The sequence below is a fragment of the Gopherus flavomarginatus genome, chromosome 15, assembly GCF_025201925.1.
Source record: "Gopherus flavomarginatus isolate rGopFla2 chromosome 15, rGopFla2.mat.asm, whole genome shotgun sequence".
Classification (NCBI taxonomy): Eukaryota; Metazoa; Chordata; order Testudines; family Testudinidae; genus Gopherus; species Gopherus flavomarginatus.
The window spans coordinates 29308757-29452132 of NC_066631.1; the positions used below are offsets into that span (position 1 = coordinate 29308757).

The 143376-nt window shown below is 46.3% G+C and overlaps 4 protein-coding genes and 1 long non-coding RNA gene across 8 annotated transcripts; 2 read left to right on the forward strand and 3 right to left on the reverse strand.

Moving 5' to 3' along the window:
• Positions 1-37614: 37614 nt before the first annotated feature.
• Positions 37615-78322, reverse strand: LOC127034883 (uncharacterized). 2 transcript variants are annotated; one of them, XR_007769514.1, is made up of 5 exons: positions 78229-78322; positions 63886-70392; positions 63349-63421; positions 38749-38867; positions 37615-38344 (listed from the first exon to the last, which is right to left on the reverse strand). It is a non-coding gene; the product is annotated as an uncharacterized LOC127034883 (long non-coding RNA). The 2 variants fall into 2 exon arrangements; XR_007769515.1 differs by lacking the exon at positions 63349-63421 and adding an exon at positions 56011-56312 and having other exon boundaries at positions 77977-78234.
• Positions 77102-80854, forward strand: FICD (FIC domain protein adenylyltransferase). Its single transcript, XM_050924219.1, has 3 exons — positions 77102-77514; positions 78258-78605; positions 79769-80854. Exons 1-3 carry the CDS (start codon positions 77505-77507, stop codon positions 80842-80844), a joined length of 1434 nt encoding a protein of 477 aa, XP_050780176.1. The 5' UTR covers positions 77102-77504; the 3' UTR covers positions 80845-80854.
• A 4140-nt stretch (positions 80855-84994) lies between these two features.
• On the reverse strand, positions 84995-108393 carry SART3 (spliceosome associated factor 3, U4/U6 recycling protein). 2 transcript variants are annotated; one of them, XM_050924210.1, is made up of 19 exons: positions 108191-108393; positions 105747-105873; positions 104865-104969; positions 101368-101552; positions 100135-100240; positions 98929-99053; positions 97737-97892; positions 96667-96805; positions 96155-96262; positions 95643-95720; positions 95351-95409; positions 94426-94535; positions 93882-93994; positions 93307-93383; positions 91835-92003; positions 90534-90991; positions 89154-89306; positions 86755-86942; positions 84995-86021 (listed from the first exon to the last, which is right to left on the reverse strand). In XM_050924210.1, the coding sequence occupies exons 1-19, from the start codon at positions 108356-108358 to the stop codon at positions 85841-85843; spliced, it is 2805 nt and encodes a 934-aa protein (XP_050780167.1). In that variant the 5' UTR covers positions 108359-108393; the 3' UTR covers positions 84995-85840. The 2 variants fall into 2 exon arrangements, with proteins under 2 accessions (XP_050780167.1, XP_050780166.1); XM_050924209.1 differs by having other exon boundaries at positions 90534-90994.
• Positions 108394-109947: 1554 nt separating this feature from the next.
• On the forward strand, positions 109948-114057 carry ISCU (iron-sulfur cluster assembly enzyme). Its single transcript, XM_050924234.1, has 5 exons — positions 109948-110068; positions 110459-110572; positions 111429-111539; positions 112380-112458; positions 113468-114057. The coding sequence occupies exons 1-5, from the start codon at positions 109970-109972 to the stop codon at positions 113563-113565; spliced, it is 501 nt and encodes a 166-aa protein (XP_050780191.1). The 5' UTR covers positions 109948-109969; the 3' UTR covers positions 113566-114057.
• A 10807-nt stretch (positions 114058-124864) lies between these two features.
• TMEM119 (transmembrane protein 119) lies at positions 124865-136722 on the reverse strand. Of its 2 annotated transcripts, none has more exons than XM_050924231.1 (2): positions 136441-136722; positions 124865-127150 (listed from the first exon to the last, which is right to left on the reverse strand). In XM_050924231.1, exon 2 carries the CDS (start codon positions 127133-127135, stop codon positions 126227-126229), a length of 909 nt encoding a protein of 302 aa, XP_050780188.1. In that variant the 5' UTR covers positions 127136-127150; positions 136441-136722; the 3' UTR covers positions 124865-126226. The 2 variants fall into 2 exon arrangements, with proteins under 2 accessions (XP_050780188.1, XP_050780189.1); XM_050924232.1 differs by lacking the exon at positions 136441-136722 and adding an exon at positions 130915-130990.
• Between the last annotated feature and the right edge of the window lie 6654 nt (positions 136723-143376).

A 143376-nucleotide genomic window follows, 5' to 3' on the forward strand; every position in this document is an offset into this window, starting at 1 on the left:
CAAATGTTTAGCCTGTCAGCATTTTGAGGCAGGGACAATCCAATACTCTGTTTGTACTCCACCTAGCCCAGCAGGGTCCCATTCTCAGCTGGCCCTGAGATGCTGCCATAATAAACATGATCAATAATAAGTATCCCCCATTGTGCAGACAGGAAACAGAACAACTGAGGTTCAGATCCTCAGCTGGTGTGAATTGTCTTAGCTGCATGGAGGTGACTTGCTCACAGTCACATAGGAAGTCCGTGGCAGAGTAGGAAGCTGAGCCTTGGTCTCCCAAGTCCCTGGCTCGCACCCTAGCCCCTGGTATGCCCATTCCATCACAGAAACTCCACTGGGAGAAAGTATCTCTAGTTCTTCACCTGTAAGGCCCCCTTCTGGGCTTCAGAGCAGAGCTCTAATCCCAACTCTGCCACTAACTCCCTGGGTGACCTCAGGCGGCCACTGGCCCTCACTGTACCTCATTTGTAGCTCCTCGCCCCCTCTTATTCCACTGAGCGAGTTCCTCAGCGCAGAGCCCCGTTGTCCTAACTCCCTGCAAATCAACACAAGCACCTGCGGTGCTGAGGAAATAAATTACCCCCCTCTTCAAGCAAACTCTCAGCTTGTGGGGAAATGGACAGCTATTGAGGCCATGTTTCCCAAACGGGACACAGGCAAACAAGCATGCATCTCATTTGAACACTAGACCCAGCCACCAAACATGTCAACAACATATTTCCACATGCAAATAGCCATCCCTTATCCTTATCTCTACTGGAAATACCTCACCTGATGCATCCCAAGATCACATTAGAGGAGACGGGGTGGCTTTTTTTATTATACCAACAGTGAGGCACTAAAATAATGACAATACTTTGCATTTTGATAGCTCTTTACATCTGCGGTTCCCAAAGTGCTTTACAAACAAGTGAAAACAGGCATGTGAGTAGGCCAAGGTCAGTGTCAGAGCCAGGAACAGCACTCAGGAGACACGACTCCCCATCTACAGCCCTGATCTCTAAACGACTCTCCCTTGTGACAAGATTAACACTCTTCACCTTGTCAAAATACTATGGAGAAATGTGCAGGCCCTTCCACGTGGCTCTCCGCTTAGCGAAAACAACAACAAAAATTTTTCCTTTTAAAATTTATTTTTAATAAGAAAATGCCTGGAAATGAGCTTGGAATCTTTAATATACCCTAGACAAGGGACCGCTCATGTTCAGGGGCTCTCACGTAGCATAAAAGAACATGCCAGGTCCCGCACCAATAGTTTTCTATGCTGAGAACAATTTGTAAACCTAAAAACCGAAGCCAGATACAAAGGCGCCGTTGCCTCCAATCTCTATAAACCTTTACTGGGGTCTTGTACGCTGAGCTGTAACACAAGTGGATAAGTAGAGTCTAGGCAAAAATATCAATTACGTTTATAGCTAGGAGTTCAGCTTCAGCTAATAGAACCAGCTCCTCACAACAGAATTAATCAGAAATGATTATGAACGTATCTCATCTAATTGTCTGCAGCACAGGCTGGCTAGAGGCAATGCATTGAGAAGCAGCAGTAAATGTACATGTGTTGTCACACAGGCCATGTGGCAAGTACCATGGGTAATAGCATTACTCAGTAGCACTTGATCTCTCCAGCTAGAAATCCACTAATTGTCATTATACCTGGAACTCTTTGTTCTTTCCTGAAAAGCTGTTTATCTACAGTGAACTGTACCTCTAACAGAAGCAGTTGCTAGAGAGAAGATCATATAAAGATTGGAAAGGAACAGAGACATGGCTAAGGATCTATTACTTCTTTTCCGAAGTAATGTTTCTTTCCTTGGTCTCCTGTTATCTTCTTGGCTTACTTCTTTTCTCATCTCTTTTATATACTGTTGGTAACACACTAGAATCATTTACCGAGCAAGAATGGAGGATCTTCACATTTATCCTGATAAATGAGGTTTGGGGCAGATAAATGGGGGTCAGTGTAGCAGCTTGATTTAAATAGAATGCGAACTGCAGATGTAGGGGGCTGGGAGTCTCCAGAGGCAGATCTTCTGAAGAAACTAGATGTCAATCTGGAGAAATTCCACTCAAGGCAAAATTATTTGAGAGGAGTTACTCTGAATTTACATTATGGTACATTTACGTCCTAACTGACATCAGAATTGGCCCATCCTGTGTGGAATCACAGCCCTTCTTCAGAGGGATTTTATTAAAGAAAACAGCGACAACTACAGGCCAAATAGTCTGCCATGCAGCTCGCATTTCGGCTTTGTCTGGATCCAAACTGCAGGGGATTGATTGGAGATGAGCTTTTGACTTGGGCTCTTCTCTGCCTTTTATTAGTGAGCTTTTATATATATATATATATATATATATATATATATATATATTATTATTTTATTATTATATTTTTTCCATTTACCCTGCTCCTTCTGCACCTCCTGGATTCAACAGGAACAGGAACAGACGTGGGTGTTCCAGAATGCCATGAGCCAGGCTGTCCCACTGCGTTCTCAATCCCAAATTGCAGCAAGAATCTCATGTGAAATCCTGTCCTGGTAGGGCCAGGAGTCCTGACTCAAGAGATGCAAATAGTTTGGGGAAGGATCTGAAATTGTCTTTGGGACCATAGAGGTTCTATTGACTGGACCAGGGCTCCGAAGAGAAGATATTTGCATGTCTGCAATACACCGTACCGTGTTACTTCCATTCCTAGTGTACACATGATAATGCAGCTTCCCCATTTCCCCCTGGCAAGGAGCAAGCTAATAGATTAAAGAGTGGGCTCGCCATGGGTCCTGCTTCAGAAGCCACTGCATATTTAGCTCCTGCTGATGTCTGCACGGTAAGGGAAGCTCGTCTTCCACCCATCATTGTACCACCCAAGGCAAGAACTTCAAAAGTGGCAGAGCAGCCTGTGTGTTCCAGAGGCAGGACAGAAATTGTGAGCGATTCTGCTAGCAAAGGGCTTTGAATTGCTCAGTGGCAGCTGTTAAAAGCCTGCTCTCTACCAGCAATAACAGCTTTCCCTGTTGTGGCCTCTCACCAGAAATGAAGAACAACATAAATAAAGGGGCTACTGCTGGAAAACTGGTCTGAGGCCAGAGACGGAACAGGCACGCGAGCAGCTTCAAGGTTAATCCACCACACTCCTGCTTACTAAACGAGCGGAGAAAACTGGTAACGAGTCTAAATTCTTAATGGAATAGACTTTGGCCTTGATCCTGCAATGAGCTCTCTGCAGGGACTCTTGCGTCCACATGGAGTTTGGGGGGAGGGTCAAGGCCTTACGAATTACTGCTGGGATTTCTGGCACGTGGCACATGCAGTACAAGGCACTGCCACAAAAGAAGTGGTCACATGACAACCAGTCCCACGGTCTATGCGTTCAGATCAAGGCTGGCTGCCTTTCTGGAAGGCACGCCCATCACAGGTTATCAGGCTCCACCCCTGCAAAAATGGGTGAGATTTAATCATCTGTGTTAGGCACGAGGTCAGACTAGACAGATCTAACTGTCCCTTCTGGCTTTAATCTATAAACCAGCTCTAGGAGAGCAAGTAGAATTCAACCCTGCCTCACCCATCATCACCAACATTCAGACGGCAAAATCGCTCTGCCTGCGGAGGCATCACTTGCTTTTCCCACTCCAGGTGGAGCCGGTGGTGCAGCAGTTAGAGGAAGTGTCCTGGGTCTCACCGAGTAGTGAGCCAGATGGGTCTGTCTGGCAGTGACAGGGAGACTAGATAGAAAGCCCCATCGTGCTGCTTTCACAAAGCACTTCAGAGTGTAACAGCCCCCAGAAGTGCACTACGGCGCTTGTAGATTAGCAAGTAAGGCAGAGTCTCCTAGTCAGAATGAGCTTTCACAGCCTTCCTGGGGGCTTTAGGGCTTTGATTATAGAGAAGCTGTTCAGTGCTTCAGATCCTGAGCATTTGACCCAGCTGATTAAACCCTGAGCACTGTATCTGGTTAAATTCTTGTCCTGCTTCGTTCTGGCACCTTTTCCTGACTATCACCCCACACTACAGCCCCAAGAAATTCCTGCTGTGCAGAGGGGGAGGCTAATACAGGAGCTTCACCACTGATCTAGGATTGCCTCTTTATTTTCCCTTTAACTCCTTCCTCCTGTCCCCTTTTCAGCCCTTTGCAACATCCTGGGCACATCACTTCAGGATTCCTAACCAGGCCTTTGGAATGATCAGACACCAATGCCCCCCACCTCTTACCCCTGACAATCCATTCCAGGTTGGATTCTGAGCCACCCGGGGGCAGGACTCGTAGGAGCTAGTCCGGGCTCCATAATGCAGACATGATCCCTGCCAGAGCCCATGGAAAGAGCTGCTAGCGCGAGTCATTGCAGGGTATATGTTTTCTTGGTCCTACAAAAGCCAGAAACTATACTCCACGTTCTGGAACGCCATCTATGGGCACCTTAGCTATTGACGTAGAGTGAGAGGTCCAGCATGCCTGTACCAATCGGTCCCGCAGATGGAAGTCTCATTCATTCAGCTGATCCAGGAGCAGCATCCCTTTGCTGGTGAATAATGCAACTGATAACCTACCTCTAACACTGCCATGAGGAGCTGGCAGATGAGTTAGCTTAATGACGTCCAACGTCTGGTATGACAAAACGTGGCTGTTCCACTGTCTGAAACAGCCTGCATCAGAGGCCAGGTACTTTGCCCTAGTTAATTACCTAAAGTATTTAAATCTAAGGTTTGTGTTTCTCAGTGCAGCACCTGTTGCCTTTCAAATAGCAGCCCTGCCCTATACTCACATTCACCCCAGCCAGACTACTAAAACATTCTCTTTACAGCACATCAGCTCACACGCACTTCACCTTCCAAATGTGAACGGTCATGGGGTCGGGGCTGCCTGTGAAGGACGTTGGTAATCTCACTGCCTGCGCTTTAATGTTCAGGCAGAGCGAGAGAGAGCGTGTGTGTGTGTTTGTGTGTGCGTGTGTGTGTGTGTGTACGCATGCACGCCCACATGGATGTGCACACATGTGCAGATGTGTGTGGGAAGCTCTGTCCATGCTCTGATGGAAGATCTAAGGATCAAATCAATTTTCTCTCTCTGCCTCTCACAGAAGAATGTTAAGAGAGACCGATTTTAAGCCACCCACCCTGGCTGGCACTTTTATCACTCAGCTGCGCATCTGTGGGGCTCAGCGACCCTGGGCTTGGGGAAGAGCTACCTGCACTGAGCGATGGGACTGGGAGGCATTCGGCCAAATCCTGCCGTCCTGGAGGGAGCAAAACTGTGGCTGATTTGGAGCATCACAGACTTTAGCCCCTGGTGTCTGTGCAGCAGGATGCCTCCAGGAGCTCAGGCAGGAGTATGCTGGGCAGTGAGATGTGCTGCCTCCTCTATGCCCAGTGTAACCGGGCACCAGTCATCACCTGAGTTCACATCTTGTGGGGGACCGTGATTCCCAGCAGCAGTGACCCCCATGTCATCTGGCCAGCAGGTGATGACTGTTTCCTTCTGATGTGGCCCTGGCTACCCTGCTTGCACCCTAAGGAGACCCACAAACTCAAGCTGGTGTAGCCTGGGGCAGCCGGCTCCTTCAGCAGAGTCCCTCCCTAGGGGCACATGATACCAGTGCTCTGGGGGCTGCACTGGCTGCCTGTTGGGTTCCTGGAGAAATAGTTTACCACGTTCTTTTTGGCCTAGGAAGCTCTAAAAGGCCTTCTTGGAAGATGCCCCTTCTTGCCTGCCCTACTGCCACAGCTGCAGATAGCATGTTCACTCCAGCTGGAGCCCCTTCCAAACAACAGAGCATATTCCCCAAGAGGACATCCTGACTTTGGTATCTGCTCCTCCATGATCTGCAATAGCCTAAGTCTGTTGACCGTTGGGCACACTACAAGGTCTGTCCATTAGTGGGCTAAGGAGGGGGCGAATGGCTGTGTGAAGTTAGAGTTGGTTATTTTCAGGTTGGGGATGTGGAGCAGCTCCTGGCTTTACTCTGAATTTGATTTTCTTAATATTTTTGGCAAAGGTGCCCAGGGCTGAGGACAAGGGCTTTTTTGGGGTGGTCCCCCGCCCCCCATATCTTTACATCAATAACCAAATATCCTACTGGGTTCCTGATGTTCACCAGCTTTTTTCACGACTGCTCCCCAAAACCACCATAGATGCCCTGTGTATGCTTTTAGTCCATCCCAACTCTCCCATGACAGGCCAAGAGGCTGCAAACATTTTGGTGAACACTAATAGCAGTAGCTGTTGCTGGCCTGTGGAGATGTGGGGAGGGGGTAACAAGATTCCATCACACCGTTTTCCTTACCTTGGTAAAACTTCTTTTGTCAGATGGAAGAAAAATTCCTATTTATAAGCATGCAAATAATCCGTGTGTCATTTCCCCAGACAAGCCCGGAATTGCTAACAGGATCAATATTCTAAGCTGACTAATAGCAAGGAGGTGAGTGCCACACTCTCATTGAAATTCCCAATCTCTTTCAACTGTCAACATGTTCAAAGCTCCCGGTGCAGCTGCTCTCACATTCCGACGGTGGCAGATTCTGTTACCCAGGTGACAGCATTCCTATAACGTAACTGATTTATCAAACTGACCCAAAAGAGGTCGATGGGGTTTCTCTTATTGAAAAAGTGCTGACCAGCTGGTAGAGGAAACTATTTCTTCAAGTCCCCTAAATGCTGAGAATTTGGATAAATTAGGATGCAGATCTTAACCACCTGTGGGTTTGGTTTTGTAAAATCAAACCTTACCCTGCTGAGGTTTCTCCCAAACACCATGAGTTTGTTTCTTTCTAGTATCCATGGCTTCTGGACGGTCTGACAGTTAAGGCTTTGGACTGGGACTCAAGATGTTCAGTTTCTCATTCTGCCACAGGCTTTCTGGGTGACCCCGGGCAAGTCACCGGTCTCTGTACCTCAATACCCAGCCTTTCTCTTGTCTATTTAGACGTTAAGCTCTTTGAAGCACTATATGTCTATACAGAGCCTATCACAAGGGGACCCTAATCTTGGCTGAGGCGTCTAACGGTATGTCTGTGAGGCAGTTAAACACCCATGGCTGGCCCGGCTCAGCTGACTCGGGCTGCAGGGCTATCAACATGCAGTGTAGATGTCCGGGCTTGGGCAGGCGTGTGGGCTCTGAGATCCCCTGAGTGGGGAGGGTCCGAGAGCCTGGGCTCTAGCCCCAGCCTAGAGGTCTACACTGCTGTTTCATGGCCCAGCTGCCCAAGCCAGCTGACATAGGCCAGCCACGGGAGTTTAATTGCCATGTTGACATACCTAGGTGTCACCATACTATCGATAACAACAGTCTGAGGTGAGCAGCCATTGAAGAGAGCAGCCTCTGAGGGAATTCTGGTAGGCCAGAACCCCTTGTTGAGGAGACAGGATGTGCTCATGGGAATGCTGCTAACATCCAGCTCTTCCAGGATGTCAGTGAACCTGAGCATTTCTATGGCTTCTGTGCCGTTGCACCATCACACAGGCCAGGCTAATGTCAACGTGAGCCAGATCTAGAGCCAGGAGGAGCTGAGTGGCTGTTAACCCACAGAGCAACTCCCCTAACACCCCTCATAAGAAAGGTTATTTCACCTGATCCTGGTGCCTCTTCCTGTCTTTCTCTAGGGCACAGGGGCATCTTGGGCAGCATGATCCCTGGGGGTGGGAGTTCCTGACCAAAGCACTTACTTGGATTTATCTATACTCAAGAGTTTTAAACAACAGGAGGGAGAGAGAGAAAGTGGAAGAGAGCATGAGAGAGAAAGGAGGGCAAGAATTTCTAACTCAGTCATCGAGAGCAGGGGTTGCCATCTCCTCACTCTATGATCATGAGCAGTTGGTAAAGCACTCTGTAGGCTTTTGAATTCAAGAGTTGTGATAGGCTGCAGTCAAACAATCCTAATCTCCTACCGCCCCTTGCATCTCGAAGTCTTTTTACATATAATTATTTCTTCCTACCCCTCCTGAATTCTTTGCTAGCATATGCAATACTTGCCACATGTTTGACACCTCAGGGTATAATATAGGCTCATAATCAACTGTGGGGAAGCCATATACCATGTGGAGGCATGGGAAATACCTAGATGGAGGCAAATATCACTCCCACTTTACTGCTGGGGAAACAGAGGCACGCAATGAGTCCGTGGCAGGACCACACACCCAGACTCCAGCTGTAACTATAAGATAACGCCACTTTGTTTTCTCTGGATTACATTTCTGTAGGGAAACCAAAGGCTTTATTCTTCCCTTTCTCAGGAATGGCAGCAGAAATCTTACTACATTTGCATAAGACCGTTCAAGAAGTGAGTGATGCAATCCTCCTCTTTCTAGTCATTCCACGTAAGACTGAGCAGCCCCATACGAGGCATAAGCTATACCACTCATGCATGCGGAATGACTAATTTGGAACTATTTTTGCTGGACTCCCATGAACCTATATATTTCCGAGGTGGTGCATTTTTATCTCTGGCTTTAAATAGCACAGAACAGAACAAAATGCCCCCCACACTACCCAAGGCGGTGACAATTTCCCTTTCTACTCTAGCAGATGTCTTCACTATTAATTATGGACCTTAAAAATGTATCATGAGTGAATTTGTTTCCTCTCTTCTGTCAAGGCAATTTCATGGACAAAGTAGCAAGAGCACTATCTTGTGTTTTAATGTCACTTCAGTTCAGGCAGCGCACTCAGAGGCTGCATTAAGTTAAGCTGAGTTGCCTTCTATATGAGATATTTGTAAATGAAGTGCTCTTTAGGAAGCATTGAAATTTAAATGGAATCTCCAAGGTCTCCGATATAGAAGTCAAAGGGCCTAGTTAATAACACAAGGGAAATTGGGGATGGAGGATTCCTAAGGTCAATTGCTTTTTATAGTAATTCTCTTCTCATCTCTTCTCTTCCATGGAAGAGGGAGGTTTGGGAGGGTTTTTTCCCTCTTTCATCAGTTTCCAAAATGTTGTTTCTTTATTACTATTTCAGCCTGGTAATTCAAGGACAAAACTGGAAGCCTTGGCTTCACAGTGCAGCCATTGCCAGAGCCAGACGTGTCTCATTTCATCCGACCGTGCAGCAAGATGGAGCTGTCACTCTGGCTTGGGGGAAATTTCCATTCACTGACTAAGCTGTAGAAGGAGAAACTCAGGTTGTGATGCCACCATCATTAGAGCCTACTGTGGACTGAAAGGTACAGCCAATTGGTTCACTGCACCGGGGGTTCATTCTTAAAAATGTTCAGCAGACCAAATAATGGAACTTAGCCAAATGTGCTGTCTAAAGACAAAACAGTGCGATACAACAAGGAGGCATACATGCCCTTCTTCCGGGAAGGAAGCCTTATCTCAGAGATACACCTCTCAGTCCCACTTCTATTTATACTCTGGTTGTTTACAAGTTAAAAGCACCCACTTAAAGGTTAAGTTTAACCCACTGGTGTAGGCCGGCTTTGCCCTTGGTCTCTCCCTATACTTTCCCATATCTTATTTGAACACTGCATTCCAAATGTCGATTAGCCATGAAAGCACTCCCTAAGTGTACTTGGTATAAAGGATTCATGCATCTTTGCTTTGACAAGTTTCCTATTTTCTAATGCCAAAACTGACCTCAGCTTTGCAAAGTGTTGTGGGATACCTGACGTGGGTGAACAGGATTGTGGGAAGAGCATAATAGATTTAGTTAACGTATCTTCACAGCACCCACCTATGTCATGTATATTACATTAATACCATGTGCGTCATACCTGTTAATGTGGTGTACTCTACACCTAACCCATATGAATTGGCTAATGCTGCCTTCACCTTATGCTGGCGTCTGAAGCGAACAGAAGAGAGGCTCATGATGCTGCTCCCTGTGGAGAACCCCAGGGCTGGGGGGAAATGTTTCCAACCCAACACATCTCTCCTGATGGCAAAGAAGGGAGGGAGAGTTGTTCAGTGTTTGCCTGAAGTGTCACCTCTAAAAGATGGCGTTTCCCCAGGGAATGGCCTAGCGTCTTGCACCAGATCCGCAATGTGGCTGGGCCTGCGCTGCCATTTCCAGCAATATTGACAACCGGCAGCTCCCAGGTCAAAACCAGACACCGTTTGTGTGCTGGCAAAAGCCAGGCTATTGGGCGGGTGCTCGTTGTACGGAGTAGCAATAGGCCAGAAGCAGAATAAGAAAAGCAATGTACTTGGGCTCAACTGGGACTTTGCCTTGTGCCCACCCTCCCGGTCTAGGGCTGAGCATTTGCACACTGCCCAGGAGCATCCCAGGAAGCAGAGTCACAGTTCACCTCTTGCTTCCGCTTTGTTCCAGGCTTCATGCCCCGTTAGCCCTACGCCCGCTGCAGCATCCATCTGCCAGCACCGCTGTATTTGCAGCTCAGTGGGGAGCTAAAGCCATCCATTCGCCACTCATTCCTGCCAACACCTGTGGGCGCTCAGGGGGCACCTTATACCCTCTTACATACAAAGTGGGCCTTTATTAAGGAGCTTGATACAACCACATGCGCAGAAGGGTTCTGGCTACTGACTGACAACACAACCAACGAAACACAAGGCTGACACATGACCTCATCAGACCAAAACCACATAGACTGATTGTCTGGCCTGAGGGCAGGACGGTGCCACTTCTGAGAACTGTCGATTGACTCTTTCGCGAGCCTCATATGGGCACCAGCATCTCAAACGTGCCTACCCGTTTACTTAAAGGAGAAGCTCATAAGTAACCCTATCTCCTCCCTTTGGAAGGGAGCCGCTGAGCATTCATGGTGTCACCTAACACTCCACGGCTGTCACAGCTCACTCCATTTACATTTTGTTCTACAAGATGATTGCAAAACGCTTCCCCTCTTTGCCCAAGGTCTCAGAGGCGTAATTGCTTTCGAAGCTATTTCAGTCACTATCATGTTGCAATTCACCAGAATAGCTTGTTTATCTGAAGCACAGGCCCAATGTTATTGCCTGCTGTATTGAATGCATTTTAAACATCTCCTCCGGGCTATTGAAAACTCTTCTCTTCTACAAACCAAGGACCCATTTAAGTTTTATTTGCATGATGACAAGTCTCTTTCCATTTAGTTGTTCTACTGTCTGCCAGCATAATCATTATTTCTCTCCATATTTTCCTCGCTGAGCCGCCTTCTCTCTTGCTCCATGTCGTAGGCAGTGATATATGCTTTTAAGGTGGAATGGAGCTGAGATGACTGCAAGCTTCCCATCAGCAATAAAAAGTTAAATGTTCTGGGTGCTTTGGGGTAAAAAATTAAGTATCATTCTAAGCATTATACTAGCTTTATCTAAGATGCACCCACAGTACATTTGTGCATTGAGCAGCATTCCCTTCAGACAGGGGAGAAGTGGTCAAGGTTCAGATAGCCTAGACTGGATACTTACTTTGTCCTGTACATCAACTATACTTTCTTACAGCTTCTTATGCCATAGGTTGCATCTCAGTATTAAAAAGCGGAGAGGAAAGGAATCCAGTGGTTAGATCAGGTGAACAGGTGTCAGGAGTCGTGCGTTCCCCTCTTGGCTCTGACACTGATTCATTGTGTGACCTTGAGCAAATCATGCTGCCATTCTGTGCCTCAGTTTTCCCACCTGTAAAATGTGGGTAATGATTCTTATCCGGCCCGGGGGGGGCCTTAATTAACAAATGCATGCAAAGGGCTGGAAGGGGCTGTGTAGGTGAAAAGTATTCCCCCACCTTTGCAATACTCCCCATTTTCAAATGCCCCAGCCAGGCAGGAACAGGTGAGCTGCCCAAGGAAGTGCCCCAGCAACCAAACACCGTAGCTACCTCTGGTGCTGCACACATCAACCCCACATGTCTCCAGAGGTGCTGCGTGAAGCCCGAGAGGAGGCTGGGTGCAGGGCACAGATCCCTGCTGGCAGCGCCAGCACAAACACCAAGGCAGCACATCTCACTGCCCTTGGTAACAGCTATTCAGAAGCAACAGCTGGGTGCTGCAGGGAGGGGCCGCTGCTTTATCCCGCACCCCAATTTCTTCCCAGGCTTTGGAGGCTGTCATGGCCGCAAAAAAGTCTGCAGGGGCCACATTTGATCAATGCTGGCTTTGTGTACGGAAAAGGGGAAAAGGAAGAGAGGAGTGGTGGCACACTGTACTGATCCCAAGCAGAACAATTGAGATTCAGATTTTAAGCCGCTGGAAATTTGAGGGTGTTCAGATTCCTAGGAATTTGGTTCAGCTTTATGTAGAGCTCAGGGCCAGATGTAAAATTCAGACCCAGGAGCCTATGCAGACTTTGGAGAGCATGTGCATATGGTCCATATGAAAAGTACCACTGGGAACTGGGTTTATGCCAGGATCGGATTCCAATCCGGGCTCTGATCTGGTGGTCCACCACAGGCATCTCGCCACAAAGCAGGTGGCTGTGTGTTGCACTTTCTGAGGCTAGCTGCAACACACTGCAAGCTGAAGAAGATGCCCAGAGATGTCTGACCAGACCCTAACAGAGAGGAAAGGTGAAAAGTTCTCAGATAACCACAGCTGGAGAAACCATTCAGTCCCTGTCTAAGGTTCACCCAGGGCTGGTTTGAATGCACCTGCATTTCTGCCCATCCAATGCAGACAGCTCTGCTGCAGGGATTGTGCCTGTGATGAAACACATACAAATCTCTCTACACCAGGCTGACCCAGAAATCTTCTGACCCCAAGCCTCTGCCTCCCAAGGCTCCGTTAACTTGATTATGGCTCAACCAAAACCATAATCTGTTTCAAAGACTTGAATGATTTACTGTGACAGCTCGCAGGGCGACGCACTCAGAGGCAGAGAACACACAGAGCCTGTCTCATGGCCCACGCACAACCTTTCCCCACTGAATCTGGAGAAAGCTGATAAATCCTGCTCCTTAAAGCCGAGGCGGAGACTTTGAGGAATCAGTCGCAAGGAATGAGTGAGGAGGAATAAAGGAGAGGGGCAGAGATGGCCCTTGGCAGCCTGGCCATGGCGGGCATTGTTGCCTTGGCAACAGCATGGGCAAGTCACACAGCAAGCAAGACATCTTGGATGGGAAGCATATGAATGTTGATTACATCACTCAAAGGCACAATAATAAAAGAAAAATGACTCTAAATATTATGACACACTAGCTAAATGCGTCACATCCCCCCAGAAGTGGCTGGGCCACCCGGAGAATAACAGACCTACCACTTCTACCAGATAACAGAATGACTCTTAACTTAAGTGGCAAAGGTCTGTCAGGCTTTCGATGCTCTAGATCCTGGGTTGAGTGCCTGCCAATGACAACCTAGGGCAGGGTTTGTTGCGACACAATGGCATGAGGCTCCTTGTTGAGTCTCACTGTGTTCTCCCAGAGCAAACTGCCTACGTTTCCAAATGGAAAGGTGACTTTTCTCAGTGCCGGCTCAGCAAACTCCAGCTGGGACTTGAGAGTCAAGCTTGATGCAGTAGCCTCATGTAAGTGCTGACATTATAAATTCTGCATCCTTGAAACAGAGGGTAACTATTTAGTAGCACTAACGTTTAGCCCCCCACTCTGGATCCAGCTTTGTGCATCCCCAAAATTTGGGGGTGTTGCTATGCTGGGTCAGGCCCATTATTGAGATCCAGACAGGTCACAAAGTTCTGATCTAAATCTGAACTTCCACAGACTTCCACGGTGTTTGGATCTGGAGTTCTAATGTGGGCCTATCCCTAACAGTCCATGTTTTGGCCCCACCTCCCCAGACAATGTATTTTGGAGGCTGGAAAAGTCCAGAGAATAAGAGGTACTATGATAAACGGTCAGGCTCCTGTGTGACAAGAAACCTTGGCTTGTTTAATCTGTACAGGAGAAAGGGTTGAAGGAACTTGTTTTAGAGGCAGTCCAAATTATGCGTGCTGTCATGTGCCTCCCCCATTTTTCTCTGTAATACAAGAGCAGGACGACACTTTGAAATCAAAGGAAATGGAATCAGAACCAATAAAAAAGAAATGCCTGGTTATACTTATGCAGCAGGCAATCAACAACATACCAGATGGAAGGCATTGCTGCAGAAGGTCATTGAAACAAATGCTGTGCTTATATATTACAAAGGCCTGGGCAATTTTATGACTGAGTAACATTTGTGGCTATGCAAGCGAAGACAGTGACAAGGGTAATCAAGGCTAATGCTTCAGGGTATGAGCTGATTGCTTGCAGGGGTCAGGAAGGAAATGACCCTGCCGCACATAACATTGCATAAATGGCTAGATAATTGATGGGCCACAATGGAGAGGTGATGGTGCGGGAAGGAGGGGAGGAAGGAATCTCCTGTCTCTGCAGCATTGTGTTTTGGCTCCTGCTGGAGGTAGGATAACAGAATAAATGGACCCATCGCCTGATGAGGTATGACAATTTCTGTGCCATGAAATGTTTGTTGATAATCCAAATAGAGGAACAATGGGTTTGCAAGGGAAGAAGACACATGTTTGTATAAAATGATCATTTCAGTCAGGCTGTGTTAGCCCAACTAGACACAGGTGCCTTAGGCATAAGCAGGGCCGCCTGGGGGGAGGGCAAGTGGGGCAATTTGCCTCAGGCCCCGGGCCCCACAGGGGCCCCCATGAGAGTTTTTTGGGGGCCCTGGAGCGGGGTCCTTCACTCGCTCCGGGGGCCCCAGAAAACTCTTGTGGGGCCCGGGCCCCCAGAGCTTCTTCTGCTCCAGGTCTTCTGCAGAAATTCAGAGGCGGGGAGTCCTTCTGCCCCGGGACCCACCACCAAAGTGCCAGGCCTTCGGCTGCGAGACCCCAGGCCCCCTGTATCCTCTGAGCGGCCCTGGGCATAAGACACTGGCAGCAAACTCACATGGACTTAGAAGGACCAGCTAGAGGGAAAACTAGACAAATTTGAGTCTAACTACAAGCTAATTGAAAGGAGCTGTCCAGGACAAGCAATAGCAAACAAAAATCCTAAAAGATCCATTTGAATTTCCTTCCTTTTTAACCCATTGCAGGATGTAGGTGAGGGGCAGTAACGCACAGCTGGTTAAAACTGCAGTGTCCCCACACTGGCTGAGACACACACCTTCTCTTTGGTATGAACGACGGGCACTTTTCATTCTGCTCACTGGAACCCCGACTACAATCTGGATCCCCATTTCCTCAATAACGACCACTTTAGAATCCAGCCTCGCAGCCATTCTAGGCAATTTTCCACACAGTCAGCAATGACCGGTGATAACCCATGCGTATCATTGCCCCACCCATGATGGGATGTTCAAAAAGCAAACCAGCCAGGATGCACTGCGACAATCGAGGCCACCATCAATGTGATGTCACTGAAGCCAGAAAATGTCAGTCGTTTCACCCAGCTCATCCGAATAGCTGCAAGAAAAACCATCTCCTGCAGCTATGGAAGAGGAGACACCCCATGCTCAAAGGCAGAAACAGGAAGACTATTAAAGGAGTACCAAATGCAGGTGCCTCTGGAGTTGACACCACTGTCCACCACATTATGGTGGTAGAACAGCCTTCTCCTTTTGTGTCCTTGGATATTAACAGGGTAGGTTTGGGGGGTAGGGGATTAAGCATGACCACAGCTAGTATACAGTATATGGTGCACCATTCATGCCAGAGACTCCAGCAGCTGCTTAATTTCATTTGGCTGAACACAGATGGTCTTACCAAAGAGCTGGCCCCATCTGGAGAGGGATGGCTGCTTTGACCGCCTTACCAGGACTTCCACAGTGACCGTAAGAGAGGGTCAGTTTCATTAGCGCACGGTTCTCTGGTGACATCTCTGCCAGCGGTGCACTAAGCAATCCCACACGGAGTGTGCAAAGGAGGGCTGTTCCCGTAATGCACACACAAACGTGTGCACACGCCGATTCTGAAGTGCTGCCTGGCACGCTGCTGCAATTCATTGTATTGGGGTTTATGTGGCTTTCAGTGTGTTTGACGTGCAGAGTGTCTGCACAGCTGTTCCTGGAGCACCTCTAATTGACGATTTCCCAGGGGAGTCTTTGGGAGCATCAGTGCGCTGCGCTGGTTGGACTGTAATGAGAGATCCCCAATTAAAGCAGTCACAGGGGTTGTTCCTGCCTATTACTCTACACCATCTAACCCCGTGAACTTTTTCTAAATCATTAGACGGCCTCATTTTCCAGTTTCCTACAAGGGCCTTGTTTGTGTCCCTGAAGACTGGTAAATGGCTTCCTGGATTGGACTGTCTAGCAAATATTCTTGATTTTAGCAGGCTTGTGATCTGCTGCCTTGTGTTCTGATCTGAGGGTCCTGGATGAGAAACCTCCAGGAAAAAGCCAGGGGGGTTCAGAAAGTGGTTTGGTGACTTGGTTAAAGCTCACTCTTCTAAGACATGTGGGGCAAAAGCCCAGCAGCCTGTCTATTCAGCAGCACAGGTCACCATGAAGATCCCACCTGCGTATTCTGCACTGGCATCCCAGGAAGGCACAGTCCAGTTTTGGCACTCAGAACTCTTCATTGGCCAGGTCCTATTGATTGAGAGATCACTGCTCCCACCACAACCACTGAAATCCTAGAAATGCCAGGCTGGAAGGGACTCCAAGAGGCCATCACGTCCAGCCCCCTGCGCTGAGGCAAGACCAAGACCGTCACTGTTGTTTGTCTAGCCTGTTCTTAAAAACCTACAGTGATGAGGATTCCACAACCTCCCTTGGAAGCCTGTTCCAGAGTTAACTACCCTGAGAGTTAGAAAGTTTTCCCTAATATCTGACCTAAATCTCCTTCGCTGCACATTAAGCCCATCACTTCTTGTCCTACCTTCAGTGGACATAGAGAACAACTGATCGTCCTCCTCTGTATAACAGCCCTTAACGTATTTGAAGACTGTTCTCAAGTCCCTACTCAGTCTTCTTTTCTCAAGACTGAACATGCCCCGTTTGTTTAACCTTTCCACAGAGGCTTGGTTTTCTAAACCTTCTCTCATTTTTGTTGCTCTCCTCTGGACTCTTCTCCTGTTTTTTCACAGCTTTCCTAATATGTGCTGCTCAGTATAGGCCACAGAACTCCAGCTGAGGCCTCACCAGTACCAAGTAAAACAGGACAATTACCTCCTGTGTCTCACATACAACACTGCTGCTAATACACCACAGCATGATATTAGCCTTTTTTGCAACTCTATTGCACTGTTGACTCTTGTTCAATTTGTGATCCACTATAACCCCCCGCATCCTTTTCGACAATACTTCTGGCTAGCCGGTTATTCCCCATTTTGTAGTTGTGCATTTGATTTTTCCTTCCTAAGTGAAGTACTTTGATCTGAAATCAATAAGATGAAATTCAATGAAGATAAGTGCAATTGTCCAATATGTGAGGGTTGTTTTGAATTCTAATCCTTCCTTCGAAGTGCTTACAACCCTTCCAGCTTGGTATCCTCCGCAAATTTTATAAGCAGTCACTGCACTACATTAGCCAATTCATTAATGAAAATATTGAATAGTATCAGATCCAGGACTGGCCCCTTTGGGACCCCCCCAAGAGACCCCTTCCAGTTTGATAGTGAACCATTGATGATTACTCTTTGAGAATGGTCTTTCAACAATGCATGCATCCACCCTACAGTAATTTCATCTAGACCACATTTCCACAGTTTGCTTATGAAAAAGTCATGTGGGACTGTCAAAAGCCTTATCATGACTTCCCACGAAAGCTACATCTCTGGAAACAATGCTATGTTCAACAAGCTGAGGGAGATCTGTGGGGGCAGAGGGCAGAGCTTTGATGGGAGCTGGAAGTGGGTCAAGATGGTGCAAATTACACCCATGAGAATTAAAAATGACTAGGCACTTCAGGACATTCAGCCTTAAATGCAAAATTCATCTCTGCCATGTAGCTTTCCCTCGATAATTTTACAACAAACTGCAAACTAATAATCAAGCTCTTGCTCTTAAAGGAAGAGAAGGAAGAAAGAGGGAGAGATTTATGTATGTATTTATTTATTTTAATATTTGGGAACTGGGTCCAAGTCAGTAGGCAGATAGGCTGATAGGTTGCATTGATTCATCACCAGCTTCCTTATACATTTATAAGCTTAGAAACGAAGAGCAACTCTAGTGGGAGAACTGCAGAGAAGTCGCCAGTTCAGATAAGTTACCCTGGGTGCTGGATTCCTCAACCAGGACTCTTCACAGTAGAGGCTGAGCTGGCCACGGAGGTAGCTACAGGGCAGGGTTCCTGAGCAATACATGGTTTTAAATGCGATTCAAGGGAGTTTTTGATTCTTATCAGAAATGTGCCCTGCTGCAAAAAGGCCAAATCCTGAGACCGTGCAGGAAGCACTGAAAGGAGCAGGTGATGGCCAGTAACAAGGACACCACAAGTCACGTAGCTCCTGATGCTCCAGTGAACTCACCAGAGTTGAGCACCGGCTCCCTAGGAATCCTCAGCACTTCTCTAGTGTCTTTCAGTGCTTCTCAACCTTTAACCCATTTAGTGTCTAAGCTTGTCTACCAAGTAGGTAAGTAAAAGCCCCAGCCAGGAAGTCACATCTGACCCAAATTTCCCCAAAGAACAGGGACTCTGGGGTTTTGGCTCCATCCATTATGGAGAAGGGGGTCAGCTCCAGCTCCCCAAAGTTTGGAAGTGGCCAGAGTTATTGGCTCCATTCAGACAATGCCCATTGTCTCCTCTTTCTGGAGGGGGACAATGACACACTAGGATCAATGACTTTCCAAAGGCCACATACAGCGAGTCAGTGGAAGAACAGGGGTTGGAATGGGCCAAGTCACAAAAACAAGATCAGAATCAGGCCCTACAAGGGCCAGACTTGCTTTAGGGTGAAATAAAGCTAGTTTACTACAATACAACACATTGCAACTTGGTTCTAAAATAAAATTGTGGCAGGTTTTGACATAAACTGACTTCTCTCTCCTTCCCTCTCCCAGCCCATGTCTTGATTGTGTTTTCCCATCTCCTCTGTAGAGAAGCAAGAGCACTATTTCTATGTAATTTAATTAGGTTTCCTCTGCTTTATGTCCCAGGACATAAAGACATCATGAAATTTTAAAATGCAGTAATTTTATACCAAAGGATTATTCATACAGCCCGTTGCTAGCAACAGAATGTAAAATTATCAGGATGTGTCTGCACTGTATTTTGGTGTATGTCAGAGATTTATATGATCCTTCGTGGAGTTATTATGATCATTCGTGTTAGATTTTTGAGGAGATGCTTTCTCTTCAGTAGTAGATCTGATATTGTATGTCCTGCTCCTGTGCTAGCTGAGACTTGCATTTAGAATGCTAGAGCACAACTACTTGCTGGGGAATGCTTGCAAGGACAGCATCTTAATGGATTCAAAAACTTTTCTTCCAGAGGTTGCACCCCATTTGTGATGGGAACAGCTGAACACATCATGTGACCATCACTGAGGACACCGTGATCACCCAAGAAAGAGATCTTGGAATCACTGTGGATAGTTCTCTGAAAACGTCTGCTCAATGTGCAGAAGTGGTCAAAAAAGCTAACAGTATGTTAGGAACTATTAGGAAAGGGGTAGAAAATAAGAGAGAAAATATCCTAATACGACTATATAAGTCCATGGTGCATGCACAGCTTGAATACTGTTGCCAGTTTGGTTAGTCCCCATCTCAAAAAGGATATAGTGGACCTGGAAATGATTCAGAGAAGGGCAACAAAGATGATCAAGGCTATGGAGCAGCTTCCATCTGAGGACAGACTAAAAAGTATCGGTCTGTTCAGCTTAGAAAAGAGACGACTGAAGAGGGATATGATAGATCTCTATAAAATCATGAATGGAGTTGAAAAATTGACAAGAGAATTTCCACAATATAAAAACCTGGGGTCACCTGATTAAATTAATAGGCATCAGGTTTAATTCCAACAAAAGGAAGCATGTGTTTTCACACAACCAACCTGTTGAACTCATTGCCATGAGGTGTTGTGGAGGCCAATAGTATAATTGGGTTCACAAAAGAACTGGGTAAGTTCATGCAAGATAGGTCCATCAATGGCTATTAGCCAAAATGATCAAGGATGCAACCCCATACTCTGGGTGTCCCTAAACCTTCAACTGCCAGAAGCTGTGACTCAGGGTGAATCATTCTATAATTGCCCTGCTCTGTACACTCCCCATGAAGCTCTGATAAGGATCACTGTCACAGATCATATACTGGGCAAGATGGACTATAGTCTGAACCAGTATGGAAGCATTTATACTCTTATGACCTAAAAGCATCATGACTTGAGGACACTGTGACTTAAAGGCACCTGGAAATGAGAACATCATGACCTAAATACACCAGATAAATCTCTAGATAGGCCATGGATTTTATCACCTTATTTTCCCCCAAAGAAAATTCACATAACACAGTCCATTAGGGTAGGGAGGAAATACCCTGGTCCTCTGGTAAATTAATGACAATTCTGCACTGACAAAATTTAAATTGCAGGCTTCACAACCACCATGACTTCCACTGCAAAAGAAGAAAGAGTGGGAAATGAGAACAACTCAGAAAAATGTGCAGTCAACTGGCTTTGAATGCAGAGCAGCTCCACGGCACATCAGGAATCCTCTTTCCAAGCTTCTTGCTTTTAAGGAGCAACTTTTAGCATCAGACGTCTACTCTTGCTGTTATAACTGTGTGGCTTTGATAGTGAAGGGTAGTGGCCAGTGCACGGATTTCAGCTAAGGCTATATGACTTGTGCTTCACCAACTGTTTGCTGTGGTAGACTTAATTTGGGTTGAATTGCCTTTCCCTTGGTGACACATATCTAGTTGTGACCAAACATCCTACTGTCCTGGAAGCAGAAGGATCCTTTTTCTGATTGATTAGTTATCTGTGGGCCTGATTCAAATACTTTGCTTGAGAATTCTGCCTTGTGTGTCTCAGTACAAAAAAGGATGAACACTCGATATGTATTTTAGGTTAGAGGGCAAGATTAGGAACTAATTTGGTTTAGCTAGATCAAGGAGACCGAGTTCCATGTCCAGGTAGAAATGGTCTTTCTTAATCAATTGTGGCCCTATATTTGGGGACAACTTGTTTGGGGGGGGGAGGAAGTTTCCTGCTTGCTTGTCTTAAATTTGGGCTAAAGTAATCAGACAAAACAATGCAAAATCAATTATGCCTTACCAGGTGAAAAGTCAAGCTTATTGATCTTTCAGATTGAAACATTTCACATTTATAACTGCTCTTTTTGGGTGGTTTTACCTCCAAAAATAATAACTTTGTTTAACATTTCATATTTGATTTGTGAAAAGAAGACCAGAGTAACTTTTTCAATCCCTTAGATTTCTTGGTGGGACAAGTTGATCTGCAACATCAATTGCACCTTCAGCCCATGTTCTCCCTTCCTGCGAGAGTCTAGACACAGACTCATAAACTTTAAGGTCAGAAGGGACCATTATGATCATCTAGTCTGACCCCCTGCACAATGCAGGCCACAGAATCTCACCCACCCACTCCTGTAACAAACCCCTAACCTATGTCTGAGCTATTGAAGTCCTCAAATCGTGGTTTAAAGGCTTCAAGGTGCAGAGAATCCTCCAGCAAGTGACCCGTGCCCCACGCTGCAGAGGAAGGCAAAAAGCCTCCAGGGCCTCTGCCAATCTGCCCTGTAGGAAAATTCTTTCCCGACCCCAAATATCACGATCAGTTAAACCCTGAGCATGTGGCCAAGACTCACCAGCCAGCACCCAGGAAAGAATTCTCTGTAGTAACTCAGATCTCATCCCATCTAACATCCCATCACAGACCGTTGAGCATATTTACCTGCTAGTAATCAAAGATTAATTAATTGCCAAAATTAGGCTATCCCATCATACCATCCCCTCCATAAGCTTATCAAGCTTAGTCTTGAAGCCAGATATGTCTGTTGCCCCCACTACTCCCCTTGGAAGGCTGTTTCAGAACTTCAGTCCTCTAATGGTTAGAAACCTTCGTCTAATTTCAAGTCTAAACTTCCTAGTGTCCAGTCATCACGATGACATCAGGAGCAGAATCCACCTCTAGGTTGCCCATCAGAGATCAAGGGGTGGGATTCAGGTAAAGATCGGTCACCCTAAGGGCCGAATCCAAGTCCTGCTGAGATCAATGAGAGTCTTTCCATGTACGTTAATAGAAGCTGGATCATGCCCCACAAGCTGTGTCTATCCTAGAAAATGTTCTACCTTTATTTGCAGTGGCACCATCCATGGTAGAAGCACTCCTGGAGACAGGGCTCAAATATTTTTCACCATCATGTCATGAAAGCCTCTCTGCCAGGGGTACCCACACCTGAGTTCTCTCTCCACTTGTGATTTCACCATGCCTAGTGCTGACGCAGGTACACGGGGCCCTGAGCCAAAGCCCATTGAAGTAAATGGAAAGACTTACATTGATCTCATTGGGCATTGGATTAAGCCCCTGTTGCTGGGGGCTACCAAATGAAATTAATGGGCAGCAACTTTAAAACAAATAAAAGGAAGTTCTTCTTCACACAGCGCACAGTCAACCTGTGGAAATCCTTGCCTGAGGAGGTTGTGAAGGATAGGACTATAACAGGGTTTAAAAGAGAACTAGATAAATTCATGGAGGTTAAGTCCATTAATGGCTATTAGCCAGGATGGGTAAGGAATGGTGTCCCTAGCCTCTGTTTGTCAGAGGATGGAGATGGATGGCAGGAGAGAGATCACTTGATCATTACCTGTTAGGTTCACTCCCTCTGGGGCACCTGGCACTGGCCATTGGATACTGGGCTAGATGTACCCTTGGTCTGACCCAATATGGCTGTTCTTATGTTCTTATATTCTGGGAAATGAATGCTCCATTTTCTAGAAGAGATGCATCCTCGTCCCTGGATGGAGCCTTTCACAGGATCTAGCCCTAAGTGATTTACATTTGGCTTGGAAACGCAGACTTGTAAAAAACTAACAAACAAAAAATACCAAGTGTGCTACCCAGCCAGGGGCCCATAGAAATGCTTCCCTCCAAGTTTCACTTTGTTTTGAAATTCACTGGAAAATGAAACAGCTCAAAACACTGCGTTCCCCAAGTGTCAGAAAGCAAAAGCAACAATGGAGCAAAGCTGAAGTGACCCCATTGATTCTCACAGCTGGGGCTGCAAAAAAATGGTAAAAAAACACTGTGCAGAGAAACTGCCCTTTTATAACTTTAATAACCAAAGGTTATTGGTAACACAGGGAAAGAAATACCAGGAGCAAATCCTGCCTATCTTACTTATGTGTCTAGCTCCAGGGACTTGAGCAACGGAATTTTTGATGGCTCATTCCAGTGAAACCTCTGGAGTTCTTGATATTCACTCATTAATAGGCAGGTGGGCAAACCGCCTGGTCTATCCTCTGTCCAAACAATACCTCAGTCCCGTATCTTCCTCTGAAGCATCTGGCACTGAACCCTGTTGGTGACAGGAAAATTGACTAAATGGACCCTGGGCTGACCCAATTCCTATCTGAGGTTCACAAGGGCATGACAACAGAACTTGAATAATGAGATCGTTTTGAATCTGATCATTCTTTTTCCATGTTTTTATCTACAACTCCCCCAGAAACCACCCAACCATGCCCACACAATAAAAAAGAGAGAAGAAAAGGTAATAAGATTCCAAATTGCCTTCCCCTGAATTCAAATTGCTTCATATATTATGTTCATGATAACTACTGTAGTTCCTATTTTCCACCAGTCCCTTTTTTATACAAGACAAGTTCTCGTGTTAATGAATTCTAGATTTTCATTTAATAAATGTTGCATAGGAAACCCTCATTATTTGTGTCTTCATTAATCTAAGCGAGAGACACAAAATGCCCCTTCCTAAGTACCTGGGATCAATAGCGTATGAAGCTCACGTATAAATACTCCACATGCTGCCACCAAGAAGAATTCAGTAATTGGAAAGACCTTATAAATCAATAGAGCTAAATTGAAAACTCAGACAGAACTTCACATCATTCACCCACTCTCTTGTTAACACTTTTCTGTACTTTTAGAAAAAATACTGGCCCAGCTTGGAAGAAAAATTGAATGTTCTGCATTATCCCAATCATTCTGTAGATGCCTAGGGGCCATCCAGTATCCGCATCTCTAATTATCTGTCTTATATGTTCTGATTCTTTTTTTAAAAGCTTCACTAATTATCTTTCTGTTTTTACTTAAACAAAAAGTAGATCAGTTCCATTGTAGCTAGGTGTGTCTTTTCTCTGTTGTTTCAGTATGCTGCTGACTAGCGTTTGGAATTAACCTGGCTCCAGGAATCTGGTCATTTTTCATTTCCTGGGAGCATCCTAACAAAAGGTGAGCAAATTGGCTTGGATAAAAGGAGAATCTGGCCCCTCTCCCATGAGCCCAACCTACACCTTTCTGAGATGGTTGCACAACAGAAGTTTGGTGTGGGATTTTTCAATTTCATGCTGCTTCTGGAGTCTGAGTAAAGGTGTTAGATTGTAAATTCTGTGGGGCAAGGATTGTCTTGTTCTGTGCCTTTACAGAGCCCAGCACAAATGGGGAGAGGGGGCTGACACATAACCAGGACTCCTCGGTGCTTGAGTAATACAAATAATAAATCATAATAATAATGGGTTGGCAGAGGTAGAAAATTTTGCCCCTACTCATCCACAGACCATGTATAGCATGAGCAGTGACTGAGCAAGCTCCTCCCTCACCCTGCAAATGGAGCCCAGCCTGACATTGTCAGCAAGTCTTCGTACTTGTAGGAGAAAGTCTGATTCTTATGGTTATTTTACTGTAAGTTAAAATGCTTTGTCATAGCTTTGATTTACTGCCCAGGAAGAGTCCTTACCAACGAAGCAGGAGAGGGAAGCATTTTGTTGATCCACAAAACACGGGCAGCGACAGCTCAACCATCCCCACCAACATGTCTCCACCCACTTCCGGAGGGACCTCTTCTAGGACCTGCTTCAAAGCCTACTGAAACTAGTGGGAAGACTCTGTAGAGCTGAGGGTGAAGTTCATTCCCCATGGCCCAGTCACACTGGGTCGCCCTGCTGAGACTGCCAACTGGGGGTGGTTCCGGGGAGTTGCAATGGATTATACTGGCAGGACCAGCAGCTGGTTTTTCTCAATAGAGACTCCACTGCCTTGGATCGTTGTCACCCTTGGGAATCCCAGAGCCCATATGTGGGGCCTTCAAGAAGCGATGCAAAGCATTTGATTTGATTCAGCACCTGGGCAATGTCCCGTCCCCCTCTTTTATTTGTTCCGTATGTCATCTTGCAGTGGTGGTAGCCATGTTTTCACTACCTGCTGTGGGCAGATTATTCTTCTTGCTGTGCCTAGAGACCCCGGTCAGGCCCAGTGTGCCAAATACTGCACAAACACACAGGAGCCATGGTCCCTGCCCCTCAGAATTCACAATCTAGTAGCTTATAGGCCACATCCATCCCAGATGTAACTTCATAGACCCAGTGATTTATATCAGGGATTCATTTTGCTCTATGTGCCCTAAAAAACTGCCTTTGGATGGCACTCACCCCTGTGCAGAGGGCTCGCATGAGGCTGATGCAGCATTTAACTCTACAAAATGGGGCAGAACTGGCACACAAAACCCTGAGCTGGTTATCTCCACCAGGGTGAGTTTCACCCTAAAACAATAATTACTAAAGCTTCCACCTGGCTGATACGCAATCCACCCAAGTCAGCAGGGACTGATCCCTGGCACCATCTGACCTCGGTTCTGCAGGCGCCGGGAGAAAGCAACTGCTGGTCTTAGCCCAGCTAGTCCACACTGCAGAACCAGTTCAGTTCTGATTTCTCAAGGGAGCTCTGACTGCAGATGCATTCTGCTCAGCCTTCTAAAGTGCAGGTTAATCCCTGGGGGATGGCAGAGTTTAAACCACCCGAGTAAATGGCAGTTTCTGGTGATCAAAATAATTTCCTTAATTTATCTCTGTATAAAACTGAAAGAAATGTGACACTAGCCTTAAGACATGTGATTAGGTTGAGATAATCGTACCCTGGAGGCAGAAAAGGCTGGAGACTGCATAAAGTTCCAGGACTTTAGCACCACAAGCTTCTACATTAGCCCCTGTTTCAGCACATGAACACTCTACACACAGTTTACCTGAGAGCCAGTGATTCGTGGCTGTGACGCTGGCAGGCCGGATGCCAGCTCTTGCCCACGCTACAGGCGTTAGCTAAGAACGGAAAACCTCATAGCTGGAGACCAGACCAGGTCGCCTGGATGTTAATTTTGCTCAAAATAGGTACTAGTCCTCATGTCGTGTTTGTACAGACATTTCACAATGATATTAATCACCAGTGTGCTATGAGCATTCAGAAAAGGCCTCACTCTGTACACTCTGGTAATACACTAATATTGTATCTATTAGTAGAGAGCAACGTTATAAGTGCTCTGTGACTGCCCTTCTCCTAGTGGCCATGAAGGGACAGATCTAGCTAGCCTCATACCCACAGTGTCTCTCTCTCTCTGGACCTTTATATCCCCCTTCAACCATGATACCCGGGTGCCTTACGTTCAGACTCAGATCTGGAGAAAACAGATCCAATTCCACTGATTTCAGAGGACTTCTACCCCCTTACAAAAGATCTGAATAATGCCCAACATATCTAATTCCCACCTACCTCCTGGCCTGACCTTATCTTCATGACACTTATTCGAGAGCAGGTTCTGCATGAACAATTAATTCCACGCAGAGATCATTTGAATGTTAAGTGATCTTTTAATTTATTTTGCCCTGAAAGCGGCAGAAGAAATGACAGCCAAATGGGCTGACTGGCCACGGGGTGCTGCACGAAGAGCTTTTATTGCCTGCAGTGAACAGAAACTGTAGCAGGTCTTTTGAAGCCGCCTTGAAGGAGAAATGACAGAGCAATAACACCTTAGAGCAAAGTAATGCTTTGTTGGGGGTTACACCTTATTCCTTGAGTGCTTTGCAGCTGCTCCGCAAAGAGCTGTCTGTCTATTAATGCTGTCCCCAGAATCTATTAGGTTTGACCCTCTTACAACACAGTTTGGAAGCTTTTAAATCCATCAAGGAAGTTCAGTTTCTTTCTTTCATTTTTTTTCTTTAATCCTTTCCAGATTGGATTAGAGCCTTTCAGACTGGAAGGAAATAGCCACAGATTTTAAGGCCATCTAATCTGAACCTTGTATATGTCAGGCTGTAGAATGTTACCCCATCATCGCTGCACTGAGCCCAAAGATGTGTGCTGGGCGAAAGCAGCTCTTCCAGAATGGCATTGTGATCTGAAGACTCTGAGAGATGGACAATCCACCACTCCCCTTGGAATTCCCTTGCTCCTGATATTGACTTTTCCATTCATAAATAACATTTTGTGCTTCTATAGTGCATTCCATCCAAGGCACTTTAAAAACATTAGTTAATTAAGCACCACCACGCCTCTGAGTGGCAGGTTACTATAATTTAGAGATGAGGAAACTGAGGCATGAGAGATTAAATGACCTAGCCAAGGTCACAGTGCAAGTGAATGACAGAGCCAGTAATGGGTCCCAGGAGTCCTGGTTCTCATATGACCCCTGAAATCTGCTCATCACTTTAATGCATTCCAGTGAAACTCATTCTCTCTCCTCTGAAAGGCTTCCCAAGTGGTGCCATTGTGATGACACGTTGCAGTGCCATGCGGCCGTCATCACCGCTAGAGATAGACCTGAACGAGGATGTTCAGTCCAACCTCCTGAGTTTTAGGGAAATTTGGCTCCGGGTCTAGAGTCAGAGTTTGCAACTCAGCTCCGTTTCTTTCATTGTGCTAAACTGGGGCAACAGATCCCAACCACCTCTGCTCTAGCCACCACCACGAAAACCCTGGGGAAGTTTGGATCCAGATTCTGAACCCAAACTTTGCAAGTTGGGCCCATCTCCACTCAGTCTTTTAGCGAGTATACTCAGAGGTGCCCTTAAAAATGCTGTCGGGGGCAGGGCAGAAAGCAACCTCAGCGCTTTATGGTGGTCAGCAGAGGTGAGAGCTTGACAAGGGATTTTAGTCATACCACACTGCACTCCCCAAAGGGGCCCAACACATTAGGGGAGAAAAAGCTGTCAGAGTGGAGCAGGCCTAGCAAGAGAAGCCCCGGGCCAGATACAAGTGATTGTGTTTTGCAAGCTCTGCTGAACTCTGGGAGCCCCCATGCCCTGAGCTGGCCTGGCAGATTTGGCCATAGCCCTTGAGCGAGCCAATGCAGATGCTCTGCGGCTCACATCAGAGGTTACGTTATTCTGCTACTGACCTGCATCCAGCATTGCACTGGGACATGAAAGGCATGGCCTCCACTCCCACTCCCTGCTCTGTTGCTCTGTAGTTATCTGTCTCAGGATTTATGTGCCACTGGCAGCTCTCGGCACCCGCCCACCCACTTGCAGAGGAAACTTCTGGGAAGCCTGGTTTGATCACAGTCCTCCAGCTGCCATCTCTGTCGTGCTAGTGGTGCTTTTGCTCTTTGCTCTCACACGGCTGTGCTAGGTGAAAGGGCATTCATTAGTGGAACAAAATGCCCAGGAGCCCATTGGCCAGGCAAGCCTGAGAGGTTTGACAGGGTGCTGCCCTTTCTACCCAGCTGTGTGCATCCCAGCACCACATGCCACAGCCTGGCAAAGCATTGTCCGAGGTCAGTCCTGAACATCTGACATGTTACACACAGTCCAGGACAGACTTGTTCCTGAACTCAAGCAAAATCTCCGAGAAGCATATCTCATAGAGCACAAGACACCTGAATTCAGAGAGTTTAAGGCCAGATTGGACCATTGGGTGATCTGGTCTGAGCTCTGGTATGGGGATCCAGTTCCAGTTCTGCCACTGACTCCCCGTGTGACCCCGGGTGAGCACACACCCTCTCGGTGATGCATTTTCATCACCACAGTGTAGACATTCCATACATGTCCCCATCTGGAAAATGGGGTAAAAATACCTGCCTCCAAAGAGGCCTCGTGAAGCTCAATTACCTGAATGTCTCTAATGCACTTTGAGCCCCCTGGATGAACATTCAAGGGAAGTGAAACACATAGAGGAACAGGAACACAGGTAGTAAGGAACGTGCCAGTCAGATGTGCCTTTGCCCTCGTCAGCCCTCTAACATCCCATGTCAGCGTTTGCACCCTGCGCCCCTTGTATTCTCACTGCATGGAGTAAGTGACTGGCTCTGGGTACTGCTCCGAGCCTGCTTAACTGGATTTTCTCACTGCTGAGTTCAGGAGTGGTTAATCCATCCCCCAGCCATAGCCTGAGTTGGCTCTACCTTGCAGATGAAACAAGACTTTGTGTTGCTCTGGCACCAGCCCTTCATGGAGCTCCAAGTACATTGTGAATCTCAGTTCAGCCTCATAAGAGCCACGGGGATTGCAAGTTTGACCCCCATTGCACAGATGAGTGAGTGACTGTGCAGAGAAGCCATGTGCCTTGTTCGACATCACACAGCTAGTCAGTGGCAAAGCTGGGGAAAAGAACTGAGGAGTTCGACATCCAGCAGCTATAAACGTTAGCCCAAATAAGCCACCAGACCTACGGCACATGACACAGCAGCTGCCATCCAGATTCTCCTAAGACAAAGTCAGCGTGAGAAGAGCATTCAGTTCCGTCCTCTACCTCATAGTATTGGCAGGAAACTTTAATTCAGAGACTCCTCCAGCCTCTGCAAGCTCAGATCTGTCTTGTACAGAATATGAACAGCCCAGCAGCTTTTCACTGTTTACAGTTATTAAATGCTCAGTGAACCAAAGAGATCGCTATGGAATAGTTGGTGAAGAATCTCTGCACAATAATTTGTGATCCATAGAAAACACCAAGCTCACAGTATTTAGGGAGAAAAGCGCTAGCTGTTGCATGTGATCAGACCCCATGATCATTTTAGGGTATGGGGCAGTGTCTGTGGGCGGGGGCCAGTGCTGTCAGTCCTTGAAAAAGAAGAGGCATTGGCAGAAAAAAAAAGAGGGAAATGCTGCTGATCTGCAGGGCATTCTCCACAGCCACACAAAGAAAAACCAAATGAAGGGAAAATCCAAAATCAGGGGCACCGGGTCCCACAATTTTAATCACCAAGTTTTGCAATATTTGATGTTTTTCTTAAAGTCCCTTTTTGGGTGCCCGTGTGAGACTCTCTGCTTTCATTTTAAAACAAGGGCCTTTCAAGCCCTGATAGTTGTCGAAAAAAAGCTAGAAAATCCGACCTGAGTGCAGCCACCAGAAGCCCTGAGTTCATTCACTTTTTACCTGCCCTGTGCCCATGGAAATGCAAACCATGCCAGGTGGGTGAAAATAAATAACAGCTTCTAAGAGGTGGGGCAAAACCAGCCCACAACAAATCAAGTTATTAAATAAATTCCATGCAAGAACTTTAAAATAGAGCATGGGCAGATTCAGAGGAATCAGTTAACACAAGGCAGCATCTGGGCTGGCTGAGGATCATTGACCAGCATGGAAAATATGTTTCCAAATGATTTACAATATGCAGTAACTTTGTTACAAACAAAATACCCATCCCACTAGTCTCTAATTCTGTCTCAATCAGGCTGATAAGAAGAGGCCGAGAGAGAGGAACAAGGACATAAGAATGGCAGCTTGATTTCCTTATATAAGTGTCACTCGATTAGCGTGGACTCTAATATTAATTCCCTGCAATTCTCTGGTTTCTACTTGCTTTGGAAACTTTCGCAATAACTGTTTAAATGACTCATTTATCAATTAAATGTGCGATTTTGCAAGGCAAATTAAAACCCATGTTCTTGTTTAATTAATAGGACTTCTTAATATTAGATAAATTAGGGATACTGTTGATGAGCTAATTGGTTAATTAATGGAAGCCTTGGGGCTCTTGTTTTATTAAACTCTGACAAATTCTTTAATCTAAATGTGGAATTTCTCCCGCAGAAACACTAGAATTTTGCAAATTTGCTGGGCTGATTTATGCCTGTAATGCACCTCATGGAGCCACTGCCACTGGTGCAGAATCAGGGCTTAAAACCGGCAAACCATGAGCTCTCCATTTGCTCACACTTATGGCAACGTTTTACATCCGCTTGACCCTCACTTTGCAAAGAGGTCAAGGGGGACACTCGGTGCAAAGCAGGGGGAAATCAGTTCCCAAAGTTGCTTCACTCCCCCAGGGCAGCCAAGTATTGCAGAGGTAACACAAAGCTGCAAAGGAGGCCGGTGGCTTGAAGAAGCCTGCTCCATTCTTGGAAGTGTTTTTCCCCACGCTCACAATAAACAAGCACAATCCGTGGCCACCTGGGAGTCTGAGGTCACATGGATGGATCTGGTAAGTGAATTTAATGCCGGTGAAAAGTGCCAGATTATCAGCCACTGGAGAGTTAAGTCCCATGTTTACTCACAGGACACTGTTAGTACAGGAAGTAGGAAGACAAGTTTCCCCATTATACCAGCTGCTAATGAGTCTCGCACATATGTCCTGAATGTATCTCCCTCTCTAGGGGTGTGGGTCATTCAGTCTCCATGACCTATTCTCATGCCTAAGCTTTTTACAGATCTTCAGCTTGCTTTAGTTTCTCCTAGTGAATGTTTTCATTAATCCCACTGCCCTGGTGTTCATCCACTGCCCGAGCTGTACGAAGTCATCCTCTTCGGTCAGTGATGCTGCCTCCACTGAGGTTGGTCTCTGTTTCCAAAGCACTCATTGCCACAGCATCTAGGCACCAGTATTTGTTGCTTCGGCGGGCTAGTTTGTCACACTAGAGCTGTGCTGACCTGGTGAAAGTTATTCCATGAAGTTCACCACGGAACTGTTGCTGTTTCATTCCTGCTGCTCATGCACCCCTCAATTTTTGCTTTTCCACCAAATGCAACAAAAAACAGCTATTTTTCAATCAAAAATGTGCACAAATTCAAACGTTAAAGTTTAAACCGTGAAATGCCATCTGTTCAAAATGGTCCAGCTTTTGCTCTGAAATTGGCCCATTTTAACTGGAAAAGGTACCAGCTGTGTGATTTTTGGTGTCATCAGCTATTTTTGAGTTTCTAACACTGGGCAAATGAACGCCTGTCACTTCACTTTTTCTTCAGAGTGTTTTGCAGCCTTACTCAGTACTTTCTTCTTCACCAGGTTTCTAGTCACACTAGTCTCTGGGTTTTCTTGCTGCAATTCTATTGTCCTGCATTTGACTCCTTGAGGTCCCAGTTTGAGCCTTAGCTACAATGATGTGCAGTAAGTCCAGCCGCCATGAATTGTCTACGCTAGTTATAGTGCCTGGCCACCGTAGGGCAGACATCATCTCCTCCATGGTCAGAAATCTTTTCCTGTCTGATAAATCTTATGCCCATGGCAAGTTCTGCTTGTCCTTGCATACAAGGGCGAGGACACCTAGATGGTCTAATCGATGGATTGAGTTATATGGTGTATGTGACACCCATGAAAGGGTTAATCAGATATCAAGCCTCAGTGGATGGCAGCCTCTGGCCCTCTGGATCGTTGATCAGCCAATAGCAATATATTCTGATGATGTAATACTCCCAACTTTTGTTCCAAGTGTGCTGTCAATTAATATCCTGCCAGGGATAATGCCTGCATCTGTAATTTTCACTCCATGCATCTGAAGAAGTGGAGTTTTTACCCATGAAAGCTTATGCCCAAATAAATCTGTTAGTCTTTAAGGTGTCACCAGACTCTTCGTTGTTTTTGTGGATACAGACTAACATGGCTACCCCCCGATACCTGCCAGGGATTTGTTTGGGTCAATTTCTATGAACAGTGGTTTTCTCTGCACCAGTGGAATTAGCTGGGGGCATGCATGGCTCCCACTCAGTCTAGCTTGCCTGTGTATTTAAATTAGTTCTTGTCAAATTAAACAAGTTGTTTTTCTAACTTGCCACCAGACTCTCAAATAGGATAACTCAAAAAAAGAACAATTCTGAACTCTGACATCTAATCTTCAGTGGCAAGCAGAGAAGATAACTTGGTCTCCTGACCCTGGAAGAGAAGCTTAGAGAGAAGATGACATTTTCAAAGATCCCATGCAGCTGCTGAGTGCATGGCTGGCTGTTGGGATGAACCACACGCTAATGAGCGCAGAGCTCAGAATTCTGGCAGATATCCCCATCACAGCCAACACCTGCAGGATTGTAATTTTGCTACACATTTGATAGGCAGTGGGGGATTCATCAAGATATAATTCTAGGCTGGGTTTTCTCAGAGTATGTCTACACTGCAATGAAACACCCCTGGCTGGCCCAAGTCAGCTGACTTGGGTTCGCAGGGCTAGGGCTGCAGGGCTATAAAATTGCAGTGTAAATGTCCAGGCTCAGACTGGAGCCCAGGCTCTGGAACCTGTAGCACATGTCTGAACTACAGTATAAGCCCAGGGTTTGAACTCAGGCTCAAGCCTAATCCCCCTTCTGTCTATACATAAATCATGCTAACCCTGGGCTTGGTCCCAGGGTCCTAGGACCCCATGCAGGCAGAGGGTCAAAGTCTGAGTCAAGCTGGGACCCAGGGTTCAAGCCCCATTTCTTTCCAGTGTAGACGCAGCCACACTGGACTCGTGCTCTTGGAGTCAGCCAAAGTATCCTACAATCCCAAGGGCTGACTTGCTTTGTCTTCTGGACAGTCAAGTTTTCCACATGCTGCACCATGAACAAAGGGCTAGAGTGGGCACATTTCTGGGAGGGCGCTCAGAAGTCTGGGATATGGGTGGTTGGATTCAGGCCCGATTAGTGCAGCGTAGACGCTGGAGCTCCGGGTTGGGACCCAGGATTCAATAATTCCTAACCTGAGGTTACAAATTAACAGATCCTCAGGCTCAGTGTCTGCTAACTTGAGTTCAGCTAACTCTGGGCTTACGTTGCAGGGTAGCTGTACCCTGAGGGAAAGATCTTAAAATGCCTGATGTGACTTCAAGGTGGTTGCTTTAAATGCAACTTCAATCACAATTTAACACAGCTATAAGGATTCGTTTGGCTGGCAAAGCCATCCCAGCCACATGCTGCTCTGCATGTGCCAGTCTGGAGAGCTGCCAGCTGCAGGGTCTAAGCCATTTTAAGACACCAGCAGACCACCAGGATCAGCAGTCACTGAAGCCCATTTGGCAAGAAACATAGTGGGTTGTGGTTTCCAAAGAAACTGGAACAGGAAAAGCAGCAGGGAAGAAGGAAGGTCTAGAAGCAGAAGCACTAGAGTGGAGCTCGTGAGACCTCGGTTCATTTCCCAGCCCCGCTGCGTACTCTTTGGGTGAGTCACTTCCGGTGAGTCTCAGTTTCCCGCAACCTGAATCTGTAAAATGGGGATAACAATCCATCCATGCCTCACTGGAGCATTACAAAGATACATTCATTCATGTTTGTGAGGCACCCAGCTATAGGGTCATGGGGGAATTATAGACAAATGAACCAACCTGAGAGCTTACATGCTGTGTAGATCCTGCACTGGCCCTCTACCTGGAATGAATTTCAGCCTTAAGGAATATATCTATGATGTCTTCAAAGGCTTCCTCTCCAAGATGGCACAGGGCAAAAAATTCTTCATGCATAGTTTATTCCCTAAATTTTCTCTCTTTCCCTCTTTTCCAACTGTCCATAAGCAAACTGGGAAACTCCCAGGTGTTTTCTTTAATCAAAATTCTTTCTGCGTTTCCCAATGAATAACATTTGGTTTTTAGTAGAGCTGTTCAAAAAATGAGATTTCCAGCCAAAGGGAAATTCCAATATTTGTTTTTCTCCCTGGGAGGGACAAAAATTCAAAATATCAAAAATGTTCACAGAACAAAAAGTTCCCAAAAACGTTGCAATTCGTAAATGTCAAAAGGAACATTTTTGACATTTTCCAATCACAGCAAAATATTGCACTGAGAATTGTCCCATTGGGAAAAAAACTGGAAAGCATGGGCAAAATTGACATTTCCTCCCGAAAAAGTTTGATTTTGATGAGACCCCAAGATTTCATCAGGAACATTTTTTGACCAAAAAATTTCAACAAGCTCTAGAGGGAGCTTTTCAAAGAGCAGTTAGGCTTCTAACTCCCATTGAAAGTCAACAGGCACCTGCCTGCCAAAAGTAGCTTTGAAAATCTTCACCTGTGTCTCTAGATTGTTTGCAGATTGCAAAATCCTAAATGCATCCTGTGATTGTTAATTACATGAGATGCAGAGTGTTGTTTCTTCTCCATCCGGGGATGGTTTTCCCAAAGCCCAAGTCTATTCTGACCCAGACATTGTTTCAGGGCCTTCCCAACCTTTCTTGCATCTAGTATTTTGGCAGAGCTGCCAACAGAATTATGCCCCTGCCATCACATCTGAAGACTACAAACATGCCGCTCTGTTTGCCAGCCCCCTGAATTTATAGCCAGTGGCTTGGAATGGAAATATTTCTCTACCCTTTTCCTTCACAAAAATTTATTTCTGCTGCCTAGGAAGAGCATGAATTCTTAGCACCCGCAGTGTCAGTTCTGTCTTTTGCAGAACAACATTCAGGCCTTTCTTCAGGGGAAAAGGGAGAAAAAAATCTATTGACAGTGCAGAGAGAAACTTTAGGCACATTTTTTAAAAACGATGGAGGAGCTCATTGTACATGGAAGAGCTAAGTGAGTAAATTTGCTTTAATAAATGGGTTGTGTTAATTGAGCTCATTCTTGTAAATTAATAAAATTTTGGCAAATGGACAAAGCTAGTGCAGCTGTTCACGGGGGGAGAGTTCAGGGAAAAAAAAGATTTGGTCATGTTTTGAGGATTATTATTTTGGCAATGGCTTGTAAAAGGAATGAGTGCATCGAACAGTGCGTGTAGCTGGGACTCGGGGGCGGGGTTCCCATTCAGCATGTGTTCAAGTGCTTTGCAGAATCAGGGATCTCCAAACATCTTAGGAAAAAAAAACCATTGATATTAATATGGGCAAACTAGTGAGAGATGAAAAGGTTTGGATCCTGTCCCAGCAACCTTTGCAATCCACTCCCCCTCTCCCCCACACACAGCCCCCTTGGGGCAGAATGGACACCCTTCCGCCTGTTTCGACCCCATGATCAGAAATAAAAGATTTTGTCTCTCATTCCCACACAACCCTGAACCATGCAGTGCCCCCTGCTGCCAGTAGCTCTGACCTTCGACTGCCGTGCCTACAGGCAGGGATTTCCCAGCCTGCGTCATGTAGCAGACTCAGCAACATGAAAAGATGAACCCATTTTTATTTTATTTTATTGTCAGTTGCAACTGGGTTCAGGATGTCATCTCAGAAAGTGGCCCCCGCCCCTTCTCTTGTACATCCTAATCTCCTTAAGTGCTAGCAGATATCACTCCGGTAACCTCTGTTCCTTCCTACACTGATGCTGCCAACTACTACATCACGCTATTTCATGCTCTTTAGACTACACAGCACATTTCAGCTTAGCCACTGCTTTATGGTCCTAATTTATACTCTGTAAAACGGCACTGCTACTCATGACCAGGGCTGCTGCCTAACGCTACACACTCCCAAAGACACAACATTGTCAGAAAGAGGGGCGAGAGAGAAGTGTAAGACCTTTAGTATGGGGACTGAAGAACCCAAGCAACTGATACTGCTCCAGCCTTCACAGGACACCAACCCAACTGTCTGGGATGAATCCAGAAGAAGAGGGTAGGGGTTATAGTCAGGGAGAGGGTCTCCACACCACAATCACTAAACTTGTCATGCATGTATGTATCTAGGCCAATGTCCTTCTGTGCCCATTAGGGGGAGCATTACACCCAGTAAGGTAAAAACAGTCCATGGGGCACATTTTCTGCAGGTTAGGGTGACCAGACAGCAAATGTGAAAAATCGGGATGGGGGTAGGGGGTAATAGGAGCCCATATAAGAAAAAGACCCCAAAATTTGAACTGTCCCTATAAAATCAGGATATCTGGTCACTCTACTGCAGGTGGCAATTGTTGCAGCTATGCTGAAGTCAGTGGAGCTGTGTGGAGCATTTGACCCCAAAGTGTGAACGTATCACCAGGAAACCCCAAGTCAGTGGAGTTTATAAGAGACCCAAAAATGCTAGTCAGGCTGGGATGTGCAGTTGGGTTGAACAGGTCACTGAGATCAGCACAGGTTTTGAGGGACAGCACTGAAAGGCTAGTCAGGAACCGGCTCTCCACCACCAAACTCCAGTCAGGAACAGCCCCTGCCCCACTGGGTCCTGGTCAGGAATAGCCTCCCTCCCTCTCTCTCTCGATTTGCAAATGATGCTCGTTTTCCACTGAACAATTGGTGACATTCAGCAAGTGTTTCTGGAAAATGACCCCCTCCAAGCTCCACATGTTAACTGAGGGAAAACACCTGGATATCAACTAGCTTTGCATTTCATTGGGAATGTGCCATTCACCTCTAGTCATAATCCCCAAGCCAGAAACCAGCAACCTGCTACGATTCCCTCTTTTCCATCTGCTGCTGAAACGGAGTCACCTTGCTATTTGTGCTCAGAGCTTTCAAACCGACGCTGGAGCCGATCCTTTGCTGCCTCTTCACAAGCCCTGTGGTGCCTTAGAGCCTCCTGCCGAGCTCCTGGAATCAGAGCAAATGATCTAGCTAGATATTTATACATGCTTATTGCCCTGGTACCTGGCACAGTTACCAGGGGAACTGCATCTCTGATCTGTCCTGGTCTGAGACCACCCCTCTCGGCCTCGGGCTGTCATCGCTCATGTGAGATTGAATCATGCAGACCCCATGTATCAGCCATGACCACCTCATCACTTCTGACTTATGTTCAGACCCCGCAATTCTGTTCCCTCCAAAGCACTGACAATGGTAACCAGGGACCAAACAGCCTCCTGAAAGCAAAGTATCGTTTATTCAGAACAAACACATTTCAGAGAAAATAAATCTTAAAAACAATACACCAGCTGATACACATGCCTGCTTGTCCCTAAGGCTTACCATCCCCTGTGTCTGGGAAGTTCCAAGGCCTTCAGACTCCTTCCACAGCGATTGCTGCCTAGGCAGCTGCTGACAAGTGACAAACGCTTCACAGGAACCAAGACACTTTTTAACTGTCTGTAGCCCTTTGATCTGGTAACTCCAGTTCTGGCCAAATCAGGTTGGAGACAGTAGCTTGGCCCACTGTCTTTCAAGTATGTACCTAGATGGTTTTATCTGGGAAGCCGTTGTGTTGTCTCCCTGTTTGTGCCATACAGCCCCTGTTGAATTCAAGCATTCTGGCTATGGAATAAACATTCTGCTACCCCAGAATAAGTTAACAGTCTTTCTCAGTAACTAGGTGACGTATCAGTGTTATTAGATTCTTGCTTAGCAGTTCCTACAATATTCATAACATTATTACGTATCAGCTCTACTTCTGTCACAGTGCCTCTGCAGCTAAGGATTCTGGGTTGTGTCTGAGCAGGAGCTGAATGCAAAGTGACGGTGTGAAACAGCTCGAGAGACATGCCACTGTGGAATAACTCAGCAGGTCCTAAAAATCCAATGCTGTGCATAGTGACGAATCTGCAGCCATTCTGCAGGCACTCGGGATGTCGTGTTGCCACCGAGGATGGATGGACAGCAGCAACTAGAGATATGGGAAGAAGGATTCACTGCAGTGAGAGAAACAGAAACTCCCCACCACCTTCTCCCGCCCTCCCCCCCCCACACACACACACACTAGAACCTAAATCTAATCAGCACAGGGAATGATCAGACTTGGGACTGCAGCTGTGGTGAGAAATTGCTCACGCTTGGCTGAATATATGAAAATAAACCAATGGGTGATGTGCTAAGTGATAAATACCCTCTTACTGCTGCATTTTATTTATACGGGCCCACTACCGTAAATTGTACATTACATTAAAAAAAAAAAGGCTAATTTACTCCGAATGGGCTGTGCACCATTTTTTCCTCTGAAACAGATCAACCCAGAGTCCAAGTCAATGGCGCCCTCACTTATTTTTAGGTATTTGCGCCTACTGCACTAACCGTCACGTTATCAAGTAAATTCAGAAAGCCAGGCAGCTGCCAGCAGAGGGGCACTGAGAGCCTCTGTTATCTTTGTTTTAAATGGTCTGTCTGTTCCTGGGATGTATTTGCTTTCAGCCCTGGAAAAACAAAAACAAAACAGAAGCTTCACATTACACTGCAGAAGTTTACCAAGTTTATGGCTCTCTCAGCAAACTTATATCCTAGCAATAGTCCAAAATAATGCATAAGCACTCCAAGAAGGAACACAAAACTTGCAGTTGGAATAGGAGATGATTGTATTTGACCAAATACTTGTGAAAACTGTGAAAGGAACTTGCCATTTTGGCTCATTTTTACAAATTTCAATTTTCATTGTCTATGTTTATACCCTTTTTCTGTAATATTGTTTACTTGCCATATATTATTTAGCCACTAGATGTCTCTGTGTGCTATATCAAATTCCAGACAGGATGTTGTCCATGGTAAACAAAGGAGACAAAGCTGGAACTCAAGCTGTGTGGAAATCTTTTTGTTTATTTGTGGATGAAGCTGTTTTCTTTAATAAACACTTCTTCTTTAAGGTCTGTGATTCCATATATCATGCCATGCACTTGTCTTGAATACTTTGTTGAACCTGTCCCCTGGCAGAAGTGAAACAGTGAATTTTAAGCAATTATTAGAGAGTATTCATGGAAAGTGAATTCTGACCTCATAAGCTCAACTATTTTTCTGGAAACCTGATTCTAGGGGCTGACTTCTCTGGCCCATTTTGCAATGCTCACCAAGCACTGCAGGACCAGGTCCCCTCCCCTTTTCTCTGCTCAGGTGGGGTGGAGAACATGAGGCTTCAGAATACAGAGATCAGAAACTATCTTCGGGCCAACAGAGGTGAAAGTAAGCTGGTACAGTCCGGTACGGCATACTGGCAAGAGCCAGTACACTGTGCCAGACTGGACCGGGTTCCAAGGTGGTGATTTAAAGGGCCCAGGGCTCCAGCCACTGTGGGGAGCCCCGGGCCCTTTAAAGTACCGCCGGAGCTCCGGCAGCCGGGCTCGGGTGGGGATTTAAAGGGCCTGGTGCTCCACCCGCTACAGGGAGCCCTGGACCCTTTAAATCCCTCCTGGAGCTCCGGCACCTGGGCTCAGGTGGGGATTTAAATGGCCCGGTGCTCCTGCCACTGCAGGGAGCCCCAGGCCCTTTATATCCCTGCCGGAGCTCCAGCAGCCAGGCTCGGGCGGCAATTTAATCGGCCTGGTGCTCTGGCCACTGTGGGGATCCCCGGGTCCTTTAAATCCCTGCCGGAGCTCCAGCAGCCAGGCTTGGATGGGGATTTAAAGGGCTCAGTGCTCCAGCCGCTGCAGGGATCCCGGGCCCTTTAGAGCACCGCTGGAGCTCCGTCAGCCAGGCTCAGGTGGGGCTTTAAAGGGCCCAGAGCTCTGGCCACTGCAGGGAGCCCCCGGCCCTTTAATTCACCCTTCAGCCCCAGGGCTCCCAGCCGCCTCTGCAGCTGGTAGCTCCAGGCTGATTTAAAAGCCCTGGGGCTCCCAGCCACAGCAGGAGCCCCAGGGCCTTTAAATCTTGAAAGGCCTCGCCTCTTCTGGCTAAGGCCATGCCTCTTCGGGTTGAAGCCACGCCCCCGCTCAGGACTCTGGCGTACAGGTAAGTTCTTTAAGTTACTTTCACTCCTGCAGGCCAAGAAATGCTCTCAGAAATTATCCCATCAGTAATTTCTTATGTGGAACAAGACAGAGAAAATTAAAGGCTGCTCAGAGGCGATTCTTGACCAGAAATGAAAGGATTCAGATAAAAGGACTTGCTATGAGTTTTTTGCTCACTATAGTTTTTAAATTCAGTTTTCACCAAGGAAATACTGCAGCCAATGGGAGGTAGTGAGTACAGTGAATAAGAACCATGTGATTTGTCCCATGAATAATTAATTTAGACTCAATGTCACAATATCATTCCAATTGCTGTTCTCTGCTATGGTATCCAAGCTTATAAAGGAAAGAGATCGTTTGTATAAGGTTGTTGCTTCCCCAGCAGCTAAAAACAGGGCTGTGGGCCACCAATGAGAGTGTCTTCTGGTGATGACAGAACAGCTCTGAGCCCTCGTCTCCTTGTTCAAACAGACTCCCAGTGGAAGCTTTGTCTAAGGAGTGCAGACTAAATAACACCTCTTTGGACTCAGCCATTAGCATCTTGATAGCGCTGCACAGACATTAACTAACCATGCAGTACATGTCCCCTAGGATCCTGCCAAGGAGCCCTGCTGAGTGAGGCTATGTGGAAGCAGAGGGGACTGGAATTCGCTCTGACTTGTTTCAATTAAACTCAGTGGACGTTGTCTCTTCCTTGTGAAGTCAGCGGTTAGTTTTTTTTTCTAATTCAGCTCCTATTTCTCAATCGCTTTTGCTCAAAACACAATAGGCAGCTTACAAACAAATACACTGAAATATACAGCAGGTAAAACTGCGGACTACACAGAGACTTGGGACACAAGGCTGCCGGGGAACCACAAACAAACAATACAAACACCACGTAAGAAATTCAGACAAACTTGCTGAACCACGTGCTGAACCTCACAATTACATACTCCACAAGCATCACTTTGGTTCACAACACACTGAACGCCATTCAGGACATTGGGTCTTTTGTGAGTGCATCTCCAAAACAGATGCAGTGTTTTTTGGATGAAAGTGACACCAAGCAGCATCTACAGGAGTTTCCTTATACCCGCTGGTTTCAGCAGGAGGCATGCCTCTCCATTGTCATCGCCAATTACAAACATTTGTTTCCCACTGTGGATCGTCTACAGACCTGCACAGACCACAGGTGTGACACAGCTGCATGCATAGCCAGAGCAGTGGAGTTATTTAACTTTCTTGTCTGTAGTATTGTTTGCCAATACAGCAATATGTTACGCCACTGAGCAATGCTCTTCAGAACCCATCTCATCAACTTGTGAACGCCAGCCAACCAGCCAGCAGTTTGATGTCACCACTTGGGGACAAAAGAGTAGGCTGCATTTATAACTATCTATGGGGGAGATGTCCAGGCACTAGCTGTGAGAGTGGAAATAACTGTCTTATTGCTTTGTATAGCTAGACTGCAAACCCAGAGATCAAATGCCCCAGCTTCAGTACCCCAGGAATGCTGGCACTAATTGTCCCACTTTCAGATCGCTTAACTGCCCAGCTGAATGATCGAGTGTGTAGTTCTTTGACTGAAAGTCCAGTATCTCCTGCCCAACAAGCTAGCCATGCTGACCCCAGCCATGTGGAACGAGACAAAGAATGAGGCCATGCTTCTCTGTCTAGAAATGGCTGACGCGGGGCTCTGGGGGCATTCCAGGTCTGCTGAAAGCAGTAGTGATGTGAGGGATGTATCAGAGAACACTGTTGCGCTCTGCCCAACATCCACAATGCCTGAAACGTGCTGCCTGCCACGCCAGCGTTCACTGCTTCAGCTTTATTCACTTGCAACTGTTTGAGGCATTTGAAATGCTACCTGTGCTGCACCGTGATGGAGACGCGCCTACCAGGGCTGGCACTGAGAAGCATCCGCCATGATGTGGCCTTTGAAAGGGTTGCAAGACTTTGATGCAAGAGGAATGCAAAGAGCACAGCTTCTCTTCCATGACTGACCACAGTAAGTGCACCTTTAAAGTTTCACTTGTATGTATATGTTAGCAGCACCTAGTATTAAAATGTCTGATATATTTTCTTGATCATTAACATTAAATGACAAGTTGTGTTATTACCAGCATCATCAGTTTGTTTTTTTAATTACCTCTTTTGCTACTAAGTGTAAGATTAAAAAAAATAAAAAGCTTATTTCTCAGGCCTCACCTCAGGGCTTGGTCCATTATGCATAATGCTCGTGTTCCTTGATATTATCTCCCCCCATTCATTCAGCGTTGAGCTAATGACTTTACCCTTCCATTTATCATTACAAGCTGCTCAAATCAAACAGGTCTCCCGGAAATTGCTACTTGATTTCCTTGTTTATTCAGTAAAAGAATTTTGGGTATTTCGAAATGCCATCAGTTATTCCCCCGCCCTCCACTCCCCATTTTCTAACACTCCAGCCTCAGATCAATAAATTAATTCAAAATTATCTAACAAGCACTCAGCCTGTAATTTATTTTTCATAAGTGTTAATCTAATTCCCCCTGAACGGTATGCCTTTGGGACTGTTGTGAATTAGGAAGCTATTCAAGACATTTCTCCAACGTTACTTAGGCAGAAAACAACATCAGACTGAAAGTAATAATGTCAGGCTCTTTTTAAAGATGGTTTTCAGAGACCCAAAACATATTTCATTTTAATTGATGTTTTGGGTTCTATATTTACCAGTTCACTCTGGAGACCATCCCTTTGCAACTCACTCCTGTCTTTACTAACCACTATAAAATGAAGCTTACTAAAAGCCTTGATGTGATGTGGCTTTTATTGTGATCCAAAATCATACTTATCCAGGGGCCAATTTCTGTATTAGCTGCAGTAGACTCCTAAAATACCAACTGATTTCAATCTAGGGCTTTAAACATTGGCAAACTGTCTCCTTGCAATTTCTGCTCAGGTCTGGGAAAGTTTAAGAGTTGCAACAAATAGTTCAAAGTAGTTCAATCAGATGAGGACACCAAAGCTTGCGAGATGCGGCTAGGCAATGCATGGCAGGATTTTGCACCAAAGGAACATGGGACAATAATGTTTTTAGCTTATAAAATCTGGAGTTCATAAAAGCTACAAACCTAGTCATTCCAGCTTGCTCCTCTTCCTTTCACTTTCTTGGAAAGCTGTTATTAAATATGATGATACAAACTGCAAAAATCTCTCTGTCGGTGCAACACTGAGAACTGGATTGTAAAACAAGGCTCTGTCCTGAGTAAGGATCAGTGCAGCACAGATGGCTGATCTTTGAGTTAAATGGGTAGCTTAATACAGGGCTTTATTGAGCCTTTAGAGGGTGCAGCGGGAGTGGCAGCAGAGACACAGGGCCTTGCAGATGAGGAACACCCAGCTAAGGAACATGACTCTGAAGTGCTAGGCCAGCATTCTGAAGAGCAGTGTTCCTCCTTACCGCTCCTCACCCATTAGCAGCTGCAGTTCGCCAGCTGGTGTGAAAAGGGGTGGGGCCATGGCCCTGCCCCGCCTCCTTTGGGATCTCTAGTACTGAGGTCAGTGCTAACCTAGTCTGGTCCTTGCATTCAACGCCGGTACTCTGATGATGGGCAGGGGACTCTTTTCTTGGGGAAATTTTTCCCACTCCAACTCAGGATGAAAAGTCAGTCATGAACATTTTTGCAAATTGAGAATCCAAAAATAGTTCAGACCTGGTCAATTGATATGGTTCATTTTGATAATTTCAGAACGTTTTGTTTTGATTTTGACACACTCACCTTCTCTTTCCCCCACTATCAGTTAACTTAAATTTCCAAACAGTCATTTGAACCTGAAAAACAGAACTTTTTCATTTCAAAACCAGTTAGTTTCCACAATTGTGAAAAAAAATTTCAAATGGGAAATTTGTCAAAATTGACATTCAATGAACCAGCATTTCCTGCTGAACAAACATTATGTCAGAAATTCCCAGTCAGCTCTAATCATGACTGCTCCTGTGCAGGCAGCACAAGGCAACACCTCCCTGGCCATGACCTAGCCAGATTTTTTCATGGAACCAAACCTCACCAGAAATGAGGTCTAGGGAAATGTTGGCACTGGAATCCTGACTTGTGCATTATTTAATTTGCTGCTGTTTCAGACTGCAGTGTCTTGGCCCCAGGTAATGTTCTGTTTGCTTCCATAGGTAGAACCTATGGGCAGCAGCTCTGTACCTAATAGATTATTTCAGGCAGAGAGATTCATGCTCATCTTTTATGCTCATCTCTTTAAAAGGACTGCACTGCAACGGACAGTAAGCATTTCTCAAAGATCTACCTGACTATACAGAAAGTGGAACAGAATTCATAAGACTCTCTGTAACTGTGCCACCTAGTGACTCCCAATGATATTACCAACTCTACTGATGTAATCAATTATGAATACATTGTTTGGGGTTTTATTTTACATAGGGCTCAGTTCCACTGTCCCTGGGAAGGAACACAGCAGCTGTTTAAGCATGCACAGTAAGCAACACTGTGTAAGGAGTGAAAGACATTTCTAAATCTGATTCGTTTTCCACCATTTGCTCTGTTACGTTCTGCACTTCGGTGGGACTGGGACTATCCAGGGAACCTGAGCGGGTCACTTTCACTTTTTTTTCATGAATCCACATACTGCCAAGAACCATCTAAATGCAGCAACAGATCCTCCTCTACCACCTGGAGGGATCACTCCGTGGATACTGACCAGTGTCGTCAAGGCCCTGCTCTCCTTTCCATCCTCTCCTCCCATGCGGAGTAAACTGTGAATGGACCAAAAGCTGGTAGAGCAAAGGCCAGCGCTAAAGAACTCACAGACAGTCATGCCACCTGCTCCACCTCTGCGTAGAGCCAAACAATGTACTACCAGCTCTGGGAGAGCCAGAGGCAAATCTCAGTTGGTGCAGAGCTGGAGAGAGCTCCAGCTTAGACAGCCCCAGACAAGCATGGAGAAATGAATCCCATTAGACTCTCTCCTGACCCCTCCAGTGTATCTTGAACATCAGGAAACTCCAGGAGCACAAATGCATCTGTGCTCTGTCCAAACCCAATGGCACTGAAGCCTTGGGGAGTGTGGGGCAGTGGGTATAAAAAAAGTGAAGGGAACTTTTTCAAACCTCAAAACCAGTTTGGGGAGGACAGGGAGGGAATGGGGAGTCAGTACAAGTTAAAACGGGTGAACGGTTTGGGCTGATTCTTCTTTTATCCAGAGAAGGTTCTCCATCCCTGGTCAGGGAGAAGGGCAGGGGAATCTGGCAGTGGTTGGGGGAAGAAGAGCGAGGGATTTTAAGGGCCTCATGTAGATGAAGGCTAATAGCCCTCTCATGCACCCAGAGTGTCTCTGAGGACCCAGTGCAGGAAATGCAGGCCATCCCCTGCACTAGCAGGCTAGTTAGCAGATAACTGTGTGCCAGATATGCACAGATGCCCTATACATCTGCCATGCTTGCAAAACCCATCCTCTGTCTGCAGAACACGGCACATGCCGGGTGCTTTGCTGAGAATGTCAGGGGCAGGGAGGAAGACAGGACAGAAACACCCAGAGCACGCGGAAGAGTCACAGCAGGGAGGAGGAAGGTTCTCGCCAGCCAGACTCACTCTCTCCCTTATCATTTTGCTATTGACTTCCAATAAGCTTCCGCAAAGCCCAGGCGCTTGGCAGGCTGGCACTGTGCACCGGGCAGGGGCTGTCTGCAGCTTGCAGCTGGCTCTGGAATCCTCTCACAGAGCAGTAGGGCAGCCGGGTGTTCGTTCAAGGTCACCATCTCTTCAGCGCCTTCTGAATGTTGGATTTAGACAGACGGCTGGGCCAGCAAATGGCCCGGTCAGGTAACAGAAAGGGGAGATTCAGGATGCCTAGGCACAGCTCCAGCAGACACCTGCCCTGCCTGAGTTTTTAGTAATACGTGTCTCCCGCTCTCAGTGGTGGCTGTGTGGTAAGGGCTGAGCAGACAGGTCCTCAGAAAGATCCTAAGAGGTCCCGGTAACATAGAGTAACAAACATTGAAGGAGAAGATCCGAGAAGGAATTGGACAGGGGCCAGTTCAAGGACAGTGTTAAAATCGGGGAGATGGGAGGATGGGGAATGAGCTATCAGGCCGTACTCCTCGAGCTCCTGGGGGTGACTCCAACCCAGCGTGGCCAAGACAAAAGGTTATCGTCCCCTTTCAGCTGTGGGGAATGAGCAAGGGAGGGGCCCAGTGCCACTGGTGTCCACCTCCCCCAAAGCACCCTTCTGAGTCCTGCCCAGAATGAGCTGTGCACCAGAAACCACCGGCAGTGAAAAACACCTTTACTGAGCCTGCCTATAGCCGTCCCTATAGCCTGATGTGCCTTTCGCTGGGTCACTGTCTCCTTAGGCCCACTGTGGTCCCCGGGCAGCCCCTGGAGGCCAGTCACAGCAGACACCAGTGGGCCCTGGGGCCTGGGGCGAGGCACCAGGCTACAGGACCTGAGCAGAAGAAGTTTGCTGTGATGTTGGCTGCAGTGCCTCAGTTCTCTTCATGAACATGTTGATCCAGCACTAAATTCATTGAACAGTGCTAGACTCTGCAATGCTAGACCCTGCTTTCGCTGCAGCTCTTGGTGCCAGACCCCCCTGCTTTGCGCCAGGGGGCTCCATGAAGCAGCATGTCACTGGGCTCCCTTCGGAGGGGGGTTATTTTCCAGAACAGCGTGTGAAGTGCTGATGCATCAGCTCTGCTGTCATGGAAACCAGAACATTGGGAACTTTGTGTGGGATCAACGCAACTTTCTTTATCTCGCCAGCAGAAAGAGAGAGCTCAGCCGCCTGAGAGGTGAAGAGAGATTCTGCTGCAGTGTGGGAACAAGGGGCCAGAGCAGAGGGCTCAGGCCTGCATCCTGCCTTTCCCAAAGCTCTGTGGGCAACGGACAGCCTTTTACCCCCCTAAAAAGGACAATTATTAGCTTGGTCGAAACCCTCGGGGGTCCTGTTCCTATAGAGCCCTCCCTGCCCCTGCTGCAGGATTAATTCTGGATTAATTGCAAGTGAATACGCAGCTTGATCTGTTTGGAGACCCCTTCTCTAGAAACGCTGATGCATGCAGGGCTTCGAGGTTCTTTTTCCAGTGAACTCCTGCTTGAGTTTTTCAAGAATCCCAGAGCTCTAATGGAACGAGCTGCAGGGCTGCACAGGAAATCTCAGCATAAGCGCCCAAAAGCCAAGCAGTGTCTGTCATGGAAACACAATATCACCTAAAACCAAATGGCCGGTGGTTCAGGCCCAAAGCTTTGCCCTTTGTTACAGTTTTCATAAGAACTAAAGGGGAAGGAAAACCTCGGCATCTGCTTTCAGACCCCCTCTAATAAAATCAGCCTCACTCTTCACAATTCTATGGCCCCGTTCAGCCAGAGATCTCCCAGTGCTTTGCATACGTTGACCGAGCCCCACAGCCCTCCTGGGAGAGAAGTACCATTCTACCTATTTCACACTGAGCCCTAAAGGACTTCCAGGGTGACAGAGCATGGAAGAAGGACCCAGGAGTCCTGGGCTCTAACCCACTAGATCCACTGGAATTTTTCCTCCTGCTTCAGTTTTCCTTCTGTTTATGCAGCTTGCCAGAGATGAGCTCCGCTGCCCAGCGGAGCTTCGTTTTCTGATTTGGATCTACAGGCCCCAGGAAAGTCCAGGGCAACGCCAGACAGCTGTAGCCAGGTTAGCCATCTTCTCCCAGCTCACTCAGTCACAAACACCCATCCCTTCCCCACTGGATCAGCTTTAGCCTGCATTGGCCGAGGCAGTGTCCCTCCAGCCTCTTCAGTTTGGTGAGCCCTTGTTCAAGGTCAGAAGTATTCATGGCCCCTTTGTATTTATTATAAAAGTCAGAGCGGGACATCACAGCCACACCTGGCTCCAGCAGAGCTCCCCTTCCAAAGCTGCCCCCACCAGGGCTGAGCCCTCCCAGGGTGCAGAGGGCTTTGCCAATGCAGGGAAGGAATTCTCAACCCCACCCTCTGCCCCAAGGGCTTGAATCCAGCCCTGTTCCTTTGCTACACAGAGTATCACACCTTCCTCCATTCCCCGTGACCCTATAACCCCACCCAGCTGCAGGCAACACCATGACGCCCAACCAGAAGATGCCAGGCAAAGCCGGTCAGCCACCTCTGAACATCCCTGCCATGAGCGTCCCAGTCCTCAGCCCGGCCCCTCCCAGCACACTGATGGTGACATGGAGGTAGGTTCCCGCAGCTTAGAACTCAGTGCAATGACCCCAATGTACCCACCTTGCTACTGTGGCAGCAGCAGCTGGCACAGCAGAGCGGTGAGGGGCAGAGGCTCCATATCAGTCTCTATTCACCATGCAGCCAGCGGGAGCAGAATCCATTCGCCCCAAGCTCACGCCTCCATCCGAGTGCAGCACAACTAGCCAGTTCTATCCTGCTGTTCACCCCACAGTCACAATCCCCCACTGCAGCGGAGCTCCACTGCACTGAGAGCCAGGGAGACAGCCCCAGGGGTGGGGCTGGGCTAGGGGCTCCGCTCAGCACCAAAAGCAGCTTCCCCCCAAACAACTCCCACCATCTAGCTGCCACTGCAGCCACCAGACACTCGGCCAAGCGGGAAACCACTGAACCAACGCCATATGTTAAACAAGAGGGGACCAAGGAAATGTTCCATCCCAAGCCTCCCAGTGTAAAGTAAAAGGAGTCAGAGCTCTGCAGCACAACGCTGGAGTGGGAGATGTGTACGCCCATCGCGCCACGGCACCAGAGAAGGCAACACATGCACACATCGCGCCAGGGCACTGGAGAAGGCGACATGTGCGCCCATCGCGCAGCGGTGCCAGGGAGGGTGACACATATGCCCAATCACACCACAGCATTAAGGAGGGTGACACGTACACTTATCATCTGTGGCACCCAGGAGGGTGGGGTGTACATCTGTCAAGTCTCTGGAAAGCTTCTGTCTTGGCCCTGATGTGTCTCCACGAGGGAATAAGCCTGGCTCTTATACACTGTTTGCAGGTCATTGTAGCCATTTCAGTCCTAGGCCATTAGAGACGAGGCCGGGGAGGTAATATCTTTTATTGGACCAACTTCCATTGCAGAGAGAGAAAAGCTTTCAACTTCCCCAAGCTCTTCTTCGAGAAGATCTGAGGAAGACCCGAGGCTCCATTAAGCAAGAAAGCCTGTCCCTTCCACCAACAGGAGTTGGTCCAATAAAAGATATCACCTCACCTGCCTTTTCTGGCTCTTATAAGCAGGAAGCGGGGTAACCAGGCAGGCATAGGTCCAGGTTTGCCCCCACCAGTGGCAGTGAGTGCTCCAGTCTTTTCTGTCTGTGCCATCTGTGTAGGGACAAATGCCCCTTCCAAAGCCAGAGCCTTTTTAATGAGAAGCTACAGTGCTAAATTGCATTTCTCTATTATCTGTCTCCTGACAGTCCAGGCTCTAATGAGATTCTCCCTGGCTAACACATTTTAGCAGCAGCCGCACTGAAAACTCATATTCTGATCCAGCAATGACTTATGCTATGCAGAGGACGAGAGAAGGGATGGCCCCCATGAGGACTGAGGTCCATTTTCCCAGCCCTATGGGGGAAAGCAGGTAATCTAATCAACGCAGGGACATTTCCCTAATGCCTGCTGCGAACGCAGCTGTCAAACACTTTTGCATTAGAATGAAATTGATGATGGAGACACTGGGACACTGCAAACAGCAGGTCCTTGAAAATGGGAAGAGGTAGCACGAGTCGCTCTTTGCTGCTGGATGAATTCCCTCTCGCCTTTCTGAATAATGCGCAGGACGCAGTCAGCGGGGAGCAGCGCCACTGAACAAAGCCTTCACTGGTCAGCACAGTCAATATTGCAAGGTGAAAATCCTCGATAGCAAACCATCCCAATGCTGTTCCCCTAGGAGCAATCATTATGTCATTCTGCACGCAGCCACCTGACCTCTCAGACATTTCTCTGAGATCCTCTGGGTCCAGTCGGGACCAGGACACCTGGGCGCTATTCCCAGCTCTGGCAGGGTCTTGCTCTGTCTCCCCGGGCACATCACTTTCCTACTTTGCATTTCGGTTTTCTCCCGAGAAATGAGAATAATATTTCCCCTACTTTAAAAAGCGCTCTAAGATCTTTGAATAAAAGCTCTCACTAGCCAAGAGTGGTTCTGACCGTGCTTACTCACTCCCAGGGCTGGAAAGGAAACAGTAGCAAGCGCGGCTCTGGCCCACAGTACTGAGCTAGGTACAAGGAAGGTACACGGTGACGAAGGGGAAGATCAGCCATTGCAGGAAGGGTCACACAGAGAGCAAAGCCAGAGCCAAGGGGCAGCAGTAGCACTTGCTAGGTAACTTTACTACCTAGTAGAGAGCTTGTGCCTTTCGCCACTGGGGTGAGGGTGGTGAAGGGCATTGGGCATCACCAGGGCTTGCGAAAAGCAACGGCATGGAGAGTAAAAGGCTGATACTTCCTGGCACATGTGGACACTCGGAAGCCAGCAATGAGAGGGTTAAATGCACAGTGGCTCTAGAAAACTCCTGTTGGTTATTTTCTCCTTCCACGGTGTGTTTACTCTCAGAGGGGATGGCTACCACTGCAGTAATGCACCCGCGGCTGGCCCAGGCCGCTGACTCAGGGCTTGGGTGCAGGGCGGATGTTCAGACCCCAACCCAGATGTCTACACTGCAATTCTATAGCCCCACAAGGCTGAGTCAGCTGATCCGGGCCGCCACGGGCATTTTATTGCAGCACAGCCAGACCCAGACCCCAGCCACACAGAAGGGCTATGGCCTGGCACGAACGTTCGTTGGTTCTACCTACATGTTGTATATCGGTTCTGCAAAGTCCTTAGGAAATGCTTTGCTATCAACAACCTAAACACTTCTGTTTCTTCCCTGATTGGAGAGGAGGGAGCACAGGGCAGTGTTAGACTCTCAGAAGTGCCTATTTTCCATTTCATCTCCAAGGCATTTAGGCTGGTTGTGCTGGGATGTGTGAGGGTGGTGGGAAATGCATGTGCTTTCCCCTCACTGTCTGCAGAGTGCATTTCTCCTTCCACTTCACAGCCAACGATACTGTGCTTGGCACAAAGGGGAGACAAATTGTAGTGATACTTAAAAGCTAATTAGTCTGAGAACTGACTTGGAAATTATTATTAGAATTACGGAAAACACGGATTTGTTTGGAACTTCGTGTTGATTTTAACAGGGAAATAAAGCAATTGGAAATTCAGCTATGAATGGATACAGATTATCTAGCTCTCCTGCTCTCGCTCGCTCTCACTCTTCAGAAAACGGACTTCCGATAGTTTACCATTAGGCAGAATAGGGAAGCAAAGCTGAGTCTCTCTGCACACACGACCTTGCCTGTTCTCAGACAATCCTATACCAGTCACAGGCTGGATCGGGATTTCTAGTTCATGTGCATCAGGTCTCATTAGCTAGACTCGTTCCTTTCCACACGCTCGAGGGAAATGGTACCATATTGTATTTTATGCTGGAAAGATCTCAGCCAATCACAAGGAGGTGATGAGGATGCCCTGTCCTGGATAGCGTGGTGTTCCGGACATACCCTCCCTGCTGGGGAGGTGGAAATGTAAAACGGCAGAGTAGTTACACGTGATGGTGCCAAAACCCATATATTATGTAAAGCTCTGCAATCTGACTGGCTCCATTGGTTTCATTTCTACCCCATCAGAACTGCCAAGTGAATATGGTCCCCCACTCCTCAAATTCTCAGCTGAACTGTAAATATTATTTTAACTCAATTATGCAAAGATATAGAGTCACTGGCCATTTCAATATAATAACAATGTGACCATGCTTCCTGCTAACTCAGTAATCACCACATTACAGGTTAACAAGGCCCTCTGTCTCCAGGTGGATTTAGCTCAGAGTACATTGATACCTCCTAAGAAGGATGCTAAGCAGCCTCACCAGCTGGTGGCTGTGGATCACAGGATCAGCCTGCTGTGCATTGGATTTCTGTGAGCAGCAGTGACCCCCTTTGGTCCTTCGAAATACTGCACACTTTTCCCCAGATGAGGGCCAGGTGAACAATTTGCTCAGCAAAGGTCACCCTCTCTTCTGACTGTAAGATTGTCAGCTGGTGTGAGCGGGCATGTCGATATACACCAGCAGAGGAACCAGCCTTCTGGCTTGAGGCAGCCGATTTGCTGTCAGCAACCGTCCGATGCATGTTTCGTGCAAACCAATTGCAGCCCGTGAACTTTTCACTGCGATGACTAAATTTGAGCTCTTGCTAGCGACAAATTTGATAATCTCACTGCCCTGTGGATCACATATGGCACATGCTCCCTGATCGGATGACCCAATCTTTCTAAACAGGCCTGATTAACTCAGTGAGAGGGTGGGATACACTAAAGAGGAGCAGGGCATTACAAAAGGCCACAACAACAGATGAGCAACAGGCTTAGAAACAGACCAGCAAATGGAGGCAGAAAGGTTAAGTCATTGGCTTAAAGCCACACAAAGAAGCAGGGTCGGAGCTAGGGTTAAAACAACCCATTCCTGGCTCCCAGGCCTGTGCTTAGACCACCCCATCCCTGCTGATCTGCCAACAAGCAGGCCACTCCTGGCTGAGGTTTGGGCAGCATGGGAACCCACCCACTAGGAGGGCATCTCCAGAGACACCATCCAGCCATTAGGGGCAGGTGCCACACAGGTAAAATCACCTGTGCCCTGCCCACACTATCTGCTACTATCTCCGGTGGAGTTGCAATTGCGCTTATGAATTTTCCATGGTGGATGTACCTCAGGGGACATATTCCAATGCTGAGAAGCTGTAACCACAAGCCCTTCAGCCCCCCATGTTAAAATAGGGTTGGAGTCCAGTTGTGTTCTTCACAGGAAGTACCACATCAGGGGCCCCAGGCGCGAAACCTGGACGTAGCATAGCGGGGACTGAACCACGTCCCAGGCCTTGCTTCAGCCAGATTGAGCCAGACCACTTGCCATGGAGAAATGAAGGGATCGAGATAGAAAATGTGTATTGAACATGGCCTGGGACAATGTTTCAGCTGAGGTATAATAAACAATAACAATAGAAGTTAAGGCCTGAAGGAGCCATTATGATCATCTAGTCTCTCACCTTGCATAACACAGGCCATAGATTTCACCCGTGAAAATTCCTGCATCTAGGCCAGAGGTAAAGACACATCACCTACAGGTTCTGGAAGGTCACAGAGAAACGTGTGTCTCTCTGTCTCTCTCGAGGCCCATGTCAGAGAAGCTGCTCGAAATGCAGGCCCACAAATGATAAACAATACTCCCAAATCAATAAAGGGTTGACCCTCTCTGAGCACCGTGTTTAAACCACTGTCATCATGCATCTTTTATACAAAATCAAGGATGAAAATGGAGTTGCTGCATACACAGGCCCCAGGGTAAAAGACCTTCTTGCTGGCCTGATAAAATTCACTGACATCCATAAATATTTCAGCGCAACTCGGTTTCATCTCCCCAGTTCAATAACCATAGCTTTTCATGCTGCAGAAAAGTTGGGGAGGATTAGAAAGAAGTTATCATCAAGGACCAACAAATAATTTTGCTTCTATTGGACTTGAAGGGGGATATAGGGATTTCTGTGGATTATTTGGCCCTATCTAGATTAAAAGCTTTTTAGAGTAAAAAATAATATTAGCAAATAACACTCGCCTATTCCTCCCATTCATCTAGTAATGCTATTACCTTGGAGATCTCTTTGAAATTCATAGCAGATTACAATGTGCTTACAAGTTAATACTTCCAGTGCCTTACAGCTAGGATATACACCTGGTGACAGGGCATTGAGTAGACACAGACATGCATCTTGCATTAGACTTCCCACCCCACAAAAGGCAATGGGGTTGATTCCACAGTCCTTGCACAGAGCTGTCACCTTGCACAAGTGAGGATTGAAGATTCATGTCCTGGTGTAAGAAGGCTGCATGAGATTTGCCCTGGGTGGCTAATCAGATAGAAAATGTCAGTGCTTTAAAAATCACCAGTCGCTCACTTCTGTTTGGTGGTTGTTTCGTTTTTAAAACTCCTGGGTTATGGCCACAAATGTATGGACAGATATCTGCTTACATGAACACACATTCATCTATGTGGCCATAAATTTACACCGCACTTTGCACTAAGATGTCCCAACTCTGATCAGCCTCCAGTCTAAAATGTACAGCACAACCGTTCACTGGGAACACGAGCCCTCCTGTCCCCTTGGCATTCCGGCTTGAGGAGACCTCTAGGTGCTGCTGTTCTCCAGGGGTGTTATCCTGGTCCAAAACTACCCAAGGGCTGTGGCAGGACTGCATGGTCCCAAAGGAAGACTAAAATCCTGAACAGGGACTTCTCACCTGCAGCAGTGCCATTGTCGCTGCTAAGTGGGTGCTGAGTCCTGCCCCCTCCCCTGAGGGTGGAGTCTGAAACTCTGCCCCCACTGCCTCATAAGGGGATGGACATCAGGGGATGCTCTATATTTAAAGGGACAAAAGCCAAGGTGGGATTGTCCCTTGCGGCTCTGTACTGGAAGGAGCCCGCCCCCCAAAACCTGCCCTCTCCCTCAGCCCTTCTCCTCGGGCACCACAGGCATTCAGGGAGCAGGGCTTGCAGAACCTCACGCCACAGTGGAAATCAAGGAGCTGGGAGCTGCACTGACTCATTCTGGGGCCCCTCCACAGCCTCAGGGGGCCCCAGCCCATGGCAGCATGGTGCCTGAAGGGGCTGCTCATGTCTCCCCTGCTCTAGATGCACAGGGTTGGGGCTGCCTTTCTGAATCATGAGCCTAGATTTAAATGTCTCCAGCAAAGCTGCTTCCCCAATCTCCCTCGGGAGTCTTTTCCCCAGTGTAACATACTTCCCCCTCCTGCAGAACCATGGATGGTGCTCAGAGGCCTGTGTCTCTCTCCCCGGCAGCAGCTCTGTGGCTCATCCTGGGGGAAACAGAACTGTCCCTATAGAAAGGGGCAGCCCAGTAGCACGGAGAGAAGCACAGAGTTTGCTCAGCTCAGCCGGAGAGCTCTTTTCAAGGGCACAACAAGGCATCAATCAATCACTGGCTTCAGCAGATTGTGTTCTTAAGACATTACGGTCTCGTAAATACAGGCAGCCAGCATAATTAGTGCTGAGATAGAACAGGGAGAATTTTAAAGTAGGTGTCGCCTGCCTGGAGGGCGCAGTAACCCCTCAACCCACACCAAAAGCCATATGTTTTGCACCGCACAGAGATGGGGTCTCTGCAGCCTGCATCTCAGTGCCAAGGACACTACAGATCCTGCCACTTTCATATCTGGTTAATTTCAGTGTCTATCTGAGACTTGGCGTAGCCAGAAAGTAGGCAGATGTCGCTTTGCTCGGTCAAGTTACTTTGGTAAATTCCACTAACACCACCTGCTTGGAAAGGAAAACAAGCATTTCTACTCAGCTGCTTGGGTCTTCTCACTCCCTCCACCAGGCAAATGAAGCCCCGCTGTGGCATCAGCACTGAGATATTCACCTGCCCTAGAACCACAGAGTAAAATCTCCAAGGGGTGGACTCAACCTCTCACCTGTTAGCTTTTTATGGTATGCATCTGTCTGGGCTGTTCAGTGCCCCCTTTCTCACATACTCACACTCACACTCTCACACACACTCTCACACACACACACACACACTATATTGTCTGTGGCTTACCTGACATTTCTATAGCCCTTCGTTCTGGAAGGTAGTGAAGAACTTTTCAGAATAATGGTTGGATGGAAATTGATCCATTCACCACTGAAAAGCAGCCACCTCTGGGATGGACACAGCAGCACTATACAACAGGAAGCCAAGAAGAGCAAATCCAAATGAAACTGCCATAACGGAGACTTTAGGTGGCAAAAAGCAATTTCCCAGAACACGGAGCCTTGTTCATTTAGCGTTATGGCGCTCAAACTGCCGAGTTTATCAATAAGTCTATGGAATTATTGTTGAGAAGAGCCTCTTCTTTTGCCCTGAAAGGAATTTCTTTGCTAGGGAATTAGAGAGCAATGAAAGCCATGCTTGAAAAATAATCATTGGGTTTTATTGATATTCACTGTCAGAGGATTTGCAAGTGGACCCCAAGCAGGTTTTAGCTCATTGTGCTAGAACTGAGGCAATGGTTCCAGTGATGGAGGGGAAAGGTAGAGTTCTAGGTGGATACGTTACTCCAGTGCCAGTGCCTCCCGTGTTGCTCCAATGGGCACTCAGGCCCAGATCCCTGGCTGCGGCCAAGGAACACACTGCACAGCTCAGGAGGATGGGTGTGAAGTTGGCTTTAAGCCATCATTGTGCTCTGTATCTTGGGCAGTTTGTGTCCATCTGATCTAAATTAGAGCAGTTGGCACCAGCAGCCTCAGTGAGCCAAGACAACAGCTAGGAAGCAGCAGAGAGCAGAGAAACTCCAGCCTCACCTTTCCTGGCCAGCCACCCCTATCTCAGGAGAGGGACTGGCATGAGACCCCATCTCTGTGCCGCTCAAGGATACGCTGGGCTAACCCTCGCTGGCTCTCCTGGCCCGAGGGCTGCTTTGCACTGTGAATGTAGTGTAAAAGTGGCAGTAGACTTGGCCAGGAACTGGGCAGACATACCGCCATTTTCAAACTTGCTTTTTACCATGCTTGGTCTTCAGGGAGATAGTCAATTTCTGGCTCCATCCCTGGGGGGATATTGCCTGGAATTCTGGTCTGGTTCTGGGCCCCACCTTTCAGGAAAGCTATAGCCTGGTGAAAAGTCAAGTACAGGATCACTTGGCCAAGAGATGACTGGGGTGGAGAGTGAGACACAGGATCAGACTTTACAAATATTCCTAAGATGCAAACCCCAAGGAAGGAGGGGAGTTGTTTAGGGGAGTCAGAGAGATAATAACTGGAAGTAATGGGATTAAATGTTATAAGTAGGGCTGTCAACTAATCGCAGTTAACTCACGTGATTAACTCAAAACAATTAATCGCAATTTTAAAAATGTGTCTCGATTAATCGCATTTATAACACTAGAACACCAACGGAAATGTATGAAATCTTTTTGGATGTTTTTCTACATTTTCAATATCGATTTCAATTACAACACAGAATACTAAGGGCACAGTGCTCACTTTCTATTATTATTTTTGATTACAAATATTTGCACTGTGACAATGATAAACAAAAGAAATAGTATTTTCCAATTCACCTCATACAAGTGCTGTCGTGCAATCTCTGTATCATGAAAGCTGAACTTACAAATGCAGATTTCTTTTTGGTTACATAACTGCACTCAAAACCAAAACAGTGTAAAACTTTAAAGCCTCCAAGTCCACTCAGTCTTGTTCTTCTGTCAATCGCTAAGACAAGCAAGTTTGTTTACACTGACAGGAGAAACTGCCGCCTGCTTCTTATTTACAATGTCACCTGAAAGTGAGAACAGGCGTTCGCATGGCACTTTCGTAGCCAGCATTGCAAGGTATTTATATGCCAGATATGCTAAACATTCGTCTGCCCCTTCCATGCTTCGGCCACCATTCCAGAGGACAGGCTTCCATGCTGATGATGCTTGTTAAAAAAATAATGAGTCAATTAAATTTGTGACTGTACTCCTTGGGTGGAAAATTTTATGTCCCCTGCTCTGTTTTACCCGCATTCTGTCATATCTTTCATGTTATAGCAGTCTCAGATGGTGACCGAGCACATGTTCATTTTAAGAACACTTTCACTGCAGATTTGACAAAACACAAAGAAGGTACCAATGTGAGATTTCTAAAAATAGCTACCGCACTCGACCCAAGATTTAGGAATCTGAAGTGCCATCCAAAATTTGAGAGGGATAAGGCATGTTTTTAGAAGTCTTAAAAGAGCAACACTCTGATGTGCAAACTACAGAACCCAAACCACCAAAAAAGAAACTCAACCTTCTGCTGGTGGCATCTGTTTCAGATGATGAAAATGAACATGTGACGGTCCACCCTGCTTTGGATCATTATCAAGCAGAACCCGTCATCAGCATGGACGCATGTCCCCTGGAATGGTGGTTGAAGCATGAAGGGACATATGAATGTGCATCTGGTACGTAAATATCTTGCAACGCCAGCTACAACAGTGCCATGCAAATGCCTGTTCTCACTTTCAGGTGACATTGTAAACAAGAAGCAGGCAGCATTATCTCCTGCAAATGAAACCAAACTTGTTTGTCTGAGTGATTGGCTGACCAAGAAGTAAGATTGAATGGACTTGTAGGCACTAAAGTTTTACATTGTTTTATTTTTAATGCATTTTTTGTACATAACTCTACATTTGTAAGTTCATCTTTCATGAGAAAGAGATTGCATTACAGCACTTGTATGAGGTGAATTGAAAAATATGTTTTTGTTTTTACAGTGCAAATATTTCTAATACAAAATATACATAAAGTGAACACTGTACACTTTGTATTCTGTGTTGCAGCTGAAATCAATATATTTGAAAATGTAGTAAACATCCAAAAATATTTAACATAAATGGTATTTTATTGTTGTTTAAGAGCGTGATTAATCACGATTAATTTTTTTGATTGCTTAACAGCCCTAGTGATGAGGGGAAATTTAGGCTGAATACTAGGAAAAGCTTCCCACCACTGAGCTGTATTAGATTGGGGTCTCCCAAAGGGAACCTCATTGCTTGGGGTGTTTAAAACAATTCCAGACGAGACGCTTGGAAATGTGCCCTAGGCACCCATCCGTTAGGTGACCTACCAGGTCTTGGCCAATGAGACAGGAAAGCTAGACAAAGTGCAAGGGGCAGGAAATAAAATGGGGTGGGGGCTCGAGGACAGAATGCAGGAGCAGCATTTATGTGGTGTAGCGAGAGGGATTCCAGGAAGCACGGTCAGAATCCAGGCAGAAAATAGCCTCTGGGGGACAATGGAAGAGAACTCTGCACAGCTTCAGCAGAGGGCAGGAGCCTGAAGCAAAAGGAAGGAAAAGATTTCGGGCCAAATCCAACTTCCTTCGAAGTCAAGGGGAGTCTTCCCATTGCACCTCGAGGCCCTGTGTTAGCCATCGGAGGAGAAAGCCACCCCTCTCCCAAGCACAAGGCTATTTTGAGGGTCTGAGTGGTGCATAAACCTTCACATGGGGGGAATTTCACCCAGAAAATCTAGCCGCCCCGAGGAGGTGGCAGAGGTTCCAGAATGCATTTGCCTGAGCAGTCACAAGAACCAGCATGGGAACGGCGCTCCCGCGACGCACCAGCGGATCAGACTGTTATATCAAATGGCCTGTTCAGGCTGTGCTCTGTACACGCCTGTGATTACTCACAGCACTTAGACACATACACTCTCGTTCCATCGCCAGGGTTTGGGCTTGCACTGGAAATGGATCCAAATACGCCTTCCCTTGGGGGAGCTGGAGGTAGTTCCCCTTAACAGGACACCCAAATCTTGCATTTGGCCACTCAGTTTTGCGCTGAGGTGCATGCCTGCCTATTTCACACTGCCAGGCACCAAGACTAGAAAACAGGTGCAAGATCCACCTTTGAAAAGCCATATTCCCTCCAGACACCCCATTGGAAAGCAATAAGGAAGCTCAGCGCTTGTTTGATACTGTAACACAGGGGCGTAGCCCAGAAGGACACACTTTCCAAAGCAATAAGAAAAGGCAGCACTTGAATTTGAACTGCCGGGACACAAATGAGCACAGATTCCACAGAGTCGGCTGGGAGGTCTATGCCGGCAGCTCTGATTTACTGTTTGACAGGCAGTGGAAGTGCTCTGTGCTAACAGATCATTGCACCCTTCACTGACCCAGTTATCCATCAGACAGCAGCTCGCTTTCAGAGCAGCAGGCCCCCGTCACTCGCGAAATATAGATCTGCTCAGCAGAATCACAGGAAATCATTGGTGGTTTGCTGCTTGGGCCTCAGAAAGTTAAAAACCAAACTGAGGTCGCTTGGTTTGCTTTAGATCATGGATTTTTCCTCCTTGCTGAAGAAGGGAGGAAAATGTTGAGTTCCTCAACCCACCCACCTCCTCGGGCTGTAGAGGAAGAAGAAACAATCTGTTTCCATGTCTGTGCTGGTGCGACAGGGCGTAAGCTCAGGTTTTCATAGAATCATAGACTATTAGGGTTGGAAGGGACCTCAGGAGGTCATCTAGTCCAACCCCCTGCTCCAAGCAGGACCAATCCCCAGATTTTTACCCCAGTTCCCTTAATGGCCCCCTCAGGGATTGAACTCACAACCCTGGGTTTAGTAGGCCAATGCTCAAACCCCTGAGCTATCCCTCCCCCCCTCCTTCTTTGATGGAAGAATTATAATTGCAAGCAGCCTGGCTGCAGTATGGGCTCAGTGTAAGGAAAAGATTGGCTTGGACTTTAAAGGGGGACACCGGCCTCAGGTAGGGCCAAAATTTAGGTTTTTTTTTTAATTCAAAAGGAGGTGGATTTACAGATTCTAATGAGTAAAATTCATCCCTGCGGGACTTCAATGATACCTAGGACTGTCGGGGTGCTGGAAGTGGGGGTCCGGGGGTTCCCCCCACACTTTTAGAAGAGGGAGAGCTATGTCCGTCCACTTTTTATCCGCCCTAAGGATGAACGTGGGATGGGTCTTAGGGGGAAGAGCGGTGTGGGAATGGGGCCTCGGGGGAAGGGGCAGTGCAGGGCCAGCGGATCAGGGAGAAGGGGCAGTGAGGAGTTGGGGCTCGGCAGCAAAGGGCAATGCTGAGTGTGGGGCCACGGTTCAGGCTCCAGGGATCCCCCCACTGCTAGGAAGCTTCCGCCACCCCGAGATCTACTGTCCCCCTGCATAGAGTGCGAATTTCACCCTGGATTAATGGAAATGGTTTTGAATGTATCAAATCCAATTAAACCATGGTGTGTTTGTTTAATTCAGTCATTCCCTCACAGCCTTGGGAACCCAAACACACCAGCCATTATGCATGGGAACCAGGAAGTGAAGCTGACTGCAAAGTATCACTCTCCAAGGGGCAGAAAATGACGGGAAGTAAATGAGCACACAGCAGAAATGGTGCAAAGATAAGTGAGCACCTCTCCGATCATTTCTCATGCCAAGGAATTGTTAGAAGCAGCAGTGAGGAAAAGACATTGCAGTCAACTGGCAAGAGCGTATGTAACTGCTTCCCTCTCTGCTAGGTGGACTGAGAGCACCCCAGGTGTGTGTCATAGGTGCTGCACTGCTAGGCATTTAGGAAGATTCTCCTTCAGTTCCAGTGACAGGGCCTATGAGTTTTGGAGCAGGAGGACCTGACTCCTATCTCTAGTGTCACCGTGGCATGAAGCACAGTGAGAGGAAGGAGGTTTCCAGGAGGTCACAGATTTGTTGCAATGTGAGATTTGCCTTGGCACTCTCTTTTTCAGCAAGAGAGGGGCAGATTGGAGACGGGGTAGAAGAGGGGGATGAGCAGAAGCAAAGGGAAAGGAAGAGAAAGTCTCCATCTGTGTTTGGATGTTTCCCTTCTCAGCAGAGGAGTGGGAGGGCAGGGAGAGAAATGCGGGACACGTTACAACTATTTAGACACCGAGATTTACGGTGCTGTGCAAATGCCTTTGCTTTTTACTCCCATATTGCACCTCAATTCAATTAAATTTAATTGAATTGATTTCTTGGAAGAAGATGCAGCCAAGCAGAGAGTTTATTTACAGCAGAGTATTTCAAACAGCTGCACTAATAAAAGCCGGTGAAGAGAACACAGACGTGATCTAGACGGCACTTGGTGCAGGGAAAGAACGGCCCAGTTCGGGTTGGAACTGACACCACTTGCTCACCTTCCATGCCCAGGATTTACCCCTCTGAAGTACCCCCAAGTCATATCCATCAGCCATTGCTAACGTAACGCCAGCCCACGCTCCCTGGCATTATTGTGCACTGATGATTTGCTGCAAGCCCAGGTGCTTCTGTCTGGTACACAACTGAGCCCTGCCCAGCTTCAAGTGTCTGGCACGACCAGCTTTGGTCCTTGTCCAGCGCTGGGGCCTGGGGAGCTAAGTGCATCTCATGCTGGTGACAGGAGTCAGAATTTGATCATTAGAGAGCAGAATTCACAGCCTGGGCACAGCTGGTGAAAGTCCCCTGCTCTGTTCCCCACTGTGCATCATCCCTGACCTGCAGGGGCCACCTTTGAGGGAGTTCAGTCTCAGAGCCCTTGGCCTCTCTGCTGGGACGGACCACCAGGGCCAAGCCATGGTGTTTGTGCAACGCAGGCCCCTGGGCTGAGATCAGCAAATCATTTCACCCAGGCCAGCACACAGCAACTAGAGGGCACAAGCCCTGTGGTCCTTCCAGGACCCGTCCTGCAGCGTGTTGAGAGTAACCCCTGGGAATGCAGAGCTCCTTCCTCTGCCTTTGATTTCAGTTGCAGCTGAGGATCTCAGCACCAAGCTCAGATCCTGACCCTACTCCCAGTGCAGACATAGCAAAATTGAGCCCCATGGGGAGCACCGTGCAAAAGGCCAGATCCCCTGTGGGTATGAACCACCACAGCTCCTGAAAGTTTATAATCCACTGCAAAGCTTTCTTCTGCTTGTCAGATGGGGAGCCAGTGGATTCCTAGTCTAGTCTCTAAATGGCCTTCCTGCTAAATGGATAGAAGACAGTGGGCTTAAAGCAGAAAATCACCCTGTATTCCAGATGGTCTGAAAACCCTGTTGTTTGGCAGCTAATCATGGATTTTGCTTTCCCAGCACTGAGTTTCAAACGCAGAGAGGTCAGGCTCGGTTTAGAGAAAGCAGCTGTGTGTTCTCGGCTTTTATCTCTGCTGGACTGACAGCGGAGATGTGCACGGCTCCGGATTCCAAAGCAGCAGAGAGATGCAAGAATGTTGTGCAGTTTGTGTCAAGAATAACCGTCTTTGTGCTGAAACGTGTCTCATTTCCACCCTCTTGCCCCTCATATCAGCGCTCCCCAGTTCTAGTTTCTTGCTCCAATCAGACACAGACAAACAATCTTTACGTTTTTAGGCTCCCTTCCATTCTGCAAAAGCAGAGCGGTAGAGTCATGCAGTGGTTGGAGCAGGGAGATCAAGACAGCTGGATTCTATACCTGGCTCTGCCACTGGCTTTGCTGGGATACCTTGGGCAAGTCACAGCACCACTCTATGCCTCAGTTTCCCCATCTATAAAATAGGCAAAATCTGTATTTACCTCACTGGGAGGTGGCTTTGTGGGGCTTTGTTAATCAAGGTCTGTACAGCCCTTTAAGATCCTTGGTGAAAGATGCCAGAAAAGGGCAACTTTTTAGTATTTAGTATTTATTACAATCATGCCATTAAATAGTCACATTGCTGGAAAGAATCTGCTGGGTCACATCTAACCCCTCCCACTCCAGCAGTACTGAAGTGTCCTCGGTTTTCAGATCTGCCCTGGGACGCAGCTTCAAAATATTGGTGGATTTTGTGTGTAATCAGGGCACTGGTCATTTATGGTTGATTCCACCCTTTCATCTTCATGGACCTGTAAGTGTGGAAGAGGGACTCCAGACCTGCACTTCTCTACAGGTCCATACAAGGCCATGCCCATGTTTCTGATGGAGGAACTTCAACGTGTTCAGGAGTTTGCCTGGGTAAGTTTAGATACTCACAGGAGCTCTTTGGTCTGAAGACAGAGTTGGATGCCCCAGAAGCATGGGTTTCCTGGTGAGATTTGGGAGTTTCTTGGTTCCATTGTGACAGAAATATCACAAGAATCTCCTTTCTTGTGCTCTTTTGGGATCTGCACTCCTTGATGGAGTGAGGAAGTGGAAAAGTCTGTGAAAATGGGAGAAGCAACAAAAAGTCACTGAGCTTTTTAGACAGATTCAAGGTTTGGGTGAAGGTTCTGACTGGCTGCCCCATTCCTTATACTTCAGCTCCCACCATCTTCTCCCTGGGACGAGACTTGTTTGGTCTTCTGAAGACCAAAGGTAAAAGCTGCAATGTGTGACCTCCAGTGGTGCATAATACATGGCAAGTGTGAGGAAACTGGCACATTCAAACCTCTCTTGGGTGAAGAACTGGATTTGCACACATCAGACCTACCATTTGTACTCACAGGGAGGAAGCACGGGAAAGCTGCCTAGAAGAGATTGCACACTCAAAACCATGCCCATGCCAGGGAGGCACCAAGGTTTGCTTAAGGTGTGAGACGTTCTGCACCGGACTGACAGAGCATCCTGCAGCTTGCAAGCTTTACTGACTCTGAAAGCCGTCTGGGCAGAGGCAGTAGTGTTATTGTATGGCAGTACAGCACCTATCAGAGCAGAGCCTGGAGCCCATATTGGGGCCGCTACACATTACAACAGACAAAATAATAATAATTCCATAAAATATCCTGTAGTTTGATTAAGACAGTGGAAAAAAGGCTGGAAGCTGCGGGAACCTTACCACTCTAGGGTTCCTCATACCTCACCATTAGGCATGTCTTCCACCCTGCCGCTGTCCATTCTGTCCTCATTCTGCGGATAAAATAGCTGGTTGCTGTCCCCGGCGCTGTTCACAAGCAGCAAACAGGAGGAGGAAGTAAATCAAAATAACATCACCCAGTTCTGGAGCCAGCGTTCTCCTTTGAGGGCAAAGGCAGGCTTAGAAATACCTGGCGCACTCTTGAGGGAAGCTGATCAAAGAGGAGTTCTCTAAAAGGAGCCGGTTTGCTGCTGGAGTCGTATAATCCCAGCATGCAATGCCAAACGTGCCATCCTGACAAGACCTAATGAGGGTTTCATGGCAGAACACTACTCCGACAGGCCCAGTACAAAGAGAGACAAGCGCTGAGAACCAGCCGACAACGTCCTGTAGGCAAAGCTCTTCCTACAAACGCCACAGACTCCCAAGTGCTGGTGTTAACCCACTTTGGAGACACGGCAAAGATCTCCTGCACTGATTGCTCACGGCAGAGAAAAACGGGGAAAATCAACTTTTAGAAATGAGAGGCTAAGGCGAGAAGCAGATGTGCCGGCAACGCTGAGCCAAACGAGGCTTTTAGAAACCAAACTTGAGCTTTGTGCAGATTAGCCATTAAAATGAACTCACTTAATTTCATGCCCCATGCAAATCTTTGCCAGCTGTCAGCTCTGCAATGGCTGGAGACTAGCTGCAATAACTGCACAAGCACAGAAATGCAGCAAGTCCATTTATTAGGAGTTTATTGTTCTGGGACTGTAGCAAGCAGGCCTAGCCTTTACCACAGACATCCAGTGCCAGCAAAAACCTTTTCAATGCAACATCTGCAAACAAAGGAAATACAGGACTAGGCCATCATTTATTCCTGACATTCAAGGAATTCCCAGTTTAGCCAGTTCCTGGGTTTCTGTATGGCCCCACCTTCCTTAATCTCCCAACTGGCCGAGCGGGTCTCAAGGAAGTCCCATTTCCCCAGAACAGAGTGTGAGCCAGGTGGTCACGATGGACCCTCTTGGACCACTAGCTGATTTTCCCAACACTACACCAAACCACGGCCTCCGTCCATAACCTGTCCACTTCCTTTCCCATCTTTGCCCCAACCTCAGCAATGCACAACATGGAGTGACACACTCAATGGCTTCATTCCTGAGTGAAACACAGAGAGAAGGAACACTAGACCTGACCGGGACCAAGAATCCTTCCGCTTTTCATAGCTATCGGTAACTAGGCTGCGGCTGGTGTCATGTTACAGCTATATGAGGCCCCAATCCCTGATGTAAGCAGCGCAGCTGTACTGAAGTATGCAGCGAGGTGGAAATTATGCAGCGATGCTGGCTGCTTGTGAACTTGTTGGACAAGCCTCCATTTCACCAGAATGACTCTATAAATGTAGTGCAGAGTAAAAATCTGTAACTCATTTGCAACCAGGGGACTAGCACTTAGCATCTTCCAGCATTTCCACAGCAGGCCATCCTCTGAGGAAAACAAAATCTCTGTTTGAGGAAAGCATTCCCTCAGTCTTCAACATGGCTAGGATGCTTGTCCACACAGCAAAATGGCATGTGGGCCTAACTGGTTTCAGGAACCAAGCCAGGTGCAGGGCTAAGCAGTCAGCATCGCGTAGAACATGGTGAAGGCTCACGTGGTTGAGCGGATCGTTAGCCAGGAACGGTACAGATGCAAACTGTGTTTTTAGCCTATCAGCGAGAGCATGGTAAAAAGCTGCAGCATGGGACGGAGCAGACAGCAGCAGAACTCCACCTGCCACAGGCTGCCGGCCACTTCACAACTGAAGAGCCTCACAGAGAGAGACACAAACAGCATGGGGAGAAGATGCACGGAACAAGTTTGCTAGGAAGGAACAGGTGACAATAACAACGCACCATCAGAGTTGCTTCCAGACATCAAAGCAGGCGTTCGCAATCCCTTTGGCTTACAGACTTGACGCGTGTGTCTGAACACAGGTGTGTCCCTCTGCTCTGCTGCGTAACTGCCTATATCTCTGCGGTGTTTGCTTCAAATCCCGGGGTAAAACATCTCGCTGTGGACAGAACGTGAAGGCTTGGATTTACTTTATCTCAAAGCTGCAGGAACTTGTCTGCATCCCAAGCAAGGGGGAAAACTCATAGGGAAGTATGGCAGGCCAAGCTGGATGAGTAAGTATCACCAACAGGTTATTAAGCGAAAGCAGAAAGCTGAAAGCCTACAAGAACGGAAAAAGGGCTGGATCAGCAAGGAAAGCTGCCTCTTGGAGGTCAGAAAGTGTAGGGATAAAGTGAGAACTGCCAAAAGCCAAGCAGAGTTGGACCTTGCAATGGAAAGTAAATCCAACAGTAAACGGTTCTTTAGCCATATAAATAAAAAGAAAACAAGGAAAGAAGTGGGATCCCTAAACACTGAGGAGAGGATGGAGACTAAAGATAACCTAGGCATGGCCCAACACCTAAATGGATACTTTGCCTTGCGTTTTAGTAAGGGTAATGAGCAGCTTGGGGACAGTGGGCCAGTGGCTAATGGAAATAGAAATTACCACATCCGAGGTGGAAGCCAAATTCAAACTTATTTATGTCCAGATGTGGCTGCTGAGGAAACAGTGGGAGAGCCTCCTGGGGTACCTGCTCTCCTTGGCACAAGGTCAGATCTCCATTTAATTGGGACCAGCTGCTGAGGTGCTTTGCGGCTTATGGGGTCAAGATAAAAGCCGGGTGAATATTCTAGCTTCCCAAACCTGAGCAGGACCTCTTTTACCTTTTGACACTGAAATGGACAGAAGAGTAAAACTGGACTGAATGGACTGGGAGTAAAATGACGGGTGTTACCTTACACATGCAACTCTAATCATGCTTTGCCATTCGAGTGAGACTTTCATCAGAGAAGGGCCCCAACTCACTTTACTAACTCCAACCCAGAACCTGCATTCCCGGGACTGCGACCGACTTCCTCAAGGTTTGGGGTCATGGCAGCAGGGCAGCCAATCCCATGGAGTTCGCAGACACAGGGCTGGATTCTCACCGAGTGCAAATCAGCATCGCTCCATTGACTGCACAGCCTCCCCAGGCTGCTGGACTACAGTACATCCGGGTGTAATGGGGTCCTCTGGCCACAAGAGAGTTTTTTCCCAAACACTAGGGCCCATCTTCATCAATGCTTTCTCCGCCCACGGCAGCGGGAGTGGCACTTTATTAGGTTTTAAGCTCCAAAGTGTCAGTTTCACTTCCCTGGGATTGTGATGTTTATATGGCTTTTAAACACTGTGTTTATGAAAGCTTCCCACTATCAAGCAGCGCTCGTGGGATGGGGGGGGCGGATTAACAAGAGCATTGGCAAGCAGCCCGAGGTGATCAAAAGATTGAGGAGTCCGGATTCCAAAATGTTAGAACTTAAAAAAAAAACAAAAAAAAAACCCTACTGAATAAGTCCCAGTGCATCCTACTCAAATCAACAATAATTGAGGCTGTGGTAGCTGCTGATTAAAGGGACGGGGGCTGCAGAGAGACTGATAGCATTTGGGATGGGGTACGGCTCTCTGATGGCATGTGCCTGAGAGTGCGGTGGAGATATACACCCAGCAGGGCTGGGAAAGGCCTTGTTTGCACTGTGTGTCCCCCTCCCAGATTCCAAGGTTTAGAAAGAGGGGAACAAAGTGGCGAGTGCTCAGATACAATCCTGATCTGCCCTGAGCATGCTGGCATGACATGGAAAACATGGGTGTTGCCATACCAACGGACCTGCACTCCAGCTCGCCCAGTATCTTGTCTCGGGCAGGAACCACCAGCAGATGATTCACTGGAAGGTAGGAGCCACCTGGCATTGGGCAGATCCACCTTAGGTTTCCTGCTAATTCCTAATAGCCAGAGATTGCCTTAATAGCCAGAGATTGTCCCGGGCATGTCCCAGACTTGCAACCCCTGTAGATCAGGCCGGGAACACAACAGACTAGTTGGTTACACTGGCGCCCTCAGTCTAAGGGCTTGAGGCCTTGTCTGCATTGGGGGTCCAAGCACCAGTGTAACTGAGCTGATGCAAACCACTCATTGCGCCAGTGTAAACTGTGACCTGCACCCTGGGGTGGAGGGATATCAGTGTCAAATGGGAGCAATCCATGGGAATTCAGGCCCCGGGGGATCAGCCGGTTGCAATTTGGTATGGCGCTCCCCAATTCAGCCTTTCACCTCACAGCCTGGAATGCCCTGAAGATTCCTCCCTGGCTGCTACCATTACGCTTCTAGCACCTGGAACGCCAGCACACTAAGAGATGGCTCTGCCCTGGATAGTTTAGCCAGGACAGGGCTGGACAAAGGAAGGGGAGAATGGGTGCAACGCACAAGCAGAGCAATCGGGGGAGAGCTGGCAAATATCATGTTCGTTCCACCATCTTTCCTTTCTCGTGTCATTGTTTCTTTGCACTCTCCCATCTGCCTGTATCCAGCTGGCATCTCTTGTATTAGACGCAGGTTGCAAAGCCCTTGGGTCAGGAGCTGCTTTTGCGTTCTGTATTTGTACTGCACCTAGCACAATGGGGTCCTAGATGCTACTGTCATACAAATAATCATGGTGCGGTTCTCTAGCATGGGCCTGTGTGTTCCACCACATGCACACATTAAACATGTCAAGGAGTGAGAAGAGAAACCAGGGTGTTAATAGGCATGACCGAGGAAGGCACATGAGACACTGAGTTGAGTGAGGACAGGAGATAGGAAAGTGAGTGGAGCGTAGAGAGCAAGGATTGTTCCCATTTATTATCTGGTTGGGGCCTACAGGGTGCTAGGAGCTGTAGCGAATTCCCACTAGGGCCAGGCCAGACGAGCTGTGAGTGCTGTGTTTATCCCTATGCAGGGCGGACAGGAGCCATGAAGCCAGCAGTTTCCCATTTCACCATGAAGCCTTGGAGGTCTTTGATCACAGAACTCCCGGCAACCTGGGACGTGGCCCAGCCAGAACGGTGACAGCAGCCGTTGCCGGAGGCTCTTTAGTAGCAGTCTGGAAGGCTGCTCTGGGGCTCAGAGTGAAATGATACAGGGCGTCTGGCCTCACTGCAGCAAGCTGCGTTCAGTGGCCACTTTTCAGCCATCTCAGCAGAGAGGCCAAGGACAGAATGGGCACGCAGGCTGACCAGCCCTTCGGGGGGAGCCCTCCAGAGCTAGGCTGGGGAAAGCCGGCTGGGAGAGGGGAGCTTGCAGTGCTACTGAGTGTGCTCACTGGAGAGAGGCCCTTAGGTCCCCCGCTGTCAATCATCGGTCCTACGCTGCCTTCTAAGAGTACAGGGGTGCGTGGAGCAACACCCAAAGCCTTTGATCTCCACCATATTTTTTCTTTAGAGAGAGTCCCAATGTGCTGAGCCTATGAACTCGCCCACTTGGGCTGACATTGGTCTGTGTGTTTGCTTATTTCCCCCTGTTAGAATAACAGGGAGAGAACAAGGGTGGGGGAATCTGCTTTCCTTCCTTGCTCATTTCCATTTCTCCCGGTTGCTATGGGGACCAAGGCTCATACCTTCAACAGACAACATTTGTTTTTCTTTTTTTGGTGCGCCAAAAGCCTTTCTGATCCAGCCAGCACCTGTAGACCCCACCTCATTATGCAGCTGCCTCCGCAATGCCAGGCTTAACAGTTTCAATCATTTCAGCACCATCCCTCTCTGTCGCTGGACCCCCCTGCGTGCCGGATCAGCAGTGATCTGGACCCTGGCGCTCCAGGCTCTGAGCTGAAATCTACAATAACAAGAAAGTCAGAATTTCCAAGTGTGAAGGGAAAAACCTTTTGAAATTGACTCAATTCCCAGATGGGAAGGAGAGGGACGGTCCCTGCTGAATCAGAGAAACAGTTCCCTTTGAAACAAGGAGGGCTCCATTCGCCAGATGCCAAAACCCTCACACAAATTAATAAAATGCAATCCACAGCCTCTGATATTAATTAGAGCTGGGAATAATCCAGCCTGAGGAGGGATCAGGGTAGGAGGCAGATTGAATCTGGATTAGAGCCGACTCCTTCAGCTCAGATGTAGAAGCTCTCTGCTCCTGTTCTTGTCACCTGGAGATTGGCCAGGGCGGGACGAATCTCATGGGCCCAGTTCTGATCTCATACTGGGCTAAAATTGGGAGCATCTCCTTGGAACTCCGGGAAGCTGTACTGGCACACATGGCGTGAAAGCAAGAGCTGCTCCATGCTGTACAAATGCAGATTTGTCCCCCTCCCTCTGGCTGCAACTGTGTCTGTGTAAAGGGATTAACTTCAACCCTGCAGTAAGTCGAGCACACTGTATTGTATGAGTGGGGAAAACTGCCTGTCCAAATCTGTGAAGCCACCACCGGGTTCTCCTGGGACTCTCCACTGCTGTGAGGCCTGCACAGCACTGACAGCTGTCAATGCCTCAGCTAACGGTCAGCTGAGACTAACGCTTCGTATGCAAACAGCGCTGGTTTTACTCCCCTCTCGTCTTCTCTGCCCAACTCCTTCTTTCTTCACCCTCTTGTCATGAGCCTAGACGGCGCGTGCACTAGGGCAGGGACTCTGATCGCTTTGCACAGCACCACGCACAACGAATCTCCACCCCTCAGTCAGAGCCTTTAGTTGCTACTGTAATACCCATTGTGTAAACACCCTGAGCACACAGCAAACCATCTGCAGGTACCCAGAAGAGACTGTTCTCTGCCAAGACAGGATGGCAAATCCATGCAGCAACCAATGCCAGAGTCTGAAGCTCCTTTGGGTGACAGTCTGCTAGTCTCTTTCACCAGCACCACCCAAACCTCTTTCTGCCACATTACTTCTGTCACAGGCGGCTCTGACCCCTGGGCTTCAGTGGGTCTGATGCCGAATCACTGTCAATGAGCATCAGCTCTCTGCATTAACAGCCAAACCCTCCTCGCTCGGTCAGACTACCACAGTCAGCAATGGGGGGAAAGTGAGTAAGAACCTGAGTCTCTGTCTCCACGAACCTGCTCATCCCACAAGGTGCTGATCACCTCTTGGAGTTGATTAAGTTACTAGGAGCTGTGGCTGTTCAGCCCTTCGCAGGATCAGAGCCCTTAGAGAGGAGAGTGGTGAAGGCAATTTCCCTACCTTTATTGGCATGCAAATCATCAGCACTAAAGATAGCTCGCAGGATTAATATATTTCCAAATTGCCTGGCATAGAGTCACATTAGTCAAGTATATGTGGCAGTCAGTCCAAAATGTCTAGTTCTTATACGGTCAGCAATTCTGTGCTAGTTTCAAGGGCAGCCCAGAGCCAAATGCTCAGGGACAGTCACTTGGTTGTTCATTCTGTTAAGGCTTGTTTGATACAGTGTCCCCAGCAACCTAGTTTTCTGAGCAGCACGAAAGTGACGACAAACGCAGTAGCGAAATGCTGGGCCAAAGCATTTGTCAAACCCAGACATTTTGGGGGAGCTGCGTACAATGTCCGAGAAACACCCACTTTCTGACCCTGGGAAGCTTGCAGAATTGGGGAGCTTCCTGGGCAAAGTGAGTTTTGACATTTTAACATTTTTCACTTCAAAACAAATTCCTGAGTGCAAACAAGATCTCTCGTTCAAACACAAGGTCCGGCTGTCAGGCAAAACGCTGACATCTCAGTGGTGCTTCTCCCCACAACTTGCAGCTTGAAAGCTGAAACGTTCTGTCTGCCAAGGTTTTGAATCAGATTAGACTTTTCATGCTCCTTTGGGTACATCTACACTGCAGTGTAAACCCAAGTCGGTGGGACCCAGTGATTCCAAGCCTGAACTTGAGTGTCCACACTGCCTTGTAAGCCTGAGTTTACAGTTGCAGGATCCAGGTCTCATGACCATACTAACGCCTCCACACTGCACTAGGCAGACCCTGCGACGCAGGTCTGCAACCTGAGCTGTGCCGTGCCAACACTGCAGAATGCCATGGCATGGGTCTGAGTCACAGCAGGACTTGGGCTCTGACTCACCCCCCCATCAGGATCCTAAAACCCAGGTTCCAAATGCTTGTTGACCTGAGTCCGACTGATTTGTGGGTGAATGGAAGAGGAGCTTGAGTTCAAACCTGAGTCAGAACCTGGGGTTAGTGTGCAGTATAGACATACGCTTTGTGGCTTATTGCCTTTTGAACACTTGCCAACCCAGCAGCAGCCTGCAGCCAACCGGCCAACCGGGCTGACAGCAAGTGCAAGAAATAAAGGGAGCCTCTTCCACCCCACCTGGACTTCCTGTTCCATTCTCTCAAGCTCTGCTGAACGGGCTCTGTCCTTAGACAGATGTTCCAGTGTGGCTTTGTCACTGGGGATCTGCTACATGAAACAAGCCCAGCTTCCTGATGTTAGAATTGGAAGTCGCTGAATGTGCCGTACATGTGTGCTGTGATTACACAGCATGCAGCTCCAGCACGGCTTTTGAAGTTCCCTCTTTGTTCATTTATTCCCAGTGCTGCAAACCAATCTGCTACAAAACCTTGCTTTGGGCATTTATTAAGAGAGCCAACGAAGACCTCTGTTACTGTCTCATCCTCATCAGAGCTTTGCTCCTTAGCCACAGATGCATGGAGGGGTTTTGCTTTTGTATTTCTTTGGCATTTGTACTGAGAGCAACACACTTTGTCAAAATCGTTGCTTTCATTGCATGCAAGGCACAACACCCTTGGTACTGGGTGTCTTTGCATTGTGCTGTAATTGTCTTCATGTACAGCCAACAAATCTGGCCTCTGCCTCTGTCCTGTCTTGCACACTGAGGCGCTTGCTAATGCTTTTATCTGGGAAGTGCCGTTTTCACTAGCCAGCCAAATATTCACTATTCTTTGTGATGTCAAAGCCATTTCTCACAATAACCTTCCTCTGACCTGGCCATCAGCTACATACTGCAGATAATTTGGTCTCTCCTTATACCATCTTCTAACTGTTCAAAATCACATGACTTAGCTTTGGTATGCAGATCTCTAACTGCAGTCAATGGTCTCTCTGGCAGCTGGATTCTTGCCAAGAAAATGTGCTTTTTCCAAGTGTTATTCTGACATGGATCACAGTATTCTGGACAGTTTTGAATGACTTTGCCTGCTAGTTTGCAATTCCCTTCACCCTAGCACTGGGCTGCATTGTAGCTCTCCAAAGCCTCCGGGCCTGGATTTCACCCTCTGCAGCACTGAGATAGTCAAGGGGCATAATAGCCTCCATTTTTGCAAAGATTTAATTTCCTTCAACAGCACGTTATAAAAGTGTGATGCCCAGGGTAGCCTGTAAGAGATGGTTGCTTTAGTTCCTGATACAAGTTAGGGTTATGAATTATTAACACCATCACAAAATTGATTCTAGTGGCAAAACCGCACAAGCTTTTACCTAACAGATACACTTACAATATAACAATAATGACAGCTTATCAGGAAGAGGTTTCAAATACGCTCATTGCAAACAGCATCAAGGCAACTTTCAAACAGTGCTAACAGTCCCCAAGGCTATTCTGGTGACCTTCTCAGCCTTAAACTCTGTTTTTCATGCTCGCTGCATCTAAATGCAGAAATGCAGACCAAGTCCAAAGAGAACAAAATTGCAATATTTCTTACAGGAAGAAGAAAAGCAGAATGAATTACTGCCATCTAGTGGCTGCAAAGGACATTTTCTCCTTTGGGTAAACAGTTGAACATGGTACTGAGACAGGGTAGAAGGAACAAAATGCTCCACCATGTAAAACTCGATTGCTGGCTTTGATAATAATGATCAAGGTTTTACAATTCTGTTAATGGAATATGGTCTTAATGCTTCTAGTCTATGCATCTGTAATTATATGACTGTCACATGACATGAGCAACAGAGCATGATTTCTAGTGCAGAGTCATGATGGAAGTCAACGGTGAAATTCAAACATTCTGAATATTCACACCCGCTTTTGGCTACTCCCTGTCTATAGAACCTGAGTAAAGGGCCCTGCAAGGAGAGTAACCTCTGGGCTACATAAATGTACAAACATACAGCCCTAGGCAATGAAGTGTAATGTTATTTTAAAGGAACTGGAGAGTGCATGCGTATATCATGGCCCTCTGAATCAGAACAGTTCAGAAGTATCTCCGGCCCTGTATTGCTAATGGTGAGCCTCCTTTAGCTCACATCATAGTGGCCTGTGCTTCTAAAATTCTTTCCCTGCTACCCCTTGTGAAGCTGTGAATAATGACGGTGTGCAACCTACCAACAACAGCAGTCCTTCAGCTGCCATGGATTTGTCATTGTACTTGGCATTTACACAGCACTTTATAAACATTGACTAATCAACCCTCACCACACTCCTGAGGGATGGGTCAGTATTTTCATCCCTGTATTATACATATGGCAACGGAGTCACAAAAGAGCACTTTTCAAAGAATAGATCCCAAGCATTCCTGGCTACTGGTGGTGTGCTCACACCATTAGATCAAATCTAACCGGATCACCAATGACCGATTATAAATGTGCTTCTTAGAATGTAGCTTGGGACTGTCTGAATTTAAAAAAGAATACAGCATGTACTGAGGTGCAGTTGTTTTCTACTCCTCAATAATTAATTCCCCAATTAGGTTTGAGTGCAATGGCGTTAAGGACAGTGCATTTGGTGTTTGTATTACAGCTTCTTTGAAGAAATGTTTTGCTGATCTCTCAAAGGCTACTTGATGATTGTTCCAAAACTTGTTCTTCCAAATTTTGTCATAAAGGACATTGGCATGTTCAAAATTAATAGACTACATGGTAATTTCCTGCTGCAGGGATTGCCTTGGCCTCACTTTGATGCTGAGCAGTCTCCTAGCTGAGATGCTGTCAGGCTACCTTTAGGGATGCAGTCCTGACTGAGCTGATCAACCTGCTTTTGTCAATCCCAATAAGTCAAAAAGCACATGGAGAAGTCCCAGGACTGAGAATGTGGTTACTGCATTTTGCATTTCTGATCTAAAACAAACCAGAAAGAAGCGGGAAGACTTTCTCTGAGCGCCCATCTCCTGTATAATGACACCAGAGAGCTCTGCCTTCCCTGGGATCCTTAGGATGACAGCAGTGGCCTAGCTCTGAGCAGAGTCAGCCCAGTCCTGGAGCAGTGGAAAACAGGTGAAAAATAGCCCAGAATCCAGATTGTGTGTGTAAATCATGACCTCCCACTAAGGAGCCTTCCCTGTTAATAATGCTTTTACTTAAGTGTCTATTGCTCGTTCAGTAACATTCAGGACACAGAAGGCAGCAGTCTCCCGCTCCCCGCCCAGCTTTATCACCCAAAGAGAAAACACAGCACAATGTCCCTGGAAAAGGCTTGTCTTGGACCATTACTGGGGAAGGGAGTAACATTCCCATTATTTTAGTGGGTGGCAGCAATTCATGGGAAAAGCAAGCTCTGAGGAGAGATCTGACAGCAGAAAGGATGAGCTCCAAGTACAATAATGGAGGAAAGCTGGGCTTGTGCTTCAGGCACTGACAGAAACCACAGATCTAAATTATCTTCCTGATTCTGCCACAGCACCCCTGGGTGACCCTGTCACACTGTGCCTCAGTTCCCCCTCTGTAACAAGGGGTTTGTTTTGAAGGCAAATGCTTTAATGTTTGTGAGGCACTGCTGGGAGAAGGGAGTTCCAGCCAGAAGGGGCAGCAAGGAAAAAGGCAAATGAGCCAACTAGGGAAGTTCTTCAAATGAGAATTGCAGCCTGAGCATTGCCAGCAATCCAAGGCTTTTCTTCTGCTTTGCTAGGACACTTAGCTCTTGAGTATTCCAGAGCACTTGATGAGAAAAACAAATGTGAGGCAGGGGCACATAATTAACCCCATTTTACAGCTCAGGAGACTCCAAGAGTTTTGTTGTCACATAACCTTCGCGGCAGAGACAGTAACAGGGAGGGGGCATAGCACTTCCCAGCTCCCTCGCCTGGGTTGTATCACACTTCTCTGCTGCAGTTTGTTTAGCGGCAGTGGGCTGATGAATGCTCTGAACAGAGTCATTGCAAGCCTGGATTTATAGATTCCAAGGCCAAAAAGGGCTATTGATAACCCAGGCCAGAGCCCTGCCCCACAATGATCCCTAGAGCAGATCTTTAACAAGCCAGTCCTGAGGATTTAAAACTCGCCAGCGATGAGCTCCTGGTAAATTGTCCCTCCCTACTAAAGCCTTACACCTTATTCCTAATCCGAATTTGTCCAGCTTCAGCTTGCAGCCCTGAGACCCCACGGCATTTTCCCTGCCAGAGCGCAGAACCCTTCACCGAATTTCTGTCCCCGAGGCAGCCACTGAACGGTAACCAAGTCAGCCCGGCCCTTCGCCCGGCCCCCGAGCACGAGCAAAGCTCGGCAGACCCCGCCGCAGCGGGAGGCCCAGGGCGCTGCTGACTCCAGCCCAGCACAGGGCAGGCGGCCCCTAGCAGCCCAGGGAGGGGCTCTCTGAAGCCCCAGCTCCCGGAGCACCCGCACGGGAAGAAGCTGGGGGTCCCCGCCCCGCGGGTTTCCAGCCCTAGCAGATACCGGCGGCAGCTGCTGCCAGCCCACCACTGAGATGCTGCCGCCGCGGCACCCAGCCGCTAGGCGGCTTGTCGCCCCTGGCTTTTAAATAGCAGCTCCCGCCTTCACGATCGAGCAGCCTTCTCATTGGCTACTAGAGCTGAGATTGGCGTCAGAGCCCAGCCTATCGTTGCTGTCCACGAGCCTCTCCGGCGCCGCAGACGTGGAGCTGAACGGGAAACACCGCCGGAAGAGAGGGCGGGGCTAGGGGAGACGGATAGGCCGGGAGGCCAATGAGAAGGGGAGGCCGGGAGCGGAGTAGCCAATGGTGGTGAGCGGGGGTGAGGCAGGGCGGAGTGCGGAGACGAGCCCGGGTCGGGTGCGATCAGGAGCCGGCAGCCGATGAGGCTTCGGGAAGGCCCGGATGGCGCGGGGTGAGCTCTGGGGACGGGGGGGGCGCCGCCTAGAGACGGGGGGGGGGGGGGCGCCGCGAGGCCTAGAGACGGTGGAAGGTGCCCTGAGGCCGGGGGGGGGAGGGAGGAATGGACCCAGGGGAGGGGAGAGGAGGCCCCGAGGCCGGGGGGGATGGACCCCGGGGGGGAGGAATGGACCCCGGGGGGGGGGGAGGCCTCGAGGGGGTATGGACCCCGGGGAGGGGAGGGAGGAATGGACCCCGGGGAGGGGAGGCCCCGAGGCCAGGGGGGATGGACCCCGGGGGGGGGCGCCCTGAGGCCAGACACCACCCAGCTGCCTCACGGAGCCCTGGGGGGAGCAGGCTGCTGGGTCCAGGGGCACCGCAGAGTCGCTGGGTGCTTTGCTGCCCCAGGTCCCCAGTCAGGCCGCCCCCTGGGGACTTGCTGCTCCATTGGTGCTGCTCCACAGTGGACTATCCCTACCCTGGAGCCGTCCTCTTCATATTTGCGTTGAGGGTCTGGTTGCGGGGCATTGCCCTGGGCCCTGCCCCAAGAGCTCACCGTCAAAATAGACAAGACAGACTCAGGGTGGGATGGGAAACAGCAACACCATAGATGGCTAGTGACTTGCCCCTGATCAGCCAGCAGGTCTGGTGTTGCTAGGAATAGAACCCGGGTCTTACAAGTCCCAGACCGCTGCCTTATCTGTTGCATCATACTGGTAGAGCTACAAACCTCTGTGCTAACGCAATTTCTGTTCCTAGGTCTGACCCATGAGAAAGGAGATGCTCCTTGTGTCCACCCCTGGGACCAGATGAATCTCTTGTCGATGGCTGTAGTGGCGGATCCTGAGCTGAAATGGATGAGTCTGTGGCTCCGTGTCAGATGGGCAGCAGTGCTAATGGTCCTGGTGGGCTCTCTGTTGATGCTGTTGCTCCCACTGGCTGCAGTAGAAGAGCAGTGTCAGGCAGTGCTCAAAGGACTCTCCTTCCTGAAAAATAAATTGGGAGTAGGCTATGTAGGGATTACCAGGTACACAGGGCAGACAACTGGACTCAGTGTGACTTCAGGTAGATTAGAGCTGATGGTGCTGAAATCCAAATCCTCCCCAGGTAAGAAATGGGCTTTCTGTGCTTGAGAGACTAGAAAAATGTTGGGTGAGTGTGTGCTGCAGACACAGGTTACTGCGTGACTGACTGTATAATACTCTGCATTTGTATAGAGTCCTTATCCAAGGATCTCCAAGCACTCTATACACATTAATAAACCCCCACAACACCCCTGCAAGTTAGAGAAGTTGTCCCCATTTTCCTGAAGAATTAAACTAAGGCCACACAAAAAGCTGAAAATAAAAGCTAAGACTTCTGATGCCTAGTCCCTATGTGGGCTACCACTCATTCATTTGAACCATGAAAGGAGTATGTGCTGGTATTTTACTAGCCCAGTTGGTCCTTTGAGGTTCTTTCTGCATTTTCTCTGTTCCAGTGAAGCTTCATTAAAATAATTTCAGGATTTTGAACACACTCCATTGGACTGATGCAGAGCAGTCTGGATTTTGGAGCATTCCTTCCAAAATTCTGAGACTGTATAATCTGTTGTGCTAACTTCTTTCTTGAATGTGCCTAACTCTACTATTGACTTCTTTGGGCAGAATTTGACTCAGTGGTTTTAAAAAGTATTCAGAGGAACCATTGCATTTCTAGCACTATATTCTTGGCTACTTCAGAGTCATTGTAATGCACTAGAAAGGTATTAAATACTTTAATAAAAAAACAGCAGAAATGATGTTTCATATTGATCCCATTACAGACCTTGCATAATTGGCTACATGCATTGTGAAGTGGAAATTGGCAGCCTTTGGCATGCAGCCTATCAGGGAAAGCTGCTGGTGGGCTGGGACTGTTTGTTTACCTTGCAGTGTCTGCAGTTTCTGGTATTTGCAACCCACAGTAAGGTCTAGAACATAATAATAATAGGAGATATTCCTATATCCTAGAACTGGAAGGGACCTTGAAAGGTCATTGAGTTTGGCCCCCTGCCTTCACTAGTTGGACCAAGTACTGATTTTTGCCCCAGATCCCTAAGTGGTCTCCTCAAGGATTGAACTCATAACCCTGGGTTTAGCAGGCCAATGCTCAAACCACTGAGCTATCCCTCCCCCCTCTGAATTCTTTATATCACTCTTGACTTGATTAATTTTATTTTAATATGTATTAAAGGAATACTCTTAGTATCCCTCACTGTAGTATCTAAGTACTGTTGTTGTGCATTTCAGAAATCAAATTAGAAGCCAAAGCAGCTTTGAATCAAGCCCTTGAAATGAAACGGCAGGGGAAGCGTGAGAAAGCCCATAAACTCTTCATGTACGCCCTCAAGATGGATCCAGATTATGTGGATGCTCTGAATGAGTTTGGCATCTTTTCTGAAGAGGAGAAAGACATCATTCAAGCAGACTACTTGTACTCCAAAGCACTGACCATTTCTCCTTGTCATGAAAAAGCTCTGATCAATCGGGACCGAACTCTGCCCCTGGTTGAAGAGATAGACCAGAGATACTTTAGCATTATTGACAGCAAAGTTAAAAAAGTGATGTCAATCCCCAAAGGCAATTCAGCCCTGCGTCGAGTGATGGAAGAGTCCTATTACCACCATATTTATCACACAGTTGCCATTGAAGGGAACACATTAACACTCTCTGAAATCCGGCACATCATTGAGACCAGATATGCTGTTCCTGGGAAAAGTCTGGTGGAGCAGAATGAAGTCATTGGTATGCATGCTGCTATGAAATATGTAAATACCACCCTGGTATCCCGAATAGGCACTGTAACCACCAGCGACATTTTGGAGATACACAGGAGAGTGCTGGGCTATGTGGACCCGGTGGAAGCTGGGAGGTTTAGGACTACCCAGGTGTTTGTAGGACATCATATCCCACCCCATCCTCAAGATGTTGAAAAACAGATGCAGGAGTTTGTACAGTGGATCAACTCCGAAGATGCCATGAGCTTACACCCTGTGGAATTTGCTGCCTTAGCCCATTATAAACTGGTCTATATACACCCATTTGTAGATGGCAATGGAAGGACTTCACGCCTATTAATGAATCTCATACTAATGCAGGCAGGCTATCCACCCATCACAATCCGTAAGGAGCAAAGGGCAGAGTATTATCATGTCTTAGAAGCAGCCAATGAAGGAGATGTGAGACCTTTCATACGCTTCATTGCAAAATGTACTGAGACCACTTTAGATATGCTGCTTATTGCCACAACAGAATATTCAGTTGGTTTACCTGAGGCTGATGGCAGCACTGCTCGATACAAGCAAACTATTCCAGTCAAAACTTGAATGTTATGATGATCCAATGACAAAATGAATGTGTCGAGTAATAGAAAGCTTCTCAGCGTTCCTGTTGAGAAACAACTCCACTAGAGGAGAAAATCACTCTTAGCATTTCATTTATTTAAAGTTTAGTAAATTAATATACTTTTTTATATCTATTATCCTTATGCCAAGCTAAACTGTGAAGCGTTAGTGTTGAATGTGCACTAGGTCCAGCTTGTGTTACTGGAGGGGAAAGGAGAATGACTTCACTTTGGATTTCTATTTGCAAGTGTGATCCAAGCTGTAGTAAAACTGATTGAATTACTTTCTACAATCCTCTACGAGATGGCTTCCTAAAGCCAACACCTTGTAATTGCCTCGATGCCAAGTCTATCTTCATTTGTATCGTACAGGGAAGGCACGAGCACTCTCTCTAAAAGTCACTAAGGGGGGGGGGGGGGGGCTAGTATTTTATTGTATTGCTGCCATTGTCTTATTTCGCTTTCCAACAGAACCCCTTCAGCCAGTGTTGTAGCACTTTATTTAAAAGCTCTTTAGCAGAATTATTTTACAATTGTCCAAAGGCTCAAGATCTCCTTTCCTCCCTCACCCCACTGCCAATGTGCCATACTGCTCTCTAGGTAGCTAATCTACTTTTGTTAAAAGTAACATCTAAAATTAGGGCTGCTTTTTTTTTTAAACTTTGTATGTGCTGCTATACTTTGTATGGTGTGAGTTCCCTTTGTTTGGGTGAGTTTTATGCAGCAATGGGTGGGGGGTACATTTTTTAAAGTTGGTTTGAGACCACTGTCCAGGGGATTCAGGAGCAGCTGAACAACCCATCTGTCCAAATTTAATTCAACTGGATTGCAAGTTGATTTTTTACATTGTGTATAAGAACCCTGTACTGCCTCCTGCAGCTTAGTAAGGACAGTAGCTTACCTAATTCTGTAAGCAGCAGTTGTCATGCCATAGAAAGTGCCTCTTGCAATGAACACTCCAGTTACATGTTTGAAAATAGGTAGCTTCTGCAAAACCATGGGAAATAAGTGTTCCTATACATGCTAGGATTCAAGATCCAACTCCACCATTTGAGTAGAGATAGCAAATTTGTATTCTAGATAGTCTACATCCCAGTTAATGCATTTTCATCTTCAAATGGTACAAGAGGCTACCAGCCCTGACTGATGGCTTTAACAATTTCTAGATCTCCTGCCTGCTACTGTGGGTGAGCTATATATGTCATCTCAACAGCAGGGAGAGGGCCACTTTCTGATGCTATAATTTTGCAAGTACTCAGAAGCACGTCACAAACAATGGCTTGCATTTAAGCTCCAGTAAATTCTAATACTAGATTCCAGTTACTGTTTGTGTAAACGCTTTAGTTGGCAATAGCCAATGAAACAATGTCCATATACTGCCATGTTCTCATCCCTGCTCTTGCTTTGATAAAAAAAACATTTGAAGCTTATTATGACAGTAGCTCCTCAGACCCCTTGCCTGCTAGTTAGGTGATAGTATGACAAAAAAAACTGTAGCAAACTGAAAATATAAACAGCCCAGTGCATCCTAGTTGAATTACCTACAACAGCATCCTGAATCTGAGAATGCATTAAGATCTTTCCATAGCTCACTAATTGATGGGTATCATATAACCACTCCATTTCTGAAGTCACAAATAGCAGCTTGTAATTGTTATGCTACCTAGTTGTTTACTATACACAATTTCCCCCACCCTCTGACAAGTATCATTTCTTACTTAGAGGCCTGACATGAATCCTATTTAATATCAAGTTTCATAATAAAACCAGGATACCAATAAAGTATCAAAATATGGTGTTGCCTGTTAGCTCTCATGTCATGTATCATGACTCAATGTATTAGACATCACTGACTGGGATAATAAACAATGGGAATTGTTTTTAAAAGCATGCTTATTTTTGTAGTACAAGATGTGTATACAAATTCTGCACTTTAGCTATTTGTGGAAAATGTTATTTTAGTAACAGATTAAAGTATTTTACTATGTAAATTTTTGTTTTGGGATATCACTTAGCGCAAGTTTAATACACTAAATTTTAATTTTACATAGTAGAGCCTGGTTCCCTGAAATCTGTGTGCTAAATGTCATTACTAGTTAGTTACATTTTTTTTCACTCAGGTAGATGTGGATTACTGTGCTTAGTTACAGCAAGAATTCCTGGCTAGCCCTGACTTTCAAAAAAAAAAAACAAAAAACTTTAAGTGTAGCTATAATTTGCTGCATTCCAACCAACATTTAATTTGCTTCTAGATTCAGAGGTCACATGATGAAAAATTATTTATTGTTCCAACCAGGGGTACATGGATGTTTGCTTCTAGAGCAGTGTTTCTCGACCTTTTTGATACCAGGGACTGGCTTGCTGCCTTCCTAAACTAGGGAGATCAGGGACCAGCATCAGTCCACAGATCAGTTGTTGAGAAACAGTTCTAAAGCACTGAACAGAACTCATGGGATTATGGGGAAAACATGTTCCCTCATTTCCTAACAGTGTCACCCACAAGTTATGATGTGATGGTTGGTTCCAGGCTACTGAGGTGAATAATTAGTTTCAACTTTAAAAATACTGTTTGTTCACACCTGTGCTAGTGTTGTAGAACTGACCTCAGCATCTTCTCCCCATACTCATGTTATGTTCCGGTATCTGAAATTCCCTTGTTTCAGCTGGATAATAGTATTAGTCATTTTCTCTTACATGCAGTGTAATGTATTAAGTTACTGTAACTCAGTTTCGGTAAAGCATTTCACCATCTTGATCAATTAAGTGGTTTAGAGAATCATAGAACTTTTATATAGAGATATACCTATCTCAGAACTGGAAGGGACCCTGAAAGGTCACTGAGTCCAACCCCTGCCTTCACTAGCAGGACCAAGTACTGATTTTGCCCCAGATCCCTAAGTGGCCCACTCAGGGATTGAACTCACAATCCTCAGTTTAGCAGGCTAATGCTCAAACCACTGAGCTATCCCTCCTGCCCTTAAGAGGTCATCTAGTCCAGTCCCCTGCACTCATGGCAGGACTAACTATCTAGACCATCCCTGACATGTTTGTCTAAGCTGCTCTTAAAAATCTCCAGGGATGGAGATTCCACAACCTCCCTAGGCAATTTATTCCAGTGCTTAACCACCATGACAGTGAGGAAGTTTGTCCTAATGTCCAACCTAAATCTCCCTTGCTGCAATTTAAGCCCACTGCTTCTTGTCCTATCTCAGAGGTTGAGAACAATTTTTCTCCCTCCCCCTTGTAACATTTTATATACTTGGAAACGTATGTCCCCTTTCAGTCTTCTCTTTTCCAGACTAAACAAACCCAATTTTTTCAATCTTCCCTTGTAGATCATGTTTTATAGACCTTTAATCATTTTTGTTGCTCTTCTCTGGAACTCTTCCCAATTTGTCCACATCCTTCCTGAAATGTGATGCCCAGAACAGGACACAAAACTCCTGTTATGGCCTAATCAGAGTGGAAGAATTACTTCTCGTGTCCTGCTTACAACACTCCTGCTAATACATCCCAGAATGATGTTTGCTTTTTTTGCAACAGTGTTACACTGTTGACTCCTATTTATCCTGTGGTCCACTATGATCCCCAGATCCCTTTCCACAGTGCTCCTTCCTAAGCTGTCATTTCCCATTTTGTATGTGTGCAACTGATTGTTCCTTCCTAAGTGGAGTACTTTACATTTGTCCTTATTTAATTTCATCCTATTTACTTCAGACCATTTCTCCAGTTTGTCCAGATTGTTTTGAATTTTAATCCTATCCGTTCGCAAACTTTATAAGTGTACTCTCTGTGCCATTATCTAAATCACTGATGAAGGTATTGAACAGAACAGGACCCAGAACTGATCCCTGCAGGACCCCACCCATTATGCCCTTCCAGCATGACTGTGAACCACTGATAACTGCTCTCTGGGAATGGTTTTCCAACCATTTTTGCACTGACCTTATAGTAGCTCTGTCTAGGTTGTATTTCCCTAGTTTATGGAGAAGGCCATGTGGGACAGTATCAAAAGCTTTACTAACATGTACATTAAATGAAGGGATCTTGTGAGAAATGCTAGGTATCAACATCATACTGCTACCTTACGGTAAGTGCAAATCAGACACCATATCTAAACAAAAGCAACAGTATTTAAAAAACTTTAGAGAACTTTAGTTTAATAAAGCAATAACTTGCACTTCACATTGTGTACAAAACAAAATTCAAGAAATAAATCATACAGAAACCAACTGTCACGACATGGAATAGTCATTTAGCAAACTAAAGGTAAAATGGTCCGCAGTAGCATATACAGCTTTTACATGAAACAAAGTTCCCAGCTCTAATGTTGTTTATGAAGCTTAAAAATAATAGTCTGAATGTCATTTACAAACATACAATATAAAAACAGACCAACTTGAGCAGAACATCAATTGAATACATTTTTATAGAATTCCCTCCCCTCTCTTAATACTAAAATAGGCCATTGTGGTGAAGTTACTAGCATCTGCCATATGAACTTGTTAAATGGAAGGTGGTGTATGGGCCCATGACTTCTGAAGTCAGTCAGTGTGTGTTTACGATGGGTTGTACGTTGCCACGGGGGCTGTCTAACACCATCACCAGCCAAACCCCAGTGACCACTGGGGCTCTACAATCACAGCATTAAGCTGTCACTCAACTGTCTCATTCTTTAAAAAAGTAAAAAAGAATACTCCATAAAACTTCACATTGTATCCAATCTGTAAAGTGAAGATTCCCCCCCACCACCCTCAATATGAGGGATCATTTAAAGCCATTTTACCGGAACAAGAAGCATACCTCTTTGCTCTCAGAGAAAAACAAACAACTGGATTTGTACAGCCCCATTCTGAATCTTGGTGAATGCAACTGTCCAGAGAAGTATTTACACTTGAGTGTGATTGGTGGTTTCTCTTGCTAGCATAAATAAGGACACAACATGGCTTCCAAAAAGGCATTTCTCATTTTACTCTTGCTCACTTTTCCAGTAGCATCCTGGCAAAATCAGCATTGGACATCTTTTTAGGCTCCTCAGTGGCTGCAGATGAAGTTGCTGGTGAATTCTGAACCATCCCATTCTCAGCCTGTGTCACAAGATTGCTCTGGCGCTGTAATGCACGAGGCACCATTGAGAGCTGAGTTCTGCCCTTCCCCCGTCTGAAAAAAACAAAAGGCATGTTTGAGAACATCAAGGAGGCTTTTGGGGGGGGAGGGGGAGTTGGTATATTAATTTGAATCAAGAGGAAAGAAACAAAGGTTTGTTCGCCACAAGGAACACCCATTTTTTTCCTTTCTTGGTTATTTTATTTGCAGGCAATGCAGTGTTTACGCTGCTTTCATTTTGATGCCTGTTGAAAGAGTGTATTTTAGTGCTGGCAAAAGGCGCCAAGCCGGACAGCCCGGGAGACTGAAGTCTCCTATTTAGCCACTAAACAGATGCACAGCAGCAGCACAACCCTGGTCTACTGGCATGCCTTTAACCCTTATCTGTGGGAGCACCTTTCCAAGGTGAAAGGAGAGCTCAGCCTTCCTACTCATTTCAAACCCTGTCCAATTTGCCAAGACTGCCAATAGCAGATAATTCAGGCCAGTTTTGTGCTCAGATGTTCACATCAGAGATTATCACCAGAACAGCCATCAACACCATGGTACCTTTCAGTTACTGCTGCACTGGGCTGGATTTGAACTAGCAATCTAGAAGTGGGAAGTGTCTACATCCCATTACTAACCCTGTGAATCCGCCACTTCCTAAACCGTAACTGTAAGGCACTTCTATAGCACCTTTCAAACAATATCCTCACCAGTCCTTGGTGCGGTTCCTAAGTATGCCTGTGTTACAGACCTGATGTTTTCTAAGCATCCCCAAGCAATACATGCCATGAATACTCACGCTCCATAAATCTGTCGTGGTACCATAGACTGTGAGGCTCTCCCTGCCTCAGGTTTGTCTGGGAATTTTCGGAGAGGTGGATTACTGATTGCCACCTTGATGACATTTTCCTTAATTGTCAGGCCATCCATTTTCAATACAGCCTGCGAGGCCTGCGCTTCATTTTCGTACTCTACATAGGCCAGGCCCTGAACAAGGAAAGCCCAGAGACAAACTAGGTAAGTGTCAGTGTATATTTTCTGCATGACAGCTTCTGCACAGAGCTTAGTCAACTGAGATGACTGAAGTGACAATGGTACAGACATGACATATGGCTGAGATGAAGTCTCACTCTTCATGGTGAAACTGCAGGAGTGCTGAAGAATTCAAAGCTATATGGCTGTCCAGAGAGCAGAGTCTTGCTAACTGCTACTCACGAGACCCCTTTTAATTGAAAATGTATTTTGTACATTAGCAAGTAGGTAAACAGTCACTCAAGCGCTGCACCACAGAATGCTGTCTTAGTAGTGAGACCTCACTGCAGCACTCTAGTATCTGCAACGAGGCTGAGACCATAGGGTTTGAAAGAATCATCAGATTTACAGGTTAGCCCAGTGAAAGTTAGTGAGACTCTATACATCTCTATCTAGCAGCTACAAGGGCAAGATCCACATGGAATCTGCTGCAATTCTTTACTAGGTTAAAACTTCCGCTTAGGAAATCAGGTCCATTACCCTATGGCATAAGTAGTTACTTTAGTTTCAAGAGGAGCCAATCCATTTTAGGCAACACCATCAACACTGAATGGTAGAAGTGGTCTCTGAAGGGTTGGAGAAATTTGTTCCACAAGCCACATGGCGATACTTTTAAGTCATCAGCAACAAAGCATTCCTCATAGGTTTCACTGTGCAGGTTTCGCTATATTGCAGCTACTAATCACACTGCCGATGGTCCACCTGGGTGAGAGAGTTTCTCCACATGGGTAAAGAGAGGCTGCATGGAGGCACTTCCTCCCACACAACACAGGAGATTTCTAGCAGCTGTCACTGCACAGTAGGCCAGTGATACTTGCAGTGATTTCACAACGTGCAAAGCTATGTCTTTCTAATTGTGTTACCACTGCTCTTCAGAGCCCATAGTTTATATGCACTTTTAAGGCTGGATAATCTTGGAAGACGCATCTTCTGGACCATACAAATATATCCAGTTTTAAATGTGACCTTGTTTAAGCTATGAATGATTAAATACATTCTATGGCATTTAAGTAGGAATCCCAGCTCAAGCCAAGCTCTGAACATAGGCCTTGGCTACACTGGTGCTTTACAGCACTGCAACTTTCTCGCTCAGGGGTGTGAAAAAAAACACCCCCCGAGCGCTGCAAGATACAGCGCTGTAAAGCGCCAGTGTAAATAGTGCTGCAGCACTGGGAGCGCAGCTCCCAGCGCTGCAAGCTAATCCCCATGAGGTGAAGTACATGCAGCGCTGCGAGAGCTCTCTCCCAGGGCTGGCGCTGCGACCACATACACACTTCAAAGCGTTGCCGCGGCAGCGGTCCCGCAGCAGCGCTTTGAAGTTTCGAGTGTAGCCAAGCCCATAGCCTGCAAAAGTAAGTGATGCAAGTGGAGAGCATCACTTACAAGACCTGCAGTGGGAGCCATTTTTGAAAGATTATTTTGCTTTAAAACGGATTTTCAAGCTTTTAGTACACACAACTTTAGCAGGATGACAGCCAATAGAGTGACTAGCACTTAATCATGTCTATTTGAGTCAAGTGTGGGAGGGCAACATTTTGAGGGAAAAGCAGCTGATTTAAAATCTCTCTTTTAATGAATGTCCTTAATTTTATACAGATGCAAATGTAACAAAATCTGTCATGAGATAAGATGGCTAATTCCTTACTGCCACATCCATTGCTGGAAGACATATTGAGATCACTGGAGTCAAAGAATTAAAAACAACTGAAGTCATTTTAAAACTAGTTATGATCACAGCTGTATTACACCAGAAAGATATTGTCATGTGAGAACAGTTTACAAAAAAAAATACAGATTCTTCACAGACTACCAGCACCTATTACTAAAATTGAAAGTTCTATAGAACATCTTTTTCTCCCATTTATACCCACGCTTTTTGCATTTCACTTAATTTGGGCAAGAAGACAGACTCCATTTCACTTTCTGGTGCTCATGCACTAGCATGAAACATTTGCGTTACAGATACTGCAAAAGAAGGTATAAATTTAAAGAAGTCTGGTTTTGGATTAAGAATAACTCATGAAAACAGTCCAACTCCCTTGTTTGATTTTAAAACAGAAAATCTATCTTTTGGACCCAAAATATCCAAGAGTTTCCCCCTTTGAAGTTTCTTTTAACATTTAGATTAACGTTAACATTAGATTAACACGAGTGCTGGACACTTACCTTAGGTTTCCCAGCTCGATTAGTGACTAGCCTAATGTCTTTTACATTTCCATGTACTTTACACATCTCCTCCAGCTCTTCTTTAGTGCAGGAGAATGGCAAACCAGAAATAAATAGTTTATGCTTCTCTAGTGCAGTGCTGTACCTGAACACCTGGGGTAAGAAAGGGACATGAATTCCTGTCCAGTTGCAGACATTCAAAGAACCTATGTCCAACTTGTGACATAATTTCAGACCATTAAATATTAGTACGAGACTGGGGTTGTGTCTTATGTGATTATAACAGCACTTAACACAATAGGGCCTCAGTCTTGATTGGAGCTCTTAGGCGCTACAACAATACAATAGGTATGCACTTCTAAGAATTCAGTCTGCTCTAAGAAAGCAAAGGCTTCACCCCAATGAGTCTCTACAATATTACAGGTCTGCTCCAAGCTCAGGAAGAGCTTCCCTAACTGTGCCTTCACGCTATATTTTGAGTGTTAAAATAACATAGGATATCTAGCTAGTGTAGCAAGTTGTGTGTGCGCGCACACATCCATTGCATCTAACACAGAAACATTAGCAAGACTTTACGGATACTGAATAGACTTCAACGGCTGTCAGCTGCAGTGTTGACATGCTTCACAAACACTGCACTATGGGATCATGCGTGGATAAAAGTTCACTATCTACAATACCTGTAAACGGTTACTCCTGCTGCATTTGACGCAAACCTTTCCCTGTATTACTAGTTATGTATCTAGCATTAGTTGCAGCCTCTTGAAAAGCATTTTACAGATTTGAAAAATATACAGCTGGAAGATTGAGAAGCATGGTTACTACACTGAGTACACAAATGACGGAGGATTTATTCAAGTGTAGATAGTTAGAGATACACTGACCACTGCAGAAGTCAGCTCTAGCGTGTGGTTCAGCTACCTGAAAAGATGCTAGAATTCTGAAGGGCTTCAAATGCTTTGGAGGCTCAATCAGTCAAGTGCCTTTCACTTTATCTAGTACCATCCAAAGAGATCACAGTGTGGGTTCTTAACCAACGAAACAGCACAATTACCCTCCTTTACTTATGGCTAAATTGCAAGAGGGGTGGGGAAGATGGGATTTTTTCTTCTGTTGTAACAGTACAGTATAGAAAAGGTTGAGAACCACTGGACTAAGTTACCAATCAAGCTAATTATTATCTATTGTGTCAAAAGGTGTCATGCACTGAGCGTTATCTAGTGCAGATATTTCTCAATGTAAATTCTGGACTGCCAGTATGAAGAGGTTAGTGCAGGGTTGATCACTAGGCAGGATTATTGAAGAGACTAGACATGCTGCTAGTCTTCCTATGCAATCTCATAATAAGGTTATTTATTGAATGATTAAGAAGTATTGTACCTTAAAATCTGGATTCTTGTTCTTGTCAACACAAGGAGAGACAAACATTGGCCTCCCCTCCACAATCCTGCGATCCAATCCTAGGGCCTGTAGAGCTGATTTTTCGTCCACAAATTCTACATAGCAGTAGCCCCGGAAAGTCCCCCTGTTAGAAAATATGGGGCGGATTTCCACCACTTCCCCACAGCTCTCAAAGAGCTCTTTCAGTTTCACTTCAGGGTCTGCCATGCTATAAGAAAGATTGCTGACAAAAACAGTGACATTATCTTTAGCACTGTCATGGAGAACTCTGGGAGCTTCTTTTCGGCTTGCAGCTGCCTTTTCCTTTTGTTTAGAGGAAGCAGCTGGTCTCGCAGGTGTACTTCTTCCAAACAGGCCGGTTTCTACCTCCATATCTTCCACCTCTTCTTCAGCACGCGTACTGTCACCATCACCCTTGTGTCTCTTGCTAGGCTGCTCTGCTGTTCAGTGAAACAAAAGCTTTAAATGATTTAGATATTCTAGCAAACAGCAGGGTTTTATTTACATATATATTAAGGGAAAGGCTGCCTTCCTCTAACAGCCTGATCCAGGTAAGTGCTCAGCACCTGGAACTGCAGGTGCAAAATAAGATCCTAACACAAACAAGAGCAATCCTTTTGGAGTTAGATAAGGACTGCATGCCTAGGACAGTGAAGGCTTTAAAGGGACACAAGGTTAGCAGACAAATTTTTCCACTTTCTATCTCATCGCACTCATCGTAACTATATGCATGATCATGTGTTTTTCCCTCCCCATAAATAAATGGTAATAGCATTCTTTTCAAAAACGAGCAGTCTTCTGAAACCACTGAGTGAGGCTGTATGCATGTTCCTCCCTCTGGGGGACATTCCACAAGAAACATTTGTTTCAACCTTCCGAGATGCTGTTATAAATACAGGAAAATGCAGATGGTTTGAATAGCTTGGAGGACACACAGAGTCAGGGAAAATATAGGGAGATTTCAGCTAATTGGGGTTTACATGCAATGAAATAATTGTATAAGCCAGGAAACGTATCTAGTGAGCGTTCTTTTAAACTTATTTCAATTATTAAAGTAATGTAAGTGTTCACTCCCTATTTCATTTTACGATCACTGACAACCAAAAAATGCAACAGAGGCAGTTTTGTGATTGACACGTGGAGATAAATTAAGATCCTTTTGGAATACACAGCCCGAAGGAGACTTCAGCAAGACTTCCCTGACCTGTGCTGACTGCAGAGAGGCAACTAAAAGTCCTGCTGTCTAAAGTTGTGAAAAATTTTAAGCTACAGGTTTATACCTTCCTCCTCTTGCCCCCACTCTCCGTCGTCATCATCTTCTACTTTGCGTTTGTCTCCAGGTTTCATTTTTTTAGCCTTTTTTGAAGCTTTTTTCTCAGCCCGAGCCTGCTTTCGTTGTTCAGCTTTTTCTTCTTCCTGCTTCACAAGAGCAGCTTCCTTCTCAGCAGCCTGGAAACATTGAGCAGTTTTGTCAGTCACTGCAAACTGAAGCAGATTTTTTCGAAAGCACTTCTTTTTAGAAGTATGCTGCAGGTATCGATAGCAATACGAAACAGATTCTTCCACTAAGCTTTATACACACAGCCCAAGTGGGAAGATCACTTAACAGATATATCTTAACTGGTCATTTCTATACTTTTAATTGTCATGTTAATTTTACCTCTTCACAAGCATCCACTAGACGTCCGGTGCAGAAGAAACTAATTATATCAACACACTAAGAAGTTAGCAGTTTTTAGGGTATGGTTACACTAGCAAGTTTCTGCACAACAAGTTACACCACTTTTATTAAAGTGCTGGAATTAAACCGCTGTTGCATGTCCACACTGTGTTCCTTGTGACAGTGGACTGCATCCACATTAGCAGCTCTTGCAATGGCAAAGAGCAGTGCATTGCGGTAGCTATCCCACTGTGCAACTGGCCACAGGGTGCTTTGGGAAGGGTTTGCAATGCCTCATGGGGCAGGCACAGCATCACAACATGCAGGTTTCCCAATCCCATTGCTCCATGGGCATCCAACTACATTGCCAGCTGCTTTTCAACTGAAGGGGAGGGCAGATTGTGTGACGGGAGGGGGAAAGGAGAGACAGTGTGTTTTGGGGGACAGAGTGTGTGTCAGCAACCAGTCCTGAGGCAGGGGGAAACACTGACATCAGCCCCAGTCTCCCTCCCCAGGTCTCCGCACAGAAATCTGTGTGTCACACACACACCTGCCTCTGTGTTCAATGGCAGAAGCATTCCACATTAATGGTTTGCTTTGTGTCCCAGAGCAGATCAGCACAGCACACAATGGCTGTCAGAAAGGGAGCTCTGAAAGGGGAAAGGCACATGTCTCCAGGCCAGCCAATTTCCAAACAATGAGCAGGGTGGCCACTTGAGGGATTAAGGGACACTTCTGGAGGCCAACTAATTGCTTTCTGCACTGTAATATGTTTATACAGCCAATACAGCACTGGAGCCTCTGTGCTTTAAGGTTTATGACTCTCCTCGAGGTGGCTGGTTTTTTTGCAACGCTGCAACTGAGGAGTTTCTGCACACTAGTGGCCTGGCAGTGTGTACACCTCAGGAGTTACACCGCAGAAAGCTGCTTTACTGCGCAGTAACTTGCCAGTGTAGACAAGGTCTTAGTCTCGCAGATATTTCAAGATCATTTGTGGGGCTTGACAGAAGCTTAAGTCAAAACACTCCTGTAAAGATGACCTTGGAATAACTGTTTCCTGTTCTCGGATAGTTCATGTAAAGAAATTCTGACCTTTACTCTTTGTTCATTAACTCGAGCTAGTCTATTTTCTGTTTTTTGAACAGCTGCATCCCAGTCTTCTAAAGTGCCTATAGGGTACAAAAAATGATTTTTATTCTTCCCGTAATTTGGGAAAAAACACATTTACTAAAGAAAGAATGAAACTTTTGAAAATATCCCTCAATATTACCTATCACTAGAGACAATGCAAAAACAAAGTCCTAATCTATCTAGCGGGCTTGAAAAAGATTAGAATAAAATCAAATACAATGGAAGCCTTTTATAGGGTGTGATGCAAAGTGCACTGAAGTCAATTGAAAGAATCTCATTGACTTCAATGGGCTCGGGATCAGATCCACAGTAAAGAATTTTTCCTGCCCAGAACTTCACTGAAAGTAGAGGTTTCTTCCTAAAGTTTAAAAGGTTGAAGCAAATGCACTGCACCAGAACAATCCCGGACTACCATTCTACTTCCCCAGAAGCACAGCTTCACTAAGCTTAGAGTTCACTACATAAGAGTTCCCTGGGCAATAACTTTGGACTTAATAAGCCAAGAAAGTGACACATTAGTGGGCTACAGAAATTACCTTCTATCCTCTCAAGAGATAGTAGCACCTCACAGACATGCTCTGGATAGTCACTTGTGCACTGCACAGCTCGATGCAAGGCCTTCCTACAGTGCTGGGTATCTCCATGGGCCCTGAATTGGGGAAATGCAACAATAAGGAGTAATTATATTTGCTGCTTTCACTCCCAGATAACATATATAATCCATTATAATAAAACTTAGCAATTCTACAGCATCTTTCCCTAGAACAGCGGTTCTCAAACTTTTGTAGTGATGACCCCTTTCACACAGCAAGCCTAAGTGAGACCCATCTTATAAATTAAAAACACTTTTTATATTTAACAGCATTATAAATGCTGAAGGCGAAGTGGGGTTTGGTGTGGAGGCTGACTGCTCGCGACACCCCCCCAGGCCATAACCTTGTGACCCCCAATTTGAAAATCCCCACCCTAGAACTCAAAAGCACTTAAACATTAAAAAAAACATGACCACATTAACCCATCTTGCAAATGGAGAAACTGAGGCAGAAATTAAATCATTGCTTCATTAAGTCAAGTCCTTACCGTTCCAAGTTATAGTATTCTAACCACATATTGGCATATTTGGCATTCCCTTTAGTCATAATGCTGTCCCAGAGCTCTCTGGCCTTCTGCATATTGTTACACAGGCGAGCCTAAAAAAGACAACATTAAAAGAATTCAATATAGGTAAAAATTATCCACACACAGAGGAAACCAGAAAGGCACACTCATCACACTTTGCAAACCTTGTAAGTGACACACAAGAAATGTCAAAATAAATTAATGCTATTGAAAGCTAACTTCTCCAGTTAGAGCTCTTCTCATCTCAACATTGGCCTCTGGTTGCCAGGCATATTTCAGTTTATACATTACATAAGATCTTATTTAAATATTTCTGAATGTCTTTAATTTCAAATGTTATTATTCGTGACTGAACACCTTTAAAAAATAATGAAACTTGAAAACATCTCTCTTCATATTTATATGATACAACAGATGCTCTATTTGAATAGGAAAGTTTCAAAGCCAGTACTACTGAAATGCTCTTCGTTAAATCTTTAATGTAAGGAAACCAAAGCACGTTGTGATTATAATATCCGTGCAAGTTAGGCACATAACCCCTTCTATAGGTGGGAAAAAAAATGAGGGAGAGAAGTGACTTATCCAATGTTGCACAAGGTTGTGGCAAAGCAAGGAATAGAAACCATGAGTCTTGTTTCTAATTTGAATCAGACTGCTGCCTACTCAGGGTCTTTGAACTCATGCCTTCAGGTACACCATGAGTGGCTGATCAGTTTGGAGTGGTTGTGGTGGAATAAGGAGAAAACCTCAGCTATACAGATCACTGACACAAGGGCCCAAGTGGTACAGAAGAAGGAGAATGTACACTTCTAGAAATCTATGTTTATAAAAAGGTAACTTCCACTAGCAACACAATTAAAATACAACAGATTGATGAAAATATTACCTCAATCCTTGCCCAGTTCTGCATTATAGTGCAGGACGGATCCCCACTTTCACTAAAACCTTAGGATAAAAAAAAAAACCAGAATTGTTAGACGCATGTTTAAAAGCAGTGATTCACAAGCACAGTATTTGCAACACTACAATAATAGACTCGCATTACAGATTTACTATGGTCCAAGCTTAAAACATTATCAGAAAATGAATATATCTCAGCCTCAATGGAACACACACAGAATAGAAAATAAGCCATTCTGGAGCGAAAAAAATGAGAATATTTCAAAACTCTGACTTACGTTCTTCCACTTCTTGTTTTAAATATTCCACTGCACGTGCAAATGCAGACCTCAGCTCTTCTAGTTCTTTACTTGAGTCTTTAGAAAGACAGAGAAATATATCTGCACCTTAAAATGATGATTTCCGTTTCCTTTAGCCTACTATGGTTTCGTCACTAATGCTCAGCGCAAAGAAGAAATCCACTTTCACCAATAGAAATTTTGTTTTTTCAAAAAGCATTTTTCACTTCAGCAGAAGTCATTGCATATGGAGTTTAAAAGGACAAACAGAGCCAAAGGAGATCAAAAACAGAGAAAGAATTTTGGGACAATCTATTCAACTAGGAACTGATTTAGTGAACTGTACAAGTTGTGTTTTAATAAATACCAAATGACTATTTCCTCCACAATTAACATCTTAAACACAATTATTAGAGGTTCTTTAAGAAGAGTATATTGCCATTTCTAAAGGCTACACAGAGCAGAGACTTTAAACTAAGATGAGTTACTCTCATAAGTTTATATATAGTTACCTTGTGTAAAATCCACCCTTCTTCTTAGATAATCAAGATATGCCTGCCAGATCTCTACATAATCCGTCGCCTGAATAAAACCAGCATTCAAAGCCTTTTCAAAGTTTTCTAGGGGAAAAATAAAAGCAAACATGTATTTACTTTTGTTCCCTTTGCCAATAACTGGAGTTAGTAGATTGTGAGATGGGAGGGGGCTATTTGTGTGGTTTTATGAATCAAAAGTTACACTTCAAAAAACTGAATGATGCAGTGGAACCTGTATATAATAAATTCTGATTTGGCAAATTAGTAGGAAAATTGCAAGTTTGTTTCAATTCAGTAATGTGCAATTACGGTTATAACAAAACCTCAGCTTAAATGTGAAATTGTTCCACTGATTTTCCATTAATCCAACCGAGTTTTAGAGATATTTCAGAATGGGTTCAGATTCCTTGTTGAATACTATGCACATCACCATTTGTCAACAAGAAAACATCCTGGTCCAGACACTAATGACAGCAGTATTTCCTTACCAGAAACAATCTGATGATCAACTCTGTGCCTCTCCATTGCTAAAAGGTACTGATTCCACAGCCCGACAGTCCAGGGACAATTCCGAACAGCTCGATCATGTGCAGAGAGTACCAATTCTTTTACTTTCAACTGCCGGTCCTAAAATAATCACACAATTAATTACAGGATGCAAAATAGCCCACTGCTCCTCTCATTAGACAGCCACCATCACAAGTGGACACATTATTACAAAAAAAATGGCTGCCTTCGGAAAAAAAGCATGTTTTGATTTCACATAAAAGTTTGAGAATTGTAGTTTCAAGTTGAGCACATCAAAAGTCAGAGGAGATCTGCTACAATGTAACAGGGTATAACATTGGTCCCACTTTCAATGAACACAAACCATAACCAATCAATTAACCCATTCTGCTATGCTACCAGATGGAATGAGACAGATGTAATAAAAGCATTGAATGAATCCCCAATAACCTCTTAGTCATTCAGAGCACAAGAAAAAAAAATTAGCATCATAGCATAAGACATCCCCTTTAAAGGAACTAGGTATAGCACCTGTGCCTAACTCAATACCTTCCAGGAAGTAAGAATGGAGACTAGGAAGCAGCTTAGTATGGGTATGTCTTCACTGCAGAGTTAACCTGGCCTCTTACTTGGGTGTTGCCTCTAACTGCCTTCCCATCCACACACAAAATACATTGGGATGGACCAGAGGGCAGGATCCAGTTTACCTGTTCTGATCAATGTCAAAAGCATGTCTGTATTTGAACAATTAATGCATCCCCGAGAAAAGGGAAAGAGATACTGGTGAAAACTTCACTGATGCAGCTTAGGATGACTAGATAGCAAGTGTGAAAAATCAGGACAGGGTGTGGGGGGGGAGGGGGGTAGGCGGCACCTATGTAAGGCAAAGCCCCAAATATCAGGACATCTGGTCACCTGTCGCAGCTGTCCGGTTAGTTGGCCTGACAGCTTACATGAAAGGGGGAAACTGAGGCAGAATCCAACACTGAGTCTGAGTAGACATTTACGGCTATAAAATAGGGTAAAGATAATATTCTTTTGCTTTCCTTACCAGATACTGATTGTAACGCGCCCACAGATCAGGCACAAGGCAGTTCTCAGCCAGGGCACGCTCATAGATTAGCTGAATGCGAGCTGGATCCCCTGCTTTCATTTCAAAGTCAATATAGGCTTGATATTCTGTTAGCTTTGGTGTTTCAGCAACCAGCTAGAACACAAACACAAGTACAAAAAGGAAATAGAGAGTCAGGAAAATAATTAGATCAACCTTGAATCAAAACAGCATTTTACAGGCCAAGGACAATATGATGAAGAACAAGAGTTTAGCCTCAAAAACATGAGCAGATCTGGGCAGTGGAACTGGATTCTGGCCTTTGATTTTCACCTATCTCTGAATACACGTCAGGCTCTGGGAGAGTTCAACTATACAAGGCTACCCCAAGAGGTCAGGAGGTCTGGAAAATGAACAAGAATTCTAATGGATGCCACAGGGATATTGTAGAGTGAATCTTGATGCAAGTGTCACTGCATAGACCAGGGGCGGGCAAACTTTTCGGCCTGAGGGCTGCATCGGGTTTTGGAAATTGTATAGAGGGCCGGTGCCTCCCTGCACTCCCTGACAGCCCACTCCCAGGACCCCTGCCCGATCCACCACCACTCCCGCTCCCTGTCCCCTGACTGCCCCCTGCCATCCCATCTAACACTCCCATCCTTCCTGACCGCCCCCCTGGGACTCCTGCCCCCATTCAACCCCCCTGTTCCCCGCCTTCTGACCACCCTGACCCCTATCCACACCCCTGCTGCGACAACCAACCCAAACTCCCCTGCCCTCTATCCAACCTGCCCCCTTACCGCGCTGCCTGGAGCACTAAGAGTACCAGGTCAGGCCAGGCTCTGCAACGGCACTGCCCCACGAGCTTGCAGCCCCGCCACCCAGAGCATTGCACTGGCAGCGGGGCGAGCTGAGGCTGCAGGGGAGGGGGAACAGGACGGGAGGGGCCAGGGGTGAGCCTCCCAGGCCAGGAGCTCAGGGGCCAGGCAGGAGGGTTCCATGGGCCACAGTTTGCCCACCTCTGGTATAGACAGTACTATTTCAAGCTGCTATAAAATTCTCAACAGTGTCTATAAAAATACAGACAACTGGAAAGTTTCCCTTACGTTGCTTACTGCTGAAAAGGGTTTTCAAAGTCACTGGTTTACTTCTGTGGTTGTTTAGTCTCACAACATATGCTTAAAATAGTTACCAGTGCCTCTTCATATGGTTTACTCTTTTCCATCAGCTGCAGTGCTTTCTTGTAGTTCTTTATTACTGCTTCGGGTATAGGATCCTCTGACCATTCTTCATATTCAGCATATGTGGCTTCCATGTCTATTAATATGTACAAAGAACCAAAGCAACTGAAAATTATTTTACTAAGTAATCTGAACTCAGCATCATGAGTTTTGATGCTGCCATAGCCAGCTGGTTAAAGGGCTGAGATAACAGTTCCTACATAGTGCAATCTAATTCAAACTCAAGATGAACTGTTTTTAAAACATCAATGGTTTTGAACAAAGACACAGCAGGATTACTTTAAGGCTTTAGGGAAGAGAGAGAACAAGCCAAATTGTTTTCATGTGCAAGTCAAAAAAAGTGAGAGAACCATGTTTATCTGGGTTTGGTTAGACTCTTAAAGGAAGGGGACACAGAGGGTACCAAGTGAAAGCATTATGGAGCTGGTAACCTTATTGGACATTCGGGGGAACACCAAAAGCTAAGATAAAGCAGCAGCTAGTATGTATTCCCAACTATCAACCTAGGCTCTTACATAAAGCTGGTCGGCAATTTTTCAACAAATTTTTTTTTGAACAAATTAGGCAGAGCGGGGACCTGAACCCAGGTCTCCCACCTTCCAGGTGTGCACCCTAAGCAGCAAGCTACTGGCTAGTTTGGGGTGCAGGCTCTCTTTTTTTAATTTTTTTTCCCCCTGGAAAAACCTCAAGAGGTCTCTGTTTTATCCTGATGGGGAATGGAAAAAATGGCTGAAATGTCAAAAACTTTAGTGGGACAAGAAAACAGTTTCCCACCCAGATCTACTCTTATACCATGCCTATAGCCAAGGCATCTTCATGCCTGTCTTCTGTTTAAAAGTTCCTAGTTTAAATTGTAAGACACATTATATCAAAGCATGTAAAGCACTAAAAGTTTTTTTGGAAATATCTATTTTCTTAAGCATTGCAAAATCAATTTATCAATTAGTAAGCAACATATTTCCAAAGCAGAGGCACAAAGTCTTTGAAGCCCTCAGAATGACACATCCATGACTGATCACTTCAAAACTACACAACTCTTGCAGCAGCATTTTCTGTGGCTTGACCAAAAAGGAGAATTCAGTGGCATAATCATTGTCCAACTCAAGGAGGACTTATAGCCTTATTAATGCAGTCTTCTCAAGCTCATAGACTCTTACCTAGCAGCGGGAGCCCCAGCTGGCGCCTAAACAGTGTGTGGATCTTCTCAAGCTGTGCACAGAGTGTCTGCTGCTGTTCAGGGGAAGGAATACTGCCAGCAGCTGGCTACAAACAAAGATATACTGAGCATTACCCAACTCCCTTGGGTCCTGGGTTGATGAACAATAAACCCAAGTGCAATTCCACATAACAGAGACCTCAGATCCAAATGACAATCTTTAAAAAGCAGACACGGCAAACAAGCATCTCATGTGACAGAATGGTACAACCTCACAACAGGAAAGCTGCTCAGCCTGGAGGTCTAAGGCATGCAAGAAGCATTTCTCACCAAGAACTGAGATGAACATACATTTGAAAATTATGTTTAAGATCATAACAAGTGGTTTGCACATTGGTCTGCTAAACCCAGGGTTGTGAGTTCAATCCTTGAGGGAGCATTTAGGGATCGGTCCTGCTTTGAGCAGGGGACTGGACTAGATGACCTCTTGTGGTCCCTTCCAACCCTGATATTCTATGATTACAGTACTTGATGAAGACAGTGACGTGATAATGGCAATTACAAGCCCAATGTCAGTAACTGCAAGATAGTTTCTAACCTGATTTAATAAATCCCTGAAGTTCATACACAAAATGTATCCTCTAAGACTTCCAGGTACCCTAACAACCCTGACTAAAGACTGGATTCCTTAATACTATGATCTTCAATTACCCCAATTTAAATAGTTATTAGCATTCTGAGAGTGGCTCTTTCAATGTCTTATTTTATAAACTACCAAGAAACAGGAGTGGTAATGTTATCGGCCAGGTTGTGGGACTATTTTTTTAGGCTTTGTGCTTGCATATTTCAGAGAGAAAATATGCTCTGGAAATTTTGTCTGGAATCCAACATTCACTCACACAGAAGAAGAAAATGAATGAATCCTGAGGAAAAGGTAGAAAATCTCCAAAGACAGAAAACAAATATGGATGAGTTATGTTGATAAACATTTATTGAGAAAAAACAACTGTTTAATAACGCAATATTTGGTTTAATTAAAAGGTATTTTTCTGAGTGTCAAGCCTACGCAAAAGCAGGAAGGAAACTAATATCTGGACTGAGGTTCCTCATTGCATGCATCACAAATGACACCACCCCACAGCGAAGGAAGAGATGCATTGACTGTTGAGAGGCCTATTAGAATTAACACCACCATTTGCTCACTCCTGAGATAACAGAAAAATCTGGACTTTACCTGTACTGTTTCCAAGATGGCGTTTTCAAACTCGCGGTAAGCTTCCCAGATTGCTGTTCCTTTTGTCACATGTAAGCCAACTGCAGTCAGCGCTCTTTCGAAAATTGAGCGAACTTTCTCAATCCCGCCTTCCTGACCAATGCCACCAATCGAATACTGAGCATACTCGAGCCAGATTTCAGGACCTAAACAAAAGTCATCAGAAACAATGACGTAAAAGTCTTCTCCAAGGAAAAAGTCTCCCTTCTACTTCCCAAATCATCAGGTGTTTATAGCAAATATATAGAATCTTACATACTAACAATATACTTTCCCTGCGCCCTACACTTCCACAAAGGAAAAGAGAAACTAAAATATTCTTTCATACTACACTCTTACCCCAATAAAATTTGATTGGGTTACTGTCCTAGTGGATAGGGGAGCAGCAACAGACAATATCTTGATTTTAATAAGGCTTTTAACACAGTCCCACATGACATCCTCATAAGCAAATTAGGGAAATGTAGTCTAGATTAAATTATTATAAGCTGGGTGCACAACTGGTTGAAAGTCCATTCTCAAAGAGTAGTTATCAATGCTTTGCTATCAACCTGTGAGGGTGTACCTAGTGAGGTCCCACAAGAGTCAGTCCCAGGTTCAGTACTATTCAATAGTTTCATTAATGACTTGGATAATGGAGTAGAGAGTATGTTTATAAAATCTTCAGATGACATCAAACTGAGAGGGGATGCAAGCACTTTGAAGACCAGGATTAGAATTCAAAATGATCCTGACAAACTAGAGTAATGGTCTGAAATCAACAAGATGAAATTTAATAAAAGACAAGTGAAAATTATTTCACATAGGAAGAAAAATCAAATACTCAATTACACAGTGGGGAATAACAGGGTAGGTGGTAGTTCCACAGAAAAGGATCTGGGAGTCATAGTGGATCATAAATTTAACGAGTCAACAATCTGATGCAATGGCAAAAAAGGCTAATATCATTCTAGGGTGTATTAACAGGATGGTCATATGTAAGACGGGGAGGTAACTGTCCCACTCAGCATTGATGAAGTCTCATGTTAAGGTCTCTTATAAAGAGGATGGTGATCAGTTGTTCTCCCTGTCCATTGAACATAGGACAGGAAGTGATGGGCTTAATCTGCAAAAAGGGAGATTTGTGTTAGATATTATGAAAAACCTTCTAGCTATAAGGGTAGCTGATCTCTGGAACAGGCTTCCAAGAGAGGTTGTAGAATCCCCATCATTGGAGGTTCATAAAAACAGATTGAGCAAACACCCGTCAGAGATGGTCTAAGTATACCTGGTCCAGCCTCAGCACAGGGGGCTGAATTTGACTTTCTGAGGTCCCTTCCAGCCCGACATTTCTATTATTTTAATTTCTCTGCCAATTAAGGGCACAGATACCCTGGCAATGGGCAAGGTATAGAGAACTAAGGATACCAGGCTGCATAACTTTTCATCACATACCCTAAAAAGCAAGTCACTCAAAACCCCAAGTGTAATCCACTCACCAGTTCCCCTGCAACCTCAACTACCTCCCATTTCCCACAGTTCGCATATTTCTACCTGACCTACCAACAAGCATCCTTAAATGCCAGCCATGTTAACTATTACACTCATGTCTTTCAATGAGTAGTGGGTTAAGTGTCTCTGTATGTTGCTCTGCATGTAGTTCCAAACTGGTGTGTGTAAGTTAAGCAATGTATGCTATCAGGCTGAAAATGGTGGGTGCAAGATTTTCTGTAATGGAGCTGGTCAAATAAATTCTATCAAAACAGTTTTCTATCAGAAAATGCTATTTTGCCAAAACCAATTATTTTGTGAAAAATGTATAGATTGGCAAATTTTGTTTCTGAAAAAAACTGGAAAAACACACGGACGTTTTTAGAATGGAACATTTTGATTTTGTTTCTAAATTTACTTTATTCATATTAAAATATATATAAAGAATGGTTGAAATCAAAATAAAACATTCCAAATGTCCTAAAACAAAGCTTTTTTCAGAACTTCATTCAACAATAAATAAATAAATAAATAAACAAACAAACAAACTCAAGAATTTGGCTTTTTGTCCCTAATCAAGACAAAAACACTTTAGACATTTCAAAAATTTTTCATGGGATGGAAAATCCATTTTCCAACCTGCTCTATTCTGTAATGTTTATGAAAACTCCAAACTCTTAATGCCTGAAGGGAAGAGTGAGAGGGGAGATGAGCTGGACATAGATAGAGAGCAAGAAAGGACAAAGAAGTTGGCAGAAGAGCTGCAAAGCAGAGCCAGAGAGCAAGGCAGAGCACCAGAGCTCCCATGTGACTCCATAGCCCTCTACTATGTTCCCAGCTCCACAACAAAACCCAATGGGCCACTCATCTCCCAAGTTCCATAGGTCCCACTCCCCCACGGGTCATCTCAAATTAGAAAACTCGCACACTATCTTTCTCTTTAGTTTTGAGTGTTTATTTTTACTGTTCTAATCAAACTATCATAAAACATAGTGTAAAAAAAAAAACAAGAAAAAAAACAGTAATGGTCTCTTGGAAATAGAGATAAGAAATGCTGGGTGAGCAGTTCTGTCACTTTTTTTGGAGATCAATTCAGTTATGACAGGTCAGGAAATAATTCCTTTTTATGTGCTTTTTAGATGTTCAAGAGTTGCTTTGCCTGATCTGAAGAATTAACTACGAAGCCACTACTGATACCACCATAATATCTGCCGATTCATTTCACAGCTACTTCACCACGATACATGAAGCAAATCTGGTTGTTCAGTGCAATACATTAGGTACTTAGCAGCAGCCACCGCCTGGTGAACAGGTGCAGACAAGTATCAGATATTTGTCTCTCTTTTAATGAGAGTCCCCATGGTCCAGCACTATAAAGCGTAGGGCTGGCTGAGGTACTTAGCAGGTTGGTTAAAAGGATGGTGCCTTTGTGGTATTAATGGCAACCTACTCTGAAAAAGCTTTCATGGACAGTGGGCACAATGAAATACATTAAAGACAGCAGGAACTAACAAAATAAAGTCTACAGGAAAAATGCAAGGCTCTGAAAACAAGCCTTTTAAAAACACTTTCTAAACACAACAATAGAAGAATTCATTATGGGATACCCAATTCAATAGCTTTAGGGAAATACTCCTCATCAGGTAACAGCATGATACAAAACCAGAAAATGTAGTGTTAACCATCTGCTACCCGTTGGAATAAATGAAATGATACAATAGATCTGAATCATTCAACGACTTCTCTCTAATTTGCACAAACTTGAAATCTCATACTATGTCACCAGCAGATTGTGAGTTATTACTTTTAAACAGCTATTCTCTTCCTCATAGATCCAAAAAAAACTTTAGGGGAGTATTTTTCATACTAATACTTCTGATCCAGTTTCAGTATTAACCATAAGACAACACCTTCTTAGGAAAAAAGAAAGCGATGATTTCAATGCAAAGCTACAAATGTTTATTTTGTAGGATGTATTTGCAACTTACAGATATAGTCTTTCACAGCTCTCTCAAACAGCTCATAAACCTTCTCGCGATCCGTGCTTTCAGAAGCCATTCTTATCTCATCCTTCAACCAGTCCAGCCAAATTTCTGTAAGACAGCAGGAACTTTAGAGGTACATTATCAAAAATATTCAAGAGAGTCCAAAAGACAAGAAATTAGTTTAACTTGGCATCACTAAATAGAATTTATTGAAAATGTGATTTTTTTTTTGGTAACACTTTTTTTAACCTTTACAGTTAGCTAAGGTTAATTTCACTAAAGCTTTGGCCAATTTTACCACCACAGCACCAGATATATAGGTAAATTTCTATTTGTAAAGGCACAATGTTACCATGATTCCTATATGAAAAGAGCATAATTAGTGTCAGTTCAATTCCCAGTGAACAACGATCCACAGCACAAGGGATCACCACCACCGTGATACCCTTATGGAAACAATGCAGATGCCAATCACTGAATAGCCGCAAAGGCTGTTCTCCCCCTCTCTTCTGGAGCAGGTCTATGTCAAGGCCAAGATACATCAGCCAGGCAGTGTAGGGAAGCTTACTCAGCTGCTGTCTGCACCATCAATAAACAAATAAACTTCTGGCTCAAGGGCTATCTGCAACTTTCAACAGCATCATATTCAGAAGATTACAAAATATTAACCTTCTGGCAAGAGTTTGTATGCTCAACACTGGACATTATAGCCAGAATCATCTACATAACAGTAAACCCCAAAGATGTCTGATTTGGTCTCATGGACTTCACGTTAAAATTCAATGCAAATATTTTACAAACTGTTCAGTTTAGCTGCTAATAATGGGATGGGAGTGAGGGTTTCACAAGGATAACACTCAAGGGTGAGCTGAAATCATCCTGTACCTTCAGTAAGTGGAAAGAGTTCACTCATCTTCTGGCGGGCTCTTCTAAGCTTTACCAGCTCTCCTTCCTGGCGGAGCAGTTTTATCAGGTCCAAGTGACAGTTATAGTCAAATGCATTGATGGAAAGCTTTAAAAATGAGATTTAAAGAAATGTAAGACAGAGTACATCTAGCAGTTGGAGCAGGAAACTAGGATCCAGAGCTCCGAAGTTCTATTTTGGACTGTGCCATCAACCAGGCTATAGCTACACTAGAGAACTTATAGCAGCACAGCCACTCTCAGTCAACAGGAGAGAGCTCTCCATCGATTTAATTAATCCACCTTCAATGAGCAGTTGCAGCTGGTGCTTTGGTCGTCGCTCAGGGTATTATTTATTCATATCCCTGAGCAACACAAGTTATACCGACCTAACTGGTAGTGTAGACATAGCCTCAGTCTGTTCATGTCAGATGAATACAATACATACCTCCCACTGTCCCTCACGGGGTAGTGCAAGGTTTCATTATTGTTTGTAAAACCCAATGAGGGCACAAAATGAAAGCAGTCAGGTTTATAAAGAACACTTCTGACACAGAAGGTTGAATTAGGCTCTCAGAGCAAGAAACCACTATTTAATCCGCGGCTCCACAGGTTATAAGCATAACAAGCGAGTGTCTGCAAGCCTCACTGAGCAGTTGTGCATATTGACCAAGTCATCAGTTCAATGGTAAAAATGATGGTACGTATCCAAACTGCATTAATCTCTGCTGTTCAATACCATCGTTTAAGAAAACAGAGAATTTGCTCTAGTAAACTAGTATAAAACCCTAAGAGTTTCAGCTTCCCCGACAGTAACTGGAAACAGCCAACAAAAGCAGTTCTCATCTACAAGATACAGTAGTTCTGAGCTGTCAAAAGACTGAAGTCTCTTCTCACTAAAGTTCTGCCTCCCTTTTCTCAGTGTCTGTCAAGCTCGGAAAAATCCCTAGACTTGGACTGCAAGGTGGACCCTAAAGTAACATTTCAGCACCAGACATCCACGCTCTCCAACAATATTAGTCCTCAAAAATTGCTACTCCTGGCCACAACCGTCAATTGTTCAGTAATCAGTGCATAAAGAAAGCCCTCTGAAGTTAGCAGCTATTCCATAGTTTGCCATAGCAATTAAATTGCGAAAGGATTACACAATAGAAGGTCTTCTTTACACAGGTATAACATTTTCGTAATTACCACTCAAACTGAGAGCAATTAGAACACTTTTGTAAAAATACTGAGAGTGTCTCCAACTGAAAGGGCTCTGTAGCAAGATGGCCAAAGAAGGTACACATTTCAAATCTCAAACTAATAGACAACACACACAAAGATTAGAAACTGTAATTTATATACATTTCACATGATTATAAAACCTGGAATTTGATACTTGATTTTTTGAAAACCATTCCAGTGTGTGATCAAATAATTTGAGACTATATATAAACTGAAAGGATTTCTTAATCCTTTGCAGCAGACAGCAGAGTTATACAATCCTTGATTAACACTACAAAATGGATAAACGTGAAAGAATTACCCACGCCCAAAAGTTTAATCCAGTATACTCAATTTCTTCCACAAATTCACTCATCAATAATATCAACTTCCCAGTCCATTGGTTCACAAAACTCTCTCACTCTCCCCAAATGCTAACTATACTCCAATATTTAATGAGGGACTATAATACAGACTCCCTCACAAATTTATTCTTTTGCTCTGTAGAGATATCAATACTTTATTAATCATTTGTAGCCCAGTAGCACCCACAACATGCAAGGACACTGCTATACATACACGAAGACAGTCCCTGCCCTAAGGATCCTTACAGAGGACAACGAGCAATACAGAAAGAGCGGTGAATGACACTATGTGTTTATGGACATTACAGAAAATGTTTTTTTCTCTTTAACAACACTGACTAGCCCTCAGCCTAGACACCACAGTGATGGGGGGCGGCAGGGTACCTGGCCCCAGGAGCCAGGCTCCATTCAGGAGCCACAGGAACGGAAAGCCCGGCCGAAAAGGCGCAGCTGTGGCTCCCCTGCTCAGGGAGCACGAGGCACTGAGACGGGACAGGCTGTGGGGAAGGTGTTTCTTGTGGGAGAGCCAGGAGCAGACGCCCGAATGGCAGGCGCAGCTCCCTCCCACGGCACAGGGAGAAAAGGATCCACTGTGGAAACCCGAAAGCCCCCGAGCCACAGTGCCCAGACCCGCACCCGGGCACGGTGCTCTGCACGCGCGAGGCCCGGTGGGCCGGGAACGAGGGGCTCCCTCCCGCGCCCCCCGAACTGGCCCCGCCGCCTCGTTAGCAGAGAGTGCGCCCCGCCCCCAGCGATCCCGGCGGCCCGCGAGGCCACGGGCCGGGACACGCTGAGGGAGGCCCCACGCGCGGCTTCAGGGACACGCGCTGCGCCCCGCCCCGCCCCGCCCCCTACCTGCTCCTCCAGCCGCTGGATCTCGGCCTCATTCTCCTTCTCCTCATCCTCGCCGTCCGCCGAGGAGTCCGAGTCGCCCTCATCCTCGCGAGCCCCCTCCTGCCGCCGCTCTTCCTCCACCGTTGTCGCCGCTACTGCCTCTTCCTCGGCCTCAGCCGCCGCCGCCATCTTGCGCAGCTACCTCCGTTGCGCAGCCTGCCGAGCTCGGCCAAGCAGTGGGGCTGCCCCTGGCGCGCCTGACCGAACCGCCCCACACACAGAGGCTGACCTCGCCCCCGTAAAGAGCGAACGCCCGCCTGGAGCTCGCGCTACACAGCTCCGCGGCAACGGCCGTTTCCGAGTAGGGATTCACGGCGTTCTCGTGCACGGATTCCTGCAGGCACCTGTGTAGTCTCCTCGGGCCCTTGGCACGTAGGGCCCTTAGGGAAGGTCGCCCTAACCATGGCTTGACCATAGGGGAAGGACCCAGGCTCGGCCGCCATATTGTGTGTGGCAACAGGCTCAAGCGCTTGATTGGGCTTTCTGATCAGCTGAGCCCATAGCAAATGGCTCAGGCCCTGCTGCCGCGTCCCCGCTCATCTTTCCCCCACCACTGCAGGAGTCATCGTAATAACTGAAAACTCAGTAAACACGGGAGAGGGGGGCACTGCACAGGAAATTAAATACTCATTACTGTATTTATAAAGTTCCCTCGGCTGTAACACGGGAGATACGGCATGGAAATTAAATATAGTTATATGTACTGTGTTTGCAAAGCTCCCCCATCCCACTTGGCCCCTTACTGGGGATGCTGCAAAGGAATTAAAATAATAAGTATTTGCAAAGCTCTCCCCATCCTGTCCAACAGGGTGTTCAGGATGCTGTCTAAAAAACTGATAGGATAGCAACACACCATATGATAGTAAGGTCTTAAAGAGGGGAGGGATTCAGTGGTTTGAGAATCAGCCTGCTGAAACGCAAGATTGTGAGTTCAATCATTTAGAGATCTGGATCAAAAATCTATCAAGGGATTGGTCCTGCTTTGAACAGGGGGTTGGACTAGATGACCTCCTGAGGTCGCTTCCAACCCTGATAATCTATGTTGGGATTGGGAATATTAATTCATCAAAAAGCTTGATCCTGCTGTTTGCACTCACTCCCCCAAAACCAAATAAAACCCCCAGTAACGAACAAAACAGACCAACAAGAGAGCTATTGCGTTTCGCTTTCGGATAGTGAATCCTCACTAGCTAGCTGTCAAAGTACAACACTGTAAAGCAAGTTCAGGCTTGGGATAAACAGCATGAGAGGGTGAGTCCTGCAGAGGGCTCTGATAAATCTGTCAGCATTTGTACCAGCTAGAGCTTCTCGAGGGTTTGTGGCTCCAGTTCTAAACACAGTCCTGGCTCTATCCATCCAGCACGTCCTTCGCCTCCATGCACCCCTCTTTGCTGGACCGAGGCTCTGGTGAATTGCAACAGTCACACCTGGAGGGCACAACCGCATGGCGCAGCGGGCCAGGTCTGCCCGCTAGAGGGCAGGCGGCGGCCACGTAACTCGCACGTGGCGGGGGGACCCTGCAAAGTGCGCAGGCGCGGAAGGGCCATGTCCCAGGCTCCGAGCAAAGGGCTGCACCGGCCCCGCGCAGCACAACGAGGCAGCGCAGCAGGGATGGAATGGGGCGGGTACGCGACCTCCCCGCGAGTGGGCGGTGCCAGCGCACGTGTGGGTCACGTGGGGCGGGGCGTGACGTAACGCTCTCCTAACAGTGCGCAGAGGGGGCGGGAGGATTCTGAGAAGATGGCGGCGCTGCGGCTAACGGGGGGCCGGGCTGCTGCCGCTCTGCTGAGACCCGGGCCCATGGGGCTGGCGGGCCCCGCCGCGGGGTATCACGAGAAGGTCGGTGCGGGGCTGGGGAGTGGGAGCAGCATCGGGGGGTGGGGGGTGGGAGCAGCATTGGGGGATGGGGGGTGCGGGACGGGGGGGGTAAGGGAATGGGGGGGTGGGAGCAGCATTGGGGGTGAAGAGGGGGATGGGGTGAGATCCTGAGAGTTGTACGGAGACCTTGGGGGTGGGAGATGAGAAAGGGGTCTGGCTGTTGGGGGACAAAGGGGCTCTCAGCCAGTGCATGGGGGTTCATAAGCCCCCATCTTTGGGGTTGGGTCAGCTGTGCCTTGCCCTTTGCTGGGCTTTGTCTGATGCATGTTTTAAACTGCGCAGGCTGTATGAGCACTTTCCCGGCCGGGGACTGTAGACACCATAGTCATTGTAGATCAAATTCCCTTGTAGGTAGTGGATCACTATGAGAATCCTAGAAACGTGGGCTCCCTTGATAAGGGTGCAAAGAACGTTGGCACTGGATTAGTGGGTGCTCCTGCCTGTGGCGATGTGATGAAACTACAGGTGAGCTTACAAATACATAACGTCTTGCTTATTCCTGTGTCGCTAACAAATGCTAATTTTGTTATCTAGTGACTTGAAGTTAAGCTGTATATATTTATAGCTCCAGTCACAGAGAGAGAATTCTAGTATAATTAATATTATGAATTGACCACACTGATTATATTGACAATCATAAGTTGTTTGCAAGAAAGAACAGCTGATGATGAGACAAAGTAATATTACAAAATGGAAAGCTATGGAATATGAGCTTCCTTAAATGAGAGCCACCTAATCATGATACTTCTGTCAGAAAATTCTCATCTAATGATATTACAAGTAGCACCTTATGCTAGAGAGAGGTTTCTGCCTTGTTTATACATCTGATAGCACTTTGTGAATGTTCACTGTTTCCCATGTATTGTCATTTCCCCCATTGTTGTTTTTGTGGATTCTTCACACAACATAAGGTGGGGGGGGGTGGGATTAAAAAAGGAAAATGTTCTGGTAAAACCACAAAGAATAAAAGGAGGATTCAGGGGCAGGTTTCAGATCTGCAGACTGCTTTTAACTCACCTTTTGCACCTAAGTAGACTGTAAATGGATTTTGTCCTCTGAAGACTACCAGTAACTGCAGCTTAAACTATTAGTAAAATAACTTTCTATTTCTAGAACTAAAATGTAAATGTTTTACAACATTCCTTGCCTCAATCCTAGGCCCTACCTGTCCTGCTTGACTGAACACCAGGGAAAAGGGAATCTTGCCCCAGACTTCTGTATGACTAGGCTCAATTAAACCATTATCCAGTTGAGTCCTCTTCAGTGTTATTAGTACAAGAATGTGATATCAACGGAACTGATGTCATTGAAACTCTTGCAGGTTGAAGTGGATAAAAATGGAAAAATTATTGATGCAAGATTCAAAACATTTGGCTGTGGATCAGCAATTGCCTCAAGCTCATTGGCCACAGAATGGATTAAAGGAAAAACGGTAAAACTGACTTCACACCTATGAAAGAGCAAATTACACAGGAGCTGGCAGCAGTCTCCAGAGGTTGCTATTAATGCTACACCATCCATTATCGGAGACCATATGTGGAACAGTGGTCTGAAAAGCATAGTATGGAGTTTACATTTTACCTAGCGTGAATTTTTTTTTTCCTTGAATGAGGGAGATTAAGAATCTTTTCCATCCCTATCATGGGAATTTGACTTTTCTAGTTCAGTAGTTTTAATTTTCATTTCTGGAAAGGCAGCTCGCTCTTAGGTAACTTGATGATTTTCAGAATGGCCGTAGCGTACATAGCCAGAAATAATTTATGTATATCTCTTCCCCACAAGCACCATGACTTCTTCCAACAAATAAGAAGCTCTTATGAGATTATTTAGGTTTCTAACTATCCTTTTCCCATCAGTCTAAAACATCAAGTTGTCAGTCTTATACGCATAGTGCTATACAGCTGTAAATGCACAAACTGCCAATATAGGTTCCTTGTAAGGTCACAGCCTGGAACACTAGTGTGTGCCTTGACTTCGGTCATCTGCGACTGTTCATTTGAAAACCTCTGTAAATCTAGTATTTTGGGATGGAAGGAGAATGGGAAAGATGTTGATGGGGTGGTTATGTCAATTTGTTTATACACAATCCTTTAAAATACTTGTGCACCATCATTGAGTATAACGAAATAATTCTTCCTATGTTTCTCTCTGAACCCCCATCCTGAAGGCTAGTCCTCAAAACACCCTTTCACAAATCTGTGGCACATGTACACCACCTCAGGTGTTTGGTGACAAGCAGTCAATCTTATATTAACAGGTTTATACATTTCAGGTTGATGAAGCCTTGAAGATCAGAAATACTGATATTGCTAAAGAGCTCTGCCTTCCTCCGGTTAAACTACACTGTTCTAGTAAGTCACAAGTTAAATACAGATTGTTTAAACACCGAACTATTTTAAAAATTAAAATCTGTGTTGTCTGACGAAGCCCGGAAGCTTGGTATAACTTACTGCAATTTGACTCTAGACTCTAGCTCTTACTGTTGTGGTCTCTAGGTATTTGCAGAGGATTTACATGGGTGCATCAGGATGTAACTAGTGTTACCGGTCTTCTGAGTCTGCCATAAGTTCTCCCAAGTCAAGTGCCCAGTTCTACTGATCTCTTTTTAAAGGTGACCTGCAAAAGAAACAAATCGGGGGTTGGCTGCTTTGGGAGGTACAATGAAGGCCTAGAAGACATTCTGCTTTTATTTTTACTTTAGAAACCAGGTCTTTCATCTAGAAGAGTCAGTGGTGACTAGAGAACTAGTGAAGTGACATCAAAGAGCCAAAAATTGAAACCTGAGCATTTAATCAGAAAGAGTCTTGTCTGACCAGTTTTCCTTTCTCCAAAATATTAGTCATGGACTTTAAAGATTCAGTGTAAGTTCAGAAACAAATGACTACCAGAATTTCTGAAGCTGGTATGGCAAAGCAGAAAAGATGGCATAGGCCCTGTTTTTTTATTTTTATTTATTTTATATATATAATAAATAAAAACCTCATTTGTTGGCTCCCTTGAAAGGAACATAACCCAGATTAAGGATGTTGAATGAGATAGATGTGCAGTCATTTGGCAAATGGAAGAGGGGAGAAGCCGGGGGTGTCTGTCTAAAACTTCAGTTAATTCCTCAGAAAATTAAGAGCATTTCCTCAACTAAGGAATAGTGCAGGCAGAAGCCAGGGCAAGCTTTGCTGTAGAAACTCTTCTCGTGTATCTCAGCTGTGACTTGCAAGAAGATCTAGCCGCCTCTGTTTCTGCTAGTGTCCCTGCTGTATAGTCTTACAGTGTATTTGACACATTTTTAGAAAGTGGATCATTCCCCCTCCCCCTTACTTACAAACAAGTTTCAAAGTGCTCATTCTCTCTTTTGCTTTTCAGTGCTAGCTGAAGATGCAATCAAGGCTGCTCTGGCAGATTACAAGTTGAAACAGGATCCTAAGAAAGAAGAGCCAGAGAAGAAAGCAGCCAAAGCCTAAACCTGTGTGAGACTGTAAAGCTTGCTTTCTCATTCCACTTAAATGTACAGTGCAATTACTTTAGATGTTAGAGATGAGAACCAGTGCAGTACTAAATGAAGCTGTAAGACGCACATAAGAGATGCACAATGTTTCACTGTTCCACATGTATTAAAGCACCGTTGTGGTGCTCAAATTACTGGAATTTTTTTGAGTTTATTTCAGCATACGCTACTGTCCTATCTTGACTTCTTAAGTGTACAGGTGAAGGAGACAGAGGTCTGAGTGTGACAGTTGAGTTTTCAGCAATGAAAATCCTGGGGTTTCAAATGTTGGAAGGGCTAAAAGTCAAAGACTAAATGTATAGTTTTGCCTAAGGTTTTGTATAGAGAAGGATTATATTGAAAAGTGTTTTGCCTTGATCTGAATGTTTATGCAGGAAATTGCAGATCAGTTTTATTGCATATGCTGTATATAATATATTAAACAGTCTATGGTGATTCCTGTTGGGTACAGTTGTGTTAAGTCCATTTCACTGACTCTTTGGGGCATTCATATCCATCCACTGTACAGTTAGTTTCCTAGCATTTCAAAACTTAGGGAATATCTGTTTAAAGGCTACTTCAAAAAACAAACAACCCACCCTGTTTCATCCTGTGGCATTTAACAACCAAAAACTGAACTGAAAGAGCAGGTAATGGCCACTTGAGGGCAGTACATTCATAAGCTGTTAAGAATAGGCAGGAACAATATACTGATTTTTCTAGTTCAAGTACCACTTTTGCCATCAGTCTATGCAGTAGTTTAAACAAGGGGTACCAAATATGAGAGGTGGACCTATGAACACTAGGTCACATGTAACAGGTAAGGTCTACCAGGTTTGGGTCCCTCCTATTAATGTGGATTCATGTCTGAATTTAAGTGAGACATTCTTGTTTAGGATGATAGGGCTGTTGCTTCTACCTTATAATGTTTCCTGATCTAAATGCAGGAAATAAACAGAACTCTCCATATAGTTCCCATTTCCTATCATTAAAGTTCTCAAAGGCCTTGATAAAGTCCAATTAAAACTGATGGGTTTCAGAAATAGGGTACTACAACTGACTTCAGGAAAACACTTAACTATCTAGGACTCATAGTGTCTGACTTGAGACAAGTAGAAAGCTAGCCACCCTGCCCCTTTGCACCTTCCTTCTTGGATGACAATCTGATGGAAGAAAAGCAGTCTAGTTTATAAAGGCTTGACTTTGCTATATATACAATGAGTGTCTCCTGCTGATATCCATGGCCATAGAATGTCTGTTCATACAAAACCAGCTTGCAGGCAGCAAGTTCCTTAATGCTGTCTTTCATGCTGGATACAGGAAGAGATCTTCTATTAACTATATTTGTTTATTACAGTGGGGCCCAGGACCCCATTTTGCTAGGCCCTGTACAAACTTTGGCTCTACCCCAAAGTATAGGATGGACAACAGAGGGATATAGCTAGGGGAAAACAAGCAAACAGTGAAACAATAGTTGTCAACATGATATGAAGTGGTACCATGACCTGTTGAGGGTTTTTTTATAGGCATTATGGCTACGGACAGAGTTGAAGATTGAAGTACTTGTGGGGAGGTCTACAGAGAACTATTCCCAAACACAAGAGCCATTATGGAAGAAAGCATGAAGGTGCTTGTCTGGAAAAACAAGTGGGCAGTGGAGATAGGAGTTGACATTTTGATCCCAAATGAGAGAGAGTAGCTGGGAGCAGGAGGGGAGACTAATAGAGCACGGGGAGCCACTGGCAGGATTCTTAAAGGCTTAGCAATGGGCTGGGAGAATGATCTTATGCAGTGTACTAAGTAGAATATATATAAAATCTCCACAAAATGGGAACATCTTTCCTCCTCTAAAATAAACTCACTGGCAAAGATGCACTTTTTGAGCTACTTTTAGCTTGCATTACACAGCACTGTTCACCTTGTAGGATACCAGAGAGCTTCAGCTTAACTAGTCCAGAAACTTCAAGAAGGTGCTGTTTCATCACCTGCAAGTCTTCATTTTCAAAGTGACACCTAGTTATAGAACCCCTGCTCACTGGTATTAGAGGTCTGCTCAACCAGATCTTGTATTGTTTAAAACCCAGCTCCTAGAAACCTATTATATATAAAACTATATTAATGTTGCAAAGTCCACCAATCAAATGTTAGGAAACAGCAGAGTTAAAGTTACCTATAAAATCTTAATTCATCCCCTGTAGGCATTACAGCCTAATTACACGATCGTGCCAGTCCTAGGTGACTCACACTGGACACTCAAAATTAGCAGATACTTTTGACTTTATTCTTTGTGCCTCTGTTCCCCTTCTGTAAAATTGGGACAATGCCCCCTCTTACAAGGTGTTGTGAAAATGAATGTGTATTTGCAAAGCACTCGAATACTGTAGGGATGAGACTGTAGGAATGCCCATAAGAAAGTTGATTCTCTCTCCAGTGCAGGGTCAGAACAGTCAGCAGTAAGTAAAGCATGAGGCCATACCCTGACCAACAAAATATTGACTAGATGCTCATTAAGTGAGCACCATCCATCCCATGCACTGAATGAGGCAGGAAGCTTGTAGGGGGAAAAAGTGTGATCATGTAGTTAAATGTATCCTCATGCATCAGCACAAGGAGGCTGAATTAAGGTTGTAGAGGCTGTGCAGCAGCCCACTTGGCTGGGAGTTTGGGCATGGGAACTCCCAAGCTTCTCAGCAGCCTGTGTGGTGGGCTGCTGATTACCTAGGCCTCTCCCACCTGGTGGGGAAGTGGGCCAACCAGCTTTCCAGCTGCCAACCTCTGCAGGCTGCCCTGCACCCTGGGCTGACAGATGGGGCCATGAAACTGGCCAGCCCAGCCCTGGGCTCTTGAGTTCCCTGGCTGGCCAGCTCTGCAGACAGGCTGGCCACATGGTCCTGGAATTTTTTTGTTCATTAGCTTTTTTTAAAAATTTTCCTTCCCTCAGAAAATGGTGTTTCTAACTTTCCATTCAGATTTAGAAATGCAAAAGTTTTCAGAGGAAGGAAGTTCTGGTTCCCTCCCATCTTAAAAAGGCAAATTAAAAACATTTTATTAATAAATTCTTGTTTGGTAGGGCTTTGTCTAATGAGTTTTGAGTCCTGGAAGCTGGTGTTATTCCAGATGCTTTGTAAACCTGTGTTGGGGGGTGGGAACAATGTGTTTGTCTATAGGCAGCATTATATCAAGAAAAAAGTGGGCTTTAGTATCAAATATTACACATCCCCTCCTTTCCGTATGAAGGGAGCAGGGCACTGGGCCATCCCTTCTCCGGTCTAATGCAGAACAGGGTACTAGCCCATTAGTCCTGCAGGGGCTGAGGCTGTTCACGGGGGGAAACGGGAGAGAAAGCTGCTTAGAAGGAGGGTGGTGGGGAGGACGCTAGGAGGCAAGAGCCACCCAACCCACCCCAACTCCGGTAGGCTAGTGTTGACTAGGTCAGAGCCTGCACCACAGATCCTACCCACACGAGGGAAGCATGTGTGGGATTCCAGCATGGGGGGGGCTCCATACCAAGACCACCCGTGGCTCCAGCATGAGCCTCAAAGGCACCTGCCCTGCCACTTCCCTGTGTGCCCCCAGATTCCACATCAGTTCTGCCCCCACATCTGCCTGTCCTCCAGGCCCCAGGATTAATTCTGCCCCACATCAATTCTCCTCTCCCCCAGATCTGCCATCTCTCTGTCCCTCCAACCCCCAACCTTAGTCCTGCCCTCTCCTCCCAGTCTCCAAAGTGCAACCGACCCTGGTGAGTGCCCTCAGCTGGCCCAGGGGGCAACAGTTTCCTCAGCTCAGTTGAGGAACACCTTAAAGCTGAACAGGGCTGATAGCCAAGGCTTGAAGCCTGAGGCTCCCAAGCTACGCTCTGGGAGGGAAGAGCTGTCTTCACCCCACCCCCAGGGGCAGGCCAAACCCATGAGCATAATCCCCAAATTGACACCAATTAATTCTGTGGGGCACCCTCCATTGGCAGCACAACTGGCTGGCCGTGATGCTCTGGCAGGTGAGCCCATGTCTCCACCGTAGTCATGAGTCACTTGCTTAGCATGGCAGCACTGCAGGGGATTGGAATAGCAACATGGTGGCTGCACCCTCGAACCCATGTAAGGGCAGCTGGAAGCCAGCATGCAGCCATCTTCAGCCACCTTCACGCTATTGACTGAGGCTGCCTGATGGGGTCCCAAACTCTGAAGCAGGCTCAGCAAATCCCCCGTTCCCCTGCTGTATTCACGGTACAGACATCCCAAAGGTGTTTCCCCTACCACCCATCGCTGCATGAGTTTCCCTGTGACCATAGCAGGTCAGTTTGATGCAGGTTTGGGGAAGGGGATGGGCATGGGGACGATGGAGCATGCTCAGGCCCAGTACCATAGATACAGGTCACCTCCCTAAGCCCAGCTGGCCCCGCCTCTGGCCCCTTCTTCCCCTTGTATGTGATAACACTCAAATGTATCATGGTGATTCTCGCCCCCCTTACAGGTGTGCTCAGCCCCATCTGACCATGCCCCATTCTGCTCCCAAATTCCCATCAAGTCTGCCCCTTTCCCTCCACCTCTCTGCCTCTTCCAGCTCTTGGTGCTCTTTACCCCCACCACCACCTTCCCAGGTGTGGAGTTGCAGGATGGCAAGGGAAGGACCAGAGGAACTAGCCTGTCCCCATTGCTCACAAGCGGGGCAGAACTCCACTGGCAGCAGCTACAATTGGCTGCTCTTCCCAAAGAGGTAGGGAATTGGGAAAAGCAGCGAATCAGAGGAGACTGAATTGCCCGCCTGCATCACATGACTGGCATAGACATTGCAAGAGCTGACAGCACTGCATCCGTGTTGTATTTTGCAAAGGCCAGTTGCTGGTGTGAGATGCACATGGGCCCTGCAGTGCTTGAAATAATTCATTGCTTGCTCCAGTTTCCAACAGAAAAATCTTTACAGATGCTACAGTGCAGGTCACTTCTCAGGGTCTAGTGCAGGGATGGGCAAACTATGGCCCACAGGCCAGATCTGGCCCGCGAGCTGTTTTAAGCCAGCCCACGAGCTGCACCATATGGCTCAGCCCCGCTCCAGCGCTCTGGCCAGGAGCCATGGCATGGCCCCGCTACGGCTCCTACGCGCTCCAATGGGAGCTGCAGGGGCGGTGCCTGCAGATGGGCACCACACAGAGCCGTCTGGCTGCACCGCCACACAGGAGCCAGAGAAGGGACATGCCACTGCTTCCAGGAGCCACTTGAGGTAAGCATCACCCAGAGCTTACACCCCGAGCCTCGCCCCATGCCCCAACCCCCTGCCCCAGCCCTGATCCCCCTCCTGCCCTCCAAATCCCTCGATCCTGGCCTGGAGCCCCTCCTGCACACCAAACCTCTCATCATCCCCAGCCTGCACTGCCAGCCAGAACCTGCACTGCTTCCCACACCCCTGCCCCAGCCCTGATCCCCCTCCCGCCCTCTGAAACCATCAGTCCCAGCCCAGAGCACCCTCCTACACCCCAAACCTCTCATCCCCAGCCCCACCCCAGGGCCTTCACTGCCAGGCAGAACCTGCATCACTTCCTGCAACCCTGCCCAGCCCTAATCCCCCTCCTGTCCTCAGAACCCCTCAGTCCCAGCCCAGAGCACCGTCCTACACCCCAAACCCCTCATCCCTGGCCCTATCCCAGAGCCTGCACCCCCTCCCACACCCCAACCCCAATTTTGTGAGCATTCATGGCCCGCCATACAATTTCTATTCCCCGATGTGGCCTTTGGGCCAAAAAGTTTGCCCACCTCTGGTCTAGTGACAGCATCACCTGCATGTCAAAACGTAGTTCCCATTGCAAGCGGATCCAGCACTGCCACCTCACATGGTTTTATCTCTGGCTATGTAATAATTGGTGTTTTGCTTAAATCCCCAGTTGCTGGAATCATGAGAGTCTCAGTTTCATTTTTTTTCCAAAATAAAGATTCTAGCCCGCTTGGTTGCAGAGAAGAGCGTTATAATCATGAAGCAAGTGCATCATAAAGGGTTGAAAACCAGAAGGCAATTTTAAAAACCCAGTTAGTATTGGGTGCTTTTGGGAGGCCTGACTCATGATATTTGAATGGTTTGGGTTTGCAGTACTATAAAACCCTCCTGACAATAATAATAATTCTCTTCTGAGAAATAAACCCTCAAATGCAAAGAGATTCTGAGCTAGAAGTCTCTGTAGCCTCAAGAACATGGGCCTAGTGAAGGAAGCATGATACATGTCTGGAGATCCTGCATCTGTGCATTCTTCTCCCATTCACTCCCCTACCAATGCCCTGCACAGTCCTGGGACAGGCCAAGCCTCCTCTAACTGAGGATACACAAGCTTTGGCCAGAGGGAGTCACTCACCACTCCCTGCACTTCCCTTCCTCAGCATTCAGCCAAGTTTGCATAAACTCGAGTGACTGGTGCTGGATGCAGCAAGCCTGAATGACCATCTGGGGCTGGGTATGTGATTGATGGGGGCTCTGTCTTCATTTCTACCTCCCTGTGCATCATGAAGAGGACTGTTTATCTCACTCTACCCCTACAAGGGCCAGGAATTTAAGGGGTCACCAACCCATCTTGTGGCCCCCTCTAGCCACTGAAAGGGACAGTAGTTCCCTCCAGCAAAGTCGATGGAGAGGGAAACCACCAGATGGGAGCGGAGAAGTATTTTATGGGGCCAGAGCCCTGTGAGACCTGATGGATCCTCTGTAGGTTCGAATAATCATCCAAGCTCTGAATCTCCTGGGATTCTTCCACTACTGGAGTTATATGGAATCTGGTTTTAAAGAAGGAAGTTTGGATGCTAGTTGTACATGTTGTGTGCCTGCACTGACACTGGAATTTGCATGGCTTTTTATATTAGTCCCCTTGATGCCTCCGGTCAGAAGAGTCAGCTGTGCTTTGGGTATGTAAACGGTTACGATACAAGCGGTCTTACCTGCTAACACACCCATTATGCCCTCACTCCCCGTGCCCCAACCACTGGGTTAGAATTTTTCCATTTACTTTGCAGGCTCTTACCGAAGACCGGTGCAGTAGGAATTGCAGGGAGGTGCAAGATGCAAAGGCACTAGCCAGAGTTACAGCGAAACCAGCCATGTCTCAATGCATTTATCAAAGCCCTCCAGTTCCAAGGCAGGGGAAACACACACAAATATCGAGCGAAGACCGTTAATCCATATCCCAGAGCCCATAAAACTTACCAAAAAGCTAAGTGCAGCTCCGTTGCCTTTTGCCAGACCTTGTTTATATGCTGGGTCCATTAGCAAACATTTCATCTTCCACTTCCGCCCTGTGTCCTCAAAGCTGTGAGCTGACATATGGAACTGAACTGCCAGATTTCCTCATGGTGACTGGTTAATTAAAGAAAAAGAAAAAAAAACCCGAGGCCCTTTATGTGCAAAGGGCTGCTGCGTTTCTTTGCAATTTCTCTGGTCCCCCTTGATGTGTCATCAGCCTTTGATCATTTCTACTGGGCACAGGTTCCAATCCTTTCCTTCCCTCGCTCTCAAGTACTGCCTCATAGCATTTGATGCTGGGATGTGTTTTATATTGTGAAGGGTTCAAATTACTTAAAGCCACCTTTTCCCTCTCTTGTCTAGGTCACCATGTGTCTAGGGGGTCACAGCCCAAATAATAAAAAATCAGCTAGTGGCTACCACCACCCAAGACCCACACCTAACACTCCCTCAATCCTAACTCCCAGCCTCACCCAAAATCCACCTCCCACTCACTCATCACACATTCAGAATCAAACAGGTGCAAAGGTTATGGGTGCAAATTGTTGTGGGCTCTGACCACAAAGAGTTGTGGGAGCGGGATAATCAGGTCACTAAACAGAGACCAGGTTTAGAGTCACTGGAGAGGAGAGTCTGAGAGCTCCCATATTAGAGGAGAAGCTACTTTAAATTACTACCAGCCGTGCCCTGAGAGGGGCCAGGCCTATGGCAGAACGGTGGGAGAGAACTCTGAGTTGTAGCAACAGCTCTGGAATAAAAGAAAGAGGATGTAAAGAGGCAGGGAAAGTAGGTCGGTGGAGAGTGCGTGTGGAAGTGGCCTTGTTCGGTTTCCATTGTCGCTTCACAAAGGAGGTGTATTAAGAGCATTTTGATTATTCATTTAATTGTGTTGCAGCTGTTTATTAAAGTGACCACAGTTTGCTTCAGATATGCTCCATTTAAAACACAGGTGTGAGAGGGAGTGTTTAAAACCAAGGGAAAGCTTCAAAAAGCCATGTCATCCCAGCTTGGAGAGAGGTTCTGATTTGGTATTTCAATCCAGCAAGGAGGAACAATTGAAATAATTGTGAGTGCATGCCCCCACAGACATACCTAGCCACATGCATGTGCCCCTACCTACACACCCTCCCACACATGCATATACATGTGGCCCACATGCCAGCATGCACTTCCCCCATACATAAACCCATTCACAGATGTGTTCCCCCATACACACTGCCCCACCCCACACTCTCCTAGCCAGGGGTCAAAGAGGGGAGCTTTTGAGTTTTGCAGCAGGTTGGTTAAGACTCCAGGGTCTAGTAAGGAGCTGCTGCTTTGCAGAGATAAAAGGACTTTAAAAATCTCTCCCATATTTATAACACTTTAGTTGACTCATGACTATCCCTTACCTCTTTTGTGCTTTTCCATGTGACGTAGACTGCAGTTGCCCTCCAGCTCTCTCTCTCTCTATATATATACATATACATACACACACACACTTTGGATAGAGCAGAAGCCAAAAACTGCTGGGCTCAGATGTGGTTTATGTTCTTGTTTCTGCCCCCATTAACCTTCATCACAGGGCAAAGATCTTGACCAGCCCTGTTGATGTCTTATTTGCATTCATTATTGTCCACATCTGAAGACTATAGTAATTAGAGGTGGAAGAGGCTTATTACATCCCATCTAGCCCACCCCCGGAGACAGGTTGGGAACTTGGGGTGTCCCTTACTCACCAGGGTTCTGTGCAGTCTAGTTTAGACATTCTAAGCACTGGGGCTCCCCCATCTTCTTCACTTGAGAGATAATCCCTCAGTCCATGGAGTTTATCCTTCTCTTTCTATCCATTTCATCCCACTACTCCTAGTGGTACAACCCTCAATACATTTCCCCTTCCCTTACCCTTCCTCCGAGATTTACACCATACTCCAGCTGACAGGGCACTCCAAGACACTCCAAACTCTGTATGTTTTGAATCCAGCTCCAGACGTCCTTGTTGATTTCCATCTCTGTAGTGAGACCAAAAAAAGCCCTCGCTCCAGAAACTCCTGCAAGCCACAAGGGGGGTGTCTAGATCCAGCTCTCAACATTTGCAGAGTTTTGTTGGATGGAATGCTTGACCCTGGGATGGAGGTTGAGGCCCAGAGCCACTAACCTATGGAAGCGAGACACTTAAATACCTCTGAGGATCTGGGACTGAGCCCTTAAGATCCAGTCCTGCAATGCTCTCCCCATTCATCTCTCACTGTAGGATCAGGGAACTGGTTCATCGTTCCAGATGTGGTTGCAGGTGGTGGGGGCTGAGAGGGGGCCCTGGCCACAGTGCACATGCTAAGGGCCAATCTCTGCTGTGAATCCCCCATATCAGTAAAGCCAGTGGGCTGATGGGGGATTCACACAGCTGAAACAGAGAGCAGAACATTGCCCAAAATCTGGAGAGTAGAAAAAGTGCTGATTTGGTTGTACCATTTATCTCAGCTTTGCTGGCTCACTCTTTAATTTGATAACAGCTGCAGCGACACCCAGACTGAAATAGAGAGAAATCCATTTGAAAATCTCTTCCTGGAAAGAGTCCTGTCTTACTGCAGTGACTAGTAACCATTCACATTCCCCTTGCCCTCCAGCGTTACTCGCCTACAGGCTAAAAGCAAAGGAAATCAGTACTAAGGCCTCTCCGCTGTTCCCACTCAGCTCTTTCCTATGGCCAGAGCTATGCCGGCTATTTCCTGTTTTAATCCCAAGGGAGAAATACATTTAAGGCAGCTTTTTCCAGACGTGGCACTGAGACATTCTGAGGTTTAAGCAGAAGTCGCCACTAAAATTGTTTGCTACTATTTAGGACATCTAGGAGAGCTGGACAGATAATGAATCACAAGGGATGGGTGGGGTGGCGGTTAGTAGGCAGATTGCCTGCTATGGTGTAGCCATGCGTATGTGTGTGTGTGCAACGTATGCACTAAATCTTGAGCCTTGCTCTTGATTGAGACTGACACATGCTGGCCAAGGCCATAGGCATTAGCTAAGAACTGGCAAACTCATAGCTGGAAACCAAACCTGGTCACTTCCAGGTTAGTTTTGTTCAAAATAGGCGTTAGTCTTCTGAGAACATATTTAGACTCTATGAACTGCATGTAAATCGCTGCGTGCATTAATCTCATTTGTCATGTCTGTATTCCACGCTATAAGGAAATACGTTGATTTTGATTTATAACTTTGAAAATGTTTGCGCTGCACTTGTGAACCCAGACATGGGAACTGTCCTCTTCTCCCCCCGACCTTCAGAAAACAAAAGCTTTGTTAATTGCTCCATCCACCCATGGAGAAGTACGTGCAGAAGGTCTTGTCTTATTGATTTGAATGCCGGGAGAGGGACATAAAAATAGCTGACATGAAGATTTTTCATCTATGCTGTTTGAACTCTCACAGGGCCAGAGATATTGAACTAAGGCAGAGATCCCCAGGGGTTACCTGTGGATCCACCTTGAAAGACATTTTGAATTGACAGGTTACCATGTCTCTGTCATCTTCAGGAACCTCAGATGGTAACTCATTTGTGTGTGTGTTTGCTAGTTTTAACCTATAAAAAACTCTTATTTCTTTTTCCTAGTTAGTAACCCTTTAGATAGTTTATTAGAGGATTGGCTACAGGTGGTGTCTTTGGTGTAATATCTAGGGTACCAATTGATCTGGGTGAGTGACTGGTCACCTGGGACTAGAAGCAATCTGAATATTTAGTGATTTTTGGTGTAAGTGTCCATTTGTCACTAAGTCCAGCATGCCTGGGGGGGCAAGACATACTAGACGGTCTAAGGGGACTGTTTGTGACTCCCTGGTAAGACTGTTATGTGAACTCCTGGAGCACTTGACTGGCTTGGTGAAATCTAATTACAGAACATCCCACCAGTCTGGGGGGGTCTGCCCTGTTTTTGACATTCTGCCCTGAGGTAGGCACTCAAGGTTGTGAACTACTCCAGACAGCATGACAGGGGCTTCTAAGCAACCTCATAACACAAAAATACAATAACCAAATTAACAAGTCACCCTCCTCATTTTCAAGGCCACAGAAACAAAACAAATCCGCATAGAAAATTTCTTTATTAATAATGGTGGAAAAGGGAGGCAAGAAAAAAAAAACAAAATTGAAAACAGGAATTTTCTTGTTTAAGAAATGAGTGGAATGTTGGTGTAAAACTTAAAAGGTAACTTCTGAGCATTAGATTTCTCTTTCTCCCCCCTCCATTACCTAGTATCTGTAGTCAAGTTGTTATGGGTGTGTTTGGTTTGTTTGTTTTTTTTTACTGGAAGCCCTGAGTAAAATATATTTCTGTGAGTCATATTAACATCTTTCTGGAACAGTTAATCAGTGGATATAAGAAGCTCACTCTTTTTAATCTATAATAATTATTATACACTGCTACAAAATATGGAGGCCAAAGAAAACAACTGTAAAACTATCAGTTGTGGAAGTCTACAAAGAGCTGCAGGTTCCCTCTCATAGTCCTTTGAAGATCAGGATGTTTGAAAAAAATATCACAGAAGGTCATAAATATCGGTAAAGCCTTTACGATGCTAGACAAAAAGTATGAGGTTATGTTTGAAAACAAGATTCTTCACACTAGATGGAATTACATGGTCCAGCTGCCCATTATATGAAGCACCCTCCTCTTTTCAGACTAGTCGAGAGGGCGAGGTCCGAAAATCCCATCTAGTGTCGCTCGTTCCACACACACACACAATTTCTTTTCCACACAAAGTCCTCCATCGAATAGTATAAAAATGAATTAGAAAAATAACATTTGCAAGAAAGCCAGCAACAGTTTATTTTACAGAGAACAAAGAATTGCCTGGAAATTCTTCCGGAACTATATGTTGACCCTAACGGATAAAGGCCCTAGATTTCCCACCAAGTAGAGTTCAAATCCATAGGTGCTCACACAGTTTTTATTCAGGTAAAACTCCCATTGATTTCCCCTAGATACCTGGGTAAGGAGCCACAGGATTTGTGCCATATAAATGACTGCTCATACCATATATCATTAAAGGCCACTATTCAAGACCGGCTTATGCCCCAACATTTCATTCCGGATCTGTCACTCACCCTGAAAGCTGGGTCATGGATTCTGATCAAGCTCACCTCTAACCACTACATATGTACTTACTGTAAGTGAGAGCTACTAAGCAATTACACAGTAACTGAATGGTCCGTTAATGTAAAACACACTGTACTAAAGCGAATATGTTTTGATATTAGAGCTGGGCACCATGGCTGGTATAACGACAGGGGTATCTAACGTGCCCACTTAATAGAAAAATAGCCCGTCGCGTGTTGAATCAATTTCCAAATCAATTAACGTGGTGAGCTGATGAATGGAGATTGTCCATTGCTTTAGCGTTGTTTAGGAACGAAGGTCTGTTTTTCTAGGGCCCGAGTTCCTGTGTTAGACACCTGCAGCACCGATATCGGGAGCCGCTAGAACAGACACATCTTGCTTCTCACCTTCAGGGGTTTGCATGACGGGATCAGCAGCCCCGGGGCATTCTTTGAGCTCTTCTGGCAATGACTCATTGGCCTGTTGCACGTGCTGAACTTCCTCAGGGGAGGGAGGTTCTTCTCCTTTGGCCTCCGTTTCTGCTGTGCAACTTGGAGCTGGCGTCTCTTTTGCTGGTTCAGCTTTCTCTTGGGGAGCCGCCTCTTCTTTAGAAACACACTCAGCTGTTTGTTTGTCGTCCTCCACTTTGGTCCCTTCCTCCTGTTCTTTTGGGGGCTTATCCTCTATTTTGGTCCCATCTCCATTTGCCATGGAGACCTTGGCTGGGGATTTCAAGTTCTGGGCAGCAGCCAATATATCAGCTTGCAGCTGTTTGGATGAGTCCATGGGCTCCTCCGTGTGTGTCTCAGGAGCCTTTTCAGGAACTTCACTGAAAGCTTTGGCACCCCCCGACCGGTCATTCTGGTCCACGTACTTCTTCTTAGGAAAGGAGGATGGGTAATAGGCAGAGGCCTTGTGTTTCTGCCGGACGATGACAGCTGCACATACAATGAAGAGCAGCACAAAAACTAAGGACCCTACCACAATGATCAGCAGCATGTACTCTTTAAGGAAGTTCACAATCCTATCGAAGATGTTGATTGAAGTCGAGGTGCCATTGACAGAGTTCACAGCTATAGTCCCGGATGTAGGATTCACTCCCAAATTCACACTCGCAGAGGGGAGGATGGAGGCACCCGGATTGTCTCCACTCCCACTGTGATCATCCAGGACAGTTGCCTGGTTGCGTGTCGATCGCATGGTGCACAGAGGTGCCATGAGCATAAGGAGCATACAGACCGTAGCTGAAGCAGCCATTTCCCAGACAGGACTCTGCCACGAACAGAAAGAAAACAGGGACAAGTTAGTATCTGTCCTGGGCAAAGTTCTGATGCATGGTCTGAGGTGCCTGGGAGTTGTGACAATGGTCAATGGACAATGACAATGAGTTGTGGTATGGTGTGTGCTTTTGGGTAAAGGAATGACGGGTGTGACCTGGCAGGTGGCTTCACTTTCCATGCCCTTGATTTTGAGGTTTGTGTCAGGTACATTGCTTGTGAAACAACCCTGACTGCTTCTCAACGACCATTCAGGTGTATTCATTTCCTAAGTTTATTTTAATGCTTTAAGTGGGGGTGGTTAGTTTGCAGGAGGGGCACAGGAGGTCCATCTCTCTGCTATGTTTTATGTAGCTAGAGTATGGTGGGGTTTTATTTTGGGACATGGGTCTTTAAGAGATAGTGGTCACCGGTAAAACAGGAGGGCTTCCAAGGAGAAATTTCAGAGACTTTCTATTAAAAATATATGATGTGAAACCAAACAAAACCCTGCCCAAAAATCTCAAAGGACACAAAACTAACCCAGAGTGAAATTTCACATGGATTGGCCTCAGGTTTTTGGAGTGAAACAGGAATTTATGCTCCACCGTCAACCCACATTAAGACGTAACTTTAACAATGGAATGGCTATCAGGTCCCTCTATAATAAATGATAGAGAAAGGGTGGGAAAAGGAGGTCTCAGGACATTATTGCTTTAAACATCAGCCAGAGCTTTAGGAAACAGTGCGGCAGAGAAGCCAGAGGAAGCAGCTGCACTTTCTTGAGCTGTCTTTCTTAGCTGGACTTTGCGATCAGTGCCCTGGCCCTCCACACCTGCCTATCCTGAGTAATTTTCATGATCTTGCAGAGCGCACATGGCTACTGTTGATATTTCAGCACACCCCCTGCCCATGCCCTCCGCACCGCTAGCTACATCACAAGCTTTTTATTATTCATGTTGCATAGATGTACTGCCCGTAGGAAATCGCCAACGATAATGAGCAAATACTGCGTATGACAGACGCCAAAGCAGAGTCGTGGCAATGGGACACATGCCCCTTGCCAGAGCCGAGTTCAGATCCTGAGCCCAGTCCCTATGGTGGATCACCATGGGCTAGGAGCACTGTGGAGGCAGCACACTGAATGCTGAGGAAGATGCAAGGAGCAGTGAGTGACTCACTCTGGCCAAAGCTTATGTATCCTCAGTTTGGGAAGGGGAGAAGAATGTGAGGACCGCATCTCCACACGACCAGACGCAGGTGGATGTGCATCCAAAATCTCCTACACAACAAGCTGCAAACCCTCTACTCTGTTTTGCTTCCTTTTTTCATACGGAGGACGATGGGGCCAATTTTCAGGAGCGCTGCTCTGATTTGCACCTCCAAGAAAGCAGGGCTGGGATTCAACCCATTGACCAAGCTGTCTGGAACCTCCCCAGCCAATGTTTCCGCCACCCACTGACTAGCAATGACATTCAGCCAGTGGAAATGAGTGACCGTCAGAAGATGTATCACCACCACCAAGCCCAAGGAATCTCGCAAAGGAGACCACCACAGGATCGTTAACTCAGCCCCGTGTGCCTGGTGTTTTCTAACCATGTGGCCCTCTGCTAGGAGGAAGCCTCCCAGCCTACCAGTAAACAGGCTGCACAGTTTAAGCAGTGGTTTGACGCAAGACCTCCAAACACATTGTATCCTGCTTCCTGGACGAGGCCCCTGTTCTGGAGGTTACAACCCCTGGAACTCCCAGTGACCTGACTTTGCTTGTGCCAGGCTATTTCTCAAACCCACTTTTAACGAGGGGAATGGCTGTATGGCTGGGAGGCTGATGCTGTACAAATCTCACTAGACCCTGGGAAGCTCTGTGCGTTCTAGCAGCTATAAAGATATTTCTGGTGGAAACCAGACCTGGCCATAAATTACTTTAAGTGCCGTGGGGCCTGGGCATGTCTCACAACAGAAAGTGCATTTGCAAAAGATAACACACAAGCACACCCTAGGAAACTGACAAATAATTCCCGCTTGCTTATTTTTATGGGGAAGAAGCTGTATGCTGCACTCCCCTGTCGATAACAGCTCTTCCCGGCCATGCGCTGCAAACTTCTTTACCAGGCAGAAGCCAGAGGGGGAAGCCAGGAGGCCAGGCTCTTTAAATAGTAGTGTGTGTGGTGCGTTTGCAGCTTGAGGGACTCTGAGGGGTCCCTGGGCCCTGAAAGGCTCGGGCCCTGGGAGAGCAGTCTGTAGATGGGTTGGGAGCCTGCCACACTGCACCATGTGGATGTGGGTCTGGGTGGGAGGGGCCCCAGTGCACACCTGCCCAGCCATGGTTTTAGGCAGGGGCCCCTTTAACTAATCCCTCGACAGTCGGTGGCAGCAGGCCATGCCCTTCCAGGTACAGCTCCTTGCTGGCAGGCCTTGATAAGAAGTGTCTCAACCTCCAGGTTGCTAGGCTAAGGTATGCTTGACTGGTTGCTCTTGCCACATAATTGGGCAGAACACGTGGCTGGTTATAACACCAGCGGATGGCACCAAAAGATTGGATTTATCACCCACCCTAGAGGTCTTAAAGTCGTCTGGAAAAAGTAGGGGAGTATCTTAATCTGGGAGCAGTAGTGCACCCTGCAGCAACCCAGCTTAATATAAAACACCCTTTCTATTGCCACGTCTGCAACATCTTAGGGATTCCACTCTCCTCTCCCACAACACACACCCGCACACACACACACACACACACACACACACACACACACACACACACAGCACTGCCACCCCACCCTGCCGTAGGACTCTCTCGGGACAATTTTCAATAACAACATCCGAGAGTCACAATGTGCAGCTTACATTATCACATTCAAAGCAGACACAGCAGCTACCAAGCAACCCCTTTTAAACGTTTTATGGTATTGCTTTTGCCATTTCTTTCCAAAATAACGAAAGCATGTTGATTATTTTAGGCACTGAGTTACTTGCCAAGTTTCATTTCTTAAAGAAAAAACAGCCCGAACTTGGATTTCATTTTTGTGATTGCAAAGAAGCATTGTAAAGTGCAACATTCCATCAGTTTTTCGCTGATGTATTTTAAAAACAGATGAAATGATTTTTTTCCCCTTCGTGTTATTTATAAATGCATGGCTGGGGTGGGAATGCTGCGTGCCAAGATCCTAGCGCGAGCAAAATTAGTTTGGCTGATTAATAAATTCCTGAAACCTGAGGTTGACTATGGAAACTTTGAACAGACTTTAACTACAGAAGGGCAAACGTGCAGCTCCACTGATCCATCCCACACTTTGTTTACTAATTGTTAGAGCCACGTGTGTAGCTGGAACAATGGTGCAATGATGAGCAGCCTCATGCATGGTTAGAAACAGATTCAAACAATGATTGAAGTCCCCTTGGGCATGATTGCTGGGAATAGTCCCAGGATGTTACCACTCTGAGAACATCCACGGCAAGTTTCTGCTACACTGCCCCTCATCCCTTGGATGGAGAGACCACAACATTTGTAGCTCATTCAAGTTTGCAAGCCCAGGAGTCAGGACAGCACTTACCCATGTGCTAAGGTTCATACCTATTCAGGAGAGCACTTGAATACCTGCTTAACTTTAACAAGTGAAGTCCCATTGAATTCAATTGTGCTGCACTGAATAGGCCACTAGGAGCTAACCAGCTCACTTCACATATTCTATCATTTATTACATTTTACACAAATGGGCATAAAAAACATTTCAGCTCTATGGCTGGGAGAAACTGAGTCAGGGGCTTTTGGGGCTAAGAGCTCACATTTCCAGAAGCGCTTGCTGAATTGCTGCCTGAGCGACCTCTTGCATGCTGATGGAGAGCCAGAGCCCTGTCCGGAGTAGTTCTGGGTTTGAAGCGTGGCTTTCTGTGAGTTTGGAAAGCATGAGAAGAGCAACAAAAGAAACAGAGGAAAAAAACCACAGCAGTAATTTTAAGCGGAGTGTAACGTGGGTGCTGGAAGATGTGAGCTGCACATATGAGCACGGTCAGCTTCAGAGAACTCACTGTTGGAAGAGAGATCACAGACAGCTCCCTCCTCTGCCAGAACTCCAGACCACGGGAGGAGAGGAGAAGAAACTCTCCATTCTATTAGGGTCAGAAATGGGACTTCAGGCACTTCCTCCCAGTCTAAAATCTGTCCAGATGGCCCTTTTCAGACCGGTTGCTTTGGGATAGCACTGCTGCCCCAGCCAATGCCAAGTGTTCTGCACTGCAAGTGTTGTGATTTCCTATTAGATCGTTACTGAAATCTGGGGGGTGATTTGTTCCATCTGGGCATGCCAGGCTTCAAACCTGGGATGGAACTAGTAGAAGCAATTCTGCCCGCAGCTCCTTGCAAGATTATTCACAGCACTCATGGGACAGCTGGTTTGCTTTAATAAAAACCCAGTGGAGCTTCACCCATTCTTTGAGTTGATCCACATTAAAGGACAGGGACAATTTACACAAAGGTTTCCCCTCCCCACACTCAATCCCTCTCCTAAATTAGCAGGCTTTGCAGGGCTAGGAGAGATTCTCATACATTTAGGATTGCCCTGATCTCCAGAGCATCGTGGTCAGCACAACCCAGGCTGGTACCTAAGAGAGACAGAGAGATGTTTGCAGGCTCATCGCTACCAGCTCCATGACCAAGATCCTCCCAATGACCAACACTTCAGATTAGCACCTACTGGGCCAGGAGACTGTACCCAGACACCTCTACAATGCCTCGATTGCCACTATCCTCGCTACAAACAGCATTTCAGAGAGCCCTGGAGAAAAACTGCCAGCAGGACCACTTAACATATATTACAGCTATTGATCCAGTGGAGGACAAGAGGGTAACGTTTGCCAGGTGCCTATGAGAGCAGTGACTTTTGCTGTCTTGACCTTGTGTGCCTTGAACAGAGGCATTACAGGAGGACCTGACATGTTCAGCAAACAAAGGCTGCCAGTGCCTCTTAGTCTTCATCAGGAATGATGTAAAACAAGAGGTAAGATGCACTTACATTTGTCTAGAGGAAATGATGCTGTGCCCAGCAGAGAAGGACGTTACACACGACCTCGGGCAATGCTTTGTACAAGTGATGTTTCCTTGTGGGCACAGGGGTTATATTAGAGCGATAACAAAGACCGTTTCCCAGCTTCATTGCTGACTTGCTGCCCTGTAGAATCTCTGCATTACACCAGTAGAAGTGGTGCAGCAGGGATGGGATGACATAGGGTATTGGTAACAGGGTACAGGTAATAACCAAATGCCGCCGCATCTGCCGGCCCTTGGACCAGCCTGTGTGAAGTGAGTTGTGGGTCTCAGTTCCATTACCAGAGTGACAAGTGCAAACGGCCTTTTCGTTGGTAAATCAGTGCAGGAGGTAAAAACCACCACCACAAGCTGCTGGAGCCTTGTCTGCACCACACCGATCCCAGGTGCGAGCTCTCTCTGGCTAATAGTGCGGGAGCTGATCTGGCAGCACCATTCAGTTCTCCCAGTCACCTGCCGCTGTTGGGGGATTAGCCCCTTCGTGCGAGAGGCGAGGTTAGCCTGGGGGGTTTCCTGCCCTGCCAGCAAACCCAGATTTCCCTGCAATCACCAAGACAGATATTTGGGCTCAGCAGGTGATGCGCAGTGGTGCTTAGTGAGCAGGGTTACATGTGCATTACCCTGCAGGAGGCAGGAACAGCTCTCAAGGTGTGTGGCGTGTGACCTCAGATCTCCATGTTGTTCTGCCAAAGCTGTTTCATGGCCTGACTCTGCTGCAGGTCATCACAACCAACAGCATTTCCCCTTTTGCCCACTCCCGAATTGCATGGGGGTCACTGCACCCTGCCAGTTCATATGGGAGGCTCTGGGATGGCAGGACCAGTGTAATGCCCCACCTCCCCCAGGCAACCAGCTTTAACACCCAACAGGAAAGACACTCTGGCTGCGGCGAGCAGTTTCTTGCTCTCCAAGCAGCATGGGCCGCAAGCCACCGAAGGATGATCAGTGACACGATAGACCAGAATGGACACCTGCAGCTTCCCTCAGGCAAACCACACAGGGAAGGGGTATTTCTCCCAGACGGGGAGCGCACTCCGCCCCTGATCTCACCTCTCCCCTAGGCAGCAGGGAATTCTGAAACCATCCAGATCCCAGATAGCTAAATGCTCACATGTATTGGCCCAAGGACTGGCACACACAGTTCCTCATGCCCTATAAGTAGCTACACCGACTCAGCTAGCTGATTAACTTAGGGAGGGGTTTCCCCTCCATTGTTACTGCTCTTGTGTGTTATCCTCCCCCATTCTTTTTGCTGGGATGGATTTAACCTGGGATCAGTGTAATCTAGACAGAGTTATGCAAGCAGACACTCCAATCCACACCTCAGCCCTTCTGTGTTGTCACTCCTCCGACCACCCAGATCTGCGTAGCCCACATGTGGTCAGGCAAGGTGTAACCTAGCATCCTCATGGTTGAGTCAGCCCTCAGCCAACATCTCACCCAGCTCTCACCACAGACCCACTCCTCAAGGAGAAGCGATCACACACCTGAACTCATCTGCATTGATCACTAGCTGGCTCAGTGAAAGAGCTCAGAGGAAGGATGGCTCTGGGGTTAGGCTGCTGGCCCGAGGCTCAGGAGATGAGGGTTCATTTCCCAGCTCTCGTGCCATCTTAGGCCACTCTCTGCCTCAGTTTCCCCATCTGTAAAATGAAGCTAGTGTCCTCCCTCACAGGGGTGTTATGAGGATAAAGATCTTGAGGTGCCAGAGAAGTAGCTAAAGAACGAACAGCCTCGCTCTGGGTTAGTTCTGCCATTAGCGGTTCTATTCTTCCCTCTCCGCATGCGATGAGCTACAAAGAGCAGTCGCCCGGCCACCCTGGAACGTGTCCACATTCCGTAGATGGGCAGCAGCAGATTTCCCTGCCTTCCTTGCCCCAGCAGTCAGCCCGCAGGGAACCCCAGGACCCAGCTGCACTCCATTCCCAGTGTGCCCGTCCCCAGTTTCAGTGCCCCCCACCCCATCCTATAGCCTTCGTTTAAAAAAAAAAAAAAAGCTGATTTTAAACAAAAAAAACATTTTGAAAAAAATTAAAAGAAAACAACAGAAGCTGCACTTCAAAAAAAATCCCACAGTAACTCTCCCCGAAATCTGGTTCCCATTCAAACACAGAAAAAAAGACCAGCATCTCTCCTCTCCCATCTTTGCAAAGAGGCTTTGCAGCTAGCAAGGAGGAAAGGAGCATGTGCTGCTGTGGTCACCCAGGTGCATGCTTGAGACCAGCTCAAGCTGCAAACTTTGAATCCAGATAGGGTGACCAGACAGCAAATGTGAAAAATCGGGACAGGGGGTGGGGGGTAATAGGAGCCTATATAAGAAAACGACCCAAAAATCGGAACTGTCCCTATAAAAATCGGGACATCTGGTCACCCTAAATCCAGATCCCAACTTCTCCAAAGTCAGCCAGGGAGCCAGGGTTTTGTTCTGAAGGCCAGAGTCATGGCAACTAGCAAAACAAGCAGCTGCTCTCAGGGGCGCTAGGGTCCTTCTAACCTGGTATTACTGGCCTTTTATTTATTTATTTTATTGAATCAAATTTCTTTATTTTGTGAACGCTTTTCCCATTTGGTCACCTTGTCCTCCAGCCCCACCTTCTTCTTCTGGACGCAGGTGCTGCACTGTGACCCTCAACTACAGACCAAAAAAAGCCCCGAGCAGGGACCAGCAGGAGAAACGAGAAGGCTAATGATAATTCCCACTCAGCCTTCGTTCACACGGCTTTATAAAGCACTGAGCAAAGCGGAGTTAAGGAACTCGACATGGGCCCAGATCAACATGATGAAACCACCCACACCCTAAATTCAGAGGGAGCTTCACAGCTGGAGCTAAACTTCACAAAGATAAGGGATAATATACTCCAGGAGCCGCAGGCCAACATCCTGCAGTCGTTATTCGGGCAAAACTCCCAGTGACTTCACCAGGAGTCTGCGCAGTATTGGAGCCACATTCATCTCACAGGCAGTTTTGCAGCAGCAGACCAGTAACCCTTGGCTTCACTACCACTTGGATTACACCGTAAGCTCCATTTGGAGTGAAGTTTTCCTCCACCCATGTTATTTAGTTCAGTGCCGGCCTCCCCTCCAAAGGGGTCGTTGGTATAGCAGCGAGAAGGCTGCACAGCAGCAGACTGTGACTTTTCTGGACCTCCTGGCTGCAACAAAACTAAGAAGCCATCTAGTAGCCTTGAGCTACGAAGGGAGCAGCGGCAGGTTTCAGCCACTGAAGCTCAATGCAAAGAGAAGGCCAACCCCCGTGTCTCTTCCCCCCACCTTTAAAATGGCACCCGACTCTGTTCAATGCTTTGCAACGTGCAGCCTGGCCAAAGAGAGAACAGGGGGAAGCTGCACATTTTCACTCTCTTCCCCTGCCACCCAAAAACCTGCCTGCACCCAGATTGCTCCCTGCTAGGTGGGTCGTCCTTCCCAGCCGTCGCACCTCTCAGCACATGCTGCTTGGGCCATGTTCCTTTGACCACAAGAAAATACAGAGACATGGAGCGCTGAGCACCCACTGCCTGGGCAGCCCATTGCAGCCAAGCGCCAGCCCTCCCCCAGCCCTCTCAGCACATTGCCCCCAAACTCTTGTCCAGTCACACCCCAAACCCCTCCCCAGTACTCTAACATAGCCCCCAAATTTCCTCCTGAGCCCCCAGCACACTCCCCTCCCCCCGAACACCTGCTTCAATCCACAGCAGAGATTTTTAATTGTAAAGCAAAGGAAACAAATCGAACGCAATTTTCCTCTGCTTGGCAACCCCCCCCAGCCCACTGAGTTCTGCTCCCTTCATGCAAATGCACATCCAGCCTCTCACACGCGCACCCTGCTTTGCCCAGGCAAGCTCAGTCTGCTCGCTTCAGTGGCACTTCCCAGAAGTTCCCAAGGGTCCAGAGCTAAGCATCTGGCTCCCTTTGTCTCTCCAATATTCTGCAAGCAACTCCAAGATGAAATCTTTGCTCCACACTGAACTCATTCCAAACAGAACTCTGCCAGCCTGCCTGTCTAGTTGAGCACACTCAGCTTGGTTCACAAATGAGCATGAAATCCTAACATCAACACACTGGGGGAAATGTATATACACATCTCTAGGGCAAAGAAAAACAGTAAAACCGGCCCAGGACTGTGCTGCAGTAAAAGCTGCAGTGAGGAGTTCAAAAAAGGAAAAGAGAAGGTTGCTGGGGAGGGGGGATCCAATGCAATTTTGTTTGTAGATTAAATATTGTAAAGCAAAGTGAAGGATCTGAAAGATGGGGGAGTTGCATGTACTTACCAGCTGCAGGTTAGACAGAGGCTAAAGTCTCCCAGCACCCTCCTGCCAGGGGGGTCTGTCTGCAGAGCTTGAAAGAATGTAAAAGCAAAGGGGAAAAGTTTGCTTGTCCTGCACTCCTTGCCCAGTTTCTTCTGGCTCCTTGGGACGGTGTCTATCTGAGCCCAGCCTGGAGCCCTCCTCCTCTGCAACCTTGAGCTCACTGACTAGGATCGCTGCTGAGCAGCTTGTTTTCATTAAGGCTGGTTTCATGTGGGGACAAGGGAGGGAGAGAAGAGGGGGCAGGGAGACCCTCCGTGTCTCCCCCGCCTGCTGGCAGCTCCCTCCAAGCTTGGGAAGCCCTGAGCTTTCACTCCCACATCTGCAGAAGAGCTGGGGGGGGGGGGGGCGGGCGGGCACGCAGAGGCAAGGAGCGTGTTCTTTACTGGAGATCTGTCAAAGGCAAAGCCTGAGCCCCAGACAAAAGCAATCTGGGGAAAGGTTTGTCTTTAATTCCTTCCAGCAAATCTCTCTCGCCCGTAGTGCCCCTTCATTAACCACCAGGATAGAACAGGAATCAAACACCCTTTCACAGCACCACTATTGAACTGATCTGGGAGCCTCCAGGGGCGACGATGGGGGCTGGGGGGGCTAATGAAGGCTTTATTACTTACTATGATGGAAAGTGTGTGGGGGGGGAATAAAACCTTGGCTGGCATGCCCGGCCATCCCTCCCAGCTGTTCTTCACCTTGTCCACGTGGGCGAATTGGCCAGGACATGAGCAGCGGAAGGCTATGGGTTTTTTGACATACTCCTAAGAAAGCCAAGTGCATTAGGAGAGCTGCCCATGGGTCCCCTAGCTACCAGGAGAGCTCGGCGACCAGGAACAAGCCCAGCATGATGGTCCCATGTGATCCCTTGCAGCTGGACATTTCTGAGCCCTCACTGTCAGGACAGGGCTCCCCATACAGAGGGTGGCCCCCTTCCAAGATAGTGCTGAAGGAAGATTATCTTCAGAGGGGGGCAGGTCACCTCCAGCATGCAGGAGAGCTATTGTAACCCCCACATGCTCTAGCCTCCACCCTATCTCCGCTCCTTCCAGTCCTGGCCTAGAGGAGCGGAGCCCACGTCTGCCAGGGCACCTGCGGTCAGAGAAAGGAGGGCAGCGTGCTGGGGACATGCACCCCCTCTGTTCTCCTCTTGGTTCCCTTGCATGCAAATCAATGGATTTCAAAAACAGAGGCAGTATTAGTCTATCTCCCCAGCCCCCGAAGCACATGTAGAAGCGCCTCTGGGACCAGTCACCTCTGCAGGCCAACACTCTGCAATCCAGGGGAGGACAGCTGCCACCTGCTCCCTTTGATGCACGTTCACTCCATCCCTGGGGCTGCCCAGCAAGCTACCATTGCAGCCCTCAGCTGGGCAAAATCTAGGCCTGGCCAGCCTGCTCAGAGCCTCAGCCACTTCCAGGCATCCATACTTCTATATAGTGTTACCTGGGAGCAGCAGACTCTATACATCCCCTCCACTCTTCTTTCCTCCAGGGGACTCCTTCTACACACACCCCACTCCTCTCCCGAGATGCTTCCCACCATCCTCCCCCACCAGCCATTGGCTCTGCAAGCAGCTGCTCTGCTCCCCACTCCCGCTCTGGCCAGCTCTGGGGCCCTCTGCAAGGCCTCTGGAAAGGCCCAAGTGCACCCTCACGCTCTTGCTGAAATCAACAGAAGTTTGCCAATAGGAGGCCCTTCAGGATTCGGCCCACACGAAGCCCCTCTCAGGAGCTGGTCCCTGCTAATTAAACCACAGCTTAACACAGACCGAACGGAGGTCAGACATCTGGCTCGAGAACTGAGGCTGGAGTTCATCCAAAATTCCAGAAACAAAAGGTCAGCCTTTGACCTGCAAACCCTGGGGCTGCTTCTATCAGTCCGTTTCCCTTGCTTCCAGTTTCCCCATGGCTGCTGGACTTGCCAATCACCCGCAGAAGAGTTTAGCATCAAGCCATTGACAGAGTTAAGCAAAGTGCATCTCCAGTTAGCTCAGTCATGTCCTGCAGGCCACCCAGCGCTGCTCCCAATGGAGACAGAGCTGTACAGAATATGGGGGAAGGGGAACCGCTCTCCAGAGCCAGTCTTGCATTCAGAACCAGTGATTTGCAAGGGGCACAAAGGAGAAATAAAGAGTTAAAAAGTTACCTACCTGGCCTTAACCCAAGGCAGGGCCAGGGGTGCGCCATTAAACTCATGAAGGGGAGGAGTGTCTGGATTTCTTCTGGAAGCATTGCTGGAAAAGTCACTCTTGTAGGACACAGTTTGACAGGCACTGAACTCCTTGTCTCCAAGGGGCCATTTCCCAAAAGCTTGAGCCAGAAAGTGCCTGTACTAAGAAGGATGCATGTCTCCCCCCACTGGCAAAACTGGCATAGATTAAGGCCCATATGATGCTCTCTCTTTTTATACAGACCAAGGGTATTTTCCCTACACAGCCCATCTGTGGCATCCTTCTCAGCTAAGCTCATCCAAGCTGGGTATTTCCCATATTCATTGCTGGGATCAGTGGGCTAAAAATCCACGTGGTTCTGCCCCACGCACATGCTGGTGTTGTGCATGTGAAACTGACATGCTTGCACATTTTGCAGACTCAACAAAAGCAGCCCTGGATTTATTGGAAACTGGCGTGCCCTCACTCCTGTTCTGGAGTTTATCTGGGCAGATCGCCTACTAGCTTTGAACAGGCTGCTGTGTCATGAAGGCACATAGAGGCCTTCAGGCTCAGGTCACTGAGCCCTGAATAGAAAAGCCAAAATAGTAATAAACCCTGGAGTGTTTACATACTAGGCACAACCTGAGCAAAGTTACAGCTATAATAGAAGACACAATTAGAGCGTAAGGCTAAGAAGTTGCCCTGGTTGCTTTGGGCTTTAACGATGGGTGATTGTAGGTTCCTAATAACTCTACACTTTCTCCCAAACAAGACCATAACATTACAACGAACGACATATGTTTTCGTTGTCCCATGCAATGAGTGAAATTGTTTGGGACACATGTTAACTGTCCTTGGATGAGTTCATCCACTTGGTATTTTATTTCTGAGCTTTTTCCCAGCATTTTTTAAATAACCCCCTAAAAAGATTGTGATAAAAAACACTTTCTTCATTTCATTCCCCTTTTCTTTTCCCAAAGGAATGGAGCGAACATGCCTCCTTGAGGGGCTCTAGGCTGTGAGAACATTGCACCCAGGACATTAACTGCAGTGCTGGGATGATTTGAGATGGAAATATGAGCCCTGTAATCCTTGATCCTCCCTGCTGGAATTTTCGCAGTTCTCTGCTTGGGTCCCAGGGCAATTCAAAGGAAAGCCGTTGGGTCTCAGATTTCACCCATGTTGCCAAACTGAATCAAATTCATTCCTTTCAGAAATAATTAGTCAGACTTATGCGTTGTCCAATTATTGCGTCCAGCAGCATAATTCACCCCAGCTGCTGCGAACGCTCTTCTGTGAATCAAATAACTGGGCCCAAGCCTTCCAGGAAAGCAGAGAAGGAAACAGAAAGAAGGGGAGGAAGGAAGAGAGCTGTGGAGAGTCTTCTGTTTCTCTGAACTAATTTGGCAGCACTTGAAAGGTTTCAAGACCCTGCTTCCAAAAATGTATTGTTAGGAATCTGGGATAGAATGGGGACATGGGTCAACCTTGGCTTTCCTGTAATAGTTAGTATGGTGGAGCTTCACTAAACCTCCAGGGATACCGGGCACGGTTGGGAGACTGTCTGTCTGTCCTCAGTTTCCAGGCCTAGCTATATGGGTGCCTCTGTGACAGCATCCCCAGACAGCAACCCTGGGGACAGCCACTAATTCCTCCCTGTGCCCGACGCGCCGCTTGGAGAGATGTTATCATTCAGGTCCCTCAAGTCTGGTCCATCATTAACCCGTAGTGACTAGTCCCAACATGAGAAGAGAGTCTGTGGTTTTGGTCAGTCCGTACTGCAAGGTTTTCCAGATGGCTTTGGGTGAGGCTGAGCTGTCAGTTTCTTTAAAAAAAAAACAAAAGAACAGGAAACCAGCATTTAACTAGCCTGGAAAAGGGCCATCTCTGAAGGTGGTCCGTCTCCCTTGCCTTCGGCATGAGGATCTAAATGCATGGAGCAGAACTGGGTGCTACAGCAACCCACCCTGAAACACAGTGGAGTGACACCATGACGGCAGGGAGCAGCACCTCCCATCACAGCCCATCTGAACAGGAATGCCAGTTTCAGTTTGCTGAATGTTGCGTTCCCTAGCGGGAAAAGGAAGGAAGGATGGTCTTGTGGCTAAGGGGTGGACTGACAGTCAAGACATCTTGCTTCAAGTCCTAGTTCTGCCATGGATCTACCATGATACCTTGGAGGGGAGCCATGTCACCACTCTCTGCCTCCGTTTCCCCACCTATAAAATCCAGACAAAAATAACTACCTCTTTCACAGGAGCATTACAAGATTTAATTCATAGATCTAAAGTGCTTGAGATCCTGTGAAAGGTGCTAGAGAAGCACTAAATATTTTTAACGTGTGCCCTCCCAATTCTGATCTGCTGAGCCATTACCCTTTCTCCAGTCAAGTTCGTTCTTAAGAGTCAGTCCGTCCTGATTCCAACCAAGTCTGTTTCTAGCCGCTTAGAAATAAACCCTTGATCCTTTTATGCCTGCAGAGGAAGGTCATGGCAGAGGCTAGGGCACTCAACTGGATGGTCCTGCAGCTGCCACAGGCAAAGCTCCCATCAACTTCAGAGCCTGAGGCATTGAGCCCATAATTTTGGAAATCTGAACAGCAGAGCTTTTCATTGCAGAATGTTATCACCCTGGCTTCCTCCTGGACTCTTTTTAAGTCTGAAGTCTGTCTCTTTGCTTGTTAATAACACAACAACTTTCTCTAGGCATTAGATCTAGAATTACTCTAGGTTACAACTGAGAACTAATTTGTAATCCCTTCCTGAAAGTGATCAGAACAAAGGGTGAAATCTGCACTATTTGTATTGCAGAAAGGTTCCAGAGGTTTGGATCAAATTCAGCAGTGACTGAAATAACTGGCCAGCTCTGTGTATTCAAAATGTTTAGGCAAGGCGGTCACCCATCATTTCTAACTATAACAAGTAGGACTGTCAAGTGATTAAAAAAAATCGTAATTAATTGTGTGATTAATCGCACTATTAAACAATAGAATACCACTTATTTAAATATTTTTGGATGTTTTCTACATTTTGAAATATATTTATTTCAATTACAACACAGAATACAAAGCGCACAGTGCTCACTTTCTATTTATTTGTAATACAAATATTTGCACTGTAAAAAAACAAAAAGAAATAGTATATTTCAATTCACCTAATACAAGTTCTGTAGTGCAATCTCTTTATCATGAAAGTTGAACTTGCAAACGTCAAATTATGTATAAAAAAACTGCATTCGAAAATAAAACAGTATAAAACTTTAGAGCTTACAAGTCGACTCAATCTTACTTCAGCCAATCGCTCAGACAAACAAGTTTGGTTACATTTGCAGGAGATAACACTGCCTGCTTCTTGTTTACAATGTCACCTGAAAGTGAGAACAGGCATTCGCATGGCATTGTTGTAACCAGTGTAACAAGACATTTACGTGCCAAATGCGCTAAAGAGTCATATGTCCCTTCATGCTTCAACCACTTTCCAGAGGACATGCGTCCATGCTAATGACAGATTCTACTAGATAACAATCCAAATCAGTGTGGACTGACGCATGTTCATTTTCATCATCTAAGTCAGATGCCACCAGTGGAAGGTTGATTTTTTTTCGGGGGTGGGGGGGGAGGGGTGGATGGTTCAGGTTCTGTAGTTTGCACATCGTAGTGTTGCTCTTTTAAGACTTCTGAAAGCTCCACACCTCGTCCCTCTCCGATTTTGGACGGCACTTCAGATTCTTAAACCTTGGGTCATGTGCTGTAGCTATTTTTAGAAATCTCACATTGGTGACTTCTTTGCATTTTGTCAAATCTGCAGTGACAATGTTTGTAAATCAAACAACATGTGCTTGGTCATCATCCGAGACTGCTATAGCATGAAATATATGGCAGAATGTGGGTAACACAGAGCAGGGGACATACAATTTTCCCGCAAGGAGTTCAATCACAAATTTAATTAACGTACTATTTTTTAATGATCATCATCAGCATGGATGCATGTCCTCTGGAATAGTGGTTGAAGCATGAAGGGACATATGAATCTTTAGCACATCTGGCACGTAAATATCTTGCAACAGAGGTTACAAAAGTGCCATGCGAATGCCTGTTCTCACTTTCAGGTGACATTGTAAAAAGAAGAGGGCAGCATTATCTCCTGCAAATGAAACCAAACTTGTTTGTCTGAACAATTGGCTGAACAAGAAGTAGGACTGAGTGGACTTGTAGGCTCTAAAGTTTTACATCATTTTGCTTCTGAGTGCAGTTATGTAACAAAAAAATTCTACATTTGTAAGTTACACTTTCACAGTAGAGGTTGCACTACAGTACTTGCATGAGGTGAATTAAAAAATAGTATTTATTTTGTTTATGATTTTTACAGTGCAAATATTTGTAATCACAAATATATAGTGAGCACTGTGTACTTTGTATTCTGTGTTGTAACAGAAATCAATATATATGAAAATGTAGAAAAACATCAAAAATGAATACATTTCAATTGGTATTCTATTGTTTAACAGCGCGATTAAACACGATTCATTTTTTTAATCACAGTTATTTTAACTATGATTAATCAACAGCCCTCATAATAAGCTAGCAGTCCTCTGCAGACGGGGATTTCTAAGGCAGTTCTATGTCAGCAAGGGGAATTCTCCTTGTCCCTTGGGACATGAATCATTCTGTTGTTCACTTTAGTCTCCAAAGTTAAAAGCCGCCTTTGCCTGCTACTCTGATACCAAGAAGAGCTGAGCTTTAGACGTCTGAGGCG

What these genes read in the sequence shown, in the direction of transcription:
- TMEM119 (XM_050924231.1), bottom strand. Translation starts at nt 127,135, where the DNA reads ATGGCTGCTTCAGCTACGGTCTGTATGCTCCTTATGCTCATGGCACCT.
- FICD (XM_050924219.1), top strand. An exon ending in GAAATCCAAATCCTCCCCAG is followed by an intron (nt 78,606 to 79,768) that starts GTAAGAAATGGG and finishes TGTGCATTTCAG; the next exon opens with AAATCAAATTAGAAGCCAAA.
- ISCU (XM_050924234.1), top strand. Translation starts at nt 109,970, where the DNA reads ATGGCGGCGCTGCGGCTAACGGGGGGCCGGGCTGCTGCCGCTCTGCTG. An exon ending in GCGATGTGATGAAACTACAG is followed by an intron (nt 110,573 to 111,428) that starts GTGAGCTTACAA and finishes AAACTCTTGCAG; the next exon opens with GTTGAAGTGGATAAAAATGG. An exon ending in AATGGATTAAAGGAAAAACG is followed by an intron (nt 111,540 to 112,379) that starts GTAAAACTGACT and finishes TATACATTTCAG; the next exon opens with GTTGATGAAGCCTTGAAGAT.
- SART3 (XM_050924209.1), bottom strand. Translation starts at nt 108,358, where the DNA reads ATGGCGGCGGCGGCTGAGGCCGAGGAAGAGGCAGTAGCGGCGACAACG. An exon ending in AAGGGTGGATTTTACACAAG is followed by an intron (nt 95,721 to 96,154) that starts GTAACTATATAT and finishes GTCTTTCTAAAG; the next exon opens with ACTCAAGTAAAGAACTAGAA. An exon ending in ATCGAGCTGGGAAACCTAAG is followed by an intron (nt 86,943 to 89,153) that starts GTAAGTGTCCAG and finishes TTCCTTGTTCAG; the next exon opens with GGCCTGGCCTATGTAGAGTA.